Source organism: Nicotiana tabacum, chromosome 1, assembly GCF_000715075.1.
Source record: "Nicotiana tabacum cultivar K326 chromosome 1, ASM71507v2, whole genome shotgun sequence".
Taxonomy (NCBI): domain Eukaryota; kingdom Viridiplantae; phylum Streptophyta; class Magnoliopsida; order Solanales; family Solanaceae; genus Nicotiana; species Nicotiana tabacum.
Window position 1 is genome coordinate 104,232,741 of NC_134080.1, and position 144,179 is coordinate 104,376,919.

The following is a 144,179-nucleotide window of genomic DNA, read 5'->3' on the forward strand; positions in this document are numbered from 1 at the left end:
ACAGTGTATTGTGATGCTTCGAGAGTCGGTATTGGGTGTGTGTTGATGCAGGAGGGTAGGGTTATTGCTTATGCTTCTCGTCAGTTGAAGCCCCATGAGAAGAACTACCTTGTTCATGATTTGGAGTTGGCTACCATTGTTCACGCGTTGAATACTTGGAGGCATTATTTGTATGGTGTGTCTTGTGAGGTGTTTACCGATCATCGTAGCCTCCAGCACTTGTTCAATTAGAAGGATCTCAATCTGAGGTAGCGGAGATGGTTGGAGTTGCTAAAGGATTATGATATTACTATTTTGTACCATCTAGGGAAGGCCAATGTGGTAGCCGATGCTTTGAGCTGGAAGGCGGTGAGTATGGGGAGTTTGGCATATATTCCAGTTGGGGAGAGACCTCTTGTAGTTGATGTTCAGGCCTTGGCCAATCGGTTCGTGAGGTTAGATATTTCGGAGTCTAGTCGGGTGTTGGCTTGTGTGATTTCTCGGACTTCCTTTATACGATCGCATCAAAGAGCGCCAGTATGATGATCCTTATTTGCTTGTCCTTAAGGACAAAGTTCAGCTTGATGATGCCAACGATGTGACCATTGGTGATTATGGGGTGTTGAGGATGAAGGACCGGATATGTGTGCCCAATGTAGATGGGCTTCGAGAGTTGATTTTGGAGGAGGCCCATAGCTCGCGGTACTCCATTCATCTGGGTGCCGCAAAGATATATCAGGATCTGAGACAACATTATTGGTAGAGGGGAATGAAGAAAGACATTGTAGGATTTGTGGCTCGGTGTCTCAATTGTCAGCAGGTGAAATATGAGCATCAAAGACCGGGTGGCTTGCTTCAGCGGATGGATATTCCAGAGTGCAAGTGGGATCGGATCACCATGGACTTTGTAGTTGGGCTTCCACTGACTTTGAAGAAGTTCGATGCTATTTGGGTGATTGTGGATCGGCTGACCAAGTCCGCGCACTTCATTCCTGTGTGTACTACCTATTCTTCAAAGTGGCTGGCAGAGATCTATATCCGGGAGAGTGTTCGTTTGCATGATGTCCAAGTTTCCATCATTTCAGATAGGGGCACTCAGTTTACTTCGTAGTTTTGGAGGTCTGTGCAGCGAGAGTTGGGTACTCAGGTTGAGTTGAGCACAGTTTTTCCCCCCCAAATAGACGGCCAGTCCGAGTGCACTATTCATATATTGGAGGACATGTTGCGTGCTTGTGTCATTGATTTCGGAGGGTCATGGGATCAGTTTCTACCGCTTGCAGAGTTTGCTTATAACAATAGCTACCAGTCGAGTATTCAGATGGCTCCATACGAGGCTTTGTATGGGAGGCGGTGTAGATCTCTAGTTGGTTGGTTTGAGCCGGGTGAGGCTAGGCTATTGGGGACAGACTTGGTGCAGGATGCTTTAGAGAAGGTGAAGGTGATTCAGGAGAGGTTTCATACAGCGCAGTCGAGACAAAAGAGTTATGCTGACAGGAAGGTCCGGGATGTGTCCTACATGATGTGTGAGAAGGTTCTGTTGAATGTTTCACTAATGAAGGGTGCTATGAGATTTGGGAAGATGGGTAAATTAAGTCCTCAGTTCATTGGGACTTTTGAGGTGCTTCAGAGGATTGGGTAGGTGGCTTATGAGCTTGTTTTGCCGCCCAGCTCGTCGAGTGTGCATCCGGTATTTCATGTTTCTATGCTCCGAAAGTATATTGGGGATCCGTCTCATGTTCTGCATTTTAGCACGGTTCAGTTGGATGGTGATTTGACTTATGATGTGGAGCCAGCATCTATTTTGGAGCATCAGGTCCAAAAGTTGAGATCAAAGGATATAGCTTCAGTGAAAGTGCAGTGGAGAGGTCATTCGGACGTGGTTTGGTATGCTTTTTGATCAAAAGTGTAATTCGGAAGATTTTGGAAACTTAGGCTTGAATCTGATGTGTTTTGGTTGATTCGATATTGTTTGAGGTGTTTTGAAGATTGGTATAAGTTTGGATGGTGGTATATGATGTGTTTGTGCTTTTGGTTGAGGTCCTGGGGGGCCTTAGAGTGATTTCGGATGGTTGACGGAAAGATTTGGAGTTGGTTGTGACAGCTGAAGTTTCCCATTGCTGTCATAATCGCACCTGCAGCTTGGGGACCGCAGGTGCGGTCTCGCAGAAGCGAAAAGGGCCTGGGAAGGCAGAAACCGCAGAAGTGGTTGAAGAACTGCACCTGCGATGGCGCAGGTGCGGATTGGGCATCGCAAATGTGAAAGTTTAGGATTAAAGTGATGATCGCATAAGTGGTCCATTGACCGCAAAAGCAGTACCGCAGAAGCGGGGAATTGGCCGCAGGTGCGGAATCCCTGGGCCAGAAGGTTTAAAAGCATTCCTTTGCGATTTTTGAGCTATTCTTCACCATTTCAAGTCGGTTTTGGAGCTTTTTGGGAGCTTTTGAAGAGGGAATCAAGGGATATCGTCGTGAGGTAAGATTGTTTATTCTAATAATCGATCCTATGGTATTATTTCACGGATTAGAGCTGTAATTAATGGAATTTAAGGGTTAAAATTGGAGAAACTAGGGCTTGGTATTGGAGACCTAGACTTGAGGATTTGAGGGGCCATTTGTGGTCGGATTTTAGGACTTTTGATATGTATAAACTCGTGAGGAGATAAGGAATCTAATAATGTGAATTTTATTGAATTCCGAGATGTGGGCCTGGGGTCGGGTTTTGGTTAATTCGAGATTCATGTTGTAAATTGATTATTTTTTCTTGGGCTCCGTTCCCTTAGCATATTTTGACGTCGTGATTCTGATTTTGGATAGATTCGACACGAGTGGAGGCCGATTCGAGGGGCAAAGGCGTCGTAAGCTCATTTAGACCGATTGAGGTGAGTAATGATTTTAAATGTTTTCCTGAGAGTATGAAACCCCGGATTACACATCGTGGTGCTATATTAAGGTGACACACACGCTAGATGACAAGCGTGGGGTCGGGCACCGTTGGGTATTGTGACTTTGTCCATCCTGGATGACTATGTTATAGCGTATTTGATTGAAAACTATTTGCTATCATCACGTTTTGGGTTGAATGCCATATTTGGGCCTCGTGTCAACTATTTGAACTCTTAGGGGATTTTAACTGATATTTCCTCATTGTTTTGACTTTATACTTGAACTCAGTCATGCTATATTCTACTGTTTTCATAACTCGGCCATGTTTACTCTGCTTTAACACTTAAAATGATACTTTAAATGATATTTTGGGCTGAGCATCATGTTTTACTATTACCCGAGTGGCTTGTGAGAATCTGACTGAGTAAGGTCGAGGGCCTATGTTGTGAGGAAACACCTGATTAAGAGTATGAGGCCGAGGCTTGAGATTTGTATGCCACGAGGTGGCTTGTGATATGAGGCCGAGAGCCTATATGATTATGCCACGAGATGGCTTGATATTGCGCTTGGGCCGTAAGGGGCCCCTCTAGGAGTCTGCACACCGCTGGTGAGTGTAGGTACCCATTGTGATATGAGATATAGCTCGAGGGGCTGGTAGTGTTCCATGTGTTGCCCGGTGGGCTGCTTCTGTTGGTATTGTGCCCGAGGGGAGGATCTATATGTGTTTACCTTTTTAGTTGCATGTCCTTTACTTGCTTAACTGTTTAAAAAGGCATTCTTAGAAGCTTAAACTAACTAAAGTGAATTTGCATATTTTTACTGCTTCATTGCTTTTACTAGCTTTTACTGCTTCTTTATAGCCTGTTGATGTGCCTTTACGTGATTTCCTATTTATCAGTCTGCATTTATTATTATTACTCACTGAGTTGGAGTACTCACTTTACTCCCTGCACCCCGTGTGTAGATTCAGGCATTGCAGGTCATGCTAGCGAGGGTTGAGAGCTCCCGGCAGATTTCGGAGTTCACGAGGTAGCTGCTCGGCGTTCGCAGCCTCGTGCTTCTCCCCCCTATCTCATTTCTTTCCTCTTGTTAGTGACTCTGTAATATCTGTGTAGACTCTTTCAGACTTTTAGTATGTTGATAGATGCTCATGACCGGTGACACCCCGATGTCGGGCTGTGTTGGTTTTATTTCCGCAAATTGTACTATTTCACTGATTATTTTGGGATTTTATCATGTTAAAGACTTAATACTTATTACTTAAATTGCTTAAAAATGAATTGGGAATGTGTCGGCTGGCCTCATCTTCACGAGAGGCGCCATCATGACCGGGTCCGTGTTTAGGGTCGTGACAGGACTACATGTCCGAGGCCTCAGAAGCGGTCGAGCAATCGCAGAAGCGAAAATAGGGAGAATCAGCAGGAGTCGCAGAAGCGGTACCGCATCTGCGTATGGGGAGTCGTAGGTGCAGAAAGCTGAGGTTAGTGATTTGTCGTAGACGCGACCTTCATTCCGCAAAAGCGGGACCGCAGAAGCGGATTAGCTGGGCAGAACATATAAATACTTGCCTTCGCGAATTTGAGTTATTTTTACCTCTTTTCAAAGAGGAAGAAGCCTTGGGAAGCATTTTCAAGGGGGATTTCCAGAAGAATTTATTGGGGTAAGGTCTTTGGTCCCTAAACTCATTATTGAGGTGATTTTTATCAATATAAGCATGAAAATTTAAGAAAAATCAGTGGTAATTTGGGGGTTAGGGCTTGGTTAATTAGAGACCTTTGAGTGATGATTTGAGGGACCATTTGAGGTCTAATTTTGGTACTTTTGGTATGACTAAACTCATGAGAGTGTGAGGATTCTGGAAATGTAAATTTTACCTGATTCCGAGACGTGGGTCCGAGAGGCATTTTGGTCATTTTACCTAATTTCGCATATTAGCTTAGAATTTCTGTGTAGAATCAGTTTGTTGAAGTGTTATTTACATTATAAAATTGAATTGAATAGATTTGGACCATTTGGAGTCAAGTAATCGTGGCAAGAGCGTGGTTTCTGATTGATTTGAGCTGATTCGAGGTAAGTGGCTTGCCTAACCTTGTGTGGGGGACATTCCCCTTAGGATTTGGTATTGTGGTAATTGAAATGCCTTGTATCTGAGGTGACAAGTGCGTACTTGTTCTAATTGTTGAAAAACTTGTTTTCACTAATGTAGCTTTAATTGTGTTTTTCCTTTCCTACTTACTCTACTTGAAATTTTAACCTACTGTTAGCTTAGCAAAGCATGTCTAATTGACTTAATTGTTTTATTGCTTAAACTGCCTTGATTGTATTATGTGAAGCATGTTAGGTTAGAATTACCTGTTTTATTTGGTACAAAATTGAGCTTAGTTGAGTATTCTTTGTGTTGTTGCTATGTGTTTTTTACTTTGGGACTACGGGACGGCATCCCCTGTACGTATGTATGATTTGAGCTGAGGTGAGGGATACCGAGAGATCCCTAGCACGTATATTGAGGACACCAAGATATCCTCGGGATACTAGGAGATCCCTAGCATATTGAGGATACCAAGAGATCCTTGGGATACCAAGAGATCCATAGCATATATTGAGGATACCAAGAGATCCTCGGGATACCAAGAGATCCTTGGCACATATTGAGGGTACTAAGAGATCCTCGGGATACTAAGAGATCCCCGGTTAGTTGCTTTGTGAAGAGTGGTATTCCTTGTGATTGTTTTGCCTCTGTTTCAGTTGTAGTTATCTTTATTATCATGTTTTAATTCTTATCGTTATCTTTCAACTATACTGTTTTATGTTATACTGTCACACAGTATATCTTTATTTAATCTTAGTAGAGCCCTGACCTTCCTCGTCACTACCTGACCGAGGTTAGGCTTGGCACTTACTGAGTACCGACGTGGTGTACTCATGCCCTTTCTATGCATGTTTTTCATGGCAAATCCAAGTACCGCCATGCAGACTTATCACGCTTGAAACGAGGCATTTGTAGAGACTCCGAGGTATATTTGCCGCGTCCGCAGAACGAAGAGTCCCTCTCTACTCTCCCCTTTAAGTATTAGGCCTTCTGTATTTTTCTTTTCTTGTTAGATATTCCGGAGTTAGATATTGGTAGACATTCAAAGGCTTGTGTTCATGAGATTCCGGGTTTTAGGAAATGTATTAGTTTTTTTAGAGGTTATATTGTGTATGCCGAGCGGCACTTTTAAACACTGTTTATTTCACTATTTTGGCTTTTAATTGTTTCCTTTCACAAATTGGTTTATTTTCCGTATTGTTAGGCTTACCTGGTCGTAGAGAATAGGTGTCATCACGATGGTTCATGGAGGGTGACCGGGGTCGCGACAAGTTAGTATCAGAGCTCTAGGTTCATAGGAGTCATGAATTACAAGCTGGTTTATTAGAGTCTCGCTGATCAGTACAGAGACGTTTGTACTTATCTATGAGAGGTTATTTCCTTATCGTGCGAGATTTTGACATGACAATTCTAAACTTTTGTCTTCTATTCTCTCATAGATGGTGAGGACACGCGCTATCTGAGATGATCAGGCACCCGCGCCCTCTACTATAGCCATTAGAGGCCGGGGTAGAGGCCGAGGACGCGCACGTGGTGCAACCAGAGCACTTGCGCGAGCTGCCACCGAGGTACCACCAGCAGTTCTAGCCGGAGTCCAGGCACCTGATACGCCTACTGTTACTACTACTCCAGCACTTTAGGAGACTCTGGCACAGTTCATGAGCATGTACACAACTTTGACTCAAGCAGGGTTGTTTCCCCTTGCTGTAGCTACATCTTAGGGCAGGGGAGGAGCACAGACTCCTGCCGCCCGCACTCCTGAGCAGCGAGTGCATGTTGAGAAGGTCCTTGAGATTATTCCCGTACAGCTTGTAGTCTGAGATCATCCCGAGGACAGGGTAGCGGTTTCCGAGGATGAGTAGTTGAGGCTTGAAAGGTTCAAGAAGTACAAGGCTCCTGTATTCAGTGGTCTAGCATCGGATGATGCTCTAGGATTTCTAGATGAGTGTTACCGCATTCTCTATACCATAGGTATATCAGGGTCGAGCGGGTTTTCCTTCACTACTTTCCAGCTTCGAGGAGCCACCTATGAGTGGTGGTGCACCTATGAGTTAGACAGTCCGGATGAGGTTGCTTCACTGACTTGGACTCAGTTTTCAGATCTGTTCCTGAGAGAGTATGTTCCTCAGAGCCTCAGGGACGCATAGTGCACAGAGTTTGAGCATTTGTGCCAGGGTGCTATGACTATCTCAGAGTATGCTGTCCGTTACACTAGTTTGGCTAGGCATGCACCAGCCTTGGTTTCTACTATTCGCGAGAGGGTTTGCTGGTTTATTGAGGGCCTTATTCCCAGCATCAGGTCTAGCATGGCTCATTAGTTGGAGATGGATATTTCTTATCAGCAGGTGGCGAGCATTGCTAGGAGGATTGAGGGTATGCATGCTAGGGAGAGAGAGGAGAGGGAGGCTAAGAGGTCTCGAGAGTCGGGCCATTATTCTTATGCCCGTGCCCCAGCTGTAGATCATCATGGTAGGGGATATATGAGTTGCCATGTTCATTCAGCTCTTCCAGCAGCCAGTGGTATTCCGGCTCCTCTTAGGCCTCAGGAGCCTTATTATGCACCTCCGGTATCTAGCGTGCCTCCTACGCAGGGTGCTTTCAGAGGTTAGTTCAGCAGACCTTGCCCAAGCTAGTCACAGCCACCACGTCCTCCCAGAGCTTGTTTTGAGTATGGTGATACACGCCATGTGGTGAGAGATTGCCCTAGACTTGGGAGGAGTACGCCTCCACAGACTTCTCAGCCACAGCGCGCCCCGTAGAGTTCTCAGGCTATGGTTATAGCTCTAGTTGAAACCCCACCTGCTCAGCCAGCCAGAGGTGGAGGTCGGGGAGGTAGAGGTCGCCCTAGAAGGGGAGGCCAGGCCCGATACTATGCCCTTCTTGCCCGTACCGAGGTTGTTGCCTCTGATTCTGTCATCACAAGTATTATACTGGTTTGTCATAGAGATGCATCGGTTCAATTCAATCCAGGCTCCACTTACTCTTATGTGTCTTCTTATTTTGCTTCGCATTTGGGTGTACCTCGGGATTCTTTGAGTTCCCCTATTTATCTTTCTACTCCTGTAGGATATTCTCTTATTGTGGACCGCATTTATCGGCCGTGTTTGGTTGCTCTTAGTGGTTTTGAGACTAGAGCCGATTTATTGTTGCTCAGCATGGTAGATTTGATATTATCTTTGGCATGGACTGGTCATCTCCCCATTATGCTATTCTTGATTGTCACACCAAAATCGTAACGCTGGCTATGCCAGGTGAACCGCGTGTTGAGTGGAGGGGTACTTTAGATCATACTCCCAGTAGAGTTATTTCTTTCCTTAAGGCTCAGTGAATGGTTGAGAAGGGGTGTGACTCGTATTTAGCTTATGTGAGAGATGTTAGTATTGATACCCATTTAGTTGATTCAGTCCCAGTAGTACGGGATTTTCCCGATGTGTTTCCAGCTGATCTTCCGGGCATGCCGCTTGAAAGAGATATTGATTTTGGCATTGATCTGTTGCCGAGCACTCAGCCTATTTCTATTCCTCCGTATCGTATGGCTCTTCCTGAGTTGAAGGATCAGTTATAGGAATTGCTTGATAAGGGTTTTATTCGGCCCAGTGTATCACCTTGGGGTGCTTCTGTCTTGTTTGTGAAGAAAAAGGATGGTTCTGCGTATGTGTATTGATTATCGCTAGTTGAACACAGTTACAGTGAAGAACCGTTATCCTTTGCCTCGTATTGATGATCTGTTTGACCAGCTTCAGGGCGCACGGGTGTTTTCTAAGATTGACTTGCGCTCAGATTACCATTAGTTGAAGATTCGGGAGACAGATATCCCGAAGACTGCTTTCAGGACTCGGTATGGTCATTACGAGTTCCTTGTTATGTCATTTGGGCTCAATGCCCCAATAGCCTTTATGCATTTGATGTACAGTGTGTTCCGGCCATATCTTGACCCGTTCATCATTGTCTTTATTGATGATATTCTAATGTATTCCCGGAGTCGGGAAGATCATGAGTAGCACCTGAGGACAGTGCTTCAGACCTTAAGAGAAAAGAAGTTATATGCTAAGTTCTCAAAATGTGAATTTTGGTTGGATTCCGTCATTCTTAGGCCACATGGTGTTGAATGAGGGTATTCAGGTGGATTCGAAGAAAGTAGAGGCCGTGCAGAGTTGGCCCAGACCATCCTCAGCTACAGAGATTCGCAGTTTTCTTGGCTTGGCGGGTTATTACCGTCATTTTGTTGAGGGGTTTTCATCAATTGCATCCCCTATGACCAAACTGACCCTAAAGGGTGCTCCATTCCAGTGGATGGAAGAGTGTGAGGCAAGCTTTCAGAAGCTCAAGACAGCTTTGACTACAGCCCCAATTTTGATATATGCCAACGGGTTCGGGGTCTTACACTGTCTATTGTGATGCCTCAAGGATTGGCCTTGGAGAGGTTTTGATGTAGGATAGTACGGTAATTGCCTACAAGTCCAGACAGTTGAGGGTGTATGAGAAGAATTGTCCTGTCCATGACCTGGAGTTAGCTGCCATTGTTCATGCCCTGAAGATCTGGCATAATTATTTGTACGGGGTTCCCTGTGAGATCTATACTGATCATCGGAGCTTGCAGCAACTGTTCAAGCAAAAGGATCTAAATTTGCACCAGAGGAGATGGTTAGAGTTGCTGAAGGACTATGATATCACTATTTTGTATCATCCGGGCAAGGCCAATATGGTGGCTGATGCCTCGAGTCGCCGAGCAGAGAGACTGGGGAGTTTGGCTTATTTACCAGCATCGAAGAGGCCTATGGCGATGGATGTTCAGGCCTTAGCCAGCTAGTTTGTGAGATTGAATCTTTCATAGCCTAGTCGAGTTCTAGCTTGCGTAGTTTCTCGGTCTTCCTTATTTGATCGTATCAGGGAGCGTCAGTATGATGACCCTCATTTGCTTGTCCTCAAGGACAAGGTTCAGCATGGTGATGTCAGAGATGTGACTATTGGTAATGACTGGGTATTAAGGATGTAGGGTCGGATTTGTGTACCCAATGTTGATGGACTTCGGGAGTTGATTCTGGAGGAGGCCCATAGTTCGCAATATTCCATTCATTCGGGTGCCACGAAAATGTATCAAGATTTGAGGCAGCACTATTAGTGGAGGTGGATGAAGAAAGATATAGTTGGATTTGTAGCTCAGTGCCTCAACTGTTAACGGGTGAAGTATGAGCACCAGAGACCGGGTGGGTTGCTTCAGCAGATAGAGATTCCGGAGTGGAAGTGGGAGCGGATCACCATGGACTTTGTAGTTGGGCTCACACGGACTTTGAGAAAGTTCGATGCTATTTGGGTGATTGTGGATCGACTGACCAAGTCCGCTCACTTCATTCTAGTGTGTACTACCTATTCTTCGGAGCGTCTAGCAGAGATTTATATCCAGGAGATTGTTCGTCTGCATGGTATTCCAGTTTCCATCATTTCATATAGAGGTAGTCAATTCACATCACGATTCTAGAGGGTCGTTCAGCATGAGTTGGGTACTCGGGTGGAGTTGAGTACAACATTTCACCCTCAGACGGAAGGACAGTCCGAGCGCACTATTCAGATTCTTGAGGATATGCTCTGTGCGTGTGTGATTGAGTTTGGAGGGTCTTGGGATCAGTTCCTGCCATTGGCGGAGTTTACCTACAATAACAGCTATCAGACCGGCATTCAGATGGCTCCGTGTGAGGCTTTATATGGTAGGCGGTGTAGATCCCCGGTGGGTTGGTTTGAGCCGGGTGAGGCCAGATTATTGGGCACAAACCTGGTTTAGGATGCTTTTGAGAAGGTTAAGGTGATTCGGGATAGACTCCGTATAGCCCAGTCCAGATAGAAAAGTTACGCGAATCGGAAGGTTCGTGATGTTTCCTATATGGTTGGAGAGCGGGTTGTGCTTCGGGTATCGCCTATGAAGGGCGTTATGAGATTTGGGAAGAAAGGAAAGTTGAGTCCGAGGTTTATTGGTCCTTTTGAGATATTGCAGCGTGTTAGGGAGGTTGCTTATGAGCTTGCCCTACCTCCCAGCTTATTAGTAGTTCATCCAGTATTTCATGTTTCGATGCTTCAGAGGTATCACGGTGATCCGTCGCACGTGTGTTGGATTTCAGTTCAGTCCAGTAGGACAGGGATCTATCCTATGTTGAGGAGCCAGTGGCAATATTGGACAGGCATGTTAGAAAGCAGAGGTCAAAGAACATTGCGTCAATGAAGGTTTAGTGGAAGGGTCAGCCAGTCGAGGAAGCGACCTGGGAGACCGAGCAGGATATGCGCAGCCGCTACCCTCATCTTTTCACTACTTTCAGGTATGCCTCTATGCTCGTTCGAGGACGAATGAATGTTTAAGTGTAAGAGGATGTGACGAAATCCATAGAAGTCGCTGCTAAAAGGTATTAGCAGTGACTTTTGTATTGCCACAAGGAAAACCGTAACTGAAGGTTATTTGTGGCGACCTTTTGTAGTCGCCACTAAAAGAACATATTTTGTGGTGACAGAGTTGCCACAAAAGGTTGGAAAAAATGCTACAAAAAATTATTCCATAAGAACAAATATTGGATGGGTCTCCACTATATATTCACCTTTAGCAGCAACTATGGCCGCCACAAAATATATTTATGTTCAATGGCAATATTATGCCGCTACTATAAATGTCCTTTAGTAGCGACTAAAATTGCCACAAAAAATATTTAAGTTCAGTGGCAAGATTATGTCGCTACTATAAATGTCATTTAATAGCGACTAAAGTGGCCACAAAAGTTTTAACCATGAAAGACACTATGTTTTCTGTAGCGACTAAAGTCGCGGCAAAAGAAATTGACCTTCTGTGGCAACTTACATATCGCAACAGTTACTAATTTTTTGACAAAACTATGTCGCCACTAAAAGTTATTTATATCAAAATTCACCAAAATCAACCAATAAAATTCACCTAATTCTCTAAAATTTCATATAGAGATATTCATATCAATTGACTATCAATATTAAAGCAACCAATAATGCTTGACAAACACCAAAATAATTTCTCAAGCTGATAAATATTATCATTACTAAAAAGTTAATTACATATATACTACCCGACACTTTATTGTGCATTGTAATTGTACGCATATACATATCCCAAAAACGATAAAATATTAAGTGTCTTGTAACTGCTCCTTGCCCGACACCATCCTTGAACGATATCACTGTTTAAGTGACTTGTACCTGCTAGACAAAGTAACATATATAAGGAACATAATTAGATTTGTTATATACAACTACTATAAAAAATTTAAGAATTTATTAGAATTTTCAATCCATGTCAAAGGAAAGCCAGAAGTTGCGATATGGTTCTATTTGTATGACTTCATTCATAATAGAGTCAGCTATCTAGATTTTCTAAAAATATTAACCTCAACCTGAACTACAGTCTGACCTTACAATGGCAAAATATGGAAGTCTACAGATGTGTACTGATCTATCATCATGCATCAGAATGTGACCAAGACACTGATTGAAATATGCAAATTGCACAATAGCTTTTTGACCTTGAATCATTCAGAATTCACGCAAACTTAGCCAAGATTGGAAGAAAATGAAATCAAAAGAAGAAAATAAAATCAAAATATTCAAATGGAAGATACTAACTAAATGGATTCACAAAGGCGAAACTAATTGGATTAAACTAGTTGAGCGTATGTTGCATAGCTATATGTAGTGTTGGAATGAAACCAGCCTGAATAAAGTAGAATGAGTAATTCAAGAGTGACATAGCTGATGCCTACTGATTTAGAATTAAGCATAGATGAGTGATTGATCTTGATTGCAACATGTCTTTTTAGTCACATACAAGTTCACATCAACTTAAAAGGAGTGATCCAGAAGATATAGATTGAAACATATCTAGTGTTACATCCAAGTCAACATTGTCTCAAAAGAGGGATTTAGAAGAAAAAACAAGTTTCAGAACGGGCGTCGCATCACCATGGCAGGTAGGCAGATCAGGCATATGATTCAAAGCAAAAATATCATGTCACCTGTTGTGCTTTACAGATGAGTCCAGGAGGAATAGAAACATAGAGGTCCTTATTTAACTAAAGAATATTACAGGTTACACGTTAAGATTATCTTTGTCTTAGTCATAATAAAGTAGCGTGTCTACAATATTTTTGCAAAGAATAAAGGGAGGGGAAAAGAAAAAAGAAACATGAAGAAGTAACTGAATACCGGTAGTTCTTGACATCAGATACCAACATCCACATTTATCAGTGCTTCTATTCCTATCCTGATCACAGAGCATGAGTGGGATCATGGAGGAGACTCCATGTTGAACCTTTAAAGTTAAGGAATACAAGTAACGAGTTGCACGTAGACATCTGAACCCACCAAAATCACATATTAGGACTCTTCAAGTTCAAGTGCTCGCCTCGCGTCAATTACCAAGTAATGCTGAACTTAGCATTGTTGATAACTTATGGCTGACAATCAAATTAACTTGGATCTAGTGTGTTTTATGAGTGAACCATTCTTACGGAATGTAAGCTGAGTGCATGGCTGAATTGGGAAAAATAATGTATCTGAACATTGCTTGACAGTAAACTTGAACTGCAGTCTTTGGCGACACAATTCAGTCACATTGGAAACAAAGTGGAATAAAATCTCAATGCAGCATGATAGTAAGCCAACTCAACATGGAATACATGCAAAGGTCTCAACAAGAAGTACAGAGAGTTTATAATACTCAACAAGGAAGAATACTGAACTAATCCTTGAGGAACTTTTTTATAATACTCTTAAGTAAAATATCTTAATCCTCGTAGTCTCGTCATTCCAGACAAACCAGGTTCCTCAACCCCAAGTACCTCAGAACAAACTATCCAAAAAAAAATACCCAACCAATGAGTAACTGTCGTTCTCAACATCAGATCACACATGTCAAATAGAACCAACACATTACTAAAACCAGAGATACTAACACATTACGTACTAAAACCAACCTTTCTATTGAAATAGAACCAACACATATCCAAAAATATACTCAAAACATAAGTTTAAAATTCTGTTTTATATACATAAGTACATGTTGACTCTCTTATTTTCTTTGTGTTTACTTTTTATATTTTAACACCCTTATTCCTGGCTCTGCCACTATCATGGGCTGGGAGAACAAATTGCTATTACACAATGCAACTTTTTGAGCAAGGATGCCCCAGATTTCCCATGATCTCATCCCATAAATATAAGGATTGATAATGTAAAAGACAAAAGTAATTTTGAGTAAAGTTATAAGTTTATAAACTAAAAGGGAAGTTTACATCTATGAAATTTTACTTCAATTTCAGTAGCAAAGTTGTCTTTTTATCATTTGATGCGTACACTTTGTTCCTTCCATGTCTTTAAATTCCTTAACTAAACAATAGCCCTAAACATTAAAAAGGCTGCAAAATAAATAAAAACAGAGAACAAAAACTGCAAATTAATGTGGGAATTCTATAGTAAAAGAGGTGCGGAAAAAGAAAAAAAAAGTCTACAATAAATCTCTCTTTAGATCGTAAAGTGTCAAATGAAAACTGAATATGCAAATGTGAGAATTCACTTAAAACGATCAACACAATAAATGGAAATTCAGATTATACTACCAATTTACACCTTACATACTGAAACTAATTTCCAGAAATAAGCCTTCTCTTGTACATCCTATACAAATCAGTTCATTCTGATTATCTAAGTCTAAATTATTCATAATATTTAATTAATAAGCTATCTATTATTTTAGAAGTTTCAGCTCTAACTAACACTTCTCTATGCAAGTCTCACACTTTATAAGAATCTCAGAAACCCTTCTTCAACAAATCTCCCCTTACACTAACCCTTAGCTTGAACACGGTATTCATACAACCTTTACAAGGACACCGAATCATAGTGTTCACCGTTGGTTGACTGAATGCCCAATTAAGAAAGTTGTCTACTCCATCTCTATACCTTTGGTCGACTCTATTCCGAATATTCAACCAACTTTTATCCATCATATCTATTTTAAACATAAATAAATGAATTACCTAATTAAAAGTGAAAGGATTATAATAATCAAAATATCAATAATAACTAACATACCAAAGAAACCAAATGGTGATGCAGAATTGAGAAAAAGTTAACACTAGTAAAGCCAAGTGCAATCCAGGTTCACAAATGATATCACTTCTATAAAATTCTCTATGTCAAAATAACCAGATCAAAACGCCCAAGTTAGGTCATGTGAAACTACATTAACCCAATACTCTGTAAATACTACTCGGTAGAACTTGGTGAAATACATGAAACTCTAAGTGATAAGAACAATGAAGTTAATATTGAGCTACAGAAGTAACTACAATCATTACTAAATCTGAAGCTTGCTAAAAAAGATTTAGCATATTGATAACATCCTCAATAAACCAGACATATTCAGAAATTTGGAAATCGAGAGCTGCAAAAACAAAGTGTAGGAGGTGTTGAATTTGGTTGTCCATATTTCTTAATTTGATCATCAAAACATTAAAGAAAAACAATATAGTAGAACAGTATGAAAAGTAGATTAAAAAGGGCTTAAATAAAAAGAGCAATTGAAATTGAAGATGTGTTTTAAGATTCTAACACTTAAAAACGGATTGAATTTGAGCGAATTATGCAAATAAACAAAAGAATATATCCATTTGAAAATTTCACAAATCAATACCAAAATATCAAAAACTAAAACTGCAAAACTGATTCCTTTAGCTATTATGGAAATCCTGGTCCTTTCAATTAAGTCAATAAGAATCAAATTAATGGATAATTCAAGTAAATACCTTATTAGCCTTTTCATTTTCGCATCCACTTCCATCATACTGATTGACTCTGCTATGCTTTTAAAATCCTAACATCAAACTGATAAACACCCAAAACTATACAATAACAGGTACCGTCCAAAATAGAAACAAAAAAAACAATAAGACTAAGGTCTAGAATATGAGATTATCTTGAATTTTCTTCAATCAACTTGAACCTAAAAGTTTAGAATTGACATGGAATTTCTGTGAGCTCACCGTGTCAACTAAGCAAATCAGATAATAGTACAAAAATGTGAAGCATGTTACATACAAATGTTATCCAGCTGTAAAATGTTAAACAAACTAACAATTAGCAAATTTCAGATAAATTTTCTACTACATGTCAGCTAAACCAGTCCATAGACAAAGTTTTCCAAAACCAATCAGGCAATGTGTAATTAGAACAAATATTACTCCATCCTAAAATACCCCATCTAAAACCTCAAGTCAAATTGTTAAAACCCAAATCAGCACAACACAGGCTCAAACTCAAACCATAGTGTGATAAAATAGATCATAAAATTAACTTCGAGTTATGAGGTTACCTTGAATAGAGTAAAAGTGGAGCTTAAAAGTAGCATGAGAGAATCCAATTTCTCGTCTCAAAGCTTTCTCGGACTAGAAAGTTATCAAATTTATGCGGGAAAAAAATATAACCACATAAGAACAGAAAAAGAATGAAATACCAAACATACAATCGCAATAACAACACCAAAAGGTCTTTCAAGAAGAAACTTTCACTTACCCAGGAAAATATATAGCTGAGAGTTCGGTCAAGACTTAGAATCAGAAAATAACAACACTTAGATGACACAATCTGTACGAATTCCTGTAAATATTCAAATGGGTCAAAGAAATTTGAGATAAAATATGAGAATGCAAATATAAAAACATTAAGATAATAATTATTGCTAGCTGCATGTTAAAAATTTTGCCTTCTAGAATCTTTATAAAGAACCTCAAATGTAAAAAATTTCCTTCATTCTTGTTGTATTTGGAAAATCCTAAGAAAACCCAACAAACTTTCGTATAACCCAAAAGAAAAATGAAAGTATTAGGGATTTGAACACATACATGATTTGAGCTTTTGGGTCAGTGATTAGATGCAGAGAAACGGAGCAGCCAACACTTCCTTTAATTAGGAGTTGAGAAATGGAGTTATCTTATATAAGATTCACATTTTCTGATTTTAGGATTTTGAGCAGAGGGGGATTTTGAGTAGAGAGAGATTTTGAGCAGAGAGGGATTTTGAGCAGCTGATGAGAGGGGCTCTAATTTCTTTGTTTAGGCCTTCAGATCTTTTAGTGTTATGCGCCTCTAATTTCTTTGTTTCTTTTAAAAATAAAATAATTAAGTATAGCAGCGACCCTGTCACTCCAATATACAATTAGCGGCGACATTTTTAAAGTCGCCACAAAATTCGTGGAGCCAAAATTTTGTTCTCGCGGGAATAAAATATTTCAGCATTTAGTTGCAAATATTAGAGGCGACCAGATAAAGTCGCTAATAAATATTATGATTTTGTAGCAACATTTTAAAGTCGCCGCTAAAAGTCTAACTTTTCCTGCAACCAAATGGGTTGCCACAATATGTCACCACAATAAGTCCAGTTTCTTGTAGTGTTCAGACCTTGAGAGAAAAGAAGTTATATGCTAAGTTCTCGAAATATGGATTTTGGTTGGATTCCGTGGCATTCTTAGGTCACGCGGTGTTAAATGAGGGTATTCAGGTGGATTCGAAGAAAGTAGATGTCGTGCAGAGTTGGCCCAGACCATCCTCAGCTATAGAGATTCATAGTTTTCTTAGCTTGGCGGGTTATTACCGTCGTTTTGTTGAGGGGTTTCCATCGATTGCATCCCCTATGTCCAAGCTGGCCCTGAAGGGTGCTCCGTTCCAGTGGACGGAAGAGTGTGAGGCGAGCTTTCAGAAGCTCAAGACAGCTTTGACTACAACCCTAATTTTGATATTGCCAACGGGTTCGGGGTCTTACACTGTCTATTGTGATGCCTCGAAGATTGGTCTTGGAGCGGTTTTGATGCAGGACGGTACGGTGATTGCCTACGCGTCCAGACAGTTGAGAGTGCATGAAAAGAATTATCCTGTCCATGACCTGGAGTTAGCTTCCATTATTCACGCCCTGAAGATCTGGCATCATTATTTGTACGGGTTTCCTATGAGATTTATACTGATCATTGGAGCTTGCAGCATCTGTTCAAGCAAAAGGATCTAAATTTGCGCCAGAGAAGATGGTTAGAGTTGCTGAAGGACTATGATATCACTGTTTTGTATCATCCGGGCAAGGCCAATATGGTGGCCAATGCCTTGAGTCGTCGAGCAGAGAGTTTGGGGAGTTTGGCTTATTTACCAGTATCGAAGAGACCTATGGCAATGGATGTTCAGGCCTTAGTCAGCCAGTTTGTGAGATTGAATCTATCGGAGCCAGTCGGGTTCTAGCTTGCGTGGTTTCTCGGTCTTCCTTATTTGATCGTATCAGGGAGCGTCAGTATGATGACAGTCATTTGCTTGTTCTCAAGGACAAGTTTCAGCATGGTAATGCCAGAGATGTGACTATTGGTGATGATGGGGTATTGAGGATGCAGGGTCGGATTTGTGTACCCAATGTTGATGGACTTTAGGAGTTGATTCTGGAGGAGGCTCATAGTTCGCAATATTCCATTCATCCGGGTGCCACGAAGATGTATTAGGAATTGAGACAGCACTATTGGTGGAGGTGAATGAAGAAAGATATAGTAGGATTTGTAGCTCAGTGCCTCAACTATCAACAGGTGAAGTATGAGCACCAGAGACCAGGTGGGTTGCTTCAGTAGATAGAGATTCCGGAGTGGAAGTGGGAGCGGATCACCATGGACTTTGTAGTTGGGCTCCCACGGACTTTGAAAAAGTTCGATGCTATTTGGGTGATTGTGGATCGACTGACCAAGTCCACGCACTTCATTCCTGTGTGTACTACCTATTATTCGGAGCGTCTAGAGGAGATTTATATCCGGGAGATTGTTCGTCTGCATGGTATTCCAGTTTCCATCATTTCAGATAGAGGTACTCAGTTCACAGCACAATTCTAGAGGCCCATTCAGCATGAGTTGGGTACTCGGGTGGAGTTGAGTCCAGCATTTCACCCTCAGACGGACGGACAGTCCGAGCACTCTATTCAGATTCTTGAGGATATGCCCCGTGCGTGTGTGATTGAGTTTAGAGGGTCTTGGGATCAGTTCTTGCCATTGGCAGAGTTTGCCTACAATAACAGATATTATACCAGCATTCAGATGGCACCGTATGAGGCTTTATATGGTTGGCGGTGTAGATCCCCGGTGGGTTGGTTTGAGCCGGGTGAGGCCTGATTATTGGGCACAAACTTGGTTCAGGATGCTTTGGAGAAGGTTAAGGTGATTCGGGATAGACTCTGTATAGACCAGTCCAGATAGAAGAGTTACGCGAACCGGAAGGTTCATGATGTTTCCTATATGGTTGGAGAGCGGGTTCTGCTTTGGGTATCGCCTATGAAGGGCGTTATGAGATTCGGGAAGAAAGGAAAGTTGAGTCCGAGGTTTATTGGTCCTTTTGAGATATTGCGGCGTGTTGGGGAGGTTGCTTATGAGCTTGCCCTGCCTCCCAGCTTGTCAGGAGTTCATCGATATTTCATGTTTTGATGCTCTAGAGGTATCACGGTGATCCGTCGCACGTGTTGGATTCCAGTTCAGTCCAGTTGGACAAGGATCTATTCTATGTTGAGGAGCCAGTGGCAATATTGGACAGGCAGGTTAGAAAGCTGAGGTCAAAGAACATTGCGTCAGTGAAGGTTCAGTGGCAGGGTCAGTCGGTTGAGGAAGTGACCTGGGAGACCGAGCAGGATATGCGCAGCCGCTACCCTCATCTTTTCACTACTTCAGGTATGTCTCTATGCTCGTTCGAGGACGAATAAATGTTTAAGTGTAGGAGGATGTGATGACCCAGCCGGTTGTCTTAAGAATTAACGCCCTTATCCCCTATTAACTGCTTTCCCCGTGTTTATTTCTGCTATTTTTATTTGCTGGGATGTTTGGTTTTGTGTTTTGAAGAGTTTTGGGACACTTAGTCCCTAAATGAGAGCTTAAATTTTGGAAAATTTGACCGTAGTTGGAACAGTGTGAAGACGGCCTCGGAATGGAATTCCGATGGTTTTGTTAGCTCCATTGGGTGATTTCGAGCTTATGGGCGTGTTCGAATTGAATTTTGGAGATTCGTAGCTAATTTAGGCTTGAAATGCTGAAAGTCGAATTTTGATGTTTCCGGTTCGATAGTGAGATTTTCATCCGAGGGTCAGAATGGAATTCCGGAAGTTGGAGTAGCTCTGTAGTGTTGAATGTGACGTGTTTGCAAAATTTTAGGTCATTCGGACGAGGTTTGATAGACTTTTTGATCGAAAGCGTAAATTTAGAGTTTTAGAGTTCTTAGGCTTGAATCTGTGGTTGATGCATCGTTTCGATGTTGTTTTAGGTGTTCTAAGGATTGGTATAAGTTTGGATAGTGGTATATGACTTGTTCGTGCTTTTGGTTGAGGTCCCGGGGGCTTCAGGATGATTTCGGATGTTTGACAGAAAGGTTTAGGCTTGAAAGTTGCAGCTGGAGCTTTAAGTCTGCTGTCATAACCACACCTGCGGCTTAGGGACCGCAGGTGCGAGACCGCAGAAGCGGTCGAGCAATCGCAGAAGCGGAAATAGGGAGAATCAATAGGAGTCGCAGAAGAGGGAGTATTACCGCAGAAGCGGTACCGCATCTGCGTATGGGGAGTCATAGGTGCGGAAAGCTAAGGTTAGTGATTTGTCACAGAAGCGACCTTCGTTTCGCAAAAGTGGGACCGCAGGTGCGGTCCCATGGCTGCAGAATATATAAATACTTGCCTTCGCGAATTTGAGTTATTTTCACTTCTTTTCAAACGGGAAGAAGCCTTGGGAAGCATTTTCAGGGGAAATTTTCAGAGGAATTCATTGGGGTAAGGTCTTTGGTCCCTAAACACATTATCGAGGTTATTTTTATCATTATAAGCATGAAAATTTAAGGAAAATCAGTAGTAATTTGGGGGTTAAGGCTCGGTTAATTAGAGACCTTTGAGTGATGATTTAAGGGACCATTTGAGGTCCGATTTTGGTACTTTTAGTATGACTGAACTCGTGAGAGTGTGAGGATTTAGGAAATGTAAATTTTACCCGATTCAGAGATGTGGGACCGAGGGCATTTTGGTCATTTTACCTAAGTTCGCGTATTAGCTAATAATTCTTTGTAGAATCAGTTACTTGAAGTGTTATTTACATTATGAAATTGAATTGAATAGATTTGGGCCATTTGGAGTAGAGTACTCGTGGCAAGAGGGTGGTTTCGGATTGATTTGAGCTGGTTCGAGGTAAGTGGCTTGCCTAACCTTTTATGGGGGACATTCCCCTTAGGATTCGGTATTGTGGTAATTGAAATGCCTTGTACGTGAGGTTACGAGTGCGTACTTGTGCTACTAAAGTAGCTTTAATTGTGTTTTTCCTTTCCTGCTTACTCTACTTGAAATTTTAGCCTGCTGTTAGCTTAGAAAAGCATGTTTAATTGACTTAATTGCTTTATTGCTTAAACTACCTTGATTGTATTACGTGAAGCATGTTAGGTTAGAATTACCTGTTTTACTTGGTACAAAATTGAGCTTAGTTGAGTATTCTTTGTGTTGTTGTTGTGTCTTTTTTACTTTAGGACTACGGGACGGCATCCTGGAGATCCCCTGTACGTATTTATAATTTGAGCTGAGGTGCGGGATACCGAGAGATCCCTAGCATGTATATTGAGGATACCTAGAGATCCTCGGGATACCAGGAGATCCCTAGCATATTGAGGATACCAAGAGATCCCTAGCATATATTGAGGATACCAAGAGATCCTAGAGATACCAAGAAATCTCTGGCACATATTGAGGGTACTAAGAGATCCTCAGGATCCTCGGTTAGTTGCTTTGTGAAAAGTGGTATTCCTTGTGATTGTTTTGCCTCTATTTCAGTTGTAGTTATCTTTATTATCCTGTTTTAATTCTTATCGTTATCTTTCAATTGTACTGCTTTATCTTATACTGTCACTGTCACGACCCCAAACTCGAAGTCGGTCGTGATGGCACCTCTCGTGAAGACAAGACCAGCCGACACTTCCCATATCCAATTATTAACAGTTAAACCATAAGAAATAAATCTAAAGCATGATAAAATAATCCAAAGTTAACAGATAATAGCATAATTCGTGGGAAAAAACCCAACACAACCCGATACTGGGGTGTCACTAGTCATGAGCATCTAGCAAAACGGAATACTCCAAATATAACTACATAGTTTAATATAGAAAACTAAGAGCATAAGGGACTAAGATAGGGAAGAGCTCCGGGCTGCGAACACCAACAGCTACCTAGAAACTCCTCGGATCCGCCTGAGCCCAAAATGATCAGCACTCGGGAGCGGGACTAGATACGCCTGAATCTGCACACAGGGTGCAGGGAGTAAAGTGAGTACTCCAACTCAGTGAGTAATAATCATAAATAAAAACTGAAAGCAGGAAATCACGTAAGGCACAAAAGCATGCTATAATGAAGCAGTAAAACCATTTAAAACAGTAAACTAGTGAAAGCTAGGTAAAATCCTTTAACTCAAACTTACTTCATGAAAAGCCTTTTTCAACAATTAAGCAGGTAATTGACAGTCAATTATCAAAATAAACACATAAAGGTTCGCCCTTTGGGCACAATATCAACAAATCCGCCCTTCGGACAACATCTCAGAATAGTACCAGCCCCTCGGGCAATTACATAGAACAATACCAGCTCCTCGGGCTCAATCTTACATCACAATGGGTACCCGCGCTCACTGGGGGTATACAGACTCCTAGAGGGGCCCCTTACGGCCCAAGCGCAATATCAAGCCACATCGTGGCATCATCACTAGGCCATCGGCCTCATATCAATCAAGCCACCTCGTGGTGTACATATCTCAGGCCATCGACCTCATAATCAGTATCAAATATTTCCTCACAACACAGGCCCTCGGCCTTACTTAGTCAAAATCCTCACAAGCCACTCGGGAAATAGTAAAACATGATTCTCAGCCCAAAAATATCATTTAAAAGATCATGTAAGTGTTTAAAATAGAGTAAACATGGCTGAGTACGAAAATAGTGAAATATAACATGACTGAGGTCAAGTATAAAGTCAAAACAGTGAGGAAAATACCAGTAAAAATCCCCGAAGGATTCAAATAGTTGGCACAAGGCTCAAATATGGCATTCAGCCCAAATCATGATGATAGCAAATAGGTTTCAGTCAAATACGCGGTAAAATAGTCATTCGAGATGGACTAAGTCACAATCCCCAACAGTGCACGACCCCACGCTCGTCATCAAGCATGTGCGTCACTTCAATATAGCACAACGATGTGCAATCCGGGGTTTCAAACCCTCAGAACATCATTTACAATCATTACTCACCTCGAACCGATCAAATCACTAGCTCGCGATGCCTTTGCCCCTCGAATCGGCCTCCACTCGCGTTAAATCTATCCAAAATCAGAACGAGGATGCCAAAATATGCTAAGGGAACAAAGCCCAAGCGAAAATAATCAAAATACGACACAAATCTCGAAATTACCAAAACCCGACCCTTGGGCCCACATCTCGGAATTCGATAATTTTTACATCAATAGATTCTTTATCTCCCCACGAGTTCATACATATCAAAAGTTCTGAAATCCGACCTCAAATTATCCTTCAAATCCTCAAGCAAAGGTCTAAGTTTTCAAGCCCTAGTTTCCCCAATTTTAGCCCTTAAATTCCATTAATCATAGCTCTAATCCGTGAAATAATAGCCTAGGAACGAGTTTTAGGTCCAAATTCCTTACCTCAATGAAGTTCCCTTGAAATCCCTATTTTAAATCGTCCAAAAAGCTCCAAAGCCGAGATAGAAATGGTGAAAATAGTTCCAAATCGCGAAGGACACAATTTATACCTTTTGCCCAGGCATTTTCGTATCTGTGGCCCTATAACCACTTCTGAGGTGCCGCATATGCGTCCAACTAACCGCTTCTGCGGTCCTTCACTTAACGGCTAAGATCGTATCTGCGATCCACATTCCGCATCTGTGACAACGTGATGCGGTCCTCCTCACCGCTTCTGCGGTTTCCTGCCTACACCCCAACTTCCGCTTCTACGACTCCTCTTCCGCATATGTGGCGTCGCACCTGCGGTCCCCAATCCGCAGGTGCGAAAATACCAGAAGCAGCAAAATCTGCAGCTATAACAATTCCTCAAACTCCCCGTCAACCATCTGAAATCACCCCGAGGCCCCCAGGACCTCAACCAAAAGCACCAACATATCCCAAAACCTTATTCAAACTTGTACCAATCTTCAAAACACCTCAAACAACATCAAATCAACCAAAACGCATCGGATTCAAGCCTAAATTTCCAAAATCTTATAAATTCTGCTTTTGATAAAAAACCCAACCAAACCACGTCCGAATGACCTGAAATTTTGCACACACATCCCAAATGACACAACGGAATTACTGCAACTCTCGGAATTCCATTCCGACCCCTATATCAAAATCTCTCCTACCAACCGGAAATCTCCAAAATATCAACTTCGCCAATTCAAGCCTAAATCTACTCCGAACCTCCAAACTCATTCCGATCACGCTCCTAAGTCCCGAATTAGCTCCCGAAGATATTTGAACCATCGAAACGCACATCCGAGTCCTCTAACACATAAGTCAACATCCGGTTGACTTTTCCATCTCAAGCTTCCTCAAAAAAGACTAGGTGTCTCAAACCTTACCAAAATCATTCCGGATTCGATCCGACCAACCCGATACCACATAACACGGATAAAGAAAGTATAAAGAAGAAAAAATAGGAAAATCGGAGTGGTAACTCATGAGATGACTGGTTGGGTCGTCACAGTCACACCGTATATTTTTATTTAATCTCAGTAGGGCCCTGACCTTACTCGTCACTACCCGACCGAGGTTAGGCTTGGCACTTACTGGGTATTGTCGTGGTGTACTCATGCCCTTTCTGTGCATGTTTTTCATGTGCAGATCCAGGTACCGCCACGCAGACTTATCACGCTTGAGACAAGGCATTTGTAGAGACTTCGAGTTATATCTGCCGCCTCCGCAGACCGAAGAGTCCCTTTCTACTCTCCCTTTTAAGTAATAGCCTTTCTGTATTTTTCTTTCCTTGTTAGATATTCCGGAGTTAGATACTGGTAGACATTCAAAGGCTTGTATTCGTGAGATTCCGGGTTTTAGGAAATGTATTAGTTTTTTTTAGAGTTGATATTGTGTATGCCGAGCGGCATTTTTAAACGCTGTTTATTTCACTATTTTGGTTTTTAATTGTTTCCTTCCGCAAATTGGTCTATTTTCCGCATTGTTAGGCTTACCTAGTCGTAGAAACTAGGTGTCATCAAGATGGTTTACGGACGGCGAACCGGGATCGTGACAGTGATATTGTGTCCTTTGTGACCACAACGCGTCAACTTGAATTGTTATACATAGTAACATTTGTTTAATAGTAACGTTTAGAATTTTAGTAGTCTGAATATGTGCAAATAGAAAATAAATGAGGTGACTTTTTGGACTTCTGAAATGTTACATATTTACTGATTTGCAAAAGAACAATTCCATATAAATAAAGTTACAAACTCGTATTTCATGGTTTGCCTGTGATGATGAGAAGATCTTAGAACCGTTGGAGTGAACAGATGCGTCTGGCGAGTGGCAACATTGAAAATTAAGGGACTGAATGAGACTTGAATTTCAAATCAGTTAAATGTATGTAAGTGATTCATAAGGAATTTGTATTTGCTAAATTAAGGGTAGTGTTGAATGGTTGAAATTTAAAATATGCAATGAAGGATAAATGTGCATATAACCTATTTGGTGAAAGGCACTATTGTTTACTATTCACGTGTATTTGGCATCACGTGTGATGATTCATACCAATTAATTTCACAATGTAAATGTTGCTTAATTGGAGCTTAATAGCAGAACAAGTCCAAGCTTATAAAAACTTAGTACTTGGAACACACGGCTCCATTATGTGAAACTTTAGTCCAAGTTCCATGGCTTTTGGCTTTCATGTTTGAATCAAAACGTAGGAAAATTAAGCAACTGTTGAACATCGTAGCTTGTTTTAGGCGTAATTAATGATAAAAAATCGTGATTATGGGTACGGTTTCCGTGGCATAGTCATGATACATAACCCCTATTCGAATGTGTGTTTCACGTGACTTCACCATTACTTCAAATAATAATAAAATTAACATATTGTAAATCGCAGGTGCGTTTCACGTGATGCGATTTGCAATGTGTACAAAAACAATAGTGCGCGACATCGCAACTTATTTAAATAAACTCCATAAATCCTAAAAGCAACTAAAATTCTATTAAAAGCGGTTAGAAGGTTAAAAATGCATAATAGGTTTTAAACATGTAATAAATCAGAGAATTAGGACAATTGTTAATAGTTGAGTGACCGTGCTAAAATCACGAAACTCGGGAGTGCCTCACACCTTCTCCTGGGTTAACAGAATTCCTTACCCGGTTTTCTGTGTTCGCAGACTTTAAAACAGAGTCAAATTTCCTCAATTTGGGATTTAAAATAAACCGGTGATTTGGGATAACATATAATTATCCCAAGTGGCGACTCTCAATTAAATAAATAATCTCATTTGATTAATGTCACTTTAATTAGAAAAACTCTCTATCCCCTCGAAAAAGGGAGGTGTGACATTTGGTATCCGAAACCAATAAAATTCAATGCAACTAACACCAAACCCTAACCCTAGCTAAATTCAAACCATAACTCATACTATAAATAGAAGGAAAACTAACACCATTAATTTCGACAATTCAAACCAAAACAGATAGTATGGCCAAAAATATATATCTTTTCACAGACAGGATTATTTAGGCTAACTAAATTGGAGGATTCATTAGGCTATATCTCATATCATTAGGAAAATTGCTACTTAGGATTCAAATTTAGGATGAAAAGAGACGGAATTAGAATTAAAACACTATTTAATTAGCACTCAAACGATATGATACAACGCTGTCAAAATTGTACGAAGAAAAATTGGGAAAATTAACATTCATTACCATTTTTGATCAGGAGGGTGTTTGAAATATTTTTTTGGATTGGGTTAGCTCCATATATATAGTCTAATACTCTTATATACTCAAACACTAATGACCTAAAAAACACTCACCTACAAACCCTAACTATGGACGCATCTCCCTCTACCAAACGAGCCCTAACTTACTCTTCTGCTAGTGATGATGAAGAAGAGAATCATCCAACATTTGAAGTGGTTATGACTGATTCATGCATCAACTACGACGATCTGGTTATGTATCAGTATTGTATATATATTTTTTCATGTTTCAGCTTTATATTTTCCAAAAATTTAATAGTATTATTTTTTTTCCTTTTTCAGTATATTCCAAGAAAAATTTACCAACATCCTCCTCCAACAGTTGAAATCGTGCTTCTTCATTATCGTGGCAAAGAGTGGTTTGTATCTATGAGTGTTGGTGATCGAAGAAGGTTTAAAGAAGGCTAGAAACTTTTTATTTTGGACAATCATGTCAAGCAAGGTTTCGTTGTCAAATTTACGTTGGTTGATGTTGCACCACTATATGCTGACTTCAATGTTCAAGTGAAGGGAGAAGGAACTTTTGATCATAATCCGGTTGAAATTGATTAGTTTTTAGGATGTGTTTTGTGTTTTTCTATTCCTTTATTATCTTTTATTTTCATGTTGATTTATGCTAGTTGTGCTTTTGATTTTCTGTGGAACTATTGATGTTTTTAAATTTCATTTCATCATATTGGTCTTCTTTGCTTTAACAATTTTCATTTCTTCCATATGAAATCAATTTCAAAGACTTTTTACTTCTTTTTTTTAAAATCAATTCTTCAAGATGTAGACTTAAATCAATTCAACCTAATTCTACCTACACACTACTAAAATGGTTGAGAATAATAAATGTTTCATTGAGAAGCTAAATAGTTGGCATGTGAATAGTTATTACATGGGGATTCAAAAATTACAGTTATCAATATATTTTTGGTAACATAAATAATTAATACAATTGAACTAACGTCATTAATATTAGCACCTCTCGGATTCTTTTGGAATGGAGAAGAGAAAATTAGGAAAAATATTTCCTGGAAAAAAATGCCATAATAGAAAATTAGGAAAAACATTTACTGGAAAAACTATGTCCCAAAAATATTAGGAAAATCATATCCAAACTAGACATTCTCACTGGTTTGATGAAAAGTTCATGAATAGAATTTTGGGTAAACGAAATGGATGCATTGAAAAATGTAAAGGAGTTTAAAGTATTCATTGAAGATTGTGATTCAAATTAAAATAAGAGAGAAGGAAATATGAACACAATTAATAATCCGAAACCTTAACCCTAACCCTAAAGATATTCAAACCATACTATAAATACAACTACATTATTAATCTCATAATCCAAATTATCTACTCTAATTCAAAATTCTGTGAAAATAACAATGGAAAGAACCCATCAAACAAAACTGTCGATGAACCTCTTCATGGTTCACCCATTAACAACAACATCCTCTACCAGGATGTAAGAAACAAGTTGAAAAATCTGAATACTGAGACAAACCTATTGATGCTTAGGTTGACAAGGGAAATTGGAGCGGACTATGTGAAAAGACTTCTTGATTCATACCCTCTCACTTGTTGTTATGATATGCTTGAGGAAATGCTCGCTGAGTAGGATGAAGATAACGATACTCCGGCTATCATTATAAGCAGTGACACCTAAGTCACCTCTAAGGCATCAAAATATGTTAATCAAAAGATTAAGTAGAGTAAAAAGATTAGTTGTTTAAGTTATTTTGTTATGCATGCCATGTTGTAGCATGGTATGCTAAAATTATCTTCCAAATATTATTTGGAATATGTTAAAAAGTATCAATCAATCAATGAAAATGCTTGTTTAGTATTTCTTCTGCTTCCTTTACTTTTGGTTCTTATTTTTGCTACATGTTTTATGCTTCCCCCTGGTTCCAAATATTATTGAGCCAAAAGAAATACCTTTTTTTGATGTATAAAATGGTCACTTAGCCTATCTATTATGAAGGAAAGAATATAAAAATTATCACTCTAATATTAAAAGAATAAATTAAGGAAGAATAGCTAGAAAAGAAAAACGAAACATGCTTCAAAGAAATTACTCGAATCATGAACTCGAACAGTGCCATGTAGATCCTTGGATGCATTTTTGTCCGTTTTAGCAATACCAAAAGAGAAATGAATCCTTCTCACACATATTCCTTATCTAAGTGAGAAACTAAAAGCAAATACTATATTTGTTTATTAAATAATTTAACATCCAAATACAGATTCACCATAAACACAAAGATACAAACATCTTAAGCTCACTTGAACGTAAGTTTTGTCAGAAATGAAACTCAAAAGCAAACCAACACAAAATGAACTAAATCATCAAGAAGTTAAACAAAATTCAGGAGTAACTATTAATTTAATTTGTATTTTTATGGCTCCTCTAATGATTGACTCACAATCATTTTAATTAAGATGAGGAGAGACAATAAACCTGTTAAAATGAAATTCCTTTGATCCGAGATGAAAATTTCAGTGGGTACAAGATTTGGCTCCAGAATCCAAGTGAGAAAACAACAACATAATAATTTAGGAAATGCAAATTAATACAAAATGTACAAAATGCAGATTATTTCCTTGGAATAATTTGCATGAAACAGGATCGAAATGCTAAAGAAGTCATAACATTCGAACTTCATAAATAATCATATCCAACTTCATACAGTACTCGATATTCAAAATGCAAAACAAAGACTTCATCTTTTGCACACCAAAGAAAAATAGCAAACACTTTTCTAATCTCTGATAAAATAAGAAATAAAATTGACTATTTTGCAATATTTTCTGACAGCTTTAACCCAATAAATATGCACGCTAACATAGCAGATGAAATAACACTTGCTGCATTTTCATTTGTTACAACTTCTTCACTTTCTTCAACGGCCAAGCTTGAAGATGACTCTTCCTGTGAACAACTTGTTTTTTGAAATTTGTTGAAGGCTTATAACGCTTCATCATAACATTGAAAGCTTGGAAGTAGCTACCCTCGACTCCAACAAGCATATTAACACACTCAGACCAACATTTGTATAATCCCGGCTTCTTACCACAAAATACAACAAAAATCATAGATTTGAGATTTTTTTACCTTCAATTGATTTTTCAAAATCGTTGAACGCCGATATGGCCGCATCGTGAGATTTGAAAGACTGCAAGATGCTATGCTTATCCCCGATAACCATAAGAGAACATTCACTCCATGAGTAGTATATCCCTGGCCTTTTACCAGAAAATGCAACATATATTTTTGAAGGATTATTCTTCTTCGAGATAACCATTATTGATTCCTTAATCTATTCACTCACACTTAGAAGAACATAGGAGTTTAAGAAAAGGTTTGTTTAAGTATAGCATTTTTGGCCATCTAGATTTGTTTAAATAGTAAGGCTTTGAAGACCTTACTATACAGAAGATATACGAAATACACAATCAAATATATGTATATAGATAAATAAATTCGAAATATACACGCGTATACTACAAAAAAAAAAAGGATGAAAAAATACGTAAAATGACTTTTTTTAAAAATGGTTTATGGGAAAGATGGTTTGCATGCTTGAGTTCTTCCATGTATTGGGAAGACAAGTATTAAATGGGTGAGAAAATCATGGACCTAAACCCTAAACCTAACGGTAAGGGCATTTTCGGCATAAAGTTTGTCCAAAAACCCTAATTTGGGTGTGATTTTACTTTAATAACCCCATTTGGGTCAATATGGCTAAAAATGGTGTGGCCCAAAGGATTTTTCCTAAAATTAATATATGGTTTATAATCTAAACTTAAATATACAGTAGTTTGGATTCTGAAACTGGTTACATTATATTATCTGTTCCGTAAAAAAATGCATTCAGTTATTTTCTAGCTGAAATTTATAAGATAATACACATTACCAAGTACCAGCTGATTGTGAAACTGGTTTCTCTTCAGAAAGAAATAAAAAGGACAAGATTAAATTAAGTACAAAGGAAAAAATCCAAAGGCACGATGCCCAAAGAATGGTTCTGAAACAAGACCTCAGATTTTGTTATTGACTGGAGAATGCTCAACTCTCAATATAGTTGTGAAGTCTTAATTTGACTTAGTTGTAAAGCAACAAGATAGTTCGACTTAGAGAAAAGAATAACTCGAGCATTCAAGTACTACTATCATAATTTGGAGGACAAAGAAAAGTTCAACTTTGATTTTCAAGGCTAACTCTTCCTTAGTGAGGCACTCAATCTTAGACTCAGTTTACCAGGCTACCCTTCTTTCTGAATTTGCATATCAATAAGATCTCTGATAGCAAAGTGCGTAGAGTTCAAGTTTTATTCACTCAAGGTGCAATATATATTTATACAATTAAGTCCTAAAGTAATTATAGGCAAATCTCTATGATAACCTAATAACAGGTAACTAATCTGCTATAAAAGGTCAAACTACAAACTGTCAAATGTATTAAATCCAAGTGAATATTGACAGAGAATATGAAATGCTACAACTTTTTGCAGTCTTCTCAAAACAAGTGAGAAGGGCATCTTAGAATAGCCTTGAGTCCAAATAAAATAAGTGTTAGGTTATTTTCTTCCACATAAGCTGAAATAAGTGATTGACCTCCAAAAGATTAAAATACTAACTTCTAGAACAAACTTTAGATTATCTAACAGGGGAGGATGGCAATTCGGGCAAAACCTGTTTAAAGTAATTTCAAAGAAGCGGCTCCATCTAAGATGAATGCATTTATTCAGTAGTATTCGAGCATTCTAAACATGTTTCCTGCCAAAAGACTATTTACTTTAACACAAGTGGGATTACCATTTTGCAGTTGAACACAGGTTTGACATCGAAAGAAAGAAGAGCAATGTAGGCTCTCTTAACTGGCCAATCCAAATTCTACGAGAATTTGAATAACACTAACCGCATTGCATGTGGATATTCTTCCTTGCCACCTTCAATCTGCAAGTAATAGCTACAATAGAATCTCATTAATAAAATCAAGATGTGTCTCACTTTACAGCTAAGGTGGGTTTAATTCTACATACTGCACTAAATTGATGTAGCAGTAGACACCACCTGCAGTTCGTAAGACCTCTGGAAATCGCAATACAGGATTACGGGTACCTCTACTAATATAGAAGAGAACTCCCTTCCTTAACAAGCACAAAAATCCCTCCATCTCCTTTGGAGATCCGCAGATCCTTATCAAGGTATGTCGTGAGAAGCCAAGATTTTGTCCTTTCACCTGGAATTGGGATCTTGAGAGGAGGCTGACCAGAAATAGTACGTGCTATGCCTGCCACAGCATATTCCAGAGGACCTAGAGATTGCTGCATTGGAGAGAGACTTATCTTTTGCCCAAACACATCCACATTTTCTGGCAGCTCTATGTTTGATTTTATCTCTGGAGGTTTAAAATTCCCTTCCTTAAATTCAACCTGCAAAAGTAAGCAGTTGGCAGCCAAATGCGGAAGGAAAAATTTAAAATCTCCCAAAAATACTCTATGGAAGGTTATCAAGAAAAGAATCATGACCCTCTACAATTTCCTGATATCTTGCACAATTAATTCATAAGTTCCAACAACTTGACCGTTGGCTGAACTACTAACTCGTTTTCTTTCTCTTTGTCCATGATATTGCTGTTAGTAGCTTTCTAAAGAAATTAGATTATAGTCGAGATGGGTACCTGTATTCTAGAGGGGCTTCGAACTTCAAAAGTGGCAGTTGCACTAAAAGACAAGGTGGCTACGGGGCTTGATAATGCAGTCGAGTTCTCTATAGTAAAGTTGCTTGTATCTATGCCTTGGCTAATCTTTTCTACCTTCACCAGAGGAATGCTGCCCGCAGCAAGAAGAGGTAACAACTCAGAAAATGCTGTGAACCTGACACGTTGAGGAAGAAAAATGAGATTTATTTGCTGCAAAATACATCACTTAGCATTTACTTCAAATCACTTTCTGTGTGAAATTTCATAACAAAAGATTACATTGTTCAGTGTTAACATTAAGGTAAGATTGCATTTATCTCATTGAAATCAATATCAGCATCCAGTTAACACTTGGGAACTATTTACAAAATTACACTTTTCAGGTTAACAAAGATAAGTTAACTCTTGTCTGAATAATTGTACGAGGTGAAATTAGAGCACCACTCAAATAGTTGCACTGTTTTTGTTAGGCATTAGCAACTCATGCTAGCATAAAAAGGCATAAAGCTACAGAAGTTACAGAATGGAAGTTTCATGATAGAACATAATGTGGGAATCTGGAACGCCATTATATATAGTTATCTCTTGTCAGGATCTTTAAAGGATATTCATAATGAGTGTAGTATTTGTTGATAGGGATTTTCTCTATGGTTAAACAGTGAAAGGAACGATACAACACTCTGAAATCCATCCAATGTCAACAAGGCCTACTTAGAAAAAAGCAAAAATTCCTACAGGTGAGCTCAAATATTTACAGAAGACTGTCATAGAAGCTAGAAACAGAGGGCTGTTTGCAGACATTCGAAATGTGAATATGCCTAATGTCGATCATAATCTCTTGTCAGAATCCTGTACAAAAATTCATTTTGAGGGTTGTAATCGAGAAGACATCCATCCAATGTCAACAAGGCCTACGTAGAAAAAAAGCAAAAACTTCTACAGGTAAGCTCAAATATTTACAGAAGACTGTCATAGAAGCTAGAAGCAGAGGGCTGTTTGCAGACAATTCGAAATGTGAATATGCCTAATGTCGATCATAATCTCTTCTCAGAATCCTGTACAAAAATTCATTTTGAGGGTTGTAATCGAGAAGACTTTGTCCATGGTTTGACGATAAAAGTAATGGTGTGAGGTTTGAAAATCCATCAGAGATCAGCAAAGCCTACTTGGATAAAAGTAGTTCCTGGAGGTGAGCTCCAAAAGTTTACAGAAGATAGTGGTGGCAGTTAGAATACCAGGCTGTACGTGGGACGATTTGAAATATGAATATGCCCGATAGACGGGCCTTTCGATAAGAGCTTGGAGAAATCTTCAAAAACATTTATGAATTAATAAACTTTGACTGATGCATAACAATTATCTGTTATAAAAAAACCATCAATATTTATACCCCAATGGATTTTTCTATTATACTATGTTATAGAAATAAAGTTTTAGAAAAGCATATCTTCAACCTTTTAGGTTTACTTCTGTGATACGTGAACTAAGACAGTAAATGTCAGTGGATCTTAAGATCACAGATCTAATCCTATAAATTGTTCTTCAAAACTATTACTGTCTATCACTATTTCCAAGCATTTTTACTTTCAGTACTTAGTACAACTCTATTTTCCAAGTAGAAGGAAATAATAACAAAAACAAATAGCAACAACCACCACCACTACATAATAGTTATAATAACAATGAAAACAAACAAATATACAGCTGAGATCCCCCTTTTATAGGAAGTTAGTCAAAGCACTTCCACCCTTGATAGTTTAAAGGAAGTTGATTAAAACGAGAAGAAAATTTGAAATTACAGACAGCTGTGTGTTTTTCTCCTTTTAGGAGGGTGGAGGGTATGAGGGGGCAGACTGCCATTTCCTACCAAAAACTTTGCTTCAAGGAAGCTCCAAAAAATGCAGTCATGACCATCTGTAAAGTAACAGTATAAGCAAGCAAATGAGATATTATGCGACCAATGCCCTAATGGTTAGGTCCTATACTATGGAGCTAATTACTCAGTACAATATGCTTTATGAGAAAGCAAAGTTTATTTTTTGGAGTGGAACTCTTTTTTCTAAAATGGACCTCACAAGGTGCTTATTTAAAGGCATATTTCATGTTCCCTCTTAAAAACTATGTTGATGCACCTATCCAGATTGTATACTGAACTCCCACCATAGAATTCTAACTTTCTTCTAGGCTGCTTTGGGTGCAAATGCCTACATTGCAGGTTAACTTCTGCCATGCACCTGGAATTGGGATACCGCCTAGGAGAGCAGCTTGCTCTGTGGTGTCCATGCTCAAGATAAGCATGCCACTATCGATTTGATCAACATCTTCTCCCTTAGAGATCAAATTGGCTACCGAAAACTATGAATTACCCTTTAATAGAAGCACTCATGAGACGAATATAAATTTGTTAGAAAATGTAATTTGCACTGTCACGTAAACCACTTTTTGCTGACAAAAAAAAAATCAAAACTCAGCTACTTTCATACTAAAAACGTAACAAATGGCGAAATCAAAGTAAAAAATGAACAAACAAGCAGTGAAGCAAAAAACTCACACTAAAATCCAATTCCCATCAAGCAACTCAGGACACTCAGTTGGTGCGGGAGTAGGATTTGCTGCCTCCAGCTGAGAAACGAGCTCCAAAGCCTCGGCCCGAATCTCGGATGAAGCCCGAAACCCGAAATCCGTCCCATAAACTGTATCCACAAAGCACCTTTTCAGTTCTAGAAGCTTCTCGTCTTCTCCACCACTCACATCTACAGCTGGACTGCCGTTATTACCCCACTCATCCTCGTATTTCGGAGGGTCCGAGTCCGTTAACTTCGTAACCGGCTCGGGTTCCGGCTCCGACTTCTCTCCCCATTCATCAACGGAGCCGGTCGTTTTATCGTCGGATTTATCATTTTCCGGTTCAATACCGGTCGCTTTTTCCGGGTCACTGGAGGATTGAACCGAGAAATTGGGAAATTTTCGAAGCTTAGGCTTTGAGAATGAAGAGGGAAGAAAAGTGTGAGCTTTAAGAGTGGTTTTGGGGGTTTTTATGGTGAAAATTAGAGGAGTGTAAAGAGTGGACATCATTTGATTGATTTTTGAAAATCAGCGTTCTCCGGTGGTTGTGGACGGTGCGATGATGGCGGCAGTGGTGGGTGTCGACGGTGGCTTTGAGACCGTGGAGGTGGATTTGGCACGTTGTATGAAGGGACACACGATATCTTTTTTATTACTCCTTCCGCTCCATTTTAATTGATTTTTTGTCATCCATAAAATTTATTTTTTTTGAATGTTAAAAGGAATTAACTTTTTTTTTTAAGTTATTCTTAAAGTAACGAGTATATGAGTAATTGCTATATTTTAAATAAATAAATTAAGATTAATAGTTAATTTTATTATTAATTAATACTAAAAGATATATTTTTTAATATGTGTAAAAAGAACCAAAAAATTAATTAAAGTAAAGTGGAGGGAGTAATTATTTTGACATTTGAGTCGTTGGATGGTTGCTAGAATTGATATTTTAACACATGGTTTTGAATTGTGGTCAATAATATTAAATTGAACATTTTTTCTTTTCGTTAATGTTTAATTGCACTTCGCTTCGAGTATGGTTCTATTTTGAGTAGGGGTGCTTATCGGACGAATCGGGTGGATAATTACGCTTAACGGTTCGGTGTATCGATTATCGGATTACAAATATGGTAATCCGCTAGCCATTCAATAAGACATCAGATGGATTGGTATCGGATTAACGGTTATCAGGCGGTTTATCGACTAAACCAAATAGAAATTTTTTGAACAATTCTAGTCTTGTGAATACCAAACGGCCAAACCTGATAAAGTAACTCGACTATAAGTTCCCTCCCCTTTTTAGTTTACCAGGCTTGTTAACATCTGTTGCTACATGATAGAATCTTTTAACACTTTGTAGTTTGCACTGCAGTTATTATAAGTATTTCTTTTGGCTGCATGGCTATCCTGTTTCATATCAAAAAAAGAGAAAGGAAAACTAGTCAAACTAACTGAAAACTTATATACAATCGGAATCCCTACACTTAAAAACTTGACTGAAAACTTGAAGGCATTTTCAGATTTATTTTCTGATAATATTCCTGTAACTTCTGTTGATCCCATATAAAAGTGTAAATATAAAAATTCTTAACGGGTTAACGGTTTATCCGATAAGAAAATTGAACAATCCGCCCCTAAACCGTTAAGCCGTTAATTATAAAATATCAATCTGTTTATCAACCATTACCTTGATAGCCCAATACCAATAAGCCATCGGTTCGGTTAACGGTTCGATTTTGAACTCCCCTAATTTTGAGATAAAAACAAAAGGGATAGTGAAATATATTTTATATAAGTCTAATTTACAACTGGTTTGTATGGGTCCAAATTTGGACATCCATGACCGTTGATAAGTACGACAAACAACGAGATACTCGTAACTCGACATTCTGCAGTGGACAACCTACATGCGAACAAGAAACTGTACGACTTTTGCAGCAGTGTAGGCCCATTAGGGGACAATAGGAATATTCTTTCGAATATTCCCTATGACTTGTCTTTTAGGGCTTAGAAGGGGTTTGTCCCTTATATATATAGTGTAAAACAACCTTGTAAGCTCTCTGGGCATTTTCCTAACTTATAACACTTGCTATAACACTTGCTTACATAAACGATTGATGTCATTATTGTTTAAGGGTTCGTCTTGACAAGATAAAGAAATCTTATCCTCTGTATTCTCCTTGTATATCTTTGTTCTAGAGATTATTATACTTAGTTAAGATTTACCCCTTCATTTTCTTTGATTGATTTATTCAAAAATGTTTCGATATCTTTTGAGTCAAACAATTTGGCGTCGTCCGTGGGGATTTCTATGAGATCTTAGTTTCGTCTAGATCCTTGAAAGAAATAATCATCTCTTCTTAGCCTCACAAAGGACAACAATGGCAGGAAAGAGAGAGAAGCAAGATTAAAGGCAATAGTAGGTGTCACGAACAACTTCCTGAAATTCCCTTAATGAAGCCAGGGGGGAAGACAACTTAAATGCAATGCCAAGTGCTACACCTGAGGGAGAGATCTCACCCCCCCTCCCCCGCACGAGGGCTTGACTGTCTCGCGCAAGAGGGAAACCTCAACATCCGCAGCAGGAAAAACATCACCGGCTATGAAAAGGCAATTAGAAGAGTGGTTGACAAACACTATGAGAAATATACTCGACAAACCCGTTCAAAGGGATATCGAAGGCACAATACCCGTAGAAACCGCAACTGTCGCCGATGAGCCAGAAACTCCACGAAAGGTAACACTCATATTGTCATTGATTCAGGTAACGATGCACTTGTGGCCATCTTAAAGAAAATGGAAGAGATGTAAAATAAGAACAAAACACTCCGCGATCAGATGAAAGAGCATCATGAAAGGGTTGATAAAATACCGGGCATTCCGAAGTTGCTACCAAAACGTGATGTGGGCTGATTCGTCGAACAGCCATAAAGTAAAGGGGTGGCTCCCTACTCTATTCTGAAAACCTTCAAAATGCCGCCATATTTAAAATTATAAGATGGCACCACGGACCCGGAAGATCACTTAATCCATTACGTTACTGCAGTAAAAAGTAACGATCTATCGAAAGAACATGTGTCATCGGTGCTACTGAAAAAGTTTGGCGAAACTCTGATAGGGGGCGCATTGACATGGTATTCCCAACTACCAGCACGATTGATATCAACGTTCGAAGAAATGGCAGATAAGTTCGTCACCGCTCACGCGGGAGCAAAAAAGGTAGAGGCGAGGGTAAATGACATCTTCGCCGTCAGGCAGACGACATGCGAGGGACTTCGGGATTTCCTAGCCCGATTCAACAGGGTAAAAATGAGCCTACCAAACGTGTTAGAAGGGATGGCGGTAGCAGCCTTCCAAAATGGGTTAAACAGAAACGGGTCAAAAGCAACCAAAAAGCTGCTAAGTAGACTCATGAAGTACCCCCCACACACACACACCACCACGTGGGAAGAAATCTATAATGCCTATTGCGCCGAAGTAAGGGCAGACGAGGATGACCTAAACGGCCCGATCCAGCGGCTAACATCGGTCCAAACCGAAACAAGGAGAGATTGCCGCAACGACAGCCGAAGGGACCAACTACCCCGTTTCAATCGAGAAAGGCACCAGCCCTATATCCGAACATCCAACCCACCTCCTCCATGACATGCAGATGTCGCGCCTCGATATATCGCATCACCAAGAAACGAAAGAGGTCTCCACTGTTATCTGCTCATAACTTTTGTGTTTCTCCTTCAGAAATAGTGTATGCACTGGAAAAGCTCGGCACAAAGGTGCAGTGGCTGCAAAAGATGAAATCAGATCCGAGCACCCGGAGATCGAACGTTGTGTGTGAATTCCAATAGGAAAGGGGACACAAGACCGAAGACTGCATAGGTCTACGATAGGAAGTGGTAAGAATGCTAAACCAGGGACACTTGAAAGAACTGCTGAGCGATCGAGGACGGGTTAACTTCGCTCGTAGATGCGATCAACCTCAGGGACCTCCGAAACCACTGTCACCAGCTCGTACCATACAAATGATCATTGGCGGCAGCGACGATACAGTAATCAACCATGTGAAATTCACCACCACACACAAACTCAAACGGACAGCCGCCCACGAACGGTATGACGACCTCGAAGATAGTATCATCTTCGATAAGTCGGATACCAACGGTTTGTCTTTACCTCACTATGATGCTTTGGTTATATCTTTATGCATCGCAGATACCGATGTAAAGAGAATAATGGTGGATGACGGAAGCGGCGCGTGTATTATTTACCCACAAGTCCGCATACAGATGAGGCTCGAGGATAAAATAGTACTGCATTGCATAACACTAACGAGTTTTAATAATGCATTGGAATGAACCTCTAGAGAGATAGTGCTACCTGTTCTGGCAGGAGGAGTCACCCTAGAAACGACGTTCCACGTCATGAACCGGGAAACAGCCTACAACGCCATCATAGGGCATCCATGGATACACGCCATGCGAGCCGTCCCATCAAGTTTCTATCAAATAATCAAATTTCCTACTCAATGGGGGATATTCAACATCCGAGGCGAGTAGCGCACCACCCAAGAATGCTACCAAATCGCCCAAGATTGCACACACACCCAACAACTAAAGGGGGCAAGTACGGAAGCATAGCAATCAGTCATATCGGGAACCAAACCCGACATACAAATAGAGGCCATCAAAGATCCGGATGTCGTAGAAGCTTGCAAGGCAACCATAGAAGACCTCGACCCCGTTCAACTAGACAACACCGATAGCACGACAAAGGCTTATATCAGACATAACCTCTCAGAACCAGGTAAGTACCATGAGTTCTTAACTAACAATGCCGATTTGTTTGCCTTTTCCCATTCAGATATGCCAGGAATCCCAAGGGACATCGCCACACACAGGCTGAATGTCGACCATCTTTACCCGCCAGTACAGCAAATGAGGAGAAAGTTCAATGCCACCATCAATGAGGCGGTCAGCGAAGAAGTTGATAAGTTACTCGCTAATGGTTCCATCCAAGAATCAAAATATCCTCAATGGGTCGCCAATGTGGTCATGGTAAAAATGAAGAACGGGAAATGGCAGATATGTGTCGACTTCACCGACTTGAACAAAGCATGCCCGAAAGATTCATTTCCGTTACCACATATCGACTAGATCATTGATGCAACGGCGAGACACAAACTACTGAGCTTCTTAGACGCTTATTCTGGCTACAACCAAATTCTAATGGCTAAAGAAGACCAAGAAAAGACAACTTTCATCACTTACCGAGGAACGTACTGCTACAAAGTCATGTTGTTCGGACTCAAGAACGCAGGGGCGACGTATCAAAGGTTAGTCACCAAGATGTTCAAAGAACAACTCGGTAAGACCATGGAGGTTTACATCGACGACATGCTAGTGAAGTCAAAAAAGAAAGAGGATCTCATTGGTCATCTGAAGGAAGCCTTCGAGATATTGAGGCAATACGGAATGAAATTGAATCCCGAAAAATACTCCTTCGGCGTAACCTCATGAAAGTTCCTTGGTTTTCTGGTGTCACAAAGGGGTATCGAAGTCAACCCGGATCAGATCAGAGCCATCGAAGGAATACCGGAGACATTAACCAGCAAGAAGCAGGTGCAGAAATTAACAGGACGAATAGCCACCCTGTCGAGGTTTATTTCACGATCGTCGGACAGATGCCATAAATTCTTCAATGTGCTAAGGAAAGACCACGGACTACAGTGGAATTTAGAATGCGTCGACGCCTTGAGAAAGCTGAAAGTGTACCTATCCTTGCCACCACTACTCGTCAAGGCAGACCCGGGTAAATGCCTACTGGTGTACATAGCAGTCTCCGAAGTCGCGGTAAATGCAGTCTTGATCCGCGAAAACAAAGGTACGCAATCTCCGATTTACTATATCAGCAAAACCTTAATTGATGCTGAAACAAGGTACCCTCACCTTGAGAAATAGCTCTAGCATTAGTCGTAGCTTCACGAAAGCTTAGACCATATTTTCAATGTCACCCCATAAAAGCGGTGACAACCTTCTCCCTCAGAGGCATCCTACACAAACTCGAACTATCGGGTAGGTTGGCCAAATGGGCGATAGAGTTAAGCGAGCACGATATAACATACCAACCGCAAACTGCTATTAAGTCACAGGTGCTCGCTAACTTCGTCGCCGATTTCAGCGCAAAAATATTGCTTGAAGTAGATCAGGAGGCGCTCCACACTTCTGCACATTCCGACCTCTAGGTCCTCTACACCGACGATGCATCTAATGCATCAGGATCGGGATAGGACTCGTCCTTGAAGTTCCTATGAGCAAAGTAATTCGCCAGTCCATACGATGCCCCGAGATGACTAACAACGAGGCCAAGTACGAAGCTGTGATTGCAGGATTGAAATTAGCCCTCAAATATGGCGCTCGATGACTCGTCCTCCATTACGATTCTCAACTCGTGGTAAACCAAGTCACTAGGACTTTCCAAATCAAAGAATAGAGACTACAAAAGTACCCGTCAGAAATTCACAAACTACTGCCAGAATTCAATGAATGCCACCTCGACCAAATACCCAGGGCGCAGAATATTGAAGCATATGGTCTCGCCAAGCTAGCGGCAGCCACCAGAAATATCAACAAGGAAAACGTGGTCACTCTTCTCCATTCTGCAATAGACCAGGTTGAGGTACAATCTGTAAACCTAACTTGGGACTGGCGCAACCGTATCATAACATATTTGCAGGATGGAATGCTCCCACAAGATAAGAAAGAAGCCAAAAAGCTTCAAATAAAGGTAGCCAGATACAACCTCGTAAACTGTGATCTTTACAAGAGAACGTTCAACGGCCCCCTAGCCAAGTGTCTTGGGCCAAATCAAACAAGGCGAGTACTAGAAGAAGTACACGAGGGGCACTGCCGCGCCCATATGGGAAACTGCACCCTTGTCCGATGCCTTATCCGCGGCGAATACTACTGGCCTACCATGGAAAAAGAAGCCGCAGATTATGCCAGCAAGTGTGAACAGTGTCAAAAGTACACCCCTATGATACACCAAGTAGGAGAACTCCTGCATTCCGTCACTTCGCCATGGCTATTCATACAGTGGGGGATGGATATTGTCGGACCCCTCCCAGCAGGATGAGGTAAGGTATGCTTCCTTTTGGTTTTAACTGACTATTTTTCTAAATGGGTGGAAGCAGGTGCATACATTCAAATATGTGAGCAAAAAGTTATCGCGTTCATATGGAAAAATATAATATGTCGCTTCGGCATCCCCAAAGAAATCAGCTGTGACAACGGACCTCAGTTCATCGGAAAGAAAACGACCGAGCTTTTTGAAAAATGGCACATCAAGCGAATACTCTCCACACCATACCATCCTACTAGCAATGGCCAAGCCGAATCCTCCAATAAAGTGATACTGAATATATTGAAAAAGAAGCTCGAGGACGCCAAAGGGATATGGCCTGAACTACTACCAGAAGTACTATGGGCACATCGCACTACGCCAAAAACTAGCACAGGCGAGATGCCATATTCGCTAGTTTACGGGACTGACGCGGTTATACCCGTCGAAGTCGGAGAATATAGTTTGAGATGCTCCAATGAAAGTGGACCAAACAACGACGAAAGTAGGCTACAAGATCTGGATGAAGTCGAAGAACGAAGGGATATGGCCCACGTAAGAATGGTAGCCCAAAAGCAACAAGTAGAAAGGTACTATAACAAGAAGGCCAAAGTACGACCGCTTAAGGTCGGAGACTACGTCCTCAAAGCTAAAACTCAAGCAGCGAAAAACCCTAACGAGGGAAAACTGGGAACAAACTGGGACGAACCATACAAAATCACGGCGACAACAAACAAAGGAGCATTCTAGTTAGAGACAATGGAAGGAAAACTACTCCAAAATAATTGGAATGTCGCCCATCTCAAATACTTCCACTTCTGAAAGGAGGTGCCACCTAAGTCATACTCTTTTTCCCTCATCCGGGTTTTGTCCCAATCAGGTTTTCTTAGTGAGATTTTTAATGAGGCGGCAAGGGGGACATCTCGAGGTCCGAAGTATTGTTCATTACCCCGCCCGTCGACATGATCTCCAGGACGAGTAATGAAGTGACCGGATATAGATGATCAAATCTCCATTGTATGCACAAAGTCGACATGTATTTCCTACAAGAATATAATCAAATCTCCATTGTATGTATAGAGTCGACATGTATTTCCTACAGGAATATGATCAAACCTCCAATGTATGAGCAAAAATCCCAATGGCCAAGGCCATCGACGAAAATATAAGTTCGACTTCACTCGAACTACGACGGGATCTTACTTCGATGACAGTTCGAAGGTAACATACCAATAGGCCAAGGCCATCAACGAAAATATAAGTTCGACTTCACTTGAACTACGACGGGATCCTACTTCGACGACAGTTCGAAAGTAACATCCCAATGGCTAAGGCCATCGATGAAAATATGAGTTCGACCTCATTCGAACTACGACAGGATCCTACTTCGACGACAGTTCGAAGGTAACACCCCAATGGCCAAGGACATCGACAAAAATATAAGTTTGACTTTATTCAAACTACGACAAGATCCTACTTCGATGACAATTCGAAGGTAACACCCCAATGGCCAAGACCATCGACGAAAATATAAGTTCGACTTCACTCGAACTACGATGGGGTCTTACTTTAACGATAGTCCGAAGGTAACATCCCAATAGGCCAAGGCCATCAACGAAAATATAAGTCCGACTTCACTCGAACTACGATGGGATCCTATTTCAACACCAGTTCGAAAGAAACATGCCAATGGCCAAGGCCATCGACGAAAATATAAGTTCGACTTCATTCAAACTACGACGGGATCTTACTTCGACGACAGTTCGAAGGTAACATCCCAATAGGCCAAGGCTATCGACGAAAATATAAGTCCGACTTCACTTGAACTACGACGGGATCCTACTTCGACGCCAGTTCGAAAGTAACATCCCAATGGCCAAGGCCATCGACGAAAATATGAGTTCGACCTCATTCGAACTACGATGGGATCCTACTTCGATGCCAGTTTGAAAGTAACATCCCAATGGCCAAGGCCATCGACAAAAATATGAGTTCGACCTCATTAGAACTACGACGGGATCTTACCTCGACGACAGTTCGAAGGTAACATCCCAATGGCCAAGGCCATCGACGAAAATATGAGTTCTACCTCATTCGAACTACGACGAGATCCTACTTCGATGACAGTTCAAAGGTAACATCCCAATGGCCAAGGCCATCAACGAAAATATAAGTTCGACTTCACTCGAACTACAACGAGATCCCACTTCAACGACAGTTCGAAAGTAGCATCCCAAAGGCTAAAGCCACTGCCAAAAGAAAAAGGGATCGACCTTACCCAAAGCAAAATCGACTTAATAGTTCGACAAGTACCCTGGAGACCATAGATATTACAAAGATCATCACTGAATCGGTGAAACAAATTGTACATTACCTCAAAATGTTACTTACACCTATCTTTACAACAGGCTCAAGAATGCCCCTACAAAAGTCCCAAAGCTAAAAGAAAGTACAAACAAAAAGTTACACATCATCCCCGGTTGGATACACATATTCATACCAAGAGTCAGAAGTAAGATGGTTCACATCATCAAAGTTGATGTCATCCCCGTCAGGTGTAAGAGGGTCGTACCCGCATGCCTCACGAGCTGCACGAGCTTTGGCACGCACGCCCTGAAGTTCTGCTTCAAATGCCCTCCCTTCAGCATGAAGAGCCTTGTATATGTCAAGCTGGCCCTCAACATGGACCCACAACTCATATAAGCGATGAGGAACGACCGGATCGGCCGAGGCATGAGACGTAGAAGGTTGTGAGCGTCGACTCGCATCCTCCATTCTCAGTGAGGCCACTTGCCCATTCAACACAGATAGCTTTGCCTCCAACTCCTTAACATGCCCCTCAAGCCCCTCTACCTTAAGCTTAGATGCCTCTTTCTCCTCGGTCAGCTCTGACCTACAAACACGGAGGGTATTCTCCAAGGCTGCCATTCCAGAAATAGCAGTCGCCAGCTTATCAGCACAACACTCAATTCGCCCTTAAGCCCCTCAATCTCCACCGCCTTCGTACCCAATTTAGCGGTCAAACTGGCCACCTTCGCTTGCAAGTCGTCATTCTCGGCCAACACCCCCTGCTTAACTCAAGCTCATCCTTTTTCACCTTAAGGGAGGCCTCAAGTTCATTGTTGCGGGTGACAACCTTCATAATCTCCTCATCTCTCTCCCTCAGCTCCTCGACCTTATGCTCCAGTTGGTCCTCCCTCTGTTTGAGTCCCTCGCAGAACAATCGAAAATTAGGGTCCTGATTATAAATGTCGGCCATTGCACGGTGCTTAGCGCGATACTGTTGACATTTGGAAGACATCTTTCGTAGATGGTTGTCCTCTTTCTTTCCCAGCGCTCGCGTTCGGTCTCCATGATAAGGGTCTAGCACAAAAAGAAAGAAGTTAAGACAAAAACACAGATCGACAATAACAACGCAAGCCCAACGACGAAAAGGAAGAGAAAGACACCTACCCGCAAGGCCATGCTGTCGACGTTCTGAGACAACTCCATGTCGCTCATCACTCTAAGCACCTCACTCTCAGGGGCAGTACATAGATGGGCTAAAACAAACGCCACTTGATCGCAGTTCGACAACAGGTTGTAGTCCTCCGGGACAACTATGTGACTATCAGACCCTTCCACTCTGACCTCCACGTGAGTATGGCGACCTACAAACTCGCGAACGTCCTCCGGGTCGACATATGAACCTAAGCCTTCGCCTTCAATATGTTGGCCTCCTCTAACATTGGATGACGTGCCACCATCAGCGGAGCGCACAGAGCCGTCCTCTGGGTAAATCTGTTCCATTTGGGGAGACCTCCCTACTAAGATAGCGTCGGCCATAAATGTGGGTACAAATGCCATTTGCGATGCCCTACTTCTACCGGCATCCACGGCCACATCCTTCCCAAGCTCCATTCTCCTCTTTTTTCTGAGTAATGACTCGTCCCCATTAGAGGATTTGTCCAAGAGGTGAGGGGTCGGTACGGAAGAAGCCTCCTCCCTCACGACCATATCCCGAGAGGGGCCTTCCATTTGAATCAGTTGAGGACAACCCCCTCGAACGGATTCAGTCAAAGTAAACTGCATTCCTGCAACAGCTACAGCCTGTCGGAATGTAAGGACTGGTGCCCTCCGCCTGGAAGCTCCTTGACCTGTCGTCATGAAGAGTCGTATCAATAGACGATGATGTATAACCTACAAAGTGATAGGGGAAAACATTTACCGGTTGAAACTCTCAGGCCATAACATTTTATAAAGGTGGCCAATGTCGGGCCTCCGCTGCAAGGGGCAGCAGACGGGCTACCCAATTTCTTATACCCGCAATAGGGCAGGGCGAACGTCCCATAGCTGCAAACGAGAAGCAAACAAACCCTATAATGAAAGAGGAAGAGAAAGAGTAAAATAAGTGGCAACACTTACGAGTCTCGTTCCACCGCTCCGGGAACCTGGCAGAGTCAGAAACAATGTGTTCGGTTTTGACAAAAAAGTACTTATGCCAAAACTTGCGACTTGCTCGGTCGTCAGTCCCAACCACCAACCCTTTTGTTCCACGGTTCCTCAAATTCACCATAGTACCCCTGTGGAAGCTGGGCGAGAACAGGTGCAAGAGGTGGTGAATAGTAACCTCGTATCACACCAACTCCGCATACTTTGTCAACAATAGGAGTATCTTGAGCGTGTATGGCAAAAGTTGTGCTGGGAAAACTTGATAGAATCTACATAACTCTTCCGCTAATGGAAGGAGGGGGAAAGAATAACCAATCACGAAAGGGTACTCATAAAAAGCGCAGTACCCAGGTCTATGGACTTACACGAAATCCCTTCCTGCTGGAACCATGTCAACATGAGCGGGGATGCCATACTTTGCACGGAGAGCATCAATATGGACTTGTTCCATTTCAGAGAGTACGAGGGTCGGAGTAGGAGAAGGATCTTTGAGGAAGTCGCTTCGAGACATGAGGTGACTTGGCAGCAACTCCTTCACCGTAGGAAGGCTATCCCCTTCTTCTATCATCATATCCTTACCACCTGAGGGGGCGCCACGGACAATGGGGCGGCCTTAGAAACCCCCTCACGAGATCGATGTGATCTTGGCATGTTTTCAATTAAAAAGGTATTAGAACAACAGAAAAGGTTGTGAGCGAAGAATGGGAGAAGGCAGAAGGTTGTTAGAACAAACTTGGGAAGGATGAGAAAGGATAATCAGAAATGAAATGGCAAAGAGTTTTTGAAAACACAAACCCTCCACCTATTTATAGGATTGGGTGGCGCCAGAATCGAAGCGAAAGGTCGCAAAGTGGCACCGAAATTGAAGCGGCAATCCATCAAACCCCTGTCTCAAAAACACGCATAATGATGACGCACGTGGAGATGACGTCATTTCCCGGTAAAATACACTACCTGGTGTCTTCCTGAGCACGCTGACCGCCCATTATTGGCCAAGCCATAATGCCTCGTAGGATCAAATTTCTCCATAAGAACGCATGGTATCTGCTTATCGAGAACGCACCAAGTTGCAACCTCGACAAGTGGGGGGACTAATTGTATGGGTCCAAATTTGGACAACCACGACCGTTGATGAGTAGACAAATGACGAGATCCTCTTAGCTCTACATCATGTAGGGGACGACCTACAGGCGAACAAGAGACTGTACGACTTTTGCAGCAGTGTAGGCCCATTGGGGGACATTAGGAATATTCTTTTGAATATTCCCTATGACTTGTCTTTTAGGGATTAGAAGGGGTTTATCCCTTATATATAGAGCGTAAAACAACCTTGTAAGCTCTCTAGGCATTTTTCTAACTTATAACACTTGCTATAACACTTGCTTACATAAACGATTGATGTCATTATTGTTTAAGGGTTCGTCTTAACAAGATAAAGAAATCTTATCCTTTGTATTCTCCTTGTATATCTTTTGTTCTAGATATTATTATACTTAGCTAAGATTTACCCCTTCATTTTCTTTGATTGATTTATTCAAAAAGGTTTCGATATCTTTTGAGTCAAACATGGTTCGATTTAAAATATCTCATATTTTGTATTTTCTTATTTATCTAAAATTTCGATGAGCAGATTGTTGATAATATATGTGAAGTATGACAAATTTTAGTGCATGTACACGTATTTCACTGCAGTACGCCTGACATACTTACTCATCTTATCTCTAAAAAATGATAATATTTTGTTACAATTAACAAGGTGAAACATAGGTGAAGGAAAGCGGCCAAATTGGTGTTGCGGGGTGATTTGGAGCGTAGAAACTGACCGAGAAGGAATAGTAGATGTCCCTTGGGCTTTTTCTTTTCATGGATCATCTTCCACGGTGGACTCAAAGAGAATCACGATGTTAGGCTAGGACCCCGTATTTTAGCTATGTATTATACTCTAATTACTGCACTTTATTTGCGTTTGAGCTTAAATAACGATGGTTGTACTTATTACCTCCATTATGCCTTGTAGGAAGTGATTCCGCATTAGGAAGCAATTTTAGAGCTAAAATGAATGATTTGGAGCTTTGAAGTTTGCCCAAGAAAGTGAACTGGAATCGCGTTTAGGGGGTCGAGGACCAAGTTCGGATGTTAAAAATTGAGATAAATTCCTACTTTGAGAAATTGCACTATTGCACCGCATGGCGCAACGCATCGCGATAGTGCAACGAAGGCCTGCCTGCCAAAAAATACTCTCTGAAAATCCCCATTAGTGCAGCGCATGGTGTGTTTCAAGGCACGCCGCGCCTGTGTATTTAAGCAGCCCAGTTTCTCATTTCATCTTGGAAAGGGTAATTCCGCCCAGATCATTTCTGTATGGTATAAATACACCAAAAATATGATTTTGAGGGAACTTTTGACCAACAGAAGATTGGAAGAGCATTGGTGTTAGAACCCATATTTTCGTACATGGAAGTACGCCATAAGTAAGTTGATATAAGCTCGGAAATGAGATATTACATTCCGTATTTTCGTACGTTAAAGTTTCGTCGTAAACTAATCACGTAAGTTCAGGAATGAGATTATTTTGAGATTATAAGCATTATGCTATTTCAAATAAGTGATGAGTAAATTCGTGAAGGTGAGAGGGTAAGCAAATCAAAGAAAATGATTTTTTGTCAAAGTTTGACATGCTGGGATAAAATACGGCCCAAGCTATAATACCCGATATTTATGGACTAGTGCCATACAAGGTACCACATGACCAGGAATGTAAGGTGTATAAGGTGTGTTAAAAGTGAGTAGTATTTTAATTAATTTGAGATAATCCTTAATTATGTGAATTATTGGATAATGGGGGAATTAACAAGTTAATTATTAATTAATGGATGATGAATTAAAGTCTTTGGATAAAGACAAAGATATTAACATGGCAACCACAAACATGAGTCATTAAGTGACTTTTCAACAACTTTGCAAGGTGGCACTCTTTAAAGAAATAATTGAAAAATGGCTTCTTAAATTTTCTTTTTTTTTAGCAAACAGGAATAATATATATTAATAACTAGTTGTTGCGTACATAGCCTTCATAGTTTCTGTCATTAAGAACACTTTGATTTCATAAGCTTGCTAGGATATTACAAGCATCATAAGATAAAGTCTTAATACAAATATAGAGTTCTTTTTGGTCACTTTCTACTAGAGAGTTTACATAGCATGGTGGTAATACAAAAACGTGCTTCCCTTTTTGCCTTGCTTTCTTTGCCAAGTGATGTGCAGTCATATTCCCTTGCCTGAAAGTGTGCTGGAGGATCATCTTCTGTTGGTGCATGAACAACCTGCAGTTATCAATAATGGTATTATATAGCTTGTTGCCTTGATGTAATGAATAAATGACCTCCGTGGAGTCCGTCTCTATTTCTAGCAGGAACATTCTCCATTCTTGTACTGTTTTTAACCCCTCCATGAGCGCTTTCATTTCTGCATGTAGTGATCTAGTAGCCTAGGTAGTCTTAGCAAATCCAACTATCCAATTCCCATAGGTATCTCTGATTATTCCTCCAAGGCCAGTTCTATCATTGTGATTTTTAAAACTAGTATCGATATTTAGTTTAAACCACCCTCTAGGTGGCTTGTTCCATTTAATCTGAATAGGGATTTTGGTACAAGTGCTAGGACCTTTTCCAATGAGAAGAATAAATTCAATTGTTTTTTGGATGATATGGTTAATATTGATAGGAAAGTCCGTGTTGTTTTGATTGTTATTAATTCTATTGATCCAAATATGCCAAATGGAAAAAGGGAAAAAGTAATTCCAGTTTAGAAGGTTATTTGAGAGGGTGAAGTCTAAGCTTTTTATTTGAAGGAGATAATGCTTAATGTTCTTGTTTTTCGAATTATCCTACCCTAGTTTATCCCAAAAGGATTTTACCACCTGACAGTGAAGGAAAATGTGGCTTATAGTCTCTTCTTCGTGACACTTACAAATAGGGCACAAAGGGTCAATATTCATGCCAATTTGTGAGAGGTATTTCCGGCATGGAAGTCTATTATGGAGACATTGCCACAAGAGAAATTTAATTTTATTAGGGCAATTTAGGTTCCAAATCCAGGAGATTTCGAATTCATTGGGTGAAGGAATTTCTATTAAGTCATAACACGATTTAGATGTGAAAAAACCCTTTGTGGTTAGGGACCATATAGAGATATCTTTGTTAGGCCCTTTCTTGCGAATATTTGTATTAGAGATATTATCCTTGATATTGTTAGGAAGGTCCATGCTATATTATCAAAACACCAAGATTTTTTGTCACAAATATCTCTTATTTTTATTGAAAGGTCAGTTGTGGATAGAGGACTCGTTACTTCCCTTCTAAGGTTTTCCATATTAGTTATCCAGTTGTTCTCCCAAATATTCATGTTGCTGAGGTAGTGAGGTGACCAAGAGATACCTTTAGAGCAAATATCCTAGCCTTTTTGGATACTTTTCTAGATGAAGGAGTTTCTATTAATATTTTTGTTTAGACAGTAGAAGGATATGATTAGTCGAGCCCAAGGGGTTATAGAAATTTTTGGACGTCTCCATGCAAGACTTGCTAATATACATAAATTCTTTGATCTGCCACTGTGAATGCCTAAGCCTCCATTATTTTTAGGTTGACACACAGTAGACCAATTTATAAGGTGTATTTTCCTTTTTTCAATAGTGCTACCCCATATAAAATCCCTATGAGTTTTGTCAATCTTATTGAGGGTATTTTTTGGGAGAAGGGTGTACTGCATATAGTGATTGGGAATATAGTTAAGGCACGAGTTAGCTAGGGTAGTTCTGCCTGCCATGTTAATGAATTTTAATTTCCACGAAGCTAGCTTAGATCTCATTTTGTCAATAATAAATTGGAAATCTCTAGGTCTTGGACAATTATTAAGAATTGGGAAACCTAGGTAAGTACCGAAGTTATCACAATTCTTTATTCCTAGTGTACTAGACGAAGATTTGATAAGGGAAGGGGTGCAATTTTTAGAAAAGAGAATTTTTGATTTGGTGTTGTTAATACATTGCCCAGAAAGGTTACAAAAAAGGTCTAGGCCATTGTTAATAGCATGGCATGATTTTTATTAACCTTAGCCATTAGAGTAAGATCGTCAGCAAAAAAAAGGTGTGAAAAACTTGGGCAGTTCTTCCCTAAGGTTATTGGATCCCAATTTTTAGTGTCAACTTGGTGATTGATATATCTAGTTAGCATTTCTAGGCATAGAATGAAAATATAAGGTGAAATGGGATCACCTTGCCTGATGCCACGACTAGGCTCAAAGAACTTTGTGACAGATCCATTTATTAGAATAGCTATACTACTTGTTGAGATGCAATTTAGTAAAAGCTTACAGAATTTAGGAGGGAAGTTGAAATATTTCAGAGTGTGGTGAACAAATGACCATTCCAAACGGTCAAAGGCTTTTTCTAGGTCAATTTTTAGAATCATTTGGCCTCGTTTGCCCTTCATCTTTTTAAATTTTGAAACTATTTCTTGTATAATAACTGCATTATCAGCCGCTCTTCTATTTTTCATAAAACTAGCTTGGTAAGGGCTTATTAAGAGATCCAGGAAAGGCTTTAGTCTATTAGAACGAATTTTTGTCACAATTTTGCAGATGGTGTTACATAGACCAATTGGTCGGAAATTCCTAATATTATTGGCATTAGGAATTTTTGGTACAAGTCATAGGTAGGTCTTGTTAATCTCTTTTGGGACTTCTTGTGTATTGAATATGTTGTGACAAAGATTTGTTTCTGATTGCCCTATGATTTTCCAATATTTCTGGAAAAAAATGGATGTAGATCATCCGGTCCTGGGGCCTTAAAGGGTTTGAAAGAGTATATAGCCCTTTTGATTTCAATATCTAGTAAGGGTGCATCCAAGGATATAAGGTCTATCTTTGGATATGAGGAAGTACTACCTAGTGGGGCATTCCACTTATTAGAGGAGTGAGAGGTTGTGAAGGAATTTGTAAAGAAGTTGAGGACATGAGACATAATTTGGTGATGATCATTAATCCAGTTTCCATTATTTAAAGAAATTAACCTTGTTTCTTCTTTTTCTATTAGTAGCAGTGATATGGAAAAATCTAGTATTTGTATCACCTTCGTTTAGCCATAAAATTCTAGACCTTAATTTCCAGCAGTTTTCCTCGATTTTTAGGATAACATTATACTCCCTTTTTAAGTCTTGTTCTAATTTTTGAAGAAAAATACTAGTAGTGTAATTGATGGAATTTTGGATCCCTTGAAGCCTAGCGAGTAACTTTTTTTTTCCTCATTATGTTGCCAAAAGTAATATTTTTTCAAGGCTTAACATTGTCTATAAAATTTGGGCTGCCTTTCAAATAGTCATTCCTTAGCCAATTATTTTCTACAATAGTTTGATATGCTTGCACCAGAATGTATCCAATCTAAAGGGTGCATTATTGTGTAACCTATTTTTAGGAGTTAATTCAAGTAATAAGGGGTTATGGTCTAAGTGGGTTTTGGGTAGATGAATTATAGAGCTTTCTTGGGAATAAATCAATCCCGTCTTCATTTCCTAAAATTTTGTCTAAACGTTCCATGATGAGACCCTTGTTTCTATGTCTAAGGTTCGACCATGTATACTTACACGTTTTTAACCCTAAATCTATTAGATTACAAGAATTTAACTTAGACCAATAAAATTAGCTCTATTATCTTTGATAGGTCTACCATCAAATTTTTCATTTGAAGCTAAGATATCATTGAAGTCACCTCCAACTATCCAAGGTCCTTTGTTTGTCGTACTAATGTGCTCTAAGTTATCCCACATCAAGTTTCTATTATGAATATTAGTACTAGCATAAATTGAAGAAAAGAGCCACCTTTTACGAATAGGAATTACCTCTATTGTTGCATGGATCTCCTGGTTTCTACGAACTGCATTATGGACACTAACTACTTCGTGGTTCCACATCATAACCATGCCTCCTGAGTGGTCCTCCGCTGGAACCTCTATCAATTCCGTAAAGCCAAAGTCATTGAGCAATTCTGCATGGTTCACCATTCTTGTTTCAAGAAGAGTTACTAAACAAGGTCTATAGGTATCAACCATTTCCCTGAAATTCCTTCTAAAATTGTCATTGTTTCCTCCCCTTATATTCCATATAAATGATGTTGGTTGGGCGATTCATGGCTTGATTAATGGTTGAGTTTCCTGGTTCCCCGTTCTCCCTAATCCCTCCTGGAAACACAAGATTCCTTCTCAATGATGGCACTAGGATCATGGCTCTATTGCCCACTGTTGGATCTTGAGGTGGTCTGATATCCATCGAGCACTTGAAGAGTTCCAGTGGGCAACTGAGCACATGCCTCTTCTCTTGCATCTCACTGAAGAGAAATACCTTTATCCCGTCTAGACTTGAGAACTCTAGGACTCACTCTAAGATTAGGTTGATGGGTTCTTCCTCCTCCTCCATTATTGCTTCTACTGGTCCTGGTATTTGGTTTTCTTGTTCTTGAGGAGGTGGAGCTTGTTGCTGCATGGCTTTTGAAAGCTCTCCTCACACTCGTCCGACCATACAAATGGAACACCCTTTTGAATCAACTTGGTCAAGGGCGATGCGATAGATGAGAATCCCTGAACAAACAGGCGATAATAACCTGCCAAACCAAGAAAGCTGCAAATCTCTGTGGCTGAGGATGGTTTGGGCCAATTCTGGACCGCCTCTATCTTCTTCGGATCAACCTAAATACCCTCGATGGACACCATGTGCCCCAAGAAAGCCACTGAACTGAGCCAAAACTCACACTTGGAGAATTTTGCATAAAGCTTCTCCTCCCTCAATCTCTGCAACACAGCTCTCAAATGCTCTGCGTGCGCCTCCTAACTACGCGAATACACCAGAAAATCATCAATGAAGACTATGACAAATGAATCAAGATAAGGCCGGAACACACTGTTCATTAAATGCATGAACACCGCTGGGGCATTGGTCAGCCCAAAAGACATCAACAAGAACTCATAATGACCATATCGGGTCCTGAAAGCCGCCTTAAGAATATCTGAATCCCTGATCTTCAACTGGTGATAACCTGAACGAAGATCAATCTTGGAGAACACCCTCGCTCCCTGAAGCTGGTCGAATAAATCATCAATGCGAGGCAAAGGATACTTGTTCTTAATTGTTACCTTGTTCAATTGCCTATAATCAATGCACATGCTCATAGTGCCTTCCTTCTTCTTCACAAATAGAACCTGCACACCCCAAGGTGACACACTAGGCCGAATGAACCCCTTATCAAGGAGTTCCTGAAGCTGCTCTTTTAACTCCTTTAACTCTGCTGGTGCTATACGATATGGCGTAATAGAATAGGCTGAGTGCCCAGCACCAGGTTAATACCAAAATCGATATCCCTGTCCGAGGGCATGCCCGACAGGTCTGCAGGAAACACATCGCGAAAATCCCTCACAAGTGGAAGAGAATCAATACTAAGAGTGTCAGCTCCGACATCCCTCACCAACACTAGATATGAAAGACAAACCCTTCCCAACCATACGCTGGGCCTTCAAGAAAGACATCACTCTACTAGAAACATAATCAGTCACACCTCGCCACTCGATCCGTGGCACACCCGGCATAGCCAATGTGACTGTCTTAGTATGACAATCCAGAATAGCACGACACGGAGATAACCAATCCATGACCAAAATGACATCAAAATTCACCATGCTCAATAGCAATAGATCCATTCGGGTCTCCAGACCCCCAATAGTCACCACACACGGCCGATACACACGGTCTACAACAACAGTATCGCCCACCGGGGTAGATACATGAACATGTAAAGCAAGAAACTCACGGGGCATACCTAAATAACGAGCAAAGTATGATGACACATAAGAAAAGGTGGAACCGGGATCAAATAATACAGAGGCATATCTATGGAAGACTGAAACAATACCTGTAATGATAGCATCTGAAGCAATCGCATTGGGTCTGCTTGGGAGTGCATAGAAATGGGCCTGACCGCCCCCTGATCAACCTCCCCCTCTGGGGCGACCCCTAGCTGACTAACCTCCACCCCTAGCCAACTAAACAGGTGGTGGTGAAGAAACTGGCGCTAAAATCGATGACTGACCCCTTTGCTGGGACGAACTAGCAACACGACGAGGACATTGCCTCCACACGTAGCCCATATCACCACACTCATAACAACTCCCAGGTGCTGGAGAAGGGGGCTGAAGGGAACCCCTCACACCGAAGTGACTAGTAGATGCACTCGACATAGAAGAGCCCTAGACTGATGGAGCACAGGTCGAACTCTGAGCTGGAAGGGCACTAAGTGAAGACTGGCCCTGTTGAGAACTGTGATAACCATGACTCGAAGACGCCCCACGATAACCTGGGCGAGCTGGGTGAGAAGGCTTGAATGGACGGCCTCTACCACGCTGAAACTGGCCCCTCGAAAGAGCACCACTATAGCTGCTAGATCCTCGAGGCCTCTTGGCCTCCCTCTCCTCTCGTTCCTAGCGATGAATAGACTCAATCTCACGGGCAATATCCACAACCTCCTCAAAAGTAGCACCAGTCACCCTCTCCCTGGTCATGAGAATACGAAGCTGATAAGTAATACCATCAACAAACCTCTTAATCCTCGCTCTATCTGTCGGGACCAACTAGATGGCATGACGAGACAACTCAGAGAACCTCAACTCATACTGCAACACGGTCATCTCCCCCTAATGCAACCACTCAAACTGCCTGCGCAGCTCTTCTCGACGAGACTGCAGCACATACCTCTCCAGAAAGAGAACGGAGAACTGCTGCTAGGTAAGGGGTGTTGCACCAACAGGCCTACGCCTCTCAAAATCCTCCCACCAAGTGAAAGCAACTCTTGAAAACTGATAAGTAGTGAAAGCGACCTGCTGGTCTCCAAAATACCTATTATACGAAGCATCTTCTGACACTTGTCCAGAAAACCCTGGGCATCCTCGCCCTCTGCATCACTGAATGACGGAGGCTGAAGTTTACCAAACCTCTCCAACCTATGATACTCGTCCTCAGGCATGGTAGGAACTACATAGTCCTAAGCAGCTGCAACCAGGTGGGCTGGATGTGCCCCCGGCGTTTGAAGTCCCTGCACGACCTGCTTAGGTGTGCGAGCGACGGGAGTCTGATTGCCTCCCCCGGCCTGAGAAGTAGTTGCGACTGTAGTGGTGAAATCACCTGAGCCAGGCCAGTGCAAACTGATAAGATCTGTGCCAAGGCCTCCTAAAGACCCGGAATCACAATAGGCACAGCTGGTGCCTGAGATGGTGCTGCTAGAGCACCCATAGCTAGGACCTGGTCCTGAACTGGGGCAGCTGGAGGATCTACAGGTGCTACCCTCGCTACTCTGCTTCTACCACGACCACGATCGCATCCTTGGCCTCTGGTGGTCACAACCGGTGGCACTGGTGGTCGTCCACCCCAACCAGTAGCGCGTGTCCTCACCATCTGTGAGAGAATAGAATAACAAAAGTTTAGTACTCGGCTCAACAAGTTCGCATGACAAGAATTTCAAGAATATGATATTTTTCCTAAAGGTTCTGCAGCCTTTCAAGGATAAATACAGATGTCTCTGTACCGATCCGCGAGACTCTACTAAACCTGCACATGACTCGTGAGACCTATGTAACCTAGGCTCTGATACCAACTTATCACGACCCTAACCCCGAACCCGGTCATGATGGCACCTCTCGTGAAGACAAGGCAAGCCAGTTAAATCCAATTCACTTGTTAAAGCAGATAAACAACATAAAAGCAGTCTAAAACATGATTTAGTGATAATAAGTAGCGGAAATACAACCCGACATAACCCTAACCGGGGTGTCACAAGTCACGAGCATCTAACAATACAGAATCCTCAAATGTAACTATAGAGTTTTAAATACTGAACTAAGGACATAAAGGAAATAGATAGGGAGGAGCTCCAGGTTGCAAACGCCAACAACTACCTAAAGACTCCTTGAAGATCCGCCTGAAGCTGGGATGAATAAGCACTCGGGAGCGGGATCAGCTACGCCTGAATCTGCACATAGAGTGCAGGGAGTAAAGTGAGTACTCCAACTCAATGAGTAACAAATGTAAATAACGACTGGAAGTAAGAAAATACGTAAGGCACAAGGCATTCTACAATGAAGCAGTAAAACCATTTAAAAATAGTAAAACAATGGAAAATCAGGTAAAATCCTCTTTCAGCAAGTAAAAAAGTAATTGACAGGTAATTAAGGTAAAGTAAACAAATAGAAGTTCGCCCCTCGAGCACAGTGTCACCACATCCGCCCCTCGGGCAATATCTCAGAACAATAACAGCCCCTCGGGCAACATCTCAGAACAATAACAGCCCCTCGGGCTTAATCTCACATCACAATGGTACCCACGCTCACTGAGGGTGTGCAGACTCTTGGAGGGGCCCCTTACGGCCCAAGCGCAATAACAAGCCATCTCATGGCATCAAATCTAGGCCCTAAGCCTCATATCAATCAAGCCACCTCATGGCATACATATCTCAGGCCCTTGGCCTCAAATCAGTATCAGTGTTTCCTCACATTGTAGTCCCCCGGCCATACTCAGTCAAAAATCATCACAAGCCTCTCGGGCAATTGTAAAGCAATGTTTCTCAGTCCAAACATCATTTAAAATATCATTTAAGTCTTAAAAACTGAGTAAACATGGCTGAGTAGTAAAACAGTGGAAATTAACATGACTGAGTTCAGGTATAAAGTCAAAACAGTGAGGAAATATCAATAAAAAGCCCCGAAGGGTTCAAATAGTTGGCACAAGGCCCAAATGTGGCATTCAGCCCAAATAATAATGATAGCAAATAGTTTTCAATCAAATATGCGGTAAAATCATCAATCGGGACGGACTAAGTCACGATCCCCAATAGTGCACGACCTTATCAAGCATGTTCCTTACCTCAATATAGCACTATGATGTGCAATCCAAGGTCTCAAACCCTCAGAACATCATTTACAATCATTACTCACTTCGAACCGGCTAAATCTCTAGCTCGCGATGCCTTTGCCCCTCGAATCGGCCTCCACGCGCGTCGAATCTATCCAAAATTAGAACGAGGACGTCAAAATATGCTAAGGAAATGAAGTCCAAGCGAAAACAAGCAATAAATGGCACAAATCCCGAAATTGCCAAAATCCGACCCCCGGGCCCACGTCTCGAAATTCAGAAATTTTTACAGCAATAGATTCCTTATCTCCCCACGAGTTCATACATATCAAAAGTTCTCAAATCCGACCCCAAATGGTCCTTCAAATCTCAAATTAAAAGTCCAAATTTCCAAGCCCTAGTTTCTTCAACTTTTAGCTTAATTTCCATGATTTTCTAGGTGGAATTCACATAAATATCGAGTTTTAAGTCCAAGAATCTTACCTCCCAACGATTCCCCTTGAATCCCTCTTCAATCTCCTTCAAATATCTCCCAAAATGGCCAACTATGGAGGAAATGAGCCCTAAAATCGCAGACAAGATGAGTTAAAAACATTCTGCCCAGGCATAAATTCCTTCTTCGCGAACGCGGTCAAACCCTTGCGTTCGCGAAGCACAAACTTACTTTGAACAACTTTTCCTCTATGCGAACGTGACATGACTATCGCGAACGCGATGCTTCCTCTACCTTACCCTTCACGAACGCGCTCACTCTTCCGCGAACGCGATGAACACTTGACCTCGAACTCATCTGACCCAAATTCCTCTACGCGATCGCGAAGACCTTCTCGCGAACACGATGCACCACTTCCCAGCCCTCCGCGAACGCGAAGCCCTTCTCGCGAACGTGAAGGCTTAATCCTTGCCTTCCTCAACTGCCTCTTCGCGAACGCGAAGGGTAAAATCTCTACAACAGCTGAACAGATTTTCTGCAATTTCCTAACTCCAAAAATGATCCGATAGACCACCCGAAACTCACCCGAGGCCCCTGGAACCTCAACCAAAGGCAACAACATATCCTAAAACCTTATTCAAACTTGTTCCAATCATCAAAACACCTCAAACAACATCAAATCACCCAAAACATATCAGATTCAAGCCAAACTTTCTAAAATCTTTCGAATTACGCTTTTGATCAAAAACCCAACCAAGCCACGTCCGAATAACCTAAAATTTTGCACACACATCCCAAATGACACAACGGAACTACTGCAACTCTCAAAATTCCATTCCATCCCCTACATCAAAATCTCGCCTATCGATCAGAAATCGCCAAAATATCAACTTCACCAATTCAAGCCTAAATCTACTCCAAACCTCCAAAACTCATTCCGGTCACACTCCTAAGTCACAAATCACCTCCCGAAGCTAACCGAACCATCAGAATTCACTTTCGAGCCCTCTAACACATAAGTCAACATCCGGTTGACTTTTCCAGCTTAAGATCCCTCAAAAGAGACTAAGTGTCTCAAACCTTACCAAATTCCTTTCGGATTTGATTCGACCAACACGATATCACATAACATGGATAAACAAAGCATAAAGAAGCAGAAATGGGGAAAACAGAGCGATAACTCATGAGATGACTGGCCGGGTCGTCACATCTTGATAGTGATAACCCTTGTTTTCAATTTACCGATAGTTAATTTTACCATGATATTGCACCAGGTCAACAATTAAATGATGAATACATGAATACTCTTTATGATAATCCAACTATCGATGAAAATGATGAGGAAAATGATGATTTAGATGAAACGTAACCGGATTTAGATAATACACCTACAGGTCCTGTTGTTAACCCAACTGAAAATAATCCAAATGATGCCCCACCTGACCCTCCTGTAGTAACCCCTACTTTTAATAGACAACCTTCTAGACGGTGCGAAACATCTCTTATTTGGCACTTTTTTATTCAACTAAGAGATCAAAATAAGGCTAAGTGTAAAACTTGTGGAACTTTGATGGCGCATAAATTTACTGGAGACCGTAGCGGTACGGGTACTTTGACTAGACACATAAAGACACACCCTAAAGATAAAGCTAAATTTCTTCAAATAAAAGTTGCACAAGAGGGGACAAGTGTAGGTACTCAGATTAACCCTAGTACCGGGTCAAATCTAGTTCAACCGGAAATTAACACTGTTACCGGTGGCATTTTACAATACGATCCAAATAAAGATCGTGAAGAATTGGCAAAAATGGTTACTGTTATGTGGTTACCCTATAGTTTTCCTGCTAACCCTCACTTTGTGCATTGTATAAGAAGAGTTTTTAATCCTACTTATAAAGGATGGCCTCGCGCAACCGTAAAGAGCGATATTTATAAATATAAACATGAATATGAACAATATTTGCGCTATTTATTTACTCATATAAATTGTCGCGTTGCTATTACTACTGATATTGGTAGAAGTGTTAATGACTGTGATTATCTTTCTTTACAATTTTTTTGTGTTTAAATTTGAATTAGAAGATTTAAGTCACAATTATATAATATAATTTACAAGAAATTGCCTTAGATAAAAAAATAGCCTGGAACACTTAGGCCCATTTAGGCCCGTGGGCCCGGCCCATTTAGCTCGGGACCATGTGGGCTTAGGCCCATAGTGGGCCGGTTCCACCTTCCAGGATCGTTAAGCCCGAGACCGTTTGGCCCGGCCTGTTTAGCCCATTTATGCTCGGGTTTAATTTAAAACTACCTAGAACAACCAACACAGGTGTAATTTAAAATCTAAAATATTAAGTGATATTAGGAGAGCGTCGTTGTGTAGTAAAAGAAGGCCATCAACATCTTCCGTGAAGATAATTTCATCATCTTCTGATGCTTTTCAGACTCTCTTGCCATGAGTTACCGATATTTTTGTCTTCTTTGCTGCTGAAAACGTCACCCCATTTACTTCAACTCCACCAAAAATCATGTTTATTGTTAGACGAGGTGCCCCTACAGCCGCTTTGGCTGGTTCCGTTGCATCTCAATTCCTCCCTTAATTTTCTTGGACCGATCGCTTAGAGATTCTCTAAGATGACCATTCTTCAATAACGCTGCAACATCTTCACGAAGATGTCGGCAGTCCCCAATCATGTGGCCATGCGTCCTGTGAATTCACACTATAGATTAGGATCTCTTTGACTAGGATCTGACTGAATTGGTTTCGGAAATCTTGCCTCTTTGATGTTTCTCATATCTGAAACCAGTTTTAATAAGCTAATATTGAGATTGTAATCAGACAACCGAGGATATGGTGAATCTGGGGACCATTACCAATACCAAAGAAGTTCAAGATGCAAGATATTCCTAAGTATGATGGAACTTCTGATCCACGAGATCATGTGTTACATCCCGCATTTTCGTACGTTAAAGTTTTGTCGTAAGTTAATCGATGTAAGTTCGGGAATGAGATTATTTTGAGTTTATAAGCATTATGCTATTTCAAACAAGTGATGAGTAAATTCGTGAAGGTGAGAGGGTAAGCAAATCGAAGAAAATAAATTTTGTCGATGTTTGACATTTTGGAATAAAATATGGCCGGAGCTAAAATACCCGATATTTATGGACTAGTACCATACAAGGTACCATATGACCACGGTAGTGAGGTGTATAGGGTATGCTAAAAATGAGCAATATTTTAAGCAATTTGAGATAATTCTTAATTATGTGAATAATTGGTTAATTATTAATTAGTGGGAGATTAACTAGTTAATTAAGGATTAGTGGATAATTAATTAAGATGTTGGGATAAGGCCTACCAAGCCCAAAACGTGGCAGCAAGTAAGGGTTAAATAATGACTAAGCAAAGTCTTGGAAGCTAGATGGAATGATTAGAAAATAGTTTGGCCAAGTAATCCAAATAGTGGGGTCTACTCACTTTGATAAAGATATAACCTCCCTACATCATTAAATGAAACATGGAAATACTTGGTAAAGTAACGGATGGAGCTAACACTTTAAAGGAAATCTCTTTACTTCATTAAGAGAAATGCATATACAAGTAACGTACTTCTTTCAGGAAATTCATACGGAATTATACTGCATAATAGCAATGGGATTTTGCGATTCTAAGGGAATACAGTGTAATCTTTCTCAAGAATATTATATACGGATTTCCCCTACTTCGATCCGCCATTACGTATTGTTATAATAAACGTGTGTTAAAGGGATTGTCAAGAGAATCTTTTCAGGTATGTTAAGGCTATCCCTTCTTTCTTTTGACATGATCTATACGACACAAACGAAATGAGCAAATCGTACAAATTCCATAAATGACTCTATTCATAGAAGTATTAGAGATATCTGTGTTCTTGAATTTCCATGTGTCATAATATTATATCATCTGTTCATGGGACTCGGGAAAAAAATACGAAAGTTAAAAAGAGTTTACTTTATGATATTACTCAAAGGCAAAATGGTCTTATGACATTCCGAAAGATTTTATTAACGCAGTTTTCATGCATTGCATTCATGTACATTGATCTATGATCAGATGACGTTATATACATGTATATATGTATGCATATATATGTTTATGGGATATGGGAAAGGTTATGGCGTTATATACGCACCACCACCTGATTAGCTGGTATACGTTGATGATTTTGTCCACAGTGGCCAAGATGATATGATGGGATGCCCTTAGAGGCTAATGATGTTATGAAACATGTACCTACGCACGTCATGACATTCATACGCATATGCATGATAATATAATTATTTCATGATTTACAAAGTTATTCAGACTTACAAGTTGAGTCATGTACTCTATATTTTTTCCATGTCTCTTATGTACTTATTTATGTGCCTTACATACTCAGTATAATATTTGTACTGATGTCCCTTTTGCCTGGGGACACTACATTTCATGCCCGCAGGTTCCGATAGACAGGTCGAGAGCCCTCCAATTAGGTTATCAGCTCAGCGGAAGATGTTGGTGCGCTCCATTTGCTTCGGAGTTGTTTGTTTGGTTAGTATGAGTTAGATGTATATTGTTTGGTATGGCGGGACTCTGTTCTGATCTTTATGAAAATTATGTATTCTTAGAGGCTTGTAGACATATGTCATGTACGTAAAATATTGAATGGCCTTGTCGGCCTATGTTTAGTATACGAGTGATCATTTTGGTCTTATAGGCCCGGACTGCATATGTATAAGTTTGCATTCCCTCATGCTTTACTCCGGTTCATTTACCTATGATAGAATTATATGAAAGATACGTTATGTTGGTACTCGGTTGAGTAAGGTATCGGGTGCCCGTCGCGGCCCATCAGTTTGGGTCGTGACAAAAGTGGTATCAGAGCAGTTCTGTCCTAGGGAGTCTACAAACCGTGTCTAGTGGAGTCTTGTTTATAGGTGTGTCGTGCACCACACTTCTAAGCATGAGGCTACAGGGAATTTAGGACTGTCATTCTTTCTCCTGACTCTAGATCGTGAGATAGAGCTTGTAACGACTCGACTGGTCGTTTTGCCTTTTAGAACCCCGTTCCCTTAAATAAAACTTTCCGCGTTTGCTTTAACTAATTTACGACTTGCGAGGATGGTTGGTTCGGGATTTGGAAGAGTTTGGAGTGAAATATGCCCATTTGATTCCTTAGGATTTTCTTAAAGGGCTAAGTTTGACTTCGGTCAACATTTTGAGCAAACGGACCCGGATTCGTGATTCGACAGTCCCGGAGGATCCATAGGAAAATATGGGACCTGGGCATATGCCCAGAATCAAATTCCAAGGTCCCTAGCCCGAGTATTGAATTTTTATTAGAAATTGTTAATCTAAAGTTTTAAGGATTTAAAGAAAGTAGTAATGATTGATACCATGGGTATCGGGTTCGCATGTTGGTTTCGAAGCCCGGTACAGGTCCGATATAACATTTAAGACTTGCCCACAAAATTTGATGTCACTCCGAGTAGTTTAAGGGCATTTCGGCTCGTTAGAGGAAAATTAAGAACTTGAAGTTCATAAGTTTGATTCATTTGGTTTTAGGGGGTGATTCTTGGATTTAGCGTTGTTTCGGGCGTTCCGAAGGTTCGAGTAGGTACGTATCGGGATTTCAGACTTGTTGGTATGTTTAGGCGGGGCCCGGGAGCCCCGAGCGTCAATCAGACGAGGCTCGAGTGAAGTTGGAATTTTTTAGAAGTGCTGAAGCATCTGCTTCTGTCATAACCGCACCTACAGTTGGTTGACCGCAGGTGTGAGATCGCAGAAGCGACCAAGGCAGGCCAGGCCAGGAACCGCAGAAGCAGCTCCACAAAAGCGACTTTAAGACCACAAAAGTGGTCCCAGCCCGCTTGGCCCATTTTCACAGATGCGGTCTCTTTCTCGCAGAAGTGGGACCGCATCTGATCGCAGATGCGAAAATTGCTGAAGCAGTGAGCTTCATTTAATACGGGTTCTAAGTCATTTTTACCACTTTTCACTCCTCCATTGGCGATTTTGGGAGTTTTTGAGAGAAGACTTCCACCTAGCATCTTGAGGTAAGTTTGTCCCACTTATTCTTAGTTTAATACTTGTGTCTTAGGTAGGTTAAACACTAGAATTTAGGTAAAATCAAGGGGTCAGAGCAAAACTTAGGGTTTTAACAAAAGTTAGATTTAACCACGAAATTTGTTATGAAATGAATTAGAAATCATATATTATTGATCCTTAGGGTATAGCGAACAACTTCCTTCGAAATATTTTGGAATCCGGGCACGTGGGCCCGGGATCGAACTTTAGGAAACTTGGGTTGAGTATTAGGGAATTGCTTAAATAGCTAGAATACGATCTTGTGAACTTATATTGACTAGTTCCTACCTCATTTAACTAGCTTTGGATCGTTCAGCTCCAAATTGAGAGTTTGGGCTCTTTCTTGGCATTTGGAAGTATATTTGGAGCGAGGTAGGTCTCCTTTCTAACCTTGTAAGAGGGAATTGTCCCCATAGGTGTAATAATCTAATTAATTGCTACTATATGCAGGGGTTACTTATGCACTAGGTGACGAGAGTCTGTGCGTAGCTGCTATTATGCTAAGTCCGGGTAGTCTAGGACCCAGAAGCATGCTCTATGTGATATTCTTGTAACTTCATGTTAAATTCTAATTCGTATAAATCATGTTGATTAAGGTAAGTGAGACTACTAAGAGGAACCTTATCTTCCTTAGTCTTTTAAAAGAGAATTTGAATGTTCCTGTGAATAACTACTTCTCAGATATACATTATTGTCTGCTTGTTGTTGAGTTTATTTATATTTGACCGCGTCGCACGTGTGATTCGCGAGCAGGGTAATAGATGCATCTATTGTTCGTTCTGTTCGACCCTCGGCAATGCACAATTTACTTTTATGTTGGATCGGGCCATACGCCCCTCGGTGTTACTTGCACATGCTTTACTTAGTAATTTTCTATGGACTGAACTTCGTATATGCCTTGAAACGTAAATGGATACCCATGATATTATCTGGAAAAAGAACTGTTATTTATTGCCACAAAATGTTAATTAATTGTGCTTTCCATGCTTAGTATAAATTCTTTCTCATATTATTTGACCCTAGTAAGTATCAAGTCGACCTCTCGTCTCTACTTCTTCGAGATTAGACGGGATACTTACTGGGTACATATTGTTTATGTACTCATACTACACTTCTGTACTTAATTGTACAGGATCTGAGGTAGGTGGGCTATCAGTCTTGTGCGCATCCCTGAGCAGATTTCGAGACTTCTACGGTGAGCTGCTTCCCTTCCCATGCTGTTTAGCAGCCTGAAGGAGTCTCTCTTATGTATTTTTGCTGTCTATTCTATTTCGAACAGTAGGATAGTGTAATTCTTTTGTATATTCTACTAGTTGCCCACAACTTGTGACATCAGGTCTTGGTACACACATTAGTAGACTATTATTTTGGGGATTGTATAATTATTTTTTATACATTATTGGTTATTGCCTGTTCTAATCTTAACTTAAGGAATTATTAAAAATATTTGGTAAAAGTAAAATGAGAACTTATTTGGTAGTTTCCGCGTTGGCTTGCCCGACAATGGTGTTGGACACCATCATGATCTATTATGGAAATGGGTCGTGACAGAGCTCAATTGTAAGAACTCAATTTCCTAAACTCTACCTTATTCATAATACGACGATGCCTACATCCAGAAAGACGGTTGGTAAGAGATATAGTTGTGGAAGAGTTGAGTCAGAGGAACTCAATTTCTGTATCATGCCTATGATGGATAAATATGAGGTATCCAGCAGATCATGTGTGCACTAAGATGTGTAAGTTTGTTGATAAGTATCCCTAAGGCAAGAATGTCTATCCACTCTTACAGTAAAAAGGAATAAGAGAATCGGAAGGTAGACACAAGTTTCAGCAAGTAAAAGAAGCAAGATTAAGAAGGGTACGAGGTACCCAGTTAATGAAGGTTAACAGTATTTGTAACTCAGGGAGAGGAATATAAGCCTTTTGACTTACCTTCAGCAGTAACAGAGGTATGTACAATTGGCCACACCGATCTCAGTTATTCCCTATAGGAGCTAATATATATGGTTTAAGAAATAGACGGGATATCAGAATCCGGCTGGGGTTAGAGTAACCTAAAATGGTGGATGGATTGTTTGTAGTAGTTGACGTTTCCGAAGGATATTGAAAAAGTGCTAATAAATCTCCTTCTGAGGCATCCTGATGGTACACTCTAAAATAGTACAGCTAGATATGAGTACTACAAAGATAAGCACTAGAAGCCTTGAAGGGATAGATATTACCTAAAGTGTGGCTCCGGTCCCTAGTAGAGCGAGAACGTTAAGCAATCCGAAGAGCCAGTGGATGGAGAAAGGGGAGCTAAAAGCAAAAGAATGTCTTATTGAAGTTTTCAAAAAGTGATAGATATAAATGTTAGCAGGGAAATAAGAATATAGTTAATGAAGCATTATGAGTAAGATGTCAACATGGACGACAATGGTAGATTAAAAAAATGAAAATGACAGAATTATAGGTCATAACGTCACATCCTCATTTCGAGGGAAATAAATTCGTGAATCTAACATGATTACTAGAAGGAAAAAGTTAGATCCCAGAGTAATAGAAATCAGTATAGACAGGTGAACAAGATAAACTGAACATGAATTAGGGACTGAGCGATTTGATAATAGTCAGCATCATGAGAATTTCATATTGCGTTCCAATGTTAATAGAATGGATAATAGAAAAAGATTCTTGAGAAATTCAGAGAATGGTCATCCAGGAAGACGCTTCCCTAAAGCAAGCAATGTGAGCAAAGTTAAGCTTAAGGGACTGCATGTGCCAATTACACTAAGTGTCACCATCGCGAGTAAGGAATTTTGTTATCCTTGGTACAGAAGGATTACCGCAAAGCGAGTAAGGGTCACCGATGATGTGAAAGGACGCGAAAGATGAAGAGGTAAAACATCTATAGGTAAGTCATCGTAGCTTCAACTCTTAGTACTCCCTTAAAGGGAGAATATGGAGTGATATGGCATTAAGTTAGAAATAAGTGGTTCTAGTAATTACGGAATGGTAAAGGAAAAATGTGATAAAAAAATGAAAAAAAGATGAGATTGCACTTATTCAAAGCCTACAGATATGGTACGATTCCAGAACATTATGCCAACACAACGTCAAGGAAAGGAAGTAAGGGTCCCTGCCCGAGATGTTATTGATAGATAAGGAGCCAGTGCGAGACGTAAGTTAAGACAAAAGGAAATAACCCAAGAAAGATTACGCAGAATATTGATATGAGAATGGACCAATGAGTAGTTAGTAATTGATTAAGGAAGAGCTTAGTTATGGCTAAACAGGAGTTTACAGACGAGTCAACAGATCGTGCAAGATAAACAAAGTAAAACTCAATATAGTGAATTGACCCTCGCAGTTATGACATTGTAATACTTGAGATATATTCAGATAGGATTTGGGATAGTTAAAGGTACCGTATGAGTATTACAGAAATAAAAGAAAGTGCCACTATGAAGACAATCAAAACTTTAGTTCAGAAGCAACCGTACGAGCACATGAGTTTGGAGGTAAGTAACTAAGGATAATTATAGATAAGTACGAACATCAAAAAATTCTATCAGGAATACGATGTAATAAGCTCGCAGCTTTACAAGAGTTAGAGAGTCCTCCCTAAGTACTACAACGAAAGGCTAACTGAGGCAATAAGGAAGAAGGCTTCAACCTAAGCACAGTGACCTAAAGAGGAAATGGTCTTGTAACAACAGTCTCACAACAGCATTATATGCACCCCATAAGAAATTGGCACCTATCGTGGCTAATGAATGGGAAGAAGAAAAAAAATCAAAAGGTAGTATTCAAGATCATGTGAGTTGCACAAAAACTCTGGCATGCGTGGGAAATAAGATAAGCTAAGTATGCACGCTACAAGGGGCAAAAAGACCAAGAATAGTAATTACCTACGATTAAAGAAAGTTGAGAAGGAACGAAAAGAATTATTCGATCAATGATCCAGAGTTAGTTACGTTATGAACGCACTTAAGATTTTGAAGTATTATCCATGCAGCATATATGTTGACAATCATACAGCCGTAAAAGATTTCTGTTATAAGTTAAAAGAAAGAATTGAGCCTAGGTCATAGACAAAGGATTGAATTGTTAGAAGATTGTATCATGGATATTCTATAGCATCTATGTAAGGCTAAAGTAATGAATAATACCGTGAGCCACAGGTTGGAAGATAGCTTAAGCCTACATAAAGGCTGATCAGTAGAAAGAGGAAACTAATGAGTTACATGAACTAAGTAAATCAGAAGTCTAATTATTGAACACGAAAAATTATAGAAATCGTGATTGAGAACATTGCATAATCACTCTTAATATCAGAGGTGCATGAGAGATAGTACAACAACCATATGCTATAGCAGCTCTACGATAAAGCCCGTTAGAAGAGTACCGGCCTCATAAAAAGTTAGTATAAAGCTCTCAGCGGATTGTGTATGCACTAGAGGTACAAGTATTATAAGAGACGCTTCAAGTTGTGGATGTGAATTATACCTATGTAGAAGGGAGGTCGTAAAAGAAATAGAAGATGTGATGCGAGATTTTAAGGTAAGTAAGGTAAAAGTGAACAACGTACAAAATACTCATATGCAGAAGGTTGGGAATAATCCATACTTCGGATAGAAGGCTAGAAGCGCTGGGATTCGGTATCAATAGCGGCATCGACAGTGGCATATCTTCCAATCTATGGTTTCTAGGTACTGAGAGATCTACTCAAGAGAGTAAAGAAGAGTTAGAGACGATGCGATGTCTCGCCTAATGTTCCAAAATAACACAAGGAAATCTATGATGCAAGCAAGTTGAAGGAAGGTTACGAGCAGTATAAATAAATACGTATAGGTCGCAAGCTAAAGTATAGTAAAGCGACAAGGCTTTAGGAAGATAGGAGTAAGGATAAGAAAGGGCAAGTGAGAAGGTGATAAGAATGGATAAGTCTTCGGGATTAAGCTCATAAAAATAAGAAAGCTGATGGTTTCTCTAAGTTATAGAAAGCTCTGTATAGCCCGAATGAACTCAAAGGAGTCTAAGACTAATAACATTTAGACAAGATAAAATGCTTCCCTTGTAATAGAATGAGGGTGTAATTGTGAAAGATAAAGGATGACGTTTGGGCCTTCGATTGAGTAATGAATTGAAGAGGATTTCATGAATTATACAGGATTAAAATACCCACGTAAGGTGAATCACATTGGGATACTATGAAATACGGTTATGGAAGCCTGGTATCGCCCCTAGGTGGATCAGTCTAATCATTTCAGATGTCCCCTAATGAGACGGAGCCCTAGCGGCAGTGTTACATAAGAGGGTTCAAGTTATCAGTGGTCGATTATAGATCAATATGGAAGGAAAAAGTTATAAAGTATGAGATGAGATTAGGCCGTCATTCTCAGGATGAATAAGTAATGAGGAAGCATTAAAGGACTTATACATATAGGAAGCAACAAGAGTAAGCTGGAGTTTGGTAGCAGACCTCAGTCAAGATAAATCGAAGTAAGAGTTATGATATAGTATGAGCTACCTATATACAGTAAAGTCATACGAATGGATAACTGGGTCTATGAAATAAGATATCAAAATATTCGAAAGTTCAACAAAATACCGAGAGAAGAACTTCAGTATACTCATAGATGCCCAGAGGGACATCTTGCTAAGCTCTGTATATGTTCACAAAGTGAAGCCTAGAGATTGGCTAAAAATTGGAGGAAAAAGGAAAGAAGAGTCGCATATGTGCACTTACAAGGTCAGAGTCGTACAGGCTGCATGATGAAAGGTAGCAACAGTTATGAGATTGGAAGGATTCTGACAATAAGTCGTGGCGCGAGAAAGAGGCCAAGAGGAGAAGGATGCCCTGGCCTTTGGAATTATTCATAGAACGGTTGCCTAGATTGCAAGGAGAGTACTAACGTATTCGGAAGAACTATAGGTTATGATAATGATAAGTGCATTAGTCAACATTCGAGGACGAATATTCCAAAGGGGGTAATGATGTTATATCCCGCATTTTCGTACGTTAAAGTTTTGTCGTAAGTTAATCGACGTAAGTTCTGGAATGAGATTATTTTGAGATTATAAGCATTATGCTTATAATCAAACAAGTGATGAGTAAATTCGTGAAGGAGAGAGGGTAAGAAAATCGAAGAAAATGAATTTCATCAAAGTTTGACATTTTGGAATAAAATATGGCCTAAGCTAAAATACCTGATATTTATGGACTAGTACCATACAAGGTACCATATGACCATGATAGTGAGGTGTTTAAGGTATGCTAAAAATGAGCAATATTTTAAGTAATTTGAGATAATTCTTAATTATGTGGAATAATTGGTTAATTATTAATTAGTGGGAGATTAACTAATTAATTAAAGATTAGTGGATAATTAATTAAGATGTTGGGATAAGGCCTACCAAGCCCAAAACGTGGCAGCAAGTAAGGGTTAAATAATTACTAAGCAAAGTCTTGGAAGCTAGGTGGAATGATTAGAGAATGGTTTGGCCAAGTAATCCAAATAGTGGGGTCCACTCACTTTGATAAAGATATAACCTCCCTACATCATTAAATGAAACATGGAAATACTTGGTAAAGTAACGGATGGAGCTAACACTTTAAAGGAAATCTCTTTACTTCATTAAGAGAAATGCATCTACAAGTAACGTACTTCCTTCAGGAAATTCATACGAAATTATACTGCATATAGCAACGAGATTTTGCGATTCTAAGGGAATACAGTGCAATCTTTCTCAATAATATTATACGAATTTTTTCCTACTTCGATCCGCCATTACATGTTGTTGTAATCAACGTGTGTTAAAGGGATTGTCAAGAGAATCGGTTCAGGTATGTTAAGGCTATCCCTTCTTTCTTTTGGCATGATCTATACGACACAAACGAAATGAGTAAATGCACAAATTCTATAAGTGACTCTATTCATATAAGTATTAGAGATATCTGTGTTCTTGAATTTCCATGTATCATAATATTCTATCATCTGTTCATGGGTCTCGGAAAAAAAAATACAAAAGTTGAAAAAAGTTTACTAAATGATATTACTCAAAGGCAAAATGGTCTTATGACATTCCGAAAGATTTTATTAATGTACTTTTCATGCATTGCATTCATGTATATTGACCTATGACCAGATGGCGTTATATACTATATATATATATATATATATATATATATATGTGTGTGTGTGTGTGTGTGTGATATGGGAAAGGTTATGGCGTTATATACGCACCACCACCAGATCAACTGGTATACGTTGATGATTTTGCCCACAGTGGCCAAGATGATATGATGGGATGCCCTCAGAGGCTGATGATGTTATGAAACATGTACCTATGCACGACATGACATTCATACGCATATGCATGATACTATAATTATTTCATGATTTACAAAGTTATTCAGACTTATAGGTTGAGTCATATACTCTATATTTCTTCCATGTCTCTTATGTACTTATATATGTGCCTTACATACTCGGTACATTATTCGTAGTGACATCCCTTTTGCCTGGGGATGCTGCGTTTCATGCCCGCAGGTCCCGATAGATAGGTCGAGAGCCCTCCAATTAGGCTATCAGCTCAGCTGATGATGTTGGTGCACTCCATTTGCTTCGGAGTTGCTTGTTTGGTTAGTATGAGTTAGATGTGTATTGTTTGGTATGTCGGGACTCTGTCCCAATCTTTATGAAAATTATGTATTTTTAGAGGCTTGTAGACATATGTCATGTACGTAAAAGATTAAATGGCCTTGTCAGCCTATGTTTAGTATACGAGTGATCATTCTATCATTTACCTATGATAGAATGATATGAAAGATATGTTATGTTGATACTCGGTTGAGTAAGGTACCAGGTGCCCGTCGCGGCCCATCGGTTTAGGTCTTGACATCATGTGACAACATTCTCCACATGAGTCAAAGGCAATGATTTGTATGCAATAAATAGAGTCGGTGTTGGTGAAACCCTCACAAAAGGCGTATTAACTTGGTTTCTCTTTTACCTGAAAATTCAATTGATTTGTTTGATGAGCTTGTTCATGCATTTATTAAAGCGCACTTGAAAGTCCAAACAGTGGAGAAACATGTGGAGGATATCTTTAAAATACAACAAAGAAGAACAAAATTACTCAAGGAATTTGTGGATCGCTTCCAATGGGGAAAGAATGTTATTGCCACCCATACCTGATAATTGGACAACAATAGCTTTTGCAAGAAACTTGAATAAAAAGCATTCAGAATCTACGAGAATATTGAAGGAAAGGTTATGAGAATAACTGAAATAACAATTACAATAAGTACAACACGAAGCTTCAAATAAAGGATGATACAATGATCTAGCCAAAAGTGAAGAACATATTCAGGAATCAATTGAAGGTCAAAGTATGAGCGGAGAAGTACAAAAATAGGTACGAGCCTTAATATGGGACTTACAAGGCGGGATCACGCACAAAAATTAGAACAAGTATGGTATGATTAAAGGTCAGGATAGAGAGATGTAAATTCTTCCTCACGGGATGAAAATGAGCGAGAAGCAATGAGATACAATGACCACAATTCCATACCAAAATTAGCAGACTACAATTTCAATAAGTACCTCTGAATTGGTAGTGGTACTAAGAAACATGGGAGATAAGGTACGTTGGCCTAAAGAAATAAGGTCGGACCGAGCAAAAGAAGTCAGGAATTTTGGTGTAAATTCCATATTAATCATAGGCATAGAGAAGTAGATTGCAGGTCTTGCAAGGAGAAGTCGATTATCTATTAAGAAAAAAGGTTGTCTCACTGACTCATTCAGTAAGAAAGATAAATATGCTTACATGAAGAATGAGGAAGAGCCACCTAAACCTCCATCTCTAGAAAGGACAGTAAATGTCATAACTGGGGCTGAAGAAGTCAATGGAGTAACATATACAACGGTGAAGAAGACACCTGAAGTATCTGTAACACATGAGAAATATATTCGGAAATCCTAACGGGAGAAAGAATAAAATTTGATGATTAGTATACTGATGGCCCGTTCATACAACATAATGACATATTGGTAATTTCTTTACTGGTTCGTGATACTAATATAAAACGAGTTTTGATTAATCCAGGTAGCTCAGTGAACATCATACTGCTACGACTGGTCGAAGAAATTCAAGTAGTGGATCAAATCATACCAAAGGCTCGATCCCTATATGGATTCAACAATTCAAGTGTAATTACCAAATGAAAGATCACATTATTAACTTTCACAAAATGAGTGATAAAAAACACTGACTTTCAAGTGGTGGAAGCTGATATGGTTTATAATATAATTTTGGGAAGACCGTGGATTCACGAAATGGACGCGGTACCATCAACTTGTTCTTAAATTTTGCAATATTACTTATGATGTATTTTTTTTCTCGTTGAATAATATGAAAACTTCCCAGTCCTCAGTTGGCCGTATAAATAATAAAGAAGAAATATGTCTTCTGGATAGTACTACGACGCACACCATATTAAAAGATATGAGATATTTCTCTTATTTAATTATGAAAGAAGCCAATATCATAACAATACCTGGTAGTACAAAATTAATTGAGGGCTCTGGAAGAGCGACTGTATTACTACCAGGAGGAACTATATTGGCTGTTAATGATGCATTATATTGTAGTAGGTCTCAAAGAAACTTGTTGAGTTTCAAAGATATTCGCCAAAATGGCTATCATATTGATACCACCAATGAAGGAAAGTTTGAATACCTTTATATTACTACAATAAAAGCGGAAAAGAAGTATGTGCTTGAAAAGCTTCCCGCATTTTCCTCCGGATTATACTCACTAATATTAGTGTAGTTGAATCACATGCCATAATAAACAAGGAGTTTACCAATGATTTTATTATTTGGCATGGCCGGTTGGGCCATCCCGGTTATAATATGATGCGCAAAATAATTGAGAATTCACATGGTCATTCATTGAAGAACCAGAAGATTCTTCAAATTAGAGAATTCTCTTGTGCTGCATGTTCTTAAGGAAAACTGATTATTAGACCATCAGTAATTAAAGTTGGAGTTGAATCTCCTACATTTTTGGAATGTATACAGGGTGATATATGTGGGCACATACACCCTCCATGTGGACCATTCAGATATTATATGGTTTTGATAGATGCATCTACAAGATGTTCACATGTGTGCTTGTTATCAACCCGCAATTTGGCCTTTGCGAGGTTACTAGCTCAATTAATAAGATTAAGAGCATAGTTTCCAGATTATGCTATTAAGACACTTCGTCTTGATAATGCTGGTGAATTTACGTCCCAGGCCTTTAATGATTATTGCATATCAACTGGGATAACAATTGAGCATCTAGTTGCTCATGTTCATACTCAAAATGGCCTAGCGGAATCATTGATCAAACGCCTCCAATTAATTGCTAGACCAATGCTTATGAGAACAAAACTTCTCATTTCGGCATGGGTCCATGCTATTTTGCATGCAACAGCTCTTGTGTAGATCAGACCTACAAGTTATCATAAAGTCTTCCCAATATAATTGGCTTTTGGTCAGGAGCCAAATATTTTCCATCTTAGAATATTTGGATGTGCAGTATATGTTCCAATTGCTCCACCACAATGTACAAAGATAGGACCCCAAAGAAGATTGGGGATATATGTTGGGTATGAATCTCCTTCTATTATAAAATATTTGGAATCTATAACTGGAGATTTATTTACGGCAAGATCTGTTGATTGTCATTTTGATGAATCAGTATACCCAATATTAAGGGGAGAAAATAAGCAACTGCAAAAAGAGATAGATTGGAATGAATTATCACTATCTCATTTAGATCCTTGAACAAATCAATATGAACACGAGGTTAAAAAGATAATTTATTTGCAAAACATTGCAAATCAACTGCCAGATGCATTAACTAACCTACAAAGGGTGACTAAGTCACATATTCCAGCTGCTAATGTTCCTATTCGAATTGATGTCCCGGTTGGACAATCTATAAATGCAAATAAGTCTAATCCCCGCTTGAAACGTGGTAGACCAATTGGTTCCAAAGATAAAAATCCTCGAAAGTGAAAAGGAGAAAATGATCTAGGAGATCATAATATGGAGGCAATTGCTCAAAAAGAGCCCCGTGACATAACAAATGATAAGACCTCAAAGGAAGTCCAGGTATCTGAAAATAATAAGAATGAAGAGATCTCAATAAGTTATGTCTCCACGGCAAAAAGGTGGGACCGAAATAATATTATTGTCGACAACATTTTCGCTTATAATGTTGTTGTTGAAATAATGCAACAAGATGAGGATCTTGAAACAAGATCTGTCGATGAATGTAGACAGAGAAATGATTGGCAAAAATGAAAAGACGCTATCCAGGCAGAATTAGCATCACTTGAAAAACGTGAAGTATTTGGACGTATAGTCCAAACACCTTAAGGAATAAAGCCAGTGGGATACAAATGGGTTTTTGTGCGAAAACGAAATGATAAAAATGAAGTCGTTAGATATAAAGCACGACTTGTGACACAAGGATTTTCGCAAAGACCTGGCATTGATTATATGGAGACATATTCTCCTGTGGTGGATGCAATCACTTTCAGGTATCTTATAAATTTGACAGTCCATGAAAAACTTGATATGCGTCTAATGGATGTTGTCACAGCCTATTTGTATGGCACATTAGACAACAAAATTTATATGAAAATTCCTGAAGGGCTCAGAGTTCCTGAAACTAATAAAAGTTTTCGGGAAACTTGTTCAATAAAGCTTCAAAAATCCTTATATGGATTGAAACAATCAAGGCGAATGTGGTATAATCGCCTGAGTGAGTATTTGCTAAAAGAAGGGTATAAGAATGATCTAATTTGTCCTTGTGCATTTATAAGAAGGTCTGACTCTGAATTTGTTATAATCGTTGTGTATGTTGATGATCTAAATATCATTGGACTTCCTGGAGAACTTCCAAAAGTAGTAGACTGTTTGAAGAAAGAGTTTGAAATGAAAGATCTTGGAAAGACAAAAATTTGTCTTGGTCTACAAATCGAGCATATGAAAGATGGAATTTTTGTCCATCAATAAACTTATACCGAAAAGATCCTAAAGCGTTTTTATATGGAGAAAGCACATCCATTGAGTACCCCTATGGTTGTGAGATCACTTGATATAAATAAAGATCCATTCCGACCTCATGAAAATGATGGAGAGCTTCTTTGTGATGAAACTCCATATCTTAGTGCAATTGGGGCACTAATGTATCTTGCAAATAATACTCGACCAAATATAACTTTTGCAGTAAGTTTATTAGCAAAATTTAGTTCCTTTCTAACAACAAGACACTGGAATGGTGTTAAGCATATTTTTAGATACCTCCGAGGGACTATTGATATGTGATTATTTTATTCTTATGAATCCGATTCACAGTTGATTGGTTATGCAGATGCAGGTTATTTGTCTGACCCACATAAAGCCCGATCTCAAATAGGCTATCTATTTACTTGTGGGGGTACAACTATTTCATGGCGTTCAACAAAACAAACTTTAGCTGCTACATCTTCCAATCATGCAGAGGTAATAGTTATTCATGAAGCTAGTCGAGAATGTGTATGGTTGAGATCAGTGACTCAACATATTCAACAATTGTGTGGTCTTTCTTTAAAAACGAAGATTCTATCGATATTGTATGAAGACAATGCTGCTTGCACAGTTCAACTTAAAGGAAGATATATCAAAGGAGACAGAACAAAGCACAGTTCACCAAAGTTCGTTTTCACACACGATCTTCAGCAAAATGGTGAGATAGATGTTCAACAAATTCGTTCAAGTGACAATCTAGCAGATTTATTCACCAAGACATTGCCAACATCAACATTTGAGAAGCTGAGACATAAGATTGGAATGTGTCGTTTCTGAGATATCAAATAAAGCTTTCATCAGGGGGAGTATAATACGCGCTGTACTCTTTTTCCCTTAACAAAGGTTTTGTCCCAAGTGGGTTTTTCTAGTAAGGTTTTTAATGAAGCAGCACTAAACGCGTATTACAAGATGTGTGCACTCTTTTTCCTTCACTGGACTTTTTCCCACTGGGTTTTTTCTAGTAAGGTTTTAACGAGACACATTATCTTTCAAATGAACATGCAAGGGGGTGTTATAAATAAGGTGAATGTATATGGATGTTCATTTAATCCATCCATACATTTCATATAATGTACTATTTGGATAGATGCACCTATTAATTTCTAGGATGTATCTAGTAGTTTTGGGTGTATCTTGTACAATATAAATAGGATATTCTTTGGCTATGGAAGAACACACAAGAAACACACTTGAATAAAGATAACTTCTACATTCTTTCTCATATATATCTTTGTCTCTATTGCTATATTGTTCTATTTTGCTCTCATTTCTTAATACGATTAGTTAATTATTAAAATAAAAAAAAAAACCTTTGCCTCTGGTTTGGTCATATAGTAGTCAATTCCAGTTTGCTGGGGTCACAGCCTTAGAACAAAGTTAAACCCTTTGCAGCTTAAACCCTCTTTTGCTGCAACTTTAATGGGGAAAGGAGAAGATCTATGGGATGATTCTGCCCTCATCAACGCCTTCAACGATGCCGTTTCCAAGTACAAGGTTATCCATGAATTTCATACCCTACGCTCTTTTTCAATCTTTGCTTTTAACGCAGTTTAATTTAATTTTCTGAACCTGAACTCTTCACATTACTCTCCTTTTTAGGTGTATTATTAATCTAATCATTCATCTCCTTTCTCTACTTGACCACAATATTAGAATTTATGGCTATAACTTTGGTAAATGAAGCACAAATGGTGTATACATGATTCACTTCACTTACCACAAGTATTTTTGAAAAGCCTAATATTTCCTTTTCTCTGGTTACGAAAATTATACTGAAGGAGGTTTAAAAGAATGCCATTTGGTTCATGAGCAATCTTGTGTGCGCCTCGACTATTTCACCTAGTAAAACTAACATGTGCCAAGTAATAGGCAGATGCGAAGAAATCGTCTAGGATTTTTTGGGTTAGGTTTATGTTTGCGATGTGGTTAATTTATTTTAGGTTGGGCTTTGTCAAATTTTTGGTGTTGACTTTTAGTCTTGCACAAACTTCTATGCAGTTGAATATTTTGAAGTGATTGGAAGCATTAAGTTGGATACTTCAATCGTGCTAATATTTATTTGACTTTGTGTCAATGAGATGATTTATGGTGCTCTTTTTGCTGCCTATGTTTCTGAAATTGTCTATCTCAAGTGGTCAGCTGGTGGTATATGAGGGGTAGAAAAAAATAGAAGCAATGCAGCTTCCATTATATTGTGTTGTTGGAGTAGCACTAGAGAATTATGTGGTGCCGGAGTATGGAAAAGAAGAAAGGAGGGATGATGAGGGAAAAAGTGCATCTTTGTGAAGCCAAAGTGGAGAAAGTAATTCCTACAATATATTTACAAGAGAACAGTGTTTAGTGGTAAAGTTCTTTAAAGTACATTTTAGGGAATAGGGAACGTACTCCGACAAATTGTATCGTTTAAAAGAAACTTTCAATGACGTGGATGAAGAAAACCTTGGAGACCAAGGTCCAAATCCCTACAAATACAAAAGTCTTTAGGTGATTTCTTCCCTATTTGCCTAAGCATTGGTGGTCGGAATTACTCGATATCTGTGTTGATGGGAGATAGCAGGTACCCTCTGAAATAGTGAATGTACGTACAAGCTGGCTCACACCACCATTATATATATAAAAGAACTATCAAGTTTATAGTTCATCCTATGTATGTCCTGCGGCTGAGGATGTTCTGTGCTTTTGTCTTTATCTGGGCGTAAGTAAAAGTTTCTTGGGTGCATCTTCTGTTTTGCAGGCTTTTTTCACATGCAAAGGTGGTCTACTAATTTCTTTTCTGTCATTCTTAGTTAAAATCTTGTTGAGCATGACTTTAGTATGTTTTATCTCTGGCATGCTGGACACCACAGTTGAATAAAGTATCTGAGCTCCCCTTTCTTCAGTTCCTTCTCCTTCATGATCATCATCCTTTTGACTTCATTACTGTTTTTCTTAGACCATAATCTTTTGAATCCTCCTAACATCCTAGCTTCCATAAAACATGCTTTTCTCTCAATCTTTCCAATTTAATCTCATCCCTACCCTTTCCACAAAGAGAAGGTCAAATTTAAACCAGCTGCTATTGCGCAGAGCCTAGAGGCAAACGCGATAATTACTTGTTGTTTTCATCTTAGTCCTTTTTTCTTATTAAGAAAGTTTTACGTAATTCTCTTGATTTTTTCCTTTTAATTTCCAGATTATGCATAGTAAAGGAGCTAAACATAGCAGCAACGAGGAGAATTTGGCAGCTCTTGATGGCGGAAGCAATGAGCTTAAAAGGTCCATTCATGATTCTAATTGAGTAGTATCTCTTTGTATTTCTTCTTCAAGCTGGTTTAGTGATTGAAAATTATTATAAAGGAAATGCTATCAGCTATGAAGACTTGGACATATCTAGGGATGGCAATTGGGGCGGGGCGGGGCGGGGAAGGGCAAACTCTTAATGGGGCGGGGCAGGTAAAGATCTAAATAGGGCGGGGCGGGGCAGGGTAGGGCAAAAAACAATTTTTGAAAAAAATTGATGGGTTAGGGCAGGGCAGGGCAAGATGTAGAGCTGTTGAAATTGCTTAACAGTGTACAACTTGTTTTAGAAATTTGAAGCTTCAAGCTTCAGCTTTAAACAAGAGTTCCATTTCCCAGGAAGATTGTTAAGAAAATTTATATAATTAAATTGCTCCTAACAGTGAAATACTAGCTTTAACTTTCAAAATTTGAATATCTGCATCCAGTTATTATTGCATTAAATTTAATAAATTGATAATGTATTTTAAAATAACAGATAATGAATGAAAGTGACGCTGAGTTGTGTAATTTTACAGTCCAATTAGTTCACTAACTTAAAAAAGAATATTGTAACGTAAGGAAACAAAATTTTCAATAGTGACTTAAGCATATAGCTATTTACTTGGGCTGAAACATTAATTTAAGGGGATTTACTCTTTAATAAGCTATACTATAATATTGATAAAAATTATATTTTATGCAATTGATACAAATACACTGTTTCATGTCAATAAAATACTTTTACTGGCATGTCAATTTTAAATAAAGAGAAAAAAATGAAAGAAAATCTGAACGGGACAGGGGGCAGGGCAGGGCTTAGTAGGGCAGGGCAGGGCGGGGCAAAAATTTGGAAAAAAGGCTAAACGGGGCAGGGCAGGGCGGGTCAAAATTTTAGTGGATTAAGGCTTGCCCTGCCCTTCCCCGCCCCAATTGCCATCTCTAGACATATCTAGCCAATTGGAAAAGCTTGTTGTTTTCTAACTCTTAAAAGGTGCATTCATGATTTGAAATGAGTGATATTAGATGAGCTTAAAAGGTGTATTCATGACTCAAATTTAGTGATATTTCTTTTTATCTCTTCTCCGAGCTCTATTAGTGTGAAAATATTAATATAAAGGAAATGCTACCAGCTGCGAGGACTTGGACAGATCTAGCCAATTTGAAAAAATTGTTGTTTTCTAACTCTTACTATTTTGTAATTATTTTAGAATTGATACATCTTGAGATATCTGCTAGGAGTTAATACTTTTTGCTGGGATGTCAACTTAGAGCTACATGAAGTACCTTTTACTCTGCTGATTAAAGTTCTTACATGGATTGATTAGTAGACTTATAGGTCAGGTGTCGATCTTTCTGATGATTTGTTGTTGTAATAAGTTGCTTCATATGCCACAACTTCCTCTATCTGTTACTTTATTGTTTAACTTTATCGTTCGCCTCTGTAGCCTCTTTGTTTCTTTTTGTTTGCTTTCCTGTGCCAACCTGGATAAATATACAGAGCTACTTCTTTTGATAAGACATTTCAAGTTACATCAAGAAAATGGCCATTTTAATGGTCTGGAGACTGACATTCTCTTTGATTCCTACATGTGTGGATGAAGCAATGGGGAGGGAGATGATAACAGCAAAGTTGCACCAGATACCACTATAGAAATGGGAGATGCAAGCTACCTGCCATCCGTAAAAGAAAATTCCTCTTCTGAGGCAGTTCCCCCTGAAAGCCAAGTGAATGCGCAAAACACCCAGGATAAGGCTATAGAGAGCATCTGTTCACAGAGTGTAGAAGATTACAACCAGTTGCTCAATACATATTACAAACTTGAGGATCAAAGGCAAAAGATTTTGCAGCAGCTTAACCAGTTTGGCATGTGGAGTTATCGAAATTCTGCTTCTACTTCACAAGAACATCAAGCTTATGCAGCACAGAGTTCACATCCAACAGAATCTTCTTTCTACTGCCCACATGGTTGCCAAAGTTGGGTGTCTCCATGCACCGCATCACCTTGTTGTTTGGGTGGAAATCAGGATGACAAACCGTGTGATGCTTCCGTACAAGGTGTTCAACAAAATAACTCATCTCTTCAAAATTCTAACTTGGTTAATATAGCAAAGGAAGCTGCAGAAAAAGTACTATCCTCTTTAAAGCAAGCTTCTAACACGGCTTCACTGGATTCATTTGCAAATGAAGGTGAGTAGCTGTCTAGATACTTGAATGCATGTCTGTTTCTTTTTATGTCTAGGGTGTGATGTGGTAGTGACTGGAAGATCCTTGCATTTTCTATAACATAATGAGATGAACTGGAATACAAACAAGAAGAAGAGATAGGTGGGGAAAGAGGGGGTGTAGGAGCAAGTTTTGACTCGATTGGTTGTTTATTACATAGTAACAGTTTTTGCTTTAGGAAGTTTCAATGAAAAATCTTCTTCAAGTAGAAGTCAATATCTCAGTATCTGAAGGTAGCAGGGCAATCATGCAACGCTAAGTCAAATGATGTTAGGTCCTGCTATACTGAATACCACCTGTCCTCACCCTTTTACTTGGGCCTGTGTGCTGATGACTTGCTTTGGGAGAGAACAAAAGAAATTGTGAGAATGTGAGATAGACAAAAGATGACATTTGATTGCTGTGCCAACATTTATTTGGGAGGAGATATTGTTGAGTTGTTTACTATGGTTATAGTAGTAACCATAGTAACTAATGAGGTTTGCCCCCTTATTAGTAGTAACCAAAGCCTCCTTATTCCACACGCCTGCCTTTACCTATCCAAAATCTAAAGCTAGTCACGAATAGAGTTCTAAATGAGCTGGCCAAGCTCGGTTCAGATGTTAGATTTGGATTGGCTTTTATAGGAGCTGGCCTATCAAAATGCAGGCTGCATCCTCAAGCTCAAACTAAGCTCAACATCAAATGACAGAATCGGATTCAAGCTCCTTACAAGTTTGATTAAGCTTCATTTGCTCTAGATTTTACTTTTTTTAACTTTGGAAGTGCCTACCGTGTGTTGAAGACATAATTACATAAATGAAAGTGTGCTCTATCTAACAGCTCAGGGGAAAAACTCTTAAAGAAATATAGTTATTCTCTTGCTCGGTTGCTGTTCTGGGCTATTTAAATAAATCAGAAGTTTGATGTTTTGGGCTGTAATTAGCTGGCGTGATAGATCTCTTATTTGCTTACACTTTGCACTTGTTTAATTTGAAAATCACCTTGATCATTTGCATAGGAATTATAAGTATGACATCTACCTATTCAACAAACTTTATTTTATTTGATTAAGTAAAATGGTTATTAATGACCACAAAAGAAAATGGAAAACACCCCATATATAAGATAGAGATGAGGCAAAAATATGATTACTGCTAAGAGCACCAGCATCATATAATACAATGAGGATCTCAAATGTGCTACAGAAATTTAGAAAACAATAAAAGTCCCATACGGTGTGAGAGAGAAGTTTCAACCTCTCGAATGTCCTCCTATTCCTTCTCAAGCTTTCTTATAACTTTTTCTGATTTCAGGAAAACAAATAGAGATGAACCCTGTTACTGCAGAGAAAGCTGCTGGCTTGGAGGCGGATCTAACTGAAGTGCTGAATGCATGGTATTCTGCAGGTCTTTACACTGGAAAGTAAGTGCGACAAAGAATGATCTGATTTTCTCCAGTATTGCTTTCTGTGAGAACTGGTGCTCTTGCAAATGTGGTAACTTAACGAAAAAACTTGGAAACAAGTTGTGTCAGAATGACACCATGCAGAATATTTGCTTGAAAACCTACATTTTCTGGTTGAAGTTGGAAAAGGATCCATATCAGCCCCTTCAGTTTAGTCTAATAAATACTAGGTACATGAAGTGTGCCCTATGTTACCGCTGTAAAAAAGGGAAAAACCTAACCTAAACTTTATTAAGTAACCCGGTACCTGTGGTGGAAATACTACCATTGTAGAAAAGGAAAAAAAAAAAGTGTTCACTTGAAGGAACCTTTAAACACACCCATGTAAGAATTTCAGGTGGAGGTGAAAGGTACACGAAAGTTTATATCGTTTTGAAGGTTTGCAATACTATATCTTTATACTGCTAATTTGGTGTGAGTAATTTAAGTGTACTCGTCACTACTCGTAGCAGGATTGGGTTAACAATCATTAGAAGACAGCAATAGCTTCATGTTTCCGTTTTGTTAATGTTATTGCTTAACCCTGAAATTTTGAATGTGATGCAGGTATCTTTCCGAGCAATCATATTCGAAGAAGAGCCGTGGTTAACTTTGTACTGATCGAATTTGGAAATCAAATGTTGCTGCTCTGTAGTTGCCATGAAATATTTTCAATTTGTCACTGGGTTGGTCCTGTCAAATTGACAAACGAGGATATCAACAACTTAACGTTTTCAAAACCTTTGCACAGTGGATTTTGGAAGTTGTGATGTAAGGTATAGATACAAATAGATGTTGTATAGCCCTTCTGGTTGGTTGATATTTCGAAATGTTGACAAAACTGCTTCTTGGGGATAATATCCAGTGGTTATTATCTCCAGCCGTTTCTTTTTCGCTCGACTGTAGACAAGCACATAAGACAGATATATAGTTCTATGATCTTAGAACTGCTTGATTTTCAAAAAATAATATAGTAAAAATAGTTTACCAAGTAAACATTGATGAATATTTGACAGACACTTTTATAGCTGTCTGTAAAGATACATTTGAAGTTCGTATTGGAAAGAGACTTCAATAGCTGGCACGACTTGTCTGTTATACTTTCTTTCTAATTTGATACTTAAATACATTTGAAAGATCAATTAAAGCCTTTAAGACCTAACTATAAATATGAGGCTAAAGTATAACACCTTTTAGAATTTTTTTTACAGAAGGACAAAAATAGGCATCTCCGCATATGGATAATAAATGGAAAAAGTAACCGATGTTATAATCATTTATTCTACTTTGTTTGACCTTTACCTCTTCATGGGATCAATTTAGTCAGAAAATTTGATGGTTTGTGATTTTCAATTCGTCTAAATAATTAATGCTGCAGGAAATAAGTTATACTTACATAATATAAGATTAAAAAAATTAATCAAGTCAAAATCCCTGAAATTAATTTGCATAATTTCTTTTGCAAAATCCAAAATTCCTGAAATTAATTTGTATAATTTCTTTTGCAAAATCGATTCGAACTAAGTTGCACAATTTTAGAGGAATATATCAGGATACTAGTAGATATTGAAACACGCCATAACATATGTAAAAAATTATTTGCACTAGATGTTGCAAGTCAATAGACGCATGACATTGTCTTTCATACGCACATTTGGCATTTAACATGGCTCAATATGTATTCTACTTGATTTTTTACGGATGAAACTCCTTTCCATTTCCCCAAGTTTCTTTATAGATTTATGACATTTGTCTAATTTATATAGCAAAGGCCCAGATTTAATTACTTTCAACACTAGTTTTAATCATGATTTAATAGGTAGATATTATCATTAAAAGGTACTCTCTAGCTTTGATAAGAAAATTTATCTTCTAATTTCCAAATTTTAATATAAGGCATATTTAAGTGCATCTGTTTTAGTTTTCAAATTACCTTTCTTGTCAATAAAGTATTCTTAATTTTATAACAATTGTTTTATATTAATAAAGTTCTAATGGTTGAAAAAAGGGTGGGGGTTACAATTATTTAATTAGTAGTTTTAGGCGATGATGAAATGCTTGGATATGTGGTAGTTTTTTTAATTTAGGCTGAAATTATGCAACTCTTAAATTTTTTTTTCCGTAAACGTTTAAACAATTTATTCTTTCTATTGCTGAGTTTGTGATTTTATTGTGAAGCATTTCCATGATCTCATCAATTTAAATGTAACATTCGAAGTATATATGGAAGCCTTTTTAATGGTTGCCAAAATTTTATGAGATGAATAGTTCTTATCAAAGTTAGAAAGTACCTTTTTTCCTAAAATAACGATAGGAGTAATATTTATCTATTAAACCACGGTTAAAACTAGTGGTGGAAGTAAATAAATTTGGGGCTTTAATATATAAATAAGACAAATGTCATAAATCTATAAAGGAGCCTGGGGAAATGAAGAGGATAGAGAAAGAGAGAAGAGTTTCATTCATTTTTCACCGCTAAGGTTAAATTATTTAGTTTGATATAAATATCGAGTATTTATCATATAATATGTGCATGATTTTCTTGTTTTGAAAATAACTTTTTCATTTTTAAGTATAAATTGCTCGCAAGAAATTCATTTAGTTTTAGGGATTGCAATTTTTATATATAAGTAGTTGTATGAAAAGACAATCCAGTGACTAAGGGATCATAATTGAAACTACAAACCTAGTTGGATAATCTCTAGTTCCCTTCCTGTTACCTACATGTATGGAAGAAAGTATAAGCAGTAAGTAGTATGAACTTCAGGTAAAAATAGCACGGCATAATCAGTTTTCGGACTGGTCATTCAAAAATACCCAACGTTTACGAAGTCAATAAAAAATAGCCACTATTTTACCGCAACAAAGACCGGTCCAGCATAATATACTGGAGTTCGGTGCACCACTGCACCTGTATATGAACTCCAACATATTATACTGGACCGTTATACTTTGCTGACTCCAGTATAATATACTGGAGACTGGAGTACCGGTGCTCCAAACTCCAGTATATTATACTAGACAATTATACTTGCTGGAACTCCAGTATATTATGCTGGAGTTCTAGACTTCTAGTGTACTTATGCTGGAACTCCATTATATTGTGTTGGAGTTCCAACATACTTATCTCGGAACTCCAGTATAATATGCTGGAGTTCAAGCATACTTATGCTGGAACTCCAGTATAATATACTGGCATATTTTTCGGGTTTTGAACAATATTTTCGTTCAAATTTATATTTACATGAAAAGTAACTATATTTCGATTAATTTTAAAATTGAACTATTTTTGAACAACCAGTTGTAAAAATAACGGCTATTTTTGAATTTCTCTCTAACTTCAGTGCCAACCAATTATTTGTTGGGCCAATTTCCACGACTATTTAAGCCCAAACTCAAACGAGGTTTATGTCTTCAACCCTTCTTCTTGGTCTGCTCTTGCTGTTTTCTGTTTCAGCTTTCAACTTTGAACACTCTGGTAAAAGAGGAACAGGTATTTAATTCAGCTACTTTTTCCTCTTTGTTTTTTCATGTTTATAAGAACTGGTTCTCGACTTCTCTTGTTTTCCTTCTTGTTAGTTTCCCAGTTGGTTCTTCAATTTTTAATCTTGTTTCTTCCATTTTTACACGAATTGCGTCTCTGTAAAAAAATGACTCTTGGTGGTGGATTTTTAGTATTATGCTTGAACATAACATGAGGTGTTTCTCTTTGTTTTGTTTATATTTTGTGGGGGTTGTGAAATTTTTCTGATACATTTAATTTATTAAATCATCAGTGACCATAATTTAGGCGAAAATGGATGAAGAAATTAATGCTACAAAAAGCATGAGGAGCTTGCAAATTACTCTTCGTGATGAGGAAGATGAAATTGATGATAGTGGAGAAGTTAATTCATATGATGATGATGATGATGATGATGATGATGTTGAAGAGGAGGATGAAGAGAAAGAAGCTGTGGGATTAGGGGTTCTTGAAAAGCCCGAGAATTCATGGTCACTGCGACGTGAGCTATTTCCAAGCAAAGCTGGGGGTACTCCTGTATGTTTAGAAAAGTTTTTTGTGTTGATTCCTTTATGCTATTTTCCATATTTATGCGCTTCCGGTGTTGATTGAGTTGTAATTTTTGTTTTTGTAAGTATAGGCTTGGTTGGATCCAGTTAACTTGCCAACAGGGAGATCATGTCTTTGCGATTTCTGTGCCGAGCCTTTGCAGTTCATGCTTCAGGTATGTTTCTTTCCTTTCCGTGTAGAGGAGAACAATAAGGTAAAGCGGGCCAAGTTGAGAGTTGACACTAGTAGTTTGTTGCTAGGTCCTACATCTGACTTCCTTAGACAAGAGCAATTGGCTTTATATTTTTCACTCCGATCTTATTTTCCGTTGCTGACTACTTTTCAATTGTGTATTAGTTTTTCCATCTACTTATGCAGCGGCTCTTGTTTCTACTATTTGTGCTTTCTTTTGTTTTTGTCGAGGGAGAGGGGAAGGAGGAACCTGAATTGTTTTTGTTTTTCTCTTTGTTAAAATTCACTCATTTTACAGGTTTATGCACCACTCACTGAGAAGGATTCTACTTTTCATCGTACCTTATTTCTCTTCATGTGCACATCAATGGCCTGTCTCCTTAAAGACCAACACGAGCAGTGGAAAAGGAACCAAGTCAAGCCATCCAGGAGGTACTTCTTCCTAATTGAATTTTTTTTCTTTTTGTGAGCTATAAACTACTCTACTAATGTGTTTTTTTCCTTCTAACTCTGATCATCGAATGTGTTTTTTTAAGTGTCAAGGTCTTCTGTTGCCAATTGCCCCGTAATAACTCTTTTTACTCCAGTGAGCCCCCAAGAAACAATGGGAAAGATAAACCTTCTAGAGCTGGAGGTAATGACTGAAGTTAACAATTGATTTCAAAAAAGTATTTGGAATAGACCTTTCCTTTTCTTTTTACTCCAATATTAATTGATCTCCCAAAAATATTACTAACACATACATCTTGTCTTGCATTTTTCAGCTGTTCTTTGTGGTTGGTGTGGTACCTGGAAAGGAGATAAAGTTTGTGGTGGTTGCAGAAGAGCACATTACTGCTCTGAGAAACACCAGGTTAGCTATGCTTCCTTTCCTCCTCTTTGTCAGGCTGAGAATTTTCCTAAAATGAATCCAATTTGCAGGCTGTTCATTGGAAATCAGGTCATAAAAGACGCTGTTTACCACTGGAAGCATCTGAATCTAGCAATAATTGGACTGTTGGGGAGATGCAAGAAGGTAATGGTAATAGATGTGATGTTCATAAAGCTATCTTAATTTATATGATACTACAAAAAAAAGGGCAAGAATGTTGTATATTTAAAATGTCACTGCATGTGAAGTTCATGGAGATTTTAATCCTCAATCAGTTGCAAGCAATAGTCTGTGGCCTGAGTATGAGATTGCAATTACTGATGAGTGTGAGGATAAGATCTCTGATGATAACGGAGAACTGAACTCATTGATTTCTTCAAGCCGAGTGGATGAATCGATTGAATCACTTATAGACAGCTTTGAGGTATGTAAGGCTCTTCTAATGATTGATGGATATACGGATGATAATTTTCAAGCTTACGTGATTGTTTCTACACAGGGGGAAGATGACAAGAAGAGTTGGGCATCTTTCCAGGAGAGGATATCCCGTACCCCTGAGCAAGTATTAAGGTGGTTAAAGTTCTTGTTGCTATTTTTATTGTGACAACACTTTGGATAAGATAAATTGCCGCCGCTGCCTTCTTTGCTATCCCCTAAGAATTACGATCACATGACTTGCCATTGAGATTCAATCACTATCTTGGAAAATAGGTATTACAGAGATGCTGGAGCAAAACCATTATGGCCAATGTCAAGTGGCCAGCCATCAAAGGCTGAGATTCCTAAATGCAGCTATTGTGGTGGCCGTAGGGTATTTGAGTTTCAGGTAAAATGAAGCTTTTGCTCTGCTTGCAAGTATAGCTAATGGCCATTTTAAACTAGTAATTAAATTAGTTGTATGTCCTTGGTATTGGAAAACGCGTGGCCAAAAAATTGTGGGTTGCCTAGAAGGTGTTATGGATTAGCTAGATTTATGCTCTTCTTGTCTGCTGCTTGCAGGTTTTACCACAAGTACTCTATTATTTTGGTGTGGAAAATGATGTTAATTCTCTTGACTGGGCTACTATTGCTGTTTACACCTGTGAAGCCTCGTGTGATGGAAGTATGGCTTACAAAGAGGAGTTTGTTTGGGTTCAAATTGCATCTCAATCAAGTACAACGCACAGATAAAGGCATTGCTATATGTTTTCTTTTCTCTTTATAACCGAAAAATCTCCAAGGACTAGGCTCATGGTTTGAGACTTGATGGACATAGGAGCCGCTCCTTTATCCTTCTTCACTTATTCCATACTTTTGGTTCCGCGCCAAGATTCGGAGTGTGACATGAGCCTTACCTACATGCGTTGCACTAAAATTTTGTTTTCCTCAAACCATTTTAAAATCTCTTTGTTAATTCAGACATTTTGCTTTTTTGAATGGCGTGTTGTGATAGAACATATATCATCAATCAAGGGGTGTTCAGCGTGACATTGGATTTTATGATTTAATATATTCACTTGCAATAGGAGTGAAACCTCCTTTTGCGGAGAAAAACATTTGGAATTTTATGCAGGTATTAGCTCGAGAAATATCTAAACGAGACAAGCATGTAAAGATGTTCATATTCAGATTAATTAGGTCAAATTCCAAGGTGCGGACACTTAAAAACCAAACCAACTAAACAATTGAAAGTTAAATTCTGCTAGCTCATTTGATATACTACAACCAACGGAATGCACACTTGGTAACCGTAAGAGGTCTCACTTCGACAGACGACAAGGATTCATGATCCAATACACGATTAGCCATCTATTGATAGTTTTAGATGGTGTTGCCTTGCTCCTCTTACAGTCTATAGAATTACATAAGAAAAGAAAGTGAAATAGGATCATAGGGATGAAAGCAAGGTAATGCTAACTTTGTATACGTGGCTATTTTGGCATCAAAAGGTCCAATATATGCATTATCTTTACTTCGGAAAAGGTATCGTTTGCTAAATAGTTTGCTATATAAATAAGTTTGTTACAAGATGTATATCATTTATCTTCAAAAAAGGTGTATATGATTTTTCTTTTAATTGTGAACCTTTTACACCTTAACTCCTGCTGCTGCTTCTTTGATTTGGTCAATGGTAAAAATGCCAAAACAGTCATCATCCTTGACAGCGTTTATCACTGCATAGGCAACATCGTCCACGCTAACAGGAGGGGCTAAAAGTAAATCAGATGCTGGCAGCGAGCTCAATGGTTTAGTGAAGCTTTCTGCTGCACGTAAAATTTTCTCAAGAGGTTTTCCAATCAAATCTAGAGGGATCTCGAAACCATCAACCTTCCTCTTCCCATATATAAAGGCAGGTCTAAGAACAACACCTGAGAAATGTAAACACAAAAATTTGAGGCAGAACTAGTTTAGAATCAGCAACAATTTTTTTTTCCGGTCAGTAGTTCAGGTCAGCAACTAGTAACGCCTGAAAGCACGTAAATAACTTTGTTATGATGCATAGGAGTGGTACCTGCTACCTCCCACCATCGCAGGTACTGGTAATTCTTCCCACCAAAGTTTAGGAAAATGGGAAGAAATCACCTAGCGTTTTTTGTCTCCAAGGTTTTCACCCACTTGAGTGACCGCTAGACCACACCCTTGGGTGCCATATGACACATAGGTCTAATCACATCCTCAAAGTGTAACTGATTTTCGTCCCTTTTTATTGATGAGCTTTTTGCGGGCATGATGTTGTACTCAAAAATTTTAAAGAACTACACTAGGTTCGGTTTCGGCAATGTAGAACAACTTTTATAATGTAAGCTTCAGGCTGCCATAGTGCCACCAATGACAAATCTTATCGAGTACCTGAGTTTGGGTATTTGGAAAGAACTTCTGATTCTGCTTTCCTTTTCCCTGTGAAGTAGCCTGATTGAAGGAGGAATGATGGTAGATTGTAATCATGTACAGAAATCAATATGAACTTAGGAATCCCTGCAAGAATAACAAAAGTTTTCATGTAATTCACATTGAACAACTATAAACCCTAGATTTGGCATGAATGATATGGAGAAATAAGGGAACAATGAGAAGGATGATGTAATGTGCAAAAAGATTAGTGACATCTGCCATAAAAGTTGCCCCTGAACACATCAAAGAGGCACCATACTGTTAATGGCAAAACGATTAACAAATTATGCACACAAAATTAGGTGTAAGATGAAGTGGCAAAACCTTGAGTAGGAGAGATGATAATAACCCCATCCCAAACCCTAGGGTGATGAGACCATTTACCTTAAGATTACTTCTTTCACATCCACCCTAAGTCTCTTAAGGCACTAACAAGAATTTCCTTACCTCAATTACATGAATTTGCTTTCCGATAAGGACTCTAAACAATGCCCTTCTGTCAGTCCATATCACGAAATACCAGAGTAATCAACCTCAAGATGCATCTCAAAAGGGATAACTAATCGAAGTTTGTATGGATTGAAACAAGCTCAAGGCAATGGTATTTGAAGTTTGAATCTGTCACAGAAGAACAAGGGTACAAGAAAACTTCTTCAGACCACTGTGTATTCTTCCAGAAGTTTTCTGATGATGATTTTATTATTTTATTGCTTTATGTGGATGACATGCTTATTGTTGGCAAGAATAAATCTAGAATTGCAGTCCTTAAAAAGCATTTGAGCAAATCGTTTGGATGAAGGACTTGGGGCCAGCAAAGAAAATCTTGGACATTCAAATCCACCGACACAGAGATAGAAAGGAGTTATTTCTGTCCCAAAAGCAATACATTGAGAAGGTACTCAAGAGGTTCAATATGACAGATGCAAAAGTGATTAGTACTCCTCTTGCTAAATACTTCAAATTGAGTATTAGTCAGAGTCCATCTACTGATGAAGAGAAAAAGGAGATGTCTTGTATTCCTTACTCTTCTGTCGTTGGTAGCTTGATGTATGCTATGGTTTGCACTAGACCAGATATTGCACATGCCGTTGGTACTGTTAGTAGATTCCTTTCTAATCCTGGAAAAGAACATTGGGCTGCAGTAAAATGGATATTAAGGTATTTGAAAGGTACTGCATATTTGAAGCTGTGCTTTGGCAATGGCAAGCCTGAACTTGTTTGTTACACAGACTCTGATTTAGGAGGCAATCTTGATAATTCAAGATCCACTTCCGGTTATTTGATAACTTTTGCAGGGGGGGCTGTTTCTTGGCAATCTAGACTACAGAAGTGCATAGCTCTATCCACCACAGAAGCCGAATATATTGCTGTCACAGAAGGTGCCAAAGAACTATTATGGATGAAGGAGTTTATTAATGATCTTGGCTTTGAGCAGCCAAGGTACATCTTATTTTGTGATAATCAGAGTGTTATCTGTCTCACCAAGCACTCCACTTTTCATTCTAAGACCAAACATATAAATAGAAAGTATAATTGGATAAGAATGGCCGTGGAAGAGAAATTATTTGAGGTTGAGAAGATACACGCTGATGAAAATCCTTTGGATATGCTGACAAAAGCGGTGGTTGCAGATAAATATGAATTTTGCAGAAAATTGGCAGGCATGAAGCCTGTCAATAGTTCCTCTACTTGAAGACACATTTGGCCCCTTGGCTGGAGGGGAAGTTTGTTGGGCACATGCCCATGTTGTCCAGCCAAAGGCCCAATAGCCTAATCCTATTCTATTTTGGTTTTCATTCCTATTCGGAATTAGATTCACTATTTATTCCTATTTTGAGTGGGTTTTGGCTTTAAGAGAAAGCATCACTCATGATCTATAAATAAAACAACCTTAGAGAATTGTTCTATGTTCATTGATATAAGTCTTTGAAAGACTTAAGCACATAAGAGTAGTTTTTGAGAGAGCCTTCATCAAGAGAGAAGACAGAAGAGAGAAGAAAAGTATTTGTTTTTGCTGTAGATTTTTATTCCTATCAGCCAACTTCAAATCACATTTTCCGATTCGTTAACCGTTGGATCGGGCTGAAATTTTGACTGAGTGTTCGTAACATCTTGGCCTTTAATTTAAACGGTGGAGATCGTACTTGGAGGCCCGTAGCATCTGATTACGAGCCTCGAACAACAGCTTCGTTTTTGTGGATTCTCCTCTTTCTTCAATTGATTTATTGTTGTTATTGTTGCTCCGTGTTTGGCACTTGTTGTGTAGCCAATTTGGAGAACTTTTGTAACCCTCTTATTGTTATAGTGGAGTTTTTTGGATCTTTGTAATCCCGTAGTTTTTACCTTCGATTTGAAGGGTTTTCCACGTTAAAATTTGGTGTTCTTTATCTTCTTTATTTTCGGGTTTGCTTCTTCCGTTACATAACAGTAAAATAGCTTTATTTTTTCAAAGATTTCTTTGGGATTAGCACCAACGTAAGTGAATCGATTATGAAAGGTTGATATACCAATGTAAGAGTACGAAAGAAACTCAAAACTCAAAGGATCAAAAAGATTTCCAACTTAACCTCTCTATGTAATAGCAGCAGACCCAATTGCAGAGGTGACATCATAAAAAACCCTACTTTCTTTTCCTCTTTTGACATCCTTATTTTTGTGGAACTCATGTTGGCCTTTCCCCCCCCTCTACATCTGCATCAGTGTGCAGTTATATAAGATTAGAAAAAATTTGAAATACTTACAGAAAAGGTCTATTTGGTTTGATCATGTTTTATGTAACCAAATGCATCGTCATACATGTGAAACATAATCATTGAAGGTGTTAACAGGGGGACAAAGAAGACCTAAAATCACATGAAAAAGGTTGTCTCAAAAGACCTAAAACCTCTTGAAATCAATGTAGACTTAGTGAAAAATAGAGCCAGATGGAAGCATAAGATCCATATAGGAGATACTAACTAGTAGGGACTGATGCTTAGTCATGTTGATAAGCTTACATTAGGTCCAATTTTTGCTGGGAGTGTTTTCAATCTTTTTAGACATTTGTACATCAACACAAAATATAGAGAACCTCTATGTTAAGTAATTCCAAAGTATTGAATAGGGAGGTCTCATATAGCAAACCCCAACTAGCTTAAGATCAAGGCAAAGTAATAGTCATTTGATAGATAAGGTAAGTTTTATTAATTGACAAACCAGCACCAAGACAGTGCAAGAGAAATACAAAATCATGTATAAGGCAGGCTATGCCTACGGAGACTGAACATTTGTCATAACATATATCCTACAATTTACACCAAAAAGCTAGTAAACTCAAGCAATTTATTTCAATCTAGGATGGCTTCAGCTTGTAATTGTCAACAACTTAGAGCGGAAATGTTACATCAAAAAGTGACGAGAGCGGAATTTTCTGCTCCCTAATGCTTAAGAAACAGGTAAATTTTTTAGCATCAGTTTTCTCTAGCAATCTTTAGCTCTGAGCTAAAGCAAATAGTGGATCCAACCATGCCTTACACTTCATCAAAGTGATGCATCCCTATCTGATTCATTAGACATTTTGCAAGTTAAAGCCAAATGAAATTGAGAAGATGAGCCTAGGAAAAAGTATGAACCAAAAGCGTTCTCGCTTGACATAAAAAAACACAAAGCATATCCTTTTAAGATCTTCGGTTTTATGGATTTTTTCATAGGAATAAATCAAAAGCTACTCACCATAATCTTTAGCAGCATTCACAGCCACAATGTTAGCTTCACCATTGATCCTCTGCATTTGTTCATCGGAACCAAAACCTCCCAAAGTTGAAATAACTGCGGTAGCACCAACAAGTACTTCATCCCAGTTTGCATAGAAAACATCTCCTACAGGATACGAAGATCATATGAATAATCTGAATTGGGTGAAAACTATTCCATTGACATGGCAAAGGATTTTAGCCAAAAGCAGTAATTACACCACAATCAACACAGACAAAATCTCCTTTCCAGGTTGATTGGATTAAACATAAACACTGAGTACGTCGGTACATGTCACTTTCATGAGATGAGGTAAAGCAGCAGGATGCCACATGGCTTCCCACTTTTGGACTTGCAAACTGATGAGGAGCTTCACTAGATTAATCTTTTCCTTATTAAGTGTAGCAAGAGAGTCTTCCATTATCTTCAGTAGGTACTTATTAATCAGGAAGAAATAAACTGCTATGGCTTTCATCAGGCGAGGGCCTAAAAACCAACTTTCGCAAAGTGCTCACCAATGCAAATTTTTCACTTGCACTCATTATCATCCTACTTAAGATATGATCAAGAAATGAACCTGCCTGCCATCCAAGTGACTTGATCTACCCATGGGTCTGAGTAGGAAGGACGTCCCGATCTGTGTAGGAAATACTACAAATTAAGAACCCACAACAGATAACAACAAAATAAGAGGATAAAGCAATTGTATGAATCAACAGAAAATGTTTAAGATCTACCAGCACACCTGCTCAGACTTATGGCCTCTATACCCTTAGATACTGCAGCCTTGCATATCGCAGAGCCAACAAAGCCGCTGCCTCCTATAACTACAATCTGTCAAAAAAGAAAGGGAATGACATCTAGTAGCTGAAATTGAGACAGATGTAAATGGTCTTTGATCTAGACAGGAGAAAAAGAAAATGTTAATACTCGTTCAGATTTCACATCCGCGACAACATCAATTGCACCCGAGCTAGGATCCTCTCTAACAGCTTCAGCATAACTGCATCTGATACCAAGTCTGCAAGAACTAAAATGAAGAGAAACATCTCACCATATCAAGTTAGATGTCAGATCAGCCGAAAGAAAATTTCAACAGTTAAAATAGCCAGAAATGTGGGTAAATTCCCAAATACGGATAACCAATAAAGTTTTCATGAAAACCTTAATCCAGTACTCAGAAAACAAGTTTAGTCAAGGCTCAATTAAAATAATGTAGTTTTTGTGCATATCTAGATTATGCTGTGACAAAAAGTCAATCATGGTTAACAAGGAAAACTCTCTTGAGTAAACTATGAAACTGGAAGTTATAAGCATATATTTTTCAATGTTAAATAATCACAACATGAATGATTACTCTTTTACAATTCTTTTAAAGATGTAATTCTAATGGTGTTATTATTTGCTTTATCTAATTTTGCTAAAGATTTGAAATTGCACCAACCTCGCATTCTTGAGCTTTGCAACCCTCGAGCCCAGAGGAAGGGGGTTGGTTGCTATATGTTGGTCTAAAGATAACTAACTAATTAATCATGATGAATCCTCTGAAATAAAATAGAGCGAAATGGATATAAAAGATTCACATAGTCGACCCCAACTTATTTGAAATTTGAGGGGTTAATTGATTGAAAGATTCAGAACTGCAACGTCAGTGCATTTTAACAGTCCTTTATAACTCCTGAAAAGAACAATATTTTGGTCAAGATCTAAATCAATGGTGTGATATGTGTATTAGATTAGGTGTAGAACAGTACTTTCATTCTCTTTCCGTGAAGCAGCATGAATGCCCGATTTTTCGATTTAGTCATATTAATTAAGCAGCAAGTTCTTTTGAAGCATCAAATAATTATACTTCAACATGTTCAACAAACAAATTACAAAAGAAAAAAGAAAGAATAAAAGAGCATTAGAAGATGAATGTTAAATCAAGGAATACTGACCGAGAGCGAGAGATTTGTGAATAACTGTAACTGCGGAAAGTAGGAAAGAGAGCTCTACTACTACTAGTGCTACTACGAGGAGGAGGAGAGGTAATTCTGCAAATGACGCCCATGTTTGAGAAAGACGCCATAATCTTCTCTTCCACAGTTCACAAAGATTATGAAATCGAGAAGTTGTTTATATGAGAGCTTTGAAAAGCAAAAAGTTCAGCAAAATGATTTCTTAAGTTTGGTGTATTTTGCCAGATTTGGTGCGGAACTCTGGGTACTGGAGGGGGGGGGGGGGGGTTAACGAGGGCTTATGGGGACATGGTTGAGTGGAGGATGTGTCGCACTTCTTGACTTGGTGCCTATTTTTGAGGCCTGAAATTTTACTAAAGGGGAAAAGGGAAATATGGCTAATTTCTGTTAATTGAAATAAAATGTGGAAACAGAAAACAATCAAAGAAAAAATGTCAGATACAAACATGCTATCTTTGGGAGAAAAAACAAGAGTTCTTTTGGTAGGTCTGGAAAGATCTCATGGCTATTGGCATAATAACATGCTGTCCATTCTAGTTAGTGCAATCTTGAATGTTCTGTTTTTTTAGAGTTTAAAGAAATTTTGCTCTTTTTCTTCAATTTGCTAACTTGTATTTTTTGTGTGTGTGTACTATTTGTTTTTCAAAAAAATTTGTCAATAAAGTTAGTAATTTTAAAATTATAACCGAACAACGAGCAAAAAAATTGAATGTTTTGTTTGTTTTTCGCAATATATCTATGATGTTGGGTGCGCCAACAAAGTCCCAAATTAGCAGAAAAGATTGGGAACCTACATATAAGATATATAGGTCTCTTAATGATGTGATGCATTTTGGAAAAAAGAGTAAGCGGACAATATTACATTATGTTAAGAGTATTATTGGGTCATTTTAGACAACAATGGGTATCAGAGCCCGTGTTCAGCAAGGCGAGTATGACGATGATAGAGTGATGGTTCCAAGCTCAGTTTGCTTACCCTTACGAGCTTGGAGACGCGCACACAAAAAGAAGCTAGTTGCGAGCTTCAGTTTCTATAGAGTGGGTGACACAATGAATCTCGAAATCGACCCGTGGATCGTGATAATTGACCCGTGGATCGTGGTAATGGTCATGTGGAACTGGTTCGAGTGGGAGACTTGTGGATTATAGTAGTTGCCATAAATACTCTAATGATGTGGGTGATACACTGTAAATATTGAAAATTAATCAGTGGATTGTGGTTGTTGATAAATAACCTCCGCACCTTTGTGCTTTACTGTATTCCTCTTTATAAGATGATACCGAGTACAAGTGATAATCAAACTCTTCAATCAGATAACAATAAGACTCCTGGCTCTCTATCTAATTGCAATCTCATACCCAAACCAAACTATAATACATTATGGAACTGGTTCGAGGGGAGACTCGTGGATTGTGGTAGTGGGTCATGCGAAACTTAGTTCGAAGGAAAAATTGTTGGATTTGCAAACAAAACCCTATATTGGTAGCTGGAAAGATTAGAGTCTACATATAAGGTATAGAGATCTCTTAATGGTGTGAGGCCTTTTGCAAAAAACCGTACATATTTGGCTCAAAGCGAATAATATCATACGCCATATTAAGTGTATCATTAATCGGTTTTAGCCGAACATATGATAAATTGTATCATAGAAAAAGCGTGAAAGAATATTAGAATAATAAGTTTAATACAATTGCTTTGAAACATGAAAAGTGTAACTTATTTTATTTCATTTTTCTTATGAAAAATTATTTTCAAAAAATAAAAATTGAAGCCATGTTTTCTCTTTTTCCTCTCTTTTTATCCTTTATTTTGTAGGTGCGGGATCTGATTATGAGACACCAATTAGATAGATAAAGCTAGTTAGCGAATGCCGTTTCAACTCTCACGAGGATACTTGGAAAGACGGGTGAAGAAGCAATTACCTATCAGACAATCCCAACAAACTTGTATGCGCAACACAGAATGAGGGGAAAAAGTAATCATATGTCATTATTCATTGATTTTGTAACCTTACTAATGGCACAAAATAAGAAACTAAGTGTAGTAAGTGATTCTTATGGTAATTATTTAGCTAGACTCGCTAAGTGGTGTCTTCTACTCAATGTTAATTTTTGTGGTAGCTCATTATATATTACTAATTGACAACTCGATCTTCAAACTATTTCGCACAATCCTTCCAGCTGCCTTGAGTTGTTATGCCCCTGGTATTCCTTCTTTCACGATCCAATTTCCCCTTCGTTGGGTTTCGTGACGGGACCTAGGTCCAATTTCCCCTTCGTTGGGTTTCGTGACGGGACCTAGGTCCAATTTCTCCTTTGTTGGGTTTCGTGACGGGACCTAATCTTAAGGACTAGGTAAGCCTAATATTTACGGAAGAACAATAATAATAAATAACATCTTAAAATTTTTCTGGAATGAATTCTTTATACAATGAGCATATTCCCAAAATCCGGTAGTACAAGTCATAAGCTCTACAAAGTTAGCTAGCACTTCTATATAAACTATTTGGAAAATAGTGAAATCAGTTGAATACAAGTAAGAAGGTGACTCCGGAGCCTACGAACGCAGAAGCAGGTTTACCTTGAGTCTCCTCAGCAATGACTCGCACAGCTACTAACGATCGACACCTGGATCTGCACAACAAAATGTGCAGAAGGGTAGCATGAGCATACCACAACGATGCCCAGTAAGTATCAAGACTAACCTCGGTGGAGTAGTGACGAGGAACAGTCAAGACACATACCGGTCTAATAAACTGTACAAATATAAGCATAGAAACAACGGAACCTGATGTATACATATAAAGACTACACATTATGGCTAACAATACAACAATCACAGTAAGGGAAGAAAAACAGCAAGTAATAGCGGAAATACCATAATAATGACATAGAAGAGCGAGCGAAATCACAAACCCAAAACCCAAATCACAAATACAGTAAAGGTAAGCAATAACTCAGAACCTACGACAGTGTTCACATTAAGTCTTAGCTAACAGACTCCACGAGATACCAAACCTCGGACAACTTACAACTCACGGGTCCCAATACCTGAACTCTAGCACTTGGCATCTTGTGCCCCCATCACAACTCATGGTCACGCTGATAACTCACTTACTAACTAGATCTACTCGCACATATTTGACAATTAGACGAGGGTGTACATCTATACTCAGCAATATCAGGAGAACTTCATATCCAATGGGAGTGTTCAACTACGTGTATGTTTGTGCAAGTGCTTTAACATAGTTCCTACCAGCTAATAAGCATAAGGAAAAGAACGGACGTCACGTAAGATGTTTTCTCACAATTTCCACGAGATAAAACTCATACAGGTAATTCAAATCATAACTCAATCGAAGGCCCAAACGTCATCCTTTATCTATCACAATGACACCCTCATTCTACTACCAGGGCAGCATTCCATCTATTCTAAATGCCATTAGTCTTAGATTCCTTTGAATTTATTCAGGCTATACTGAGCTTTGTATAATTAGAGAAACCATCAGCTCTTCTTGTTTTCATGGGCTTAATCCTGAGGAGTTATCCATTCTCGTCACCTTCTCACTTGCCCTTTCTTATCCTTTCTCCTATTTTCCTAAAATCTTGTCGCTTTACCATACTTTAGCTTGTGACCTACACATATCTATTTATATTATTCGCCACCTTCCTTCAACTTGCTTGCACCATAGATTTTCTTATGTTATTTTGGAACATCAAGCGAGACATCACATCATCTCCAACTCTTCTTTGCTCTCCTGACTAGATCTCTCAGTACTTAGAAACCATAGGATGGAAGATATGCCACTGACGACGCCGCTGTCATTCCTCGATACTGAATCCCCGCTCTTCTAGTCTTCTATCCGAAGTATGGACTATTCCCAACCTCCTGCATCAGAGTATCTCGTACATTGTTTACCTTTGCCTTAAAATCTCGCATCATATCTTCTATCTCTTTCATGACCTCCCTTCCACATAGGTATAATTCTCATCCACAACTTGAAGCTCTTATTATACCACTTGTACCTTTGGTGCATATACAATCCGATGGGAGCTTCATACTGACTTCTTATAAGGCTGGTACTCTTCTAATTGGCTTTATCATAGGACCATTATAAAATATGGCTATTGTACTATCTATCTTATGCCTTTCATATTAAGAGTGATTTTGCAATGTTCTTAATCATGATGTCTATAATTTTTTGGGTCCAAAAATCAGACTCCTGATTTACTTTGTTGATGTAACTCTTTAGTTTCTTCTTCCTTCTGATCAACTTTTTTTAGGCTTAAGCTATCTTCCGATCTATGGCTCCTGGTATTAGTTATTACTTTAGCCCTTCATGGAAGCTATGGAATATCCATGATATAATCTTCTAACAATTCAATCCTTTGTTTATGCCTGGGCTCAATTCTTTCTTTCAACTTATACTGGAGTCTTCTACGGCTGTATGATTGTCAACATATATGCTACATGGATAATACTCCGGAATCTTAAGTGTGTTCATAACGTAACTAACTCTAGATCATTGATCGAATAATTCTTTTCGTTCCTTCTCAGCTTTCTTTAAACGTAAGCTATTACTTTTCCTGGTTTTTCTGCCCCCTTATTGCGTGCATACTTAGCTTATCTTAGTTCCCACACATGCCAGAGTTTTCGTGCAACTCATATAATCTTGAATAATACTTTTGACTTTACTTCCCGTTCATTAGCCACGGTAGGTGCCACTTTCTTATAGAGTGCATACAATGTTGTTGTGATACTGTTATTACAAGACCATTTCCTCTTTAGGCCACTGTGCTTAGGTTGAAGCCTTCTTCCTTATTTCCTCAGCTAGTCTTTCACTGTGATACTTAGGGAGGACCCTTTGACTTTTGTGAAGCTGTGAGCTTATCACATCGTATACCTAATAAAATTTTTGATGTTCATACTCACCTATAATTATCCTTAATTACTTACCTCCATGCTCATGTGCTCGTACAGTTGCTTCTGAACTGAAGTTTTGGCTGTCTTCCTAGTGGGACTCTCTTTTATTTCCGTAACACTCATACGGTACCCTTAACTACTCCAACTCCTATATGAATATTTCTCAATGATCACGATGTCATAACTGCGAGGTTGAATTCACTATATTGGGTTTTACTATGTTTATCTTACACGATCCGATGACTCGTATGTAACCTCCTGTTTAGCCATAACTAGGCTCTTCCTGATCAATTACTAACTACTAGTTGGCCCATTCCCGTATAAATATTCCGCGTAATCTTTCTTGGGTTATTTTCATTGTCTTATCTTACCTCTCGCATTGGATCCTTATTAATCAATAACATCTCGGGCAGGAACCCTTACTTCCTTTTCTTGACGTCGTGTTTGCATAATGCTCTAGTATCGTAGCATATCTGTAGGCTTTAAATAAGTGCAATCTCATCCTTTTTTCATTTTATCGCATTCTTCCTTTACCATTCCATAATTACTAGAACCACTTACTGAAATGCCACCTCACTCCACATTCCCCCTTTAGCAAAAAACTAATATTTAGCGCTACAACGATATCCCTATAGATATTTTACCTCTTCATCATTGGCGTCTTCTCACATTATTGATGACCCTTACTCACCTTGCAGTAATCCTTCTGTACCAAGGATAATGAAATTCGTTACTCGCGAGGGTAGCACTTAGTGTAATTGGCACACATAGTCCCTTAAGATTAACTTTGCTCACATTGCCTGCTTTAGGGAAGCGTCTTCCTGAATGACCATTCTCTGAATTTCTCATGAATCTTCTTCTGTTGTCCATTCTATTATCGTTGGAACGAAATTTGAAACTCTCATGATGCCGAGTATTATCCAATCACTCAGTCTTTAATTCATGTTTAGTTTATCTTGTTCACCAGCCCATACTGATTTCTATTATTCTGGGTCTAACTTTTCCTTCCGCTAGTTATGTTGGAGTCACGAACTTATTTCTCGAAGTGAGGATATGACTTTATGGCCTATAATCTTTTTTTGTCTCAAGGCCTGTCACCTCTCGTCTTTTCCTTCACTTGACTACAAACTCTATAATACTGTCATCTTTTTGACCTACCATTGTCATCCATGTATCACATCTTACTCTTAATACTTCATTAGCTCTCTTCTTATTTCCTGCTAACATTTATGTCTATCACTTTATTCTAAAAATTTCAACAAGATATTCTTTTGCTTTTAGCTCCCCAATGCTCCATCCACTGGCTCTTCGGGTTGCCTAGCATTATCTCTCTACTAGGGACGAGAGTCATACTAAGATAATATTTATCATTTCCAGGCTTCTAGTGCCTATCTTTGTAGCACTCATATCTAGCTATACTATTTTAGAGTGCACCATCTAGGTGTCTCACAAGGAGATCCATTACCACGTTTGCACTATCCTTCGGAAATGTCAACTAACTCTACCAATCCATCCCCTATTTTGGGTTACTCTAACCCTAGCTAGATCCTGATAACTCGTCCTTCTCTTAAACTATATTTGTTAGCTCCCATAGGGCATAACTGAGATTGGTGTTTCCGATTGTACGTACATCTGTGACTGTTGAAGGTAACTCAAAATGATTATATCTCCCTTCCTGAATGGTAAATAATGATAAACTTTATTAACTGGGTACCTTGTACCTGTCGAGCCCCCTTTTTCTCGCGAAATCAGGTTTATGACATTTGGAAGGACAACTCGTTCCCTTTCTGGGAATTGGGTTTGAATTGAAGAGTCTCCACCTAATGATTAAAGTGCATTAGGACACTAAGAAGGAATTGATCTAGAAAACCAGAGATTGCGTAAGGGCTAAAAATTATCCCGAGGGGAAGGTGTTAGGCACCCCTCAGGATCCACTAGTGTGGTTCCCGGCCATGCTACAATTGTGACTTTTAGTACAAGTAACAAGTAAGCAAATAAAGGTTTCAAATATGAGGGATTGTCACATTATGGCTACAAATAAATTAAAGTTTGAAGAAACAAAGAAAGCTGAAATTTTGAGGAAATAGTTTGAAAATTCTGAAAAGTAATAAAATACACAAGTAAAGGGAAGGGAGTCCTAGGTTTACAAATAATATGGATCACATCAATGCAATACCCGGTAATCACTCCTCATAAGAGGGGTTACACGTGGTATTAGCGCACCGGTCATCATATCCATATCTACCCTTTCCCACCCCGTTAAGGTATTAAAATATGGCATAGTTTCGTTACATATTGCATGCTCTTACCCGTCCCAATCCTATTAGTCCCAGAGGCATTTGGGACTACTAGTCCTAAAGGGAAGGGAGATTGGGCTTTTATGGTTTAAGGGACAAAATCTAGGGCGACAAACAAAACACATAGAGAAGATATGGGAAAACACATAACATTTAAAGGCTCAAATAGGCCTCCTCAACTTAAAGACAGATTGTTTAGCATGTCTTGCATGTACTTGTTATGGTCTGAATTAAACTTAAAAAAAAACGTTAAAGTAGGCTGATTTATCACATATTTTCAGATAATAAGTCCGAATTAGGCCTGCCCGCTGGTTTAATTATCAAAGACTGGTGCAGTTATAACCTTTACCCTAAAGCTTGCCTAGGTGAAACCTATAGGCATGACATCTATGCATAAAAGAAATATACTAATTTTAAAGAAAAGGACTTATTAATTGCAGGAATATAAGTTCTGTAAATATTAAGAAACGTTACTACTGTTTTTTTAGACTTATAAGCGAGATAGACGATTCAAATTTGGTTGATTACTCCTATAGGCATGCTTTCTAAGTGTTATTGATTTTAAAAAAGTTTATAGTCGAAATAAAAATGCAGGAGTCCTATAGGCATGATATCTAAAATGATGTTTGTTATTAAAACCTGTGAACACGTTTGCCTAGTGATAGATGCATATGCAGAATTCAAGAAGTCCTATAGACAGGTTATCTATATGATATGCAGCGTTATGAAATGTAGAACCTATAGACATGTTTTCTAGATAATACAACAATGCAGAAATTTATAGACATGGTTTCTATATGAAATGCAAGACCTGTAAACATGATTTCTATATGAAAATGCAGAAGCTATAAACAGGATTTCTATATGAAAATGCAGAACCTATAACAGGATTTCTATATGAAGATGCAGAATTGAAAGCGGGACAGCAGAAGTATAATAAATACCTATGAACATGATATCTAACCCTTTTGCATGAATGATTTACCCTCCCCTTTTCACTAAAACCCCATAAGTTATTACAAATTATTACAGCCCAGAATGAATAAGAAAAGAAAATTACATCAGAAATTAAAGTACAACCAAGGGGAGCCTAATTCAGACTCCAGGTCTGAAATATGAAATGAACCAACTCCAAAGATCAAATATCCAAAGCCTTTTTCTTACATGGGATGTGTCAGAGCTCCCTAAGAGTCTCAAATGGACTCCGGGCATTGCTCACACTCAAGTATATTGCAGAATATGAGTCATAGTGCAGTGTGGAAGGGCCAGCCCTCAAATGTCCAAGTTCATAGGGAACTCAAGGTCCCAAAGCAAGGCTCATAGGAGGGGGCAAAACTTAGAATGTAAGAGAGAGTGTAAGTGCAGAGAGGGGATTTTGGGGAAAGCCAAAACAAGCTAGTGGTCATACCTAGCAATTTGAGTGCTCGCACACCCCAACCAGTCTGTTAGCCACATTGTTTGGGAGTTAGGATCCCCTAAGGGATCAAGTCCAGACATGAACAACAACTTGGATGTTGCCATATTCTGAACTTCAAATCAAACACATAGAAGGGGATAGGGGTGCAGGGATTCACAGTAGAAACATATGCTAATTTATATTAAACATAGGCAATAAAGCAGACAGGGGTGTAGAAGCTGTAAAATAAACACATTGGGATGAGGCTGAAAATCAAACTAGAACATACCAGTTTCAGGGAAACAAGAAAAGAAAACAGTAGTCTTGTGAAGCCAAAGTGCAAGCAAATAGTCAGAATGCTATGATTAGAGAACTATGATACATGAGTAGTATAAAAGTGTTAAATTGAGAGTGTGTTAAAGTGCAGAAGGGTCGTGCCCTTTTATAGTATAGAAGGCAAGCAGAATAAGGTAGGAGAATGATTTGAAAATCAATTACAAAAATTTCCCTTTGATTAAGGGATTCTAATTTCAAACGTAAAAATAATTAAGGAAAGAGATTGATCAAAACCTTTTCCAAAGTAGTACAAGAAGGGTAAATACACAGAGATTTATTTAAGGAAAAAGTCTGATAGTGCACGATTTGCGCAAGTAAGGAAAGGAAATCAGTTAACAGCCAAGAAATCAAAATTGAAGGCTTTGTACGAATGAACCAAGTCAGGAAAAGTGAGGAAAGGTTTTACTTAAGGAAAATCAGTAACAATCAATCAATCCTAAAAAAAGATTCTGAATCAATCATAAGTTGGAAAGCCTTTTGAAGAAAGGTTTAACACACATATAAAAGCATACAGACATGCGTAAACAAGAAAGAACTGTCATGCCTTTGTAAAATCAGTAGAAAGAAAAGGTTCAACATTGTATGAAAACAAAGATATCCAAACTCATTCAGAGGTTTAAAACCAGTCTGAAAGAGCTAAGGGGTCTTTGGAATAAAGCCCTAGTTCGAACAAACCAGAAAACATAAAGGAGAGGGCAAGCAAGTTAAGTCGAGACATGTGTAGAGGTTTCAGAAGAGAATTGAAGCTTCTAACATGCTTCTTTCAGAACTCATCAGAGAACATGATAGCAAAGTAACATGCAAACAGTAGCAGGATTCAGAGGATAAAATGGAAAATACTGATAAGAATAGCAGAGGAAACATGCTTAAGAGGCTCTTTTAGAAGAACTCAAACAAAGTTCAGTAGAAGAAAAGTAGTAAGCACACTTAAGAACGCGGTAGAAAAATACAGTAGAGAGATTCACAGAACATAATGGAAATACTGGTAGGAATAGTAGAAGAAACATGCTTAAGGAGTTTTCTAAAAGGAACTTAAACAAAGCTCAGTAGAAGGTAAACAAAGAACTTTAAGAACTTAGTAGGAAAATACAGTAGAAGAACACAAAAACATCAGAAAATTATAGTAGAAAAGCACATATAAAAGAACACAGTAAGATAGTCATACAAGAGCATGGTAAGAGGAAGAATACAAGAACACAGTAGGAGCAAGTACACGTAAAGGAAAAGGAAAGTCAGAAATCACTTAAACATTTTAGAAAACCCTAGATCGGAAAAGAAAGACCTTAAAAAAAATAATTTTTGAAAGAAGAAATTGGGGAAATGGTTTGAAAACTCAAGTAGAGCATGGATATATAACAGATCTAAGAAAAATCGGAGAAAACCTCGAAGGGTTAGGGTTTCAGAAGAACCCTAGAATGAGAAAGGCTTTGAAAAGGTCTCCGATCTGAGTCGGAGAAGTCAGAACTAGGCTCATAAGACCAGGATACACCGGAGCAAAGCCGGAGATGGCCGTGAAACCTCGAGCCAGCAAAGATCTGAGTGAGAACCTTCGAGGTCAGACCCCGAATCTTCAAGTACCCAGTGTACAAGATTAAAGGGAGGTGAGTTTAATACTCCCATGGCCTGAGAAGCCATGGATTTCGGTGTGTTTAAGGTGGAAGACGGTGAGAGGGGGCTAGGGTTAGGGAAGGTTCGAGAGTGTTTGAGAGAGTTTGAGAGTTCAGAGGCGGAGGTTGGTGAGAAATGAAGTAGGGTTGGGGGGTGTTTGTGAATTAAAAAGGAAAGGGGAAATCGTGGTCGTTGATCAAAATGATCAACGACCTGGATCAAAAGGGAAGGCCGGGCGGGTTAAATTAGTTGGGTCAGGGGCGGGTTAATTTGAAATTGGGATGGTCCGAAATTGGGTCAATTAAGGGGATCAAATTTGGCTATAATTGTAATAAAAATTGGTCAGATTTTAAATAGCCAGTTTTTTCCTTTCTATTTTATAAAAATAGTAAAAATGACTTTGAAAGCAAATTAAAAGTACAGGATCAGTTAATAATATATAAATACTATTTTAAAAATATTTGAACCAATTTCATAATTATAAAATGCTATTAGTCTTAAAATAGGCTAAAATTGCAATTATATGCAATTTAGCTTTTAAAATACCAAATAAATTTGTAAAAAATGTATAAAAATTACCCTAGCTATATTTTGGTATAAATATGAGAATAAAGGAAGTTATTCACCAAAATAATAATTTTGGGAATAATTATTGGTTTTCGTGCTGCTAAAATGGGCAATAAATCAGTTTAAAAATCTTTTAGAAATTAGGAAAATTATTGAAACGCTTGTACATACTTATATATGCATATATATGCTATTTTGAAAGTATTTGCATGTAAAAATACATAGGAAAAAATTGGGTATCAACAACTGCCCCTCTTTACCCGGGAAGGATGAAAGAGTTGTCGGGTAAAGATATGATGGCCAATTTGACCGAACGAAACGGTTTGAAGAACTTTACCATGATCTGGTTCCTGAGCTACCTACATATCCCTAGTCTTATAGGAATCAGACCATATGTAGTTCAGGATTCGTCGGCGGAATATGCCGATGGAGATTTTTCAAGAACAGACGAGATATTCGGGTTGGGATGGATGGTGGAGCTGTAGGAACTGGAGCGGGGTTGCTCCTGCTGAGACGGCCGTTGATCGCCGGTTTACCTGCAAATAAGCAATACAAGTGTATATTGTGCGTAAATTTAAACATGATGCAAGTTCCTGTTGGACCATGAATGCTGTCTTTGGACGGTTAGGATGACGTCCTTGGACTATGATGTCATGGGCCCTGAAGCGTATAATAAAGGATTCGCGGGTCATGAAATGATGCTCTCGGGCTATGAGGATGATGCCTTCAAACCATGATGCCTTTGAATAATGATATGCAAAAGATTAAAAGGGATACTCGGGCCATGACACGGTGTTCTCGGGCTATGCAAATGGTGCCTCTAAACGATGATGCCCTCAGATAATTTGGTGATCTTTCAGCCCATGAGATGCAGTAGGGTGGCGATCTTTCAGCTATGCAAATATAAATGAGGTGGCGATCTTTCAGCCATGCAAGAAGTAAATGAAGGTGGCGATCTTTCAACCATGCAAGAAGTAAATAAAGGTGGCGATCTTTCAGCCATGTAAGAAGTAAATGAAGGTGGTGATCTTTCAGCCATGCAAGGATTAAATGAAGGTGGCATTCTTTCAGCCATGCGAGGTGGAGGTAAAGCTTAACCTCGGGAGGCAGAATGATAGCCTTATGCAATGCAGGAAATGTAGATGAAGACAGAGCTTAGTCTCGGAAAGCAGAATGGTAGCCTTATGCAATGCAGAGAATGTAGATGGAGGTAGAGCTTAACCTTGGGAGGCAGAATGGTAGCATTATGCAATGCAGGAAATGCAGATGGAGACAGAGCTTAGTATTGAAAGGCAGAATGGTAGCCTTATGCAATGCGGAGAATGCAAATGGAGGTAGAGCTTAACCTCGGAAGGCAGAATGGTAGCCTTACGCAATGCAGAGAATGCATATGGAGACAGAGCTTAGTCTCGGAAGGCAGAATGGTAGCCTTATGCAACGCAGAGAATGTAGATGGAAGTAGAGCTTAACCTCAGAAGGAAGAATGGTAGCCTTATGCAACGCAAAAAATGCAGATGGAGGTAGAGCTTAACCTTGGAAGGCAGAATGGTAGCCTTATGCAGGAAGTAAAAAGGCAAATAATAATAGAATTTTCTTAGCTGATAGCGGATTGCGATATTGCGACTGCTGGGGATACTGTGTCTGCTGGGGACACTGCGTGCGGATAGTAGCTGTGAGCAAGTGCAACGGTTCTGAGAGTAGTATTTCCGAGTAATGTGAGTCTTGTGAGTGTATAGTATATTTGATGATTTTGCAACTCAAGTGCCTGCATCCAAAGAAAATCGTGAGTTTTGTAAAGGGGGAGGTTAGTTCATATTCTCGCTGGCTCTGCTTGACCTGCTCGGCTCTGTTCCAGTGATACTGTGCGTATCATTGGGGTAGCGTTGCTAAACGAAGCAACTTTGGTAACAGACATGCATGATTTAGTAAAAAATATAAGATAAATACATAATCGAGAATAGTTTTCCTTAGATGAACCTACGACTGCGACGTGGTTCAAGATATTGCAACCTCTCTTGCTCCGGAATTTTGAGGGTCCTCCTCAAAATTCTGCCCCAGTTTACTGGGCTGCTGCTTCTGACGGCTGCTTGCGGCGAATGGCTGAAATCACTTCGGAATTTTGAGGGTCCTCCTCAAAATTCTACCCTAGTTTCCAATTGCGGGGGAAATAAAATTTTTATTGAATTGTGACCGAACCCATAGGACTGCCTATGTATCCCCTCTTAAACGGGAATCAGGTCAGACGTAATTCAAATTACATCATAAAGGAAAGCATAAAGGTTACATATAGTATCGCTTCACTGCATCTGAATTGATCAGCTTCGGCCAAATTTCTCCGTCCATTTCTGCAATTATGAGGGCTCCTCCTATTAGAACCCGGTAGACCATGTACGAACCCTGCTAGTTGGGAGAGAACTTCCCTTTGGCCTCGTCCTGATGCGGGAAAATCTTCTTTAACACCAGTTGCCCCAGTGCGAATTGTCTTAGCTTGACTCTTTTGTTGAAGGCTCTGGTCATTCTGTTATGATAAAGCTGACCGTGGCAAACTGCATTCATTCTCTTTCCGTCTATAAGAGCTAGTTGTTCGTAACAACTTTTTACCCATTCTGCATTATTGAGTTCAGCTTCCTATATGATCCTTAGGGAAGGAATTTCTACCTCACCGGGAATAACAGCCTCTGTACCGTAAACTAGCATATAGGGGGTTGCCTCGGTTGATGTGCGGACCGTGGTGCGATACCCCAATAAAGCCAGTGATAACTTCTCGTGCCACTGCTTATGCTTCTCTATCATTTTCCTTAGTATCTTCTTGATATTCTTATTGGCGGCCTCTACGGCTCCATTCATATGAGGTCTGTAGGCTGTAGAATTCTTGTGTTTGATCCTGAAGGTTTCACACATGGCTTTCATCAAGTCACTGTTGAGATTGGAACCATTATCAGTAATGATTGATTCTGGAATTCTGAACCGGCAAACGATACGGTCGCGGACAAAGTCTGCTACAACTTTCTTAGTCACTGCCTTGTATGATACTGCTTCAACCCATTTGGTGAAATAATCAATTGCCACTAGGATGAACTTGTGCCCATTTGATGCGGCAGGTTCGATTGGTCCGATAACATCCATTCCCCAAGCGACGAACGACCATGGTGAGCTTGTTGCATTAAGCTCGTTTAGAGGCACCTTTATCATATCTGCATGTATCTGACAGCGGTGGCACTTCCGAACATACTAGATGCAGTCCATTTCCATAGTTATCCAAAAATAACCACCTCCGAGTATCTTCTTGGCTAAGACAAAGCCATTCATATGTGGCCCGCAGGTCCCAGCATGGATTTCTTCTAGTAATTTAGATGCTTCCTTTGCGTCGACACACCTTAGTAATCCCAAATCAGGAGTCCTCCTATACAGGATTCCTCCGCTGTGAAAGAAATTGTTGTATAACCTCCGAAGCGTGCGCTTCTGAATAGCGTTTGCGAGCTCTGGTTATTATCTTTTTGCCAAGTATTCCTTGATATCATGAAACCAAGGTTTTCCATCCACTTCTTCTTCGATGTGAGCATAGTAAACTGGCTGATCATAGATCTTTACTGGAATAGGGTCAATAAAATTCTTATCTGGATGCCATATCATAGATGATAGGGTAGCCAATGCATCGGCAAACTCATTTTGACTCTGGGAACATGATGGAACTCTGTCTTTGTGAACCTCTTTCTCAACTCCTGCACATGATGTAGATAAGGGAGTATCTTGGAGTTCTTGGTCGCCCATTCTTCTCGGATCTGCTGTATAAGCAAGTCTGAATCCCCGATCACTACCAACTCTTGAATGTTCATGTCAATGGCCATCTTGAGTCCCAAGATGCAGGCCTCGTACTCAGCCATGTTGTTGGTGCAAGGGAATTTGAGTTTGGCAGACACCGGATAATGCTTATCGGTTTCTGACACTAGGACTGCTCCTATGCCAACTCCTTTGAAATTTGTTGCTCCATCGAAAAACATTCTCCAACTGTCATAGGATTCTGCAATGTCTTCTCCTATGAATGATATCTTTTCATCAGGAAAATACGTCTTTAAGGATTCATATTCTCCGTCCACGGGATTCTCGGCAAGATGATCTGCCAAAGCCTGTCCATTGATTGCTTTTTGAGTTACGTAGACAATGTCGAATTCACTCAGCAGGATTTTCAACTTGGCTAGCTTGCCAGTGGGCATGGGCTTCTAAAAGATGTACTTCAACGGATCCATCCTTGATATGAGACATGTGGTATAGGCACAGAAATAGTGCCTCAACTTCTGAGCTACCCAAGTCAGAGCACAATAGGTGCGTTCTAACAGAGAATACCGGGCCTCGTAAGGCATGAACTTCTTGCTAAGATAGTATATGGCCTGCTCCTTCCTCCCCGTTTCATCATGTTGCCCAAGAACACAACCGAATGCTCCATATAGCACTACAAGGTAGAGTAATAGGGGTCTACCCAGCTCGGGCGAGACCAAAACTGGCGGTGTGGACAGGTACTCCTTGATTTTGTCGAAGGCCCTCTGGCTATCATCAATCCATTTTGTAGTGGCATCCTTCTTCAACATCTTAAAGATTGGCTCACAGATGACAGTAGATTGAGCTATGAACCGGCTGATGTAGTTGAGTCTCCCCAAGAAACTCATTACTTCTTTCTTGTTCTTTGGCGGTGGCAGTTATTGAATAGCTTTGACCTTTGATGGATCCAGTTCTATTCCTTGGCGACTCACAATGAACCCAAGTAGTTTTCCGGCAAGAACCCCAAATGCACATTTCGCGGGATTCAGCTTCAAGTTGTACCTTCTCAGTCTATTGAAGAACCTTCTCAAATCTTCCATGTGATCAGTGGCTTTCTTGGATTTGATGATGACATCATCTACATACACTTCGATCTCTTTATGTATCATATCATGGAAAATGGTAGTCATGGCCCTCATGTAGGTGGCCCCAGAATTCTTTAACCCGAACGGAATCATCTTGTAACAGTACATTCCCCACGGTGTAATGAAAGCCATTTTCTCAGCGTCTTCTTCATCCATCCAGATCTGATGAAGGCTCTGGTCATTCTGTTCTGATAAAGCTGACCGTGGCAAACTGCATTCATTCTCTTTCCGTCTATAAGAGCTAGTTGTTCGTAACAACTTTTTACCCATTCTGCATAATTGAGTTCAGTTTCCTATATGATCCTTAGGGAAGGAATTTCTACCTCACCGGGAATAACAGCCTCTGTACCGTAAACTAGCATATAGGGGGTTGCCCCGGTTGATGTGCGGACCGTGGTGCGATACCCCAATAAAGCCAGTGATAACTTCTCGTGCCACTGCTTATGCTTCTCTATCATTTTCCTTAGTATCTTCTTGATATTCTTATTGGCGGCCTCTACGGCTCCATTCATATGAGGTCTGTAGGCTGTAGAATTCTTGTGTTTGATCCTGAAGGTTTCACACATGGCTTTCATCAAGTCACTGTTGAGATTGGAACCATTATCAGTAATGATTGATTCTGGAATTCTGAACCGGCAAACGATACGGTCGCGGACAAAGTCTGCTACAACTTTCTTAGTCACTGCCTTGTATGATACTGCTTCAACCCATTTGGTGAAATAATCAATTGCCACTAGGATGAACTTGTGCCCATTTGATGCGGCAGGTTCGATTGGTCCGATAACATCCATTCCCCAAGCGACGAACGACCATGGTGAGCTTGTTGCATTAAGCTCGTTTAGAGGCACCTTTATCATATCTGCATGTATCTGACAGCGGTGGCACTTCCGAACATACTAGATGCAGTCCATTTCCATAGTTATCCAAAAATAACCACCTCCGAGTATCTTCTTGGCTAAGACAAAGCCATTCATATGTGGCCCGCAGGTCCCAGCATGGATTTCTTCTAGTAATTTAGATGCTTCCTTTGCGTCGACACACCTTAGTAATCCCAAATCAGGAGTCCTCCTATACAGGATTCCTCCGCTGTGAAAGAAATTGTTGTATAACCTCCGAAGCGTGTGCTTTTGAATAGCGTTTGCGAGCTCTGGGTATTATCTTTTTGCCAAGTATTCCTTGATATCATGAAACCAAGGTTTTCCATCCACTTCTTCTTCGATGTGAGCATAGTAAACTGGCTGATCATAGATCTTTACTGGAATAGGGTCAATAAAATTCTTATCTGGATGCCATATCATAGATGATAGGGTAGCCAATGCATCAGCAAACTTATTTTGACTCTGGGAACATGATGGAACTCTGTCTTTGTGAACCTCTTTCTCAACTCCTGCACATGATGTAGATAAGGGAGTATCTTGGAGTTCTTGGTCGCCCATTCTTCTCGGACCTGCTGTATAAGCAAGTCTGAATCCCCGATCACTACCAACTCTTGAATGTTCATGTCAATGGCCATCTTGAGTCCCAAGATGCAGGCCTCGTACTCAGCCATGTTGTTGGTGCAAGGGAATTTGAGTTTGGCAGACACCGAATAATGCTTATCGGTTTCTGACACTAGGACTGCTCCTATGCCAACTCCTTTGAAATTTGTTGCTCCATCAAAAAACATTCTCCAACTGTCATAGGATTCTGCAATGTCTTCTCCTATGAATGATATCTTTTCATCAGGAAAATACGTCTTTAAGGATTCATATTCTCCGTCCACGGGATTCTCGGCAAGATGATCTGCCAAAGCCTGTCTATTGATTGCTTTTTGAGTTACGTAGACAATGTCGAATTCACTCAGCAGGATTTTCAACTTGGCTAGCTTGCCAGTGGGCATGGGCTTCTAAAAGATGTACTTCAACGGATCCATCCTTGATATGAGACATGTGGTATAGGCACAGAAATAGTGCCTCAACTTCTGAGCTACCCAAGTCAGAGCACAATAGGTGCGTTCTAACAGAGAATACCGGGCCTCGTAAGGCATGAACTTCTTGCTAAGATAGTAGATGGCCTGCTCCTTCCTCCCCGTTTCATCATGTTGCCCAAGAACACAACCGAATGCTCCATATAGCACTACAAGGTAGAGTAATAGGGGTCTACCCGGCTCGGGCGAGACCAAAACTGGCGGTGTGGACAGGTACTCCTTGATTTTGTCGAAGGCCCTCTGGCTATCATCAATCCATTTTGTAGTGGCATCCTTCTTCAACATCTTAAAGATTGGCTCACAGATGACAGTAGATTGAGCTATGAACCGGCTGATGTAGTTGAGTCTCCCCAAGAAACTCATTACTTCTTTCTTGTTCTTTGGCGGTGGCAGTTATTGAATAGCTTTGACCTTTGATGGATCCAGTTCTATTCCTCGGCGACTCACAATGAACCCAAGTAGTTTTCCGGCAAGAACCCCAAATGCACATTTCGCGGGATTCAGCTTCAAGTTGTACCTTCTCAGTCTATTGAAGAACCTTCTCAAATCTTCCATGTGATCAGTGGCTTTCTTGGATTTGATGATGACATCATCTACATACACTTCGATCTCTTTATGTATCATATCATGGAAAATGGTAGTCATGGCCCTCATGTAGGTGGCCCCAGAATTCTTTAACCCGAACGGAATCATCTTGTAACAGTACATTCCCCACGGTGTAATGAAAGCCATTTTCTCAGCGTCTTCTTCATCCATCCAGATCTGATGATACCCAGCAAAACAATCCACGAATGACTGCAACTCGTGCTTGGCGCAGTTGTCAATCAGGATGTGTATGTTTGGCAAGGGGAAGTAATCTTTTGGACTGGCCCGGTTGAGATCCCGGTAATCGACACAGACTCTGACCTTCCCGTCCTTCTTCGGCACTGGCACGATGTTGGCTAACCATGTCGGATATTCTACTACCCTAAGAACCTTATCTTTGACTTTCTTAGTGACTTCTTTCTTGATTTTCAAACTCATGTCAAGCTTGAACTTTCTGAGCTTCTGCTTTACAGGTGGACATGTCGGATCAGTTGGTAGTGTGTGACCCACAATAGATGTACTCAAACCAGTCATGTCATCATACGACCAAGTGAATATGTCTTCATATTCCCTTAGAAATTCTGTGTATTCCTTCTTTTCTGATGGCGATAAGTGGACACTGATTCTCTTTTCTTTGACATTCTCCGCATCTCCCAGGTTAACAATCTCAGTCTCATCCAGGTTGGACTTAGGTCGGTTCTCAAAATTTTCAACCTCTTTAACAATCTCTTCTGGTATGTCATCTTCCTCTGAATCTGTATCCATTTGTTGCATTGTCTCATTGCATGTCACAACCATTGGTTCATCAAGATAGGTAAGGGTAATGTTGTATAAGTAAAGTAATGAGAGAAAATAATAAGAGTAAGATTTGTAAGGAAACCGAAATACTTTGATAAATTTCATAACTATTTTGAACATTAGAAGATCTTATTGCAAAAGGAAAATCAACTAGTAAAAATAAAAGATAGTGCATGATGCTTTGTTCAGCCTTGCTACCCCGAGGCTTTCCGGGCTCTGGTGGTTCTGATGGTCCAATTGTTGAGGCATGCTCCTTGGCTTACGGCTTGTATAGAAGGGCCTTCCTCCCCCCTCCTCTTTGAAAATGACACAGCAATCCATGTCATCATCTTCCACGAATAAATTCCTCATTGCTGCAGTGCTTCCTCTTCTTCCGACCCATATATAACATCGGCTAGCTGGAAAGTCTGTTTTAAATGGGGTATCAGCTGCTCCAGTGGGTAGTAAGGGCCGTGCCATGGTGGCGACCAATTGTTGAATTCCTTCCAAGTATACTCGTATCCCAGACTGAAAGTGGTGCCATGTTTCTTCAGTTTGATCGGCTTGGCGACTCCTTGGAGGTTCTTGCCAAGTCCCTTACCAGGCTCATATCCGCTCCAGTTCAATATTCTTTCAATTTTGTTGTTCCACCATCTGTCTTTGTCAACGGTGTTGACTCGCTCGATGTGGTGATAGGTTTCCCCGCCTATCTTTCTCCTTCCTCCAATCGCTGGGATGGTTTGGCGATTGTCTATGGGATTGCTACCGTCGCCATGAATGATCACCTCTTGGTGGTTCCACTAAAATTTCACCGCCTGATGCAGTGTTGATGCTACGGCCCCAACGGCATGAATCCACGGCCGTCCTAACAGTAAGTTGTAAGATACCAGCACATCTATTACTTGAAATTCAACATCAAACCAAGTAGTCCCCATCTGCAAACACAAGCTAATTTCCCCAATAGTGAACCTTTGGGAACCGTCTAAAGCTTTGATGTTGATGGCCCCGTCCTTGATCTCATGCAGACTCTTTACCAATGTTTTGAGTGTTACCAACAGACAAATATTGAGGCTGGACCCACCGTCAATCAGGATTCTGGTGATGAAATAATCCTCGCATTGCACAGTGATGTGCAGCACCTTGTTGTGACTCAACCCTTCTAGTGGCAACTCATCTTCATGAAAAGTGATCTTGTGACTCTCCAATACCTGCCCTACCATGTTTGTCATTTCTCCTCTAGTGATGTTGCTTGGTACGTATGCCTCACTCAGCACCTTCAACAAGGCGTTCCTGTGTGCATTGAAGCTTTGCAGCAAAGCTAGGATAGAGATATATGCCAGTGTTTTGTTCAATTGATCGATGACTGAGTACTCCTTTTGCTTGTATTTTTCTCCAGAGATCATCGATCTTAGCTTCAGTGATGGTTGGCCATCCAGAGGACTGCTTGCTTGATTCAGCCAAATGTTCCGGGGTGTGTACTCTACCGGTTCTTGTCATACCCTGTACCGCGACTGCTTCTACAGATTTGGCTTTCCCTTTCCTTCTTGCCTTGGCTGTGTAGTCCCAAGGTATGTCATTTGTATGGAATGGCATTATAGCTGACATTGCTACTGGAATGGGCACCTTTACTCTAAATGGAGCCTGTATTTTGGAAGGCAAGACCGCAACTTCAAATGGTTCAGGTACATTTGCCGGGGACCCAAACTCGACCTCGATCGGTGTTGGCGTCTTTGCAGAGGATGGTGTTTCAAACTCAAGTGGTATGGACATGTTCACTTCAGTGTCCCCAGAAGGCTGAATCTGGACTACAATCGGATTAAGGGTGACTGTTGGTTTCTTTGTATCGTCGCCTTCTATGATCAAACCTATTGACCCCTTGGGGTCCCAGTCGTCCTCTATTTCAATAATGTGAACGCCTCCACCCGTGTGGTCTGGTAGAGGGTTATTACGGACATTCGGAGCGGGCTCCTTTGCCACAATAATCTTGTTATCAATCAGTGCTTGGATTTTATTTTTCAGAGAGTGGCATTCATCAATGGTATTCCCTTTCATGTCAGAATGGTATGCACATGATTTATTAGGATTGACCCATTGGGAAGGGTTTTCAGGAGTTATAGCGGGGATGGGGGTGACATAACCAGCAGCTTTGAGCCTTTCATACAGCTGGTCTATTGGTTCGGCAATGGCGGTATATTGTTTGGGAGGTCTGTGGTCGAAATTTGGTTGGGGTCTAGGAAAGTTTTGGTGAGTGGGAGGCGATTGATAGTGAGAGGGTTGAGTATTGTAGGCTTGGTAGACATGTGCGGGTTGGGAATATCTAGGTGAAGTAGGCTGATATGTGGGAGGTGGAGGTGATTGGAAAGTAGGTGATGGAGTTTGGTAAGAGGGCGAGAGTGCTTGGTAATTTGGGGTAGGTTGATATGGGAGTGGAGGCATCGGGTAGGTTTGGTATTTGATAGGGACTTGGTTCTCTGTGCAACCATCACGGTGCTTACGTCCGTTTTCTTGGTCGTGCCACCAGACTACAGAGCCTTGTTGGTAGCCTGCAAAGCCTCAAAGTTTGTGACCATACCACTTTTGATGCCTTCCTCGATCCTCTCACCTAGCTTGATGATGTCGGAAAATTTCTGGCATTCAATCAGCATCAACCTTTCATAGTACTGGGGGTCTTGAGCTCGAACGAAAAACCTATTCATTTGTTCTTCCTCTAGAGCAGGTCTGACTTTGGCAGCTTCTGACCTCCGGTGAGTGGCAAACTCGCGAAATATTTCTGCGAGTTTCTTTTTTAGGTTCTGGATGTAGAACACATCTGGCGCATTTTCTGTGTTGAACCTAAACCTGTCCATGAAATCGGGTTCCATGCTTACCTAGTTCGACCACTTCTTCGGATCTTGGCTAATGTACCAAGACAGAGCATCTCCCTTCAAACTCCTCATGAAGAGTTTCATGCGGATCCTTTCGTCCTTTTCTACTCTGACTAGCTTGTCGCAGTATGTTCTCAAATGAACTCTCGGATCTCCTGTACCATCAAACATCTCGAACTTCGTAGGTTTGTACCCCTCGGATAGTTCAATATCGAGTTGTATGCAGAGATCTTCATAGTTTAGCCCCTCAATTCCTTTGCTTCCTTCGATGCCCTGAATTCGGCTAGTCAACTTCTTAAGCTCTTCAGCCAGACTCCTAATGAGTGAGTCTTTATCATCAGACTCGGGTGTGCTTGAAATGGGTTGGGCGGAGTGCGACATGGTTTCCACGTAGATGGGGGTGTTATGAGTGTGGAAATAGTCATTTGTGGAGTTCACCGTTTCTGGGATGAGTAGTGGAGTATTGTTGGAAGTATGACAGGTGTTGTAGTGGTGGTGAGGAGCGGGATGGTTTTGTGGTTTTGGGATGTTTTGTGGAGGTGTAGGATTCTGAGCGTTAGGAAAATTGGCATCTGGGGTGGTGAGAGAAAATGATAAGCTCGCCAAGCTCCGGACCTGATCAAGTTCTTCTTGGAATTTCAACAGCTTTTGTTCAAGCTGGGATGCACTTTCCTTAGGAACCAGAGTACCATGAGTGACCTCTACCCGTTTAGTTGAGTTTTCCCTTCTGGTGTTGTTCAAATCTTCCATATTTCCTTTGTTCCTATTTTTGACCGGGCTAGGAGGAGGAGTGGGTGGAGGGCCCCTGGATCTTGTGGAATATGATGATGATGCTAGAGTGCACGAAATAACCTTGGGGAGGGGAATAAATAAAAAATAAAAACAAAAAGGCAACAAGCCAGTGAGGATTATGAAAAGAAATGTTGCGATATTTAAACACGTAGTGCAAGAATGTAAGTCATGTCCTAATTGGGAGCCTCGTTGGGACCGAGGTAGGCCTAGCGGCAAGTTGATTTGGAGAACTTATAATGCTAAATAACTCATTTTATTAATAAAAATCAGACAAATCCCAAAACGACACTAAATAACAGAAGATAAAAATGTCACTAATGGCCATTGGCCTTATTACATTCATAAAATAAAAAGGTAAATTCCTATCTATTTGGTCCCAGAAAGACCTTCCCCAAACTCGGCATATTTGGCTCCATCAAATAGCTTCACCAGATCACGAAGTCCCAGCAGCAGGTAGGCTCTGGCCAGGTGTCCACCCTCGTTTCCTTTAGCATTCTGGCAGTCCTCGATCCTCTCGAGAAACTTCCTTTCGAGCTCCACTAAACCTCGTTCCAGGTATCCTAATCGCTTGTTGGCACTGACAGCCATGTCTTTCCACTCTTCAATCAGTTTTTGGTGGGCTTCTTGAATCTCATGGTGCTCGCTTTCACACTCCCAAATCCTCTTGCGCAGTTAGTTGTATTTGACCTGTGTTTCAGCCCTTTCATCGATGATTCTGTGACCTCGAACAAACCCAGGTTGGCCCAGACCATTGTGATTGTCCTCCAGCCATCCTGAATAGTATGGGGTGCAGCCAGCATGGTATCTGTTTGGCTCGATAGTATCTCTCCCCATAATGATCTTGCAATGCCACATATGCTGAGCTTGACACTTATAAGGACTGTCATCAGCTTGGAAGTCGGCCCGGAAGTGACTCATCTTGTTGACCCTTGGTATAACCTGTTTCCTACTAGCTTGTCTCATAACCCAGAGAGGGACATAAATGTAGGTTCCTCTCAAACCGATAAGTATCAGAAACGGTGCGTCCCTGGATCGGGCGATGAACTCTTCAGTAGGGAACCACTCGAACATCCATTGTATTTGATCCTCAGTTAGATTTTCAAACAGCTCCACCCATCCCTTGGCATCTTCTGGCTGAGCAAACATGTTGGGAATGTAGTTCATTCGCCTTGGTTGATGGAAGACTATATGATAGTCCCAGTCTCTACGCTGAATCTCTTGCCGATATTCACCCCTTTGGAGATACTCCATGAGCCAGAGTTGGAGTAGCAAGTTGCAGTCCTCGAAGTGTGGGGCTCCTTGTTGACACTTTTCCAGGGCTCGGTATATCTCTGCAATGATCATGGGCACTATGCTAAATGGTTGTCCCCTAATTCCCTCCATCAAAGTTTTGGTGACCATGGCTAGCCTGGTGTGGATCCTTGCTTTCTTCATTGGAAACACTATCATCCCCAAGAAACAGAACATGAAGACAAAGACCCTTCGGTGAATATGCCCCAGCGATGTAAGGGCGAGCTCATCCGGATAAGTACGACAGGATTTGTTGTGACCGTACCTCTCGTACAAATAATCAAAGGGAATATAGGACTCCTTCAAACATGTCAAGGCTGGATTCTTCTTTAGGCCCATCATTTTGAGAAAACCTCTACCCTTGCGATTTTCCAGCATTAACAAACCCGGGGTCTCCCATGATATACCAGCCATTCCTCCTATTTCCTCTAGCAGGGTGTCATCTCAATCTCTCCGAAGTGAAACACAAATCTATCACAATCCCAGAACAGAGTAGAAGATTCTATGATTTTGTTGTTGGGTTGGACCTCTAGGAGGGAAGGTAGATTTCCTAGGTATTTCCGGACAAGAGTCTGATCACTGGAATGAATATCCTCCCACCAGCTTAGCAACCTTGGGTGGATGTTTGTGACCATGCCGAATCTGGGGACTTCGTGCCTCATGTTTCTGCAAGACAAAAGTGTTAGGCCCTTACCCCCACCAGACTCGACTATTAAATACTAATAATTGGCATAAAAGCATTTAGTTCTCCAAATGAATGCACAAAACGTGATAGTGTCCATTTGGGTTTTTGGGAAACCTAGTGGGCTTTGGATAAGGCTATCTTAAAAAGTCATTATGCGGACAACATAACTGACTCGGCTAGGTTTGACCATGATGCATGCAAAATTAAACAGAGTAAGGTTTCTATGGGGGTTTTAGACTGGTACCCTTGAGCGGACAACTCAAGAGGGAAAGGCATGGAACTGTCGACTACACCGTTGATCGACTGGTTTTACCACAAATACGCCTTTGCCGAATCTAAAAGGTGATAATATCGGAAGAGCGCAACCACTCATTATAAGCGTTGCTATGGTATTTGTTTGGCACGAGTGCAATATGATGTTGAAAGCATGATTATGCAATAATTAAAACAAGTTGTCACATATTTGCATGTTCATAAAGTGATAATTACAATAATTTAAAAGAGTAATAAAGGAGTGCAGTAAATGAGAGCAGTGAAAGAAACAAGGGAAAGAAACAAGAGACAAGTTAGCTTTTGCAGTAGAAGAGGGAATTGCATGCTTAAAGGTATTAAACAAATAAAGTGCAGAAGAAAGGTAAAGTCACAATAATAGCTTGAAATGGTAAAAGCCTAAAAGTATTTCCCCAACAGAGTCGCCATGCTGTCGCGCCCCCTTTTTCTTGCGAAATCGGGTTTATGACATTTGGGAGGACAACTCGTTCCCTTTCTGGGAATTGGGTTTGAATTGAAGAGTCTCCACCTAATGATTAAAGTGCATTAGAACACTAGGAAGGAATTGATCTAGAAAACCAGAGATTGGGTAAGGGCTAGAAATTATCCCGAGGGAAAGGTGTTAGGCACCCCTTAGGATCCACTAGTGTGGTTCCCGGCCATGCTACAATTGTGACTTTTAGTACAAGTAACAAGTAAGCAAATAAAGGTTTCAAATATGAGGGATTGTCACATTATGGCTACAAATAAATTAAAGTTTGAAGAAACAAAGAAAGCTGAAATTTTGAGGAAATAGTTTGAAAATTCTGAAAAGTAATAAAATACACAAGTAAAGGGAAGGGAGTCCTAGGTTTACAAATAATATGGATCACATCAATGCAATACCCGGTAATCACTCCTCATAAGAGGGGTTACACGTGGTATTAGCGCACCGGTCATCATATCCATATCTACCCTTTCCCACCCCGTTAAGGTATTAAAACGCGGAATAGTTTTGTTACTTATTGCATGCTCTTACCCGTCCCAATCCTATCAGTCCCGGAGGCATTTGGGACTACTAGTCCTAAAGGGAAGGGAGATTGGGCTTTTATGGTTTAAAGGACAAAATCTAGGGCGACAAACAAAACATATAGAGAAGATATGGGAAACACATAACATTTAAAGGCTCAAACAGGCCTCCTCAACTTAAAGACAAATTGTTTAGCATGTCTTGCATGTACTGGTTATGGTCTGAATTAAACTTAAAAAACACGTTAAAGCAGGCTGATTTATCACATATTTTCAGATAAGAAGTCCGAATTAGGCCTGCCCGCTTGTTGTAATTATCAATGACTGGTGCAGTTATAACCTTTACCCTAAAGCTTGCCTAGGTGAAACCTATAGGCAGGACATCTATGCATACAAAAATATACTGATTTTAAAGAAAATGACTTATTAATTGCAGGAACATAAGTTCTGCAAATATTAAGCAACATTACTACTATTTTTTTAGACTTCTAAACGAGATAGACGATTTAGATTCGGTTGATTACTCCCATAGGCATACTTTCTAAGCGTTATTGATTTAAAAAAACGTTTATAGTCGAAATAAAAATGCAGGAGTCCTATAGGCATGGTGTCTAAAATGTTGTTTGTTATTAAAACCTGTGAACACGTTTGCCTAGTGATAGATGCATATGCAGAATTCAAGAAGTTTTATAGACAGGTTATCTAGATAATACAACGTTATGAAATAATACATCTATGATATGCAACGTTATGAAATATAGAACCTATAGACATGTTTTCTAGATAATACAGAAATGCAGAAATTTATAGACATGGTTTCTATATGAAAATGCAGGACCTGTAAACATGATTTCTATATGAAAATGCAGAACCTATAAACAGGATTTCTATATGAAAATGCAAAACCTATTAACAGGATTTCTATATGAAAATGCAGAATTGAAAGCAGGACATGATTGCAGAAGTATAATAAATACCTATGAACATGATATCTACCCCTTTTGCATGCATGATTTACCCTCCCCTTTTCACTAAAACCCCATAAGTTATTACAAATTATTGCAGCCCAGAATGAATAAGAAAAGCAAATTACATCAGAAATTAAAGTACAACCAAGGGGAGCCTAATTCAGACTCCAGGTCTGAAATATGAAATGAACCAACTCCAAAGATCAAATATCCAAAGCCTTTCTCTTACTTGGGATGTGTCAGAGTTCCCTAAGAGTCTCAAATGGACTCTGGGCAGAGCTCACACGCAAGTATATTGCAAAATATGAGTCATAGTGCAGTGTGGAAGGGCCAACCCTCAAATGCCCAAGTTGAGAGGGAACTCAAAGTCCCAAAGCAAGGCTCATAGGAGGGGGGCAAAACTTAGAATCTAAGAGAGAGTGTAAGTGCAGAGAGGGGATTTTGGGGAAAGACAAGACAAGCTAGTGGTCATACCTGGCAATTGGAGTGCTGGCACACCCAAACCTGCCTGTTAGCCACATTGTTTGGGAGTTAGGATCCCTTAAGGGATCAAGTCCAGACATGAGCAACAACTTGGATGTTGCCATATTCTGAACTTCAAATCAAACACATAGAAGGGGACATGGGCGCAGGGATTCACAGTAGAAACATATGCTAATTAACATTAAACAAAGGCAGTAAAGCTGACATGGGTGTAGAAGCTATAAAATAAACACATTGGGATGAGGCTAAAAATCAAACTAGAACATACCAGTTTCAGGGAAACAAGAAAATAAAGCAGTAGTCTTGTGAAGCCAAAGTGCAAGCAAATAGTCAGAATGCTATGATTAGAGAACTATGATAATTGAGTAGTATAAAAGTGTTAAATTGAGAGTGTGTTAAAGTGCAGAAGGGTTGTGCCCTTTAATAGTGTAGAAGGCAAACAAAATAAGGTAGGAGAATAATTTGAAAATCAATTACAAAAATTTCCCTTTGATTAAGGGATTCTAATTTCAAACATAAAAATAATTAAGGAAAGAGATTGATCAAAACCTTTTCCAAAGCAGTACAAGAAGGGTAAATACAAGAGAATTATTTAAGGAAAAAGTCTAATAGCGCACGATTTGCGCAAGTAAGGAAAGAAAATCAGTTAACAGCCAAGAAATCAAAATTGAAGGCTTTGTACGAATGAACCAAGTCAAGAAAAGTGAGGAAGGGTTTTACTTAAGGAAAATCAGTAACAATAAATCAATCCTAAAAAAAAGATTCTGAATCAATCATAAGTTGGAAAGACTTTTGAAGAAAGGTTTAACACACATATAAAAGCATACAGACATGCTTAAACAAGAAAGAACTGTCATGCCTTTGTAAAATCAGTAGAAAGAAAAGGTTCAACATTGTATGAAAACAAAGATATCCAAACTCATTCAGAGGTTTAAAACCAGTCTGAAAGAGCTAAGGGATCTTTGAAATAAAGCCCTTGTTCGATCAAACCAGAAAACATAAAGGAGAGGGCAATCAAGTTAAGTAGAGACATGTGTAGAGATTTCAGAAGAGAATTGAAGCTTCTAACATGCTTCTTTCAGAACTCATGAGAGAACATGATAGCAAAGTAACATGCAAACAGTAGCAGGATTCAGAGGATAGAATGGAAAATACTGATAAGAATAGCAGAGGAAACATGCTTAAGAGGCTCTTTTAGAAGAACTCAAACAAAGTTCAGTAGAAGAAAAGTAGTAAGCACACTTAAGAACGTGGTATAAAAATACAGTAGAGAGATTCATAGAGCATAATGGAAATATTGGTAGGAATAGTAGAAGAAACATGCTTAAGGAGTTTTCTAAAAGGAACTTAAACAGGGCTCAGTAGAAGGCAAACAAAGAACTTTAAGAACTTAGTAGGAAAATACAGTAGAAGAACACAAAAACATTAGAAAATTATAGCAGAAAAGCACATATAGAAGAACACAGTAAGATAGTCATACAAGAGTATGGTAAAAGGAAGAATACAATAACACAGTAGGAGCAAGTACACGTAAAGGAAAAGGAAAGTCAGAAATCACTTAAACATTTTAGAAAACCCTAGATCGGAAAAGAAAGACCTTAAAAAAATAATTTTTGAAAGAAGAAATTGGGGAAATGGTTTGAAAACTCAAGTAGAGCATGGATATACAACAGATCTAAGAAAAATCGGAGAAAACCTCAAAGGCTTAGGGTTTCAGAAGAACCCTAGAATGAGAAAGGCTTTGAAAAGGTCTCCGATCTGAGTCGGAGAAGTCAGAACCAGGCTCATAAGACCAGGATACGCCGAAGCAAAGCCGGAGATGGCTGTGAAACCTCAAGACGGCAAAGATCTGAGTGAGAACCTTCGAGGTCAGACCCCGAATCTTCAAGTACCCATTGTACAAGAGCAAAGGGAGGTGAGTTTAAGACTCCCATGGCCTGAGAAGCCATGGATTCCGGTGAGTTTAAAGTGGAAGACGGTGAGAGGGGGCTAGGGTTAGGGAATGTTCGAGAGTGTTTGAGAGAGTTTGAGAGTTCAGAGGTGGCGGTTGGTGAGAAATGAAGTAGGGTTGGGGGTGTTTGTGAATTAAAAAGGAAAGGAGAAATCGTGGCCATTGATTAAAATGATCAACAGCCTAGATCAAAAGGGATGGCCGGGCAGGTTAAATTAGTTGGTTCAGGGGCGGGTTAAATTGAAATTGGGCTGGTCCGAAATTGGGCTTGAAATTGGGTCAATTAAAGGGATCAAATTTGGCTATAATTGAAATAAAAATGGGTCAGATTTTAAAATAGCCAGTTTTTCCCTTTCTATTTTATAAAAATAGTAAAAATGACTTTGAAAGCAAATTAAAAGTACTGGATCAGTTAATAATATATAAATATTAATTTAAAATATTGGAATCAATTTAATAATTATAAAATGCTATTAGTCTTAAAATAGGCTAAAATTGTAATTATATTCAATTTAGCTTTTAAAATACCAAATAAATTTGTAAAAAATGTATAAAAATTACCCTAGCTATATTTTGATATAAATATGAGAATAAAGTAAGTTATTCACCAAAATGATAATTTTGGGAATAATTATTGGTTTTTGTACTGCTAAAATGGGCAATAAATAAGTTTAAAAATCTTTTAGAAATTAGAAAAATTATTGAAACACTTGGACATACTTATATATGCATATATATGTTATTTTGAAAGTATTTGCATGTAAAAATACATAGGAAAAATTGGGTATCAACAGTTGCCCCTCTTTACCCGGGAAGGATGAAAGAGTTGTCCTTCTGATTTTGTTATTCCTTTTTATCGTACGAGTGGATAAGTATTCTTGCCTTAAAACTCCTTATCAAGAACCTTAAACATTTTAGTACATGCATGGTACGCTGAAGATCTCACATTTACTCATCATAAGCATGATGCAAAATCAAGTTGCTCTGAATCAACACTTCCACAGCTATATCTCTTACCGACCACCTTTCTAAATGCAGGCATCGTTGTATTATGAATAAGATAGAATTTAGAAAATTGAGTTCTTACAACTAAGCTCTACCACACGATCTAGAGTAAGAAGAAAGAGTAATAATCCTAAATGCCCCATAGCCTCCTACTTATAAGTGTGGTGCACGACACACCCATAAAAAAGACTCTACTAGACACGGCTTGTAGACTCCCTAGGACAGAACTGCTCTAATACCACTTTTTTCACGACCCAAACCGATGGGCCACGACGGGCACCCGGTAACTTACTCAACCAAGTACCAACGTAGCCTATAAGGCCGACATGATCATTTGTATACTCAAAACATAGGCCGACAAGGCCATACAAGTATCCGTATATATGACATCCATCTACAAGCCTCTAAGACTACTTAAGTATCATAAAGGTCGGGACCTAGCCCCGCCATACCAATCAATACATATCCTTTCTATACTGACCAAATAAACAACTCTGGAGCAAATAGAGCGCACCAACATCTTCTTCCACTGAGCTAATATCCTACTTGGAGCACTCTCAACCTGTCTATCGGGACCTGCGGGCATGAAACGCAGCGTCCCCAGGCAAAAGGGACGTCATTATGAATAATGTACCGAGTATATAAGGCACATAAATAAGTGCATAAAAGACATGGAAGAAATATAGAGTAAATGACTCAACCTGTAAGTCTGGATCACTCTGTAATTCATGAAATACTTATAGTGTTATGCATATGCATATGAATGTCATGTCATGCATAGGTACATGTGTTCATAACATCATCAAGCCTCTGAGGGCATCCCATCATATCATCTGGTCCACTATGGGCAGAATCATCAACGTATACCAGCTGATCAGGTAGTGGTGCGTATATAATGCTGTAACCTTTTTCCATATCCCATATATCTATATACATATATACGCGTATATAATGCCATCTAGTCATGGGTCAATGTACATGAATGCAATGCATGAGAAGTACGTCAATAAAATCTTTTGGAGTGCCATAAAACCATTATGCCTCTGATAAATATCGTAAAATCAACTTATGTATTTTTTGAGACTCATGCACAGATGATAGAATAATATGACACATGGGAATTCAAGAATATAGGCATCCCTAATACTTCTATGAATAGAGTCATTTATGGAAGTTGTGCATTTACTCGTTTCGTTCGTGTCGTATAGATCATGCCAAAAAGAAAGAAGGGATAGCCTTAACATACCTGAGTTGATTCTCATGACAATCCTTCTAACACACGTCAATCGGGACGAAACACATAACTGCGAGATCGAAATAGGGAACAATCCGTATGATATTCTTGAGAAAGATTGCACCGTACTCTCTTAGATCCGAAATTCCCACGTTGCTATTACGCGATAATTCCATATGAATTTTTGCTGTTACGCGATAATTCCATATAAAACATTTTCATTCCATTTTGTGGCTTAAAGAAATGTCTTTTAATATAATTCTCCAATAAGAATGAGATAAGGTGCCCATATCTTTAATGTTTTCACACCACCTCCTTAAGCACTTAATTAGGTGGCAATTTGTTGCCATAATTCTACAATCCCACGTGGAAGTAGTGGCCTGTAGTGATTATCCAAAATTTCACATAATTATTTATCCACAAAATTTAATTTATAAGTTAATCTACCACTTAAAAATCCATAATTACCCAGTTATCCACATAATTAAAAATTATGTCAAATTACTTAACATTCTACTCACTTTTAACACATTTTATACATCTTACTATCATAGTCATGTGGTACCTTGTATAGTACTAGTCCATAAATATCGGGTATTATAGCTCGGACCGTATTTAATCCCAAATTGTCAAACTTCGATGAAACTCATTTTCTTCAATTCACTTACCCTCTTACCTTCACGAATTCACTTATCACTTGTTGAAATAGCATGATGCTTATAATCCCAAAATAAATCTCATTCCCAAACTTACGTCGATTAACTTATGACAAAGTTTTAACGTACAAAAACGTGGGGTGTAATATACCTCATATCAAACAAAATTTCTGATCTTATAGAAAATTTCGGATGTTGGAATTGGATTCTAAGGCTCATGGCTAGGTTGAATTAAGAAAATTTCAGTTACATTGTGTTATTAGACATATATGGGATACAGTAACGTGGGATCACCCCCAGGTATGTGCATGGTAAGGTTACACTACGGTTGATGGCTTTGGGAACAACTCTGGGCACGTTTGATAACGAACATATGTTTAAGTGGGGGAAGATGTAACGACCCAACCGGTCGTTGAGTATTTACACTTCGCTCGGTAGTTTACGGGCATGAGTAGCTCCTCATCATGTATTTTGACATATGTGAATCGTCGGTTGTGGTCTTTAGGTTATTCGGAATCGGTTTGGAAGAATGAATTTTATTGTTGAAGCTTTAAGTTGAAAGAATTGACCAAGTTTGACTTTTTTGTGAATTTGACCCCGGAACGGAGTTTTGATGGTTCCATTAGGTCCGGATGGTGATTTTTAACTAAGGCGTATTAACTAATTTGCATTTGGATGTTTCTAGAAGGTTTCGGCACAAATTGGCGAAAATTGGAACTTTGAAGGTTTGGAAAGTCCATAAGTTTGACCAAGGGTTGACTTTGTGGATATCGGGTTTGGATTGTGGTTCCGGGAGTTGGAATAGCTTCTCTATATAATTTGGGACTTGTGTGCAAAATTTGGGTTCATTCCGGATTGATTTGCTATGTTTCGGCAGGAGTTATGGAAGTTGAAAAGTTCAAAGTTCATTAAGTTCGATTTGAGGAGCGATTCATCATTTCGATGATGTTATGCATGATTTGAGGCCTCGAGTAGGTCCATATTATGTTATGGGACTTGTTGGTATGTTTGGACGTGGTCCCGAGGGGCTCGGGTGAGTCTCGGACGGGTTTTGGGCGATTTTTCCTTCATTCTTCACTGCTGGTTCCGCTGATGTCTGGTGCACCCACTGTTCTTCGTGATCACGGACAGAGGGATGCGATCGCGCAAGGGAAAATTGAGGCTGAGTGTTCCTTCATCGGGTTTGGGTAGGTATGCACGCATTCGCATTGTAGAGCTGAGCTGGGCAGGTCTTCATGGCTTCTTTATCATGTTCGGGAGCCTGGGGCCGCATTCGCATAGGTTCTTTTTGAGACTAAGCAGTTTGCGCTTCGCGATCGCTTATTTTATTACGTGATCGCATAGTGTATTTTTAGGGGCAGTGCATTTTATTTTTTGTGATCGCGAGGTTATTTCCGCGATCGCAGTTCATTGATTCGCCCATTGATTATAAAGTACTCTACTTCGAGGATTTCAGCCATTTTTGCATTTTGGGAGCTATGGAGCTCGGATTAAGGCGATTCTTGAAGCAATTTTCACCTTATGAATTGGGGTAAGTATTCTTTACTCAGTTTTGGTTATATTTCATGAATGTATCTTCAATTTTAGCGTTTAGTTGATGAATTTTAAAGAGGAAATTGGAGGTTTTGGCCTAAAGTTTCATAATATAAATTTTTGAGTTTTGAAAATCGACTTGGTGTCGGAATTGAGTGAAACTAGTATGGTTGGACTTGTAAATGAATGGATTGACGGATTTTATGAGTTATGTCGTTTTCTGAGTTACGAGCTCGGGTTGGACTTTTTTGCTGATTTTGGGCTTTTGATTAAAGATTCGACCTTTTTCGATTAGGATTGGTTCCTTAGCATTGTTTGATGTATTTGAGTTGCTTTTGGCAAGTTTTGAGCCGTTTGGAGGTCGCTACGCGCGTGATGACATTTTTGGAGCATCACTTGGCTTGCTCGGTATTGGAATTGGATTGTTCGAGGTAAGTAACATTTCTAAACTTAGTGCTGAGGGTACGAAACCCTGAATTACGTGTTATGTGATTAGTGTTGAGGTGACGCACATACTAGGTGACGAGCGTGTGGGCGTGCACCGTGTAAGTTATAACTCCGTTATTTCTATGGTACTATCTAGTTACCTGATCGTATTATAAACTATGAAATCTCTATGTACTTGAGCTATTGAGCTGTGATATATTTTAGAAACCATGCCTAGGCTACATGCTTATCCTGTTGGGACCCACTGAGGTCATTTTTTTGTTGTTGAGCTATCTGCTTTCATTGCTTTATATACTCAGTCATATGCATTCATATGCATATGATATTTCAGTCTCTGTTATCATTTATTGATACATCATATCATCATTTTGGGCTAGTTTCATGGCAGTGTAAGCCCGAGATACTAGAGAGTTTGATGATTGAGTGAGGCCTAGGGCCTAAGTGAGAGTGATATTATAGGATCGGGCTGCACACCGCAACATGTTATATTGATTACATCTTTTGGGATCGGGCTGGACACCGCAACGATATAGCGCTTGGGCTGAAAGAGCTTTCCGAGCACACACATCCCAATGAGCGTAGTCGACTCTCTCTCTCTCTCTCTATATATATATATATATGGATTGGATTGCACGCCGCAACGAGTATTGTATAGTGCTGAGTGATTGAGTCTGTTGAGTATTGAGCACGGTAAGAGAGAAATGCGAGACAGTGAGATTGATTACTCTAAGAGTGTGAGTACATGAGTTCATCATTGAGAGGCATTTCATTTGACATGTGTACTTGAGATACATGCATAGAGATGCATTTCCTTTTGCTACCCGATTTTGGTGACATTCATGATTTGACCTGTATCTTGACATGTAGGAATAGAGATGTACTTTCCTCATGCTATCTGAAAATGAAACATTTACCTGATGAAAGGTTTTTGGGTGTTTTATTGATATACTTGAAAAGAGGAACTATTTTTTGAAAATTATGAATAAGCTGAGCATTTCAAATTCCTAGTTACTTCTTTTATTACTTGCTTTATGTTATTATGAACTGTTGTTGGCTATTGGTGTTGGACCCGACCTTTATTCCAGCTCGTCACTACTTTAAATCTAAAGTTAGGTTTGTTACTTATTGAGTACATAGGGTCGGTTGTACTCATACTACACTTCTGCACCTTGCGTGCAGATGTTGACTAATGTCGTTGCTGTGTTCGATGGGAGCTGGACTTGAAGACGTACCTGTGTTCTGGTTGTAGCTGCCTCTTATTCATGGTAGCCTTAGATTTATAAAACTCTGTTTATATACTTTTCAAACAAAAGATGTATTTACTTCATATTAGCTTTGTAAACTCTATTCTTAGAAGCTCATGATTTGTACTACCAATCCTTGGGAAATGTATAAGATTCAGATAATTTCTTTTGTTTAATTGTCTTATTAGTATTATTAGAATTTGATAGTTATTAGTTGGCTTACCTAGCGGGTTCAGATAAGTTCCATCACAACTAGTAGATTTCGGGTCGTGACAATTTTATGTTGAGCTGTTGGCAACATAACATATGGAAATGCAAGGAAGATGTTGTCATGCATTACTTTATTTAATTCTTGAAAAATTTATAGGTAACTGATACGGGTATGATATACGTGGTGGCCTGAGGTCTTTGTCGTGTGAGTGTGACTTATGTTGAGGCACGAGGTCTTTGCCATGCGAGTGTGACTTATATTGTGGCATGAGATCTTTGCCGTGCGAGTGTGACTTTTGTTGAGGCACAAGGTCTTTTCCATGCGAGTGTGAATTATATTCTGGCACGAGGTATTTTCCATGCGAGTATGACTTATATTGTGGTACGAGGTCTGTGCCGTGCGAGTGTGACTTATGTTGTCGCACGAAGTCTTTGCCGTGCGAGGGTGATTTATTGATAATGTAGGCATGAGGTGTTGTGTGGGTGTGATTCTATTTGATGACTCATTGTAGAAAGGGACCTTTATTTGTTCTAAATGGTTATCATTTATTCTGATGAGATTACAGTTATTGCCTTTTGTCATTCTTCTTGTTGCCGGTTTTTGGTATTTTTGCACAGGTTATTTATTAGTGAGTGTTTTGACTTGAACCTCGTCACTACTCCATCGAGGTTGGTCTTGTTACTTACTAGGTACCGACCGTGGTATACTCATACTATGCTTCTGCACATTTTTGTGTAGATCCAGGTAACACAGAGCATGTTGGTCGCTAGAATCTTGACCTGAGTTGAGGAGACTTCAAGATATACATGTTATTCCACTCGCATGTCTCAGAGTCACCTTCTATTGTTACTTGTTACTCCCTCCATTTCATATTAGATGAGGTACTTTTCTTTTTAGTCTGTTCCAAAACAAATGACGCATTTCTAAATTTGGAAATATTTCAACTTTAAACTCTTCCTTTACCCATTTACCCTTAATGAGAAGTTTTTATAGCCACACAAATATCATGGCCCCACAAATCTTTTACCCCTTAAGCTTTTATGACCACAAGTTTCAAAAGTCTTCTTCTTTTTTCATAAACTTTGTGTCGAGTCAAACTATCTCATCTAATATGAAACGGAGGGAGTACTATTTATTGTATTTCCAAACAGTGTTGTATTTTAAGATTTCTAGTGTACTCTCTATAGAGCTTATGACTCAGTATTCTCGGGTTTTGGGATTGTGCGTGTTGTATTACCATATTGTCTATGTTTTGGGCCATTTCCTCAATTTTATTTAATATTAAGTTATTACATTTTGCCTTGGAGAAATTGAAGTTAATTCAGGATCGACTTCGTACAGCACAGTCCAGGCAGAAGAGTTATGCAGATAGAAGGGCTCGTGATGTGTCATTCATGGTGGGTAAGAGGGTTCTGCTTAGAGTGTTACAAACAAAACTCCATTCTAAAACCTTCATACACTGCCAATGATGTAAGAAACACGCAAAACTCATAATCATTCATCAGATTAAAAAGTCATGGAGCTCCCTCTCATTCGATAAGAACTATAGCCAATCTCTAAGCCAACTTCCGATATTATCCTTCCAAATATACCACAATCAAATCCGGCAGTATCCATTCTAGGTCCAATGACCTTACCTCATCCAACACGACCACTCTAATGACATGACACCTCAATACAATCTAAAGCCACAACCAGTGCAATCCGTGCACCAATAAGCAACATTCCAAATGTACTCAAACATGGAAAATGACTCAAACAAGAGACCGTCCCGCAAGCTCAACGGGTACCACCACAACACAATGCTAAGAACCTATCACATACTGCAGAACCAAAACACACACAAATCTAACACAAAAGATCATACCTTAATACAACTCCACTACAATGCGTGACCCCCTCCAGACATTGGTCCATATTATATACCTCGAGACACCCTACTCAAAATCAATAACCTCACGAAATTCGATATCAAGTACCCAAAGTACATTACCATAACCACGGAGAAGCAAATGACACAATGCCACACAAAACCCGAAAAAACACAACCAATATGCCATCAATCATGCAATGCCCAATTACTCATATCGCTCAAATTTTGCTATAAAACCCAAATAGAACTGCACTGGTGTGCATATAACCAACGAATCACAACCCCTCGAAGCATAGAAAAGTAACTAACTGATCATTTCAGAACACGAATAAGCTCAACAACAACTAAATGGCACATCCCTCAACAATAGCAGTATGGAGCCAACAAATCTGACTCGATGTAGAATACACATCCTAATTGGGCCTACCAATGGGCCCCAAATCAACTCTGATCATCCACAAATAGATAAATAACCCTCTGAAGGTTCACAATGACCTAACCATAACATATATCATCCTCTGGCTAGCGTCGGCCACAACTTCACAGTCCACAACCATGGAAGAATCTACTCTTGAGAACGCCCAGTCTCCAAATCCATAGAACACACGAATCACCATATCTGATCCTAACTCCACCTCCTAAATGTCTAACACATCTCCCATAAACACGACCATCCCACGAGGAATATTTTTATAAATCTCCCGTGCCACATAGCAAAATTTGAATATTAGCAGTCGATCAACTAGGAGTGTACCACAATACCAACGAAGTATCCATTAATCAAAATATAGTGCCCCTTCTGAAACATACACTCTCGTCAAGCAATACCAAATATTAATTTCATTCACCTAGTCATCTGAAACCGTCCATGTTGCCTAAGAATACACCGTGACCTTGCTCATGGAAATCTCAATCCCACACAACACGCCACATATACCATGCAATCATATGAAAAGTATGAAAACCTCATAATCCACTCTGAGTCACAGCAAACTACATACTCAACTAGTTAGAACCCTTCTATTCGATCTCATCTAGGAGAAAATCTCTATTCGCAACATGTTCCACACACTGGTAAGAAATATACACCTCGAATCATGGTAGTAACTACTAAAAACTCTTCAAAACCCATTAACACATAATCAAGCCATCAGAACTAAATCTCTCTAACTCGACCAAGCCACACAGGCTGCCAAAACCCAAGAGCATTGCCATAAAGCACCTGTGGAACCCACCACGTCATAAGCACTCAGAGAACCGATCATATCTATTACCGTGTTGATCCAACCTAGAGTTGCCTTCAAACTGATACTCCTCCTTGCTAGAACACTATGATACTCAACTAAAAGTCACCACAAGAGGTCCTAACATAAAACCACATGCCTTAAAGCCCATAAGCCGTTGAATGCTCTCTTAAGCACCCCAAAAGTACCACAACCGATATACTTACTCCGAAAAGACCTTTAGTGAATTTAAAGTTGTTCCTTTTACCTTCTTGATACTGAAATGTAGAATCCATACGGATATAAAAATGCTACAAGACTCGACACCATCCAATGAAAATCTCAATTTCTAGCCATATACCAATCCTGAAAATTCTCAATTGCCACATATAAATCCTGAATTCATTAGAACTATTCTCGAGAGTCATCCACTCTACTCAAATCTTAATTAAACCGATCAAATGGACCGAATGACCTGTGCCCCATTTGCACACCAACATCCTAAGTAGTAATTCACACCTCTAAGCAACTGAGTCGACCCCTACTCTTAGCACATTACACTCGTGATGAATAACAAACTTGATTCATTCCATGATTCCCATATACCCATTGAGCGTAATACAACCCATACCTAGAAATTTCCTTACTCGAGTCATTCTCGAACTCAACCTCTGCAAGTCATAACTGATTCACAAGTATACCTCAAACCGAAACCAATACAACACATAACCATGCAATCAACTTACCAATAGCAGACTCCCCGATTTAGCTCAAAGCCACAGATCAAAACACACAATAACTCACAATGCCCATACTCTATTACTGTCATAATACCATAGTGAGATTCAACTAAATCCTCCATAAGCTTATGTAACACAAACCATCTAGTATCTCAAATCATCTACAAATCTCGCATTCACCCTTGTAACAGTCAAGCCAACTTCCACAAGCGGTCCCAACTCAAATTGCATCACATATAATTCGCTGGTAAAGTAGAACTCTATACAAAACAAAATAGGAATCACACAACCTCAAGACACCTCGCAGGAGATAACCCACCTGCTTTGCCTCATAACTCGAGACTATACGTCACATCAAGACAGAAACCAAACACCCAATAGTCCTTTCTACATCTCATGTAAACTCTTCTCGTCATATTCGAACAATCAGTGTCTCGCAGTTACATCATACTCATCACATAGTCATCAAATCACAAATTCTACCAATAGGGACACTATAGATATATAAGTCCAAAAGCACGTGTTCACACAATCAAAATCTCCGTGCTCAGACTACAGTCAAAACCCAGCCTCAAGTCCTCAAGATTGGCTTATCAATACAAAGAAATCATATCTCGCACCTCATCCATAGAATCACAAGCCGTCGATGCACAGCCGATATCGAGCGCTTATGTGTGCATACGAATGCGTGGAAGGAATTCAAAGAGTTACGCTTCAAGATGAATAAATGCCGCATGATAAAGAAGGAAAGATGTGACGTATATATCCTAAATGTCCTGTAGCCTCTCGAAGATAGGTATGGACGTCATCATACTGATCCGCAAGACTCTACTAGACACTTGCTCATGACTTGTAGAACATATGAACCTAGAGCTCTAATATCATTTTGTCACTACCCGAAATCCACTAGTCATGATGGCACCTATCCCAACCCGCTAGGTAAGCCAACTAATAACTATCTAATTCCAATAATACTAATAAGACAATTAAACAAAAGAAATTATCTGAATCTTATACATTTCCCAAGGATTGGTAGTACAAATCATGAGCTTCTAAGAATAGAGTTTACAAAGCTGATATGAAGTAAATACATCTTCTATTTGAAAAGTACACAAATAGAGTCTTATAAATCTAAGGCTACCATGAACAAGAGGCACTTGCAATCAGAACACAGGTACGTCTTCAAGTCCAGCTTCCGTCGAACACAGCAACGACATCAGTCAACATCTGCACATAAGGTGCAGAAGTGTATTATGAGTACAACCGACCCCATGTACTCAATAAGTAAAAACATTAACCTTAGGTTGAAAGTAGTGACGAGCTGGAACAAAGGTCAGGTCCAACACCAATAGCCAACAACATTTCATAATAATGTAAAACAAGTAATAAAAGAAGTAACTTAGAATTTAAAATGCTTAGCTTATTCATAATTTCCGAAAATAGTTCTGCCTTTCAAGTATATCAATAAAACACCCAAATCCTTTACCGAAATCGTCAAAAATATGAGTAAGTTTGAAAATTGTAATTTTCCGAAAAACCTTTCATCAGGTAAATGTTTCATTTTCATATAGCATGAGGAAAGTACATCTTTATGCCTACATGTCAAGATATAGGTCAAATCATGAATGTCACCAAAACTGGGCAGCAAAAGGAAATGCATCTCTATTCATGTATCTCAAGTACGCATGCCAACTAAAAATGCCTCTTAGTGATGAACTCATGCACTCACACTCTCAGAGTACTCAATCTCACTGTCTCGCATTTCTCTCTTATCGTGCTCAATACTCAGCACACTCAATCACTCAGCATTGTACAATACCAGTTGCGGCATGCAACCCAATCCATATATATATATATAGACATAAGGCTCGTTATGGCGTGCAACACAATCCATCTACATATAGCCATAACGCTCATTGCGGCGTGCAACCCGATCCATATATATATATATATATATATATATATATATATACACACACAGTCAAATGCCTCACTAAGGGTGTGTGCAGAATCCGGAGGGCTCCTTCAGCCCAAGCTCTATATTGCTGCGATGTGTAACCCGATCCCAAAAGATGTAATTAATATAACATGTTGCGACGTGCAGTCCGATCCCATAATATCACTCTCACTTAGGCCCTCGACCTCACTCAATCATCAAACTCTCCAGTCTCTCGGGCTCATAATGCCATGAAACTAGCCCAAAATAACGATATGATATATCAATAAATGATAACAGAGACTGAAATATAATATGCATATGAATGCATATGACTGAGTATGTAAAGCAATGAAAGCAGATAGCTCAAAAGCAAAAACAATGAGCTCAGTGGGTCCCAACAGGATAAGCATGTAGCCTAGGCATGGTTTCTAACATGTATCATAGCTCAATAGCTCAAGTACGTAGAGATTTCATGGTTACAGATACGATCAGGTAACTACACAGTACCACAGAAATAACGAAGTTATAACTTACACAATGCACGCCCATATGCCTGTCACCTAGCATGTACGTCACCTCAACACTAATCACATAACACGTAATTTGGGGTTTTGTACCCTCAGCACTAAATTTAGAAATGTTAGTTACCTAGAACAAGCCAATTCAAATACCGAGCAAGCCAAGCGATACACTAAAAATGCCATCACACGCGTAGCGACCTCCAAACGGCTCAAAACTAGCCAAAAGCAACTCAAATACATCAAACAATGCTAAAGGAACCAATCCTAATAGAAAAAGGTCGAATCTTTAATCAAAAGCCCAAAATCGGCCAAAAAGCCCAACTCGAGCCCGCACCTCGGAACCCGGCAAAACTTACAAAATCCGTCAAACCATTCAATTACGAATCCACCCATACTAGTTTCACTTAATTCCGACTCCAAGTCGATGTTCAAAACTCAAAAATTCATATTATGAAACTTTAGGCCAAACCCCCCAATTTCCTCTTTGAAATTCATCAACCAAGTGCTAAAATCGAAAATACATTCATGAAATATAACCAAAACCAAGTAGAGAACACTTACCCCAATTGATAAGGTGAAAATTGCTTCAAGAATCGCCTCAATCCGAGCTCCATAACTCCCAAAATGCAAAAAAAAGGCTGAAACCCTCGAAATAAAGTACTTTATAATCACTGGGCGAATCAATAAATCGTGATCGCGGAAATACCCTCACGATCGTGAAGAAGAAAATGCACTACTCCGAAAAATACACTACGCGAATGCGGCCCTAGGATCGCGAACGCGATGAGAAGCCATGAAGACATGCCCAACTCAACTCTACAATGCGAACGCATGCACACCAACGCGAATGCGATGAAGGAACACTCAGCCTCAATTTTTCCCTTACGCGATCTAATCCCTTCTGTCTGCGATCGCGAAGAACACTGGGTGCACCAGACATCAGCAGAACCAATAGTGAATAATGAAGGAAAAATACCCCGAAACCCATCCAAGACTCACCCGGGCCCCTCGGGACCACGTTCAAACATACAAACAAGTCCCATAACATAACACAGACCTAGTCGAGGCCTCAAATCACATATAACAACATCGAAATGACGAATCGTACCTCAAATCAAACTTATTGAATTTTGAACTTTTCAACTTCCGAAATTCGTGCTGAAACATAGTAAATTAATCTAGAATGAACCCAAATTTTGCACACAAGTCCCAAATTACATAACGAAGCTATTCTAACTCCTGAAACTACAATACAAATCCGATATCAACAATGTCAACCCTCGGTCAAACTTATGAACTTTCTAAACCTTCAAAGTTTCAATTTTCGCCAATTTGTGAAGAAACCTTCTAGAAATATCCAAATGCAAATCCGGGCATACGCCCGAGTCTAAAATCACCATCCCAACCTAACGGAACCATCAAAACTCCCTTCCGAGGTCAAATTCACAAAAAGTCAAACTTGGTCAATTCTTTCAACTTAAAGCTTCAATAATGAAATTCATTCTTCCAATCTAATTCCGAATAACCTAAAAACCACAACTGACGATTCACATAAGTAAAAATACATCATGAGGAGCTACTCATACCCGTAAACTACCAGCGAAGTGTAAATGCTCAAAACAAACGGTCGGGCCATTACAAAAATGTGATAATAACTCCACATAGGTAAATCCATCTCAACAACCAATCATCAAATACTAACAAGGACATATATTAGCACATTGGAAACAACACAAAAAATCACATAGAATGCATGACATGCACAAAAAGTCATAAGCACAAATAAGAATACTTCTTTTTCACCACCTGTCACGACCCAAAATCCACTAGTCGTGAGGGCACCTAACCCAACCCGCTAGGTAAGCCAACTAATAACTATCCAATCTTAACAATATTAATAAGACAATTAAGCAAAGGAATTATCTGAATCTTATACATTTCCCAATGGCTGATAGTACAAATCATGAGCTTTTAAGAATAGAGTTTACAAAGATGATATAAAGTAAATACATCTTCTGTTTGAAAAGTACATAAACAGAGTTTGATAATCTAAGGCTTCCATGAATAAGAGGCAGCTACAACAGGGACGCAGGTACACCTTCGAATCTAGCTCCCGCAATGCACATCAACATCAGCATCTGAAATCTTCACGCAATGTGCAGGAAGTGTAGTATGAGTACAACCGACCCCACGTACTCAATAAATAACAAACCTAGCTTAGGTTTATAGCAGTGACGAGCTGGAACATAGGCCGGGTCCAACACTAATAACCAACATTAGTTCATAATAACGTAGAGAATATAAACAAGGAAATATCTCAAAGATAAAAAAATGTTCAACTTTTGCACAGTTTTTCTGAAAATAGTTCCGCTTTTCAAGAATATCAGTAAAACCCAAATCGTTCGTCGAAATCATCAAAAAATTATGAGACGGTTTGAAAACTGTAATTTTCCTGAAAAATCCTTTCCGCAATAAATAAAATGCTTCATTTCCTTTCCAAATAACAAGTGTGAAATACCACTCTATGCCCACATATCAATGTGTATAAAAAAACCATGAATGATGTGATACCATACAACATGAGGAAAAATGCATCTCTATGCATATATGCTATGTGTGCATGTCAATGCCATGTATCTCTACGATAAATCATGAACTCACACTCTCGGAGTACTCAATCTCACTGTCTCACACTTTTCACTCATCATACTCAACACTCGGTATTGTATATGGCCCATACATCCCAAGGAAGATCCATCCGGAATATATATATACATCACTGACCATCAGTCACTCATTACCGAGGAAGGCCAATCCAGCCCCATCGAGAAGATTCATCTTCAGGTATATAAATGCTTCAGACAAGATCCATGTCCAGGAAAGATTCATCCCTCAATATAATCAACCACACTCACTAGGGGTGTGCAGACTTCGGAGGGGCTCCTTCAGCCCAAGCGCTATAATCTGTACGGACAACTCACGTGCTATCATAAATCAGAATAACCGCTGCGGTGTGCAGCCCGATCCCATAACTGTCACTCATAATCAGGCTCTCGAGCTCACTCAGTCATCAATCTCTCCAGTCTCATCCACAGGCTCATAATGTCATGAAAGCTGACCCAGAACAATGATATGATGTATCTATAAGAAACAACTGAGACTGAGATGTGATATGAATGCATGAATGTGACTGAGTACAAAATATCAATGAAATCAATGAGATGACAGCAAGAAACGACCACTATGGGTCCCAGCAATATCAGCATAAAGCCTAAACATGATATCTAGTATGTTGTACAGCTCATTTACTTATCACATAGTGAAAACATAGATATTAACAAAGTCCACTATTCAGTGCCCAGGAAATAAAAACAACAGAGTCACAATTCACAAGGTGAACGCCCACATGACCGTCATCTAGCATGTGTGTCACCTCAACATCAATCACATAGCACGTAATTCGGGGTTTCATACCCTCGACACTAAGTTTAGAAGAGCTACTTATCTTAAACAAGTCAATTCCGATACCGAGCAAGCCAAGAGATGCTCCAAGAATGCCATCACGTACGTAGCAACCTCCGAACGGCTCAAAACTAGCCAAAAGCAACTCAAACACATCAGATAAAGCCCAAGGAAGCAATTACAAATGATAAAGATCAAATCGTAAGTCAAATCCCAAATCCGGCCAAAACTCACACCCGAGCCCATGCCTTGAAACTCGACAAAACTCACAAAATCCGACAACCCATTCAATTACGAATCCAACCATACTAGTTTCACTCAAATCCGACTCCAAATTGGTATTCAAAACTCAAAAATTCATATTATGAAACATTATGCCAAAACCCCCCAATTTCTCTTTAAAACTAATTGCCAAAAATGAAGATAGATTCGTGG

At 39.4% G+C, this 144,179-nt stretch overlaps 5 protein-coding genes and 1 long non-coding RNA gene across 16 annotated transcripts; 3 read left to right on the forward strand and 3 right to left on the reverse strand.

Moving 5' to 3' along the window:
• Nucleotides 1-11,969: 11,969 nt before the first annotated feature.
• Nucleotides 11,970-17,108, reverse strand: LOC107816363 (uncharacterized). Its single transcript, XR_001654928.2, has 4 exons — nucleotides 16,855-17,108; nucleotides 16,526-16,609; nucleotides 16,326-16,398; nucleotides 11,970-12,157 (listed from the first exon to the last, which is right to left on the reverse strand). It is a non-coding gene; the product is annotated as an uncharacterized LOC107816363 (long non-coding RNA).
• Nucleotides 17,109-31,678: 14,570 nt separating this feature from the next.
• On the reverse strand, nucleotides 31,679-35,955 carry LOC107816362 (plastoglobulin-1, chloroplastic-like). Of its 5 annotated transcripts, none has more exons than XR_001654927.2 (4): nucleotides 35,254-35,954; nucleotides 32,682-32,877; nucleotides 32,072-32,433; nucleotides 31,679-31,954 (listed from the first exon to the last, which is right to left on the reverse strand). XR_001654927.2 is itself a non-coding variant. In XM_016642072.2 (4 exons), exons 1-3 carry the CDS (start codon nucleotides 35,775-35,777, stop codon nucleotides 32,125-32,127), a joined length of 1,029 nt encoding a protein of 342 aa, XP_016497558.1. In that variant the 5' UTR covers nucleotides 35,778-35,954; the 3' UTR covers nucleotides 31,679-31,954; nucleotides 32,120-32,124. The 5 variants fall into 5 exon arrangements, 3 of the variants coding, with proteins under 3 accessions (XP_016497558.1, XP_016497557.1, XP_016497556.1); XR_001654926.2 differs by having other exon boundaries at nucleotides 31,679-31,967; XM_016642072.2 differs by having other exon boundaries at nucleotides 32,120-32,433.
• Nucleotides 35,956-42,779: 6,824 nt separating this feature from the next.
• LOC142163321 (uncharacterized) lies at nucleotides 42,780-43,127 on the forward strand. The gene has a single exon (XM_075220595.1). It carries the CDS (start codon nucleotides 42,780-42,782, stop codon nucleotides 43,125-43,127), a length of 348 nt encoding a protein of 115 aa, XP_075076696.1.
• Nucleotides 43,128-78,738: 35,611 nt separating this feature from the next.
• On the forward strand, nucleotides 78,739-85,306 carry LOC107816361 (uncharacterized). 2 transcript variants are annotated; one of them, XM_016642069.2, is made up of 5 exons: nucleotides 78,739-78,897; nucleotides 80,576-80,658; nucleotides 82,263-82,849; nucleotides 84,181-84,289; nucleotides 84,878-85,306. In XM_016642069.2, the coding sequence occupies exons 1-5, from the start codon at nucleotides 78,823-78,825 to the stop codon at nucleotides 84,918-84,920; spliced, it is 897 nt and encodes a 298-aa protein (XP_016497555.1). In that variant the 5' UTR covers nucleotides 78,739-78,822; the 3' UTR covers nucleotides 84,921-85,306. The 2 variants fall into 2 exon arrangements, with proteins under 2 accessions (XP_016497555.1, XP_075108723.1); XM_075252622.1 differs by lacking the exon at nucleotides 78,739-78,897 and adding an exon at nucleotides 79,400-80,156.
• Nucleotides 85,307-87,679: 2,373 nt separating this feature from the next.
• On the forward strand, nucleotides 87,680-90,840 carry LOC107816359 (uncharacterized). Of its 5 annotated transcripts, none has more exons than XM_016642063.2 (11): nucleotides 87,680-87,803; nucleotides 88,087-88,349; nucleotides 88,453-88,536; nucleotides 88,852-88,985; nucleotides 89,090-89,187; nucleotides 89,318-89,406; nucleotides 89,475-89,568; nucleotides 89,673-89,848; nucleotides 89,924-89,994; nucleotides 90,136-90,250; nucleotides 90,424-90,840. In XM_016642063.2, the coding sequence occupies exons 2-11, from the start codon at nucleotides 88,107-88,109 to the stop codon at nucleotides 90,592-90,594; spliced, it is 1,275 nt and encodes a 424-aa protein (XP_016497549.2). In that variant the 5' UTR covers nucleotides 87,680-87,803; nucleotides 88,087-88,106; the 3' UTR covers nucleotides 90,595-90,840. The 5 variants fall into 5 exon arrangements, with proteins under 5 accessions (XP_016497549.2, XP_016497552.2, XP_016497551.2 ...); XM_016642066.2 differs by having other exon boundaries at nucleotides 89,700-89,848; XM_016642065.2 differs by having other exon boundaries at nucleotides 87,717-87,803; nucleotides 88,101-88,349.
• Nucleotides 90,841-91,337: 497 nt separating this feature from the next.
• Nucleotides 91,338-98,377, reverse strand: LOC107816360 (uncharacterized protein At1g32220, chloroplastic). 2 transcript variants are annotated; one of them, XM_016642067.2, is made up of 7 exons: nucleotides 97,968-98,377; nucleotides 96,958-97,057; nucleotides 96,773-96,861; nucleotides 96,609-96,664; nucleotides 96,007-96,153; nucleotides 92,254-92,379; nucleotides 91,338-91,772 (listed from the first exon to the last, which is right to left on the reverse strand). In XM_016642067.2, the coding sequence occupies exons 1-7, from the start codon at nucleotides 98,096-98,098 to the stop codon at nucleotides 91,492-91,494; spliced, it is 930 nt and encodes a 309-aa protein (XP_016497553.1). In that variant the 5' UTR covers nucleotides 98,099-98,377; the 3' UTR covers nucleotides 91,338-91,491. The 2 variants fall into 2 exon arrangements, with proteins under 2 accessions (XP_016497553.1, XP_016497554.1); XM_016642068.2 differs by having other exon boundaries at nucleotides 96,958-97,048; nucleotides 97,968-98,332.
• Nucleotides 98,378-144,179: the final 45,802 nt, after the last annotated feature.

What these genes read in the sequence shown, in the direction of transcription:
- LOC107816361 (XM_016642069.2), top strand. Translation starts at nt 78,823, where the DNA reads ATGGGGAAAGGAGAAGATCTATGGGATGATTCTGCCCTCATCAACGCC. An exon ending in GGAAGCAATGAGCTTAAAAG is followed by an intron (nt 80,659 to 82,262) that starts GTCCATTCATGA and finishes GTGTGGATGAAG; the next exon opens with CAATGGGGAGGGAGATGATA. An exon ending in GCAGGTCTTTACACTGGAAA is followed by an intron (nt 84,290 to 84,877) that starts GTAAGTGCGACA and finishes AATGTGATGCAG; the next exon opens with GTATCTTTCCGAGCAATCAT.
- LOC107816360 (XM_016642067.2), bottom strand. Translation starts at nt 98,098, where the DNA reads ATGGCGTCTTTCTCAAACATGGGCGTCATTTGCAGAATTACCTCTCCT. An exon ending in TCACAAATCTCTCGCTCTCG is followed by an intron (nt 97,058 to 97,967) that starts GTCAGTATTCCT and finishes TCTTCATTTTAG; the next exon opens with TTCTTGCAGACTTGGTATCA. An exon ending in CGGATGTGAAATCTGAACGA is followed by an intron (nt 96,862 to 96,957) that starts GTATTAACATTT and finishes CTTTTTTGACAG; the next exon opens with ATTGTAGTTATAGGAGGCAG.
- LOC107816359 (XM_016642063.2), top strand. Translation starts at nt 88,107, where the DNA reads ATGGATGAAGAAATTAATGCTACAAAAAGCATGAGGAGCTTGCAAATT. An exon ending in ACCCCTGAGCAAGTATTAAG is followed by an intron (nt 89,995 to 90,135) that starts GTGGTTAAAGTT and finishes CTTGGAAAATAG; the next exon opens with GTATTACAGAGATGCTGGAG. An exon ending in GTAGGGTATTTGAGTTTCAG is followed by an intron (nt 90,251 to 90,423) that starts GTAAAATGAAGC and finishes TGCTGCTTGCAG; the next exon opens with GTTTTACCACAAGTACTCTA.
- LOC107816362 (XM_016642070.2), bottom strand. Translation starts at nt 35,777, where the DNA reads ATGATGTCCACTCTTTACACTCCTCTAATTTTCACCATAAAAACCCCC. An exon ending in GATGGGAATTGGATTTTAGT is followed by an intron (nt 32,878 to 35,253) that starts GTGAGTTTTTTG and finishes TCAACGTGTCAG; the next exon opens with GTTCACAGCATTTTCTGAGT. An exon ending in GAAGCCCCTCTAGAATACAG is followed by an intron (nt 32,434 to 32,681) that starts GTACCCATCTCG and finishes TTACTTTTGCAG; the next exon opens with GTTGAATTTAAGGAAGGGAA.
- LOC142163321 (XM_075220595.1), top strand. Translation starts at nt 42,780, where the DNA reads ATGCCATATTCGCTAGTTTACGGGACTGACGCGGTTATACCCGTCGAA.